We start from the raw sequence: 141,596 nt of genomic DNA on the forward strand, positions 1-141,596 counted from the left end.
GATCGCGTCCGCGTCGGCCGCTACCGTGGACACGCGGGAGGAACATTGGGGGAACGCGGGGCGAACGTGGGGCGGGCGGACAATGGGGCGCGGGGGCAAAGCGGTGGCGAGCTGAGGCGGGGGCGCGTGCGGGGAGTGGGTCCACGTAAACCTCGTGTGTGAATTCCACAAGTACCTTAATATCTGTTTTATTTCTCAACATCCTTTATTTGGGTGCCGATTAGACTACCTTCTTATCCTCCCACTCCAGCTCTTAAAAAAATGGAAATAACTTGAGAATGGTTGGAATCATTCGATTTCCCATAATTAGGTCTAACTCGCTTCAATATTTTAGATTCAAGTGTAAATTTCTGCGTGTGTGTGTGTGTGTGTGTGTGTGTGTGCGTGCGAGTGCATTGCAAGCAAGCTATGTTGCAGGTAAGAGAAAGTACAAGGAAGGGATTGGCATAAATGAGCTGATACAATCTTCTCCTTTACTTCTATTTTCTCTTTTGAGGAGAATGATCTCTGGGATAGGAAGGATCGGACACCACAATGGATAATGGGGAATGGAAGCCCCAGATCAGTGTGGAGGTGGTAAGTCCATTCAGCTCTGTATAATCTGAGAAGTTCTTGCTACATTGTAGGGACTGAGATACAGAAAGAGCAGTGAAGTGGCCTCTGTCCTCAGAGAGCGTCTCTTCTGTTCCGTGTACATGAATGAGTCAGTATGAGGATGGCGAGAACCCTGACAACTGGGGCAGGGAAGGCATCGGACAAGAGGAGCTGCTGAGATAGGAGCATGAGGATCCTGAGCAGTCTTAGCTATGGGCTCGCCACCAGGTGGTGACTTTTGGCCATGGCAATTCCTAAAACAAAAAGACAAAATTTGTGGGCATCCCTCTTGCAGGACTCCAGTGATAACAGACAGTGTCAGAAAAGGAAGCAGAAGGTGGCTATGAAATTGCAGCTTTGAACCTCATTTTCTTTTCTATTTAAAAAAATACTTCTTTTCAGCATTCACTTTTATAAGGTTTTGAGTTCCAGAATCATTTTCTCCTTTTGTCTCCCCTTCCCTTTCCCCAAGACAGAAAACGCTCTGATACAGGCTATATGTGGACAATCATATTACGCGCGTTTCCACATTAGTCATGTTGTGAAAGAAGAATCAGAAGAAAAGGGAAAAACGAGAAAGAAAAACAGAGAAAAATAGTGCTCTTAAATCTGCAGTCAGACTTCACAGTTCTTTGTCTGGAGGTCGATGTCATTTCTTCCAACGAGTCTTTTGGAATTGTCTTAGAGCCTTGTACTTCTCAGAAGAACGAAGTCTATCAAAGTTACTTATCACACAAAGTGGCTGTTACTGTGTACAATGTTCTCGTAGTTCTGCTCACTTCACTCAGCATGAGTTCATGTGAGCCTTTTCAGGTTTTTCTGAAATCAGCCTACTCATGACTCTCATAGCACAGTAGTATTCCACTCCATTCATACACCCCAGCTTGTTCAGCCATTTCCCAATCGATGAGCATCCCTTCAATTTCCAATACTTTGCTCTCACAAAAAGCTGCTATAAACATTTTTGTGCATGTGGGTCCTTTCCCTTCTTTATGATCTCTTTGGAATACAGACCTAGTAGTGGTATTGCTGGGTCAAAGGGTACATATAACACAGTTGTATAGTCCTTTGGGTATAGTTTGAACTTCAGTTGAACTGCACTTCCTTAAATGTGAGATCCTTCTCCATTGATTCCTATTCAGCATTCCATTGGAGGATAGCATGTGTATCAATATTGACATTTTTGCTATAAATGAAGCCACAGAAATCAGGAAATGGAAGGATGGCTCACAGGCTCTTTGAGAAATCAAGAAAAGGATTGATATCATTGGATCTAACAAACAAGAAGTGACTCAGGTGATTCAGCCTACTTACTTTACAGATCTCATTAGCCAAACACAAATACAGCAGCTCCCAAAACCTCCTTGGAGCTTTGGAGTCAACATCAGAGCAAAAGATGAGGTCAAGAAATTCTATGAAAAAAAACGGTAGATTTCTCCAGATGAAGTCAATATACACCTTGATATTTGGTGATTTCAGTGCAAAGGTGGGCAGAGAAAATGGCAAAAAAGACATTGCGAAGTGTAACCTAGGATTAGGAAAGGAAAGAGTTCAGTCATCTATGTAGCAGAAATACTTGTTTCAGGAAGAGTTAGAAGAATTGAAAAAAATTTAATTGCAGGAATTTGAATTGTATATATTTATTATAAGGGTTTTTTTTCCCATAGATAAGGGAGACCAGAGATGGATTTTCGTTAATATGAAAACGCATGAGTGGGGGGGCGGAGCCAAGATGGGGGACTAGAAAAACACACTTATGTAGGGTCTCCCCACACAGCCCACAAAATACCTGTAGAGAGGGACTCTCAACAAATCATGGAGCAGCAGAAGTGGAGAACAACAGAGTGGAGGAGATTTTCAGCCGACGGTGACCTGAAAGGCCCACAGAAACATCGTTTATGCTGGACGCTGAGCGGAGCGTGGAGCCCAGCCTGGCCTTGCCCGCCTGATGTGACGTGGAGCAACATGATGAGACTCTGGAAGGAGGACACCTCAGGAGTGGAATTTCCAGTTGTGGAATCTCCAGTTGCAGCAGCAGGTTCTCAGATCCCTCAACCCACAGGCGCCAAAGATCTGTGATGTGGTTTATTCAGTTGGCCAGGAAGGGAGCAGGGCCTTCCTATAGCTCCAGCAGCAGGCAGCAGCCACAGAGGGTGCACAGCAGCCCATACAGCGTAAAAACCCCTGGGGGCACTGAAGAGCTGAGTCTTACCTCAGCCCTGGGTGGAGGACCTGGCCTAGCTGGTCTTTGTCTCACACTGAATGGCGGCCCTGCCTGTTGGGGTCCCCTAGACCATTTACGGGAACCCCTGACCGCGACCCAAGGCTCTTGTCCAGCAAGAGGCCTTGATCTCGTGAGTAATGAAATGGGGCGGGAGACAAAGGTGGTGAAGACTCCCTGTATTTCATCTCATTCACATGCATATGTAGTCTTTATGTAAAACATTCCTAAGCCTTACGTTGAACCTATCAGCTATCACCTTTCACATTGAACCTATCACCTATCACCTTTCCTTATATGGGTGTCTTCTCCACTGGACATCCGGAGCCAGGACAAAGAACTGCCACGTTGCAAACAAAGACGAGACCCTTCCTCCTGAAATCCATCTAGTTCCACCCCTACTGACAAGCCCCTAGGTTATCTAGGCAGGCTCTCAGTGTGGCGTCCTGAAATGGATAGGGGTTGGCTCTAACTCGTCCCGTTCCACCTGCCCATACAGCTTATCTGAAAATCAGCCCCCAGTGCTGACTTGATGGAACTGGAGGCTAGGTGGCTGTGGAGAGGTAATTGCTAAGATTCTGGACATAAAAATCCCTTTCTGCGTCCAGAGCAGCACATGCTTGATCGTGCCACCTTGGAGCAACTGAGATCTCACAGATTCTCAAAGTATACCCTACTCTTGACAAAGGACCCAAGAGTCAAGTAACTGGTTGGGAAAATGCCCAAAAAATGGAAAAAAAGATAAGACCAGAGAAGGTTACTTTCTTGGTGAACAGACATCTCTTCCCATCCTTTCAGATGAGGAAGAACGAGGCTTACCATCAGGGAAAGACATAGAAGTCAAGGCTTCTGTATCCCAAACATCCAAAATCAACATTCAATGGGCTGAGGCCATGGAAGAGCTCAAAAAGGATTTTGAAAATCAAGTTAGAGAGGTGGAGGGAAAACTGGGAAGAGAAATGAGAGAGATGCAAGAAAAACAGGAAAAGCAGGTCAACACCTTGCTAAAAGAGACCCAAAAAGATGCTGAAGAAAATAACACCTTTAAAAATAGCCTAACTCAATTGGCAAAAGAGGTTCAACAAGCCAATGAGGAGAAGAATGCTTGAAAAAGCAGAATCAGTCAAATGGAAAAGGATGTCCAAAAGCTCACTGAAGAAAATAGTTCTTTCAAAATTAGAATGGAACAGATGGAGGCTAATGACTTTATGAGAAACCAAGAAATCACAAAACAAAACCAAAAGAATGAACAAATGGAAGATAACATGAAATACCTCATTGGAAAAACACTGACCTAGAAAATAGATCCAGGAGAGACAATTTAAAAATTATGGGACTACCTGAAAGCCGTGATCAAAACAAGAGCCTGGACATCATCTTTCATGAAATTATCAAGGAAAACTGCCTTGATATTCTCGAATGAGAGGGCAAAATAAATATTGAAAGAATCCACCCATCACCACCTGAAAGACATCCAAAAAGAGAAACTCCTAGGAACATTGTGGCCAAATTCCAGAGTTCCCAGGTCAAGGAGAAAATATTGCAAGCAGCTGGAAAGAAACAATTCAAATATTGTGGCAATACAATCAGGATAACACAAGATCTAGCAGCTTCTACATTAAGGGATCAAAGGGCGTGGAATATGATATTCCCAAAGTCAAAGGAAGTAGGACCAAAACCAAGAATCACCTACCCAGCAAAACTGAGTATAATACTTCAGGGGAAACAATGGTCATTCAATAAAATAGAGGACTTTTAAGCATTCTTGATGAAAAGACCAGAGCTGAAAAGAAAATCTCACTTTCAAACACAAGAATGAAGAGAAGCATGAAAAGGTAAACAGCAAAGAGAAGTCAAAGGGACTTACTAAAGTTGAACTGTTTACATTCCTACATGGAAAGACAATATTTGTAACTCTTGAAACTTTTCAGTATTTGGGTAGTTGGTAGGGTTACACATACACACACACATGCACACACACACAGAGCACAGAGTGAATTAAATAGGATGAGATCATATCTTAAAGAAATGAAATTAAGCAGCAAGAGAGAAATGTATTGGGAGGAGAAAGGGAGAAATGGAATGGGGCAAATTATTTCTCATAAAAGAGGCAAGCAAAAGACTTTTCAGTGGAGGGAAAAAGAGGGGAGGAGAGAGAAAAACATGAAGCTTACTCTCATCACATTCGACTAAAGGAAGGAATAAAATGCACACTCGTTTTGGTATGAAAACCTATCCTACAATACAGGAAAGTGGGGGAGAATGGGATCAGCAGGGTGGGAGGTATGATAGAAGGGAGGGCAGTGGAAGGAGGGAGCAATTTGAAGTCAACACTTAGGGAGGGACAGGATCAAAAGAGAGAATAGAAGCAATGCGGGGCAGGATAGGATGGAGGGAAATATAGTGAGTCTTACATAACACGACTATTATGGAAGTCACTTGCAAAACTACACAGATATGGCCTATATTGAATTGCTTGCCTTCCCAAAGGGAATGGTTGGGGAGGGAGGGATGAAGAGAAGTTGGAATTCAAAGTTTTAGGAACAACTGTCAAGTATTTTTCTTGCTACTAGGAAATAAGAAATACAGGTAATGGGGTATAGAAAGTTATCTGGCCCTACAGGACAAAAGAGAAGATGGGGACAAGGGAAGGGCAAGAAGAGAGGGCAGACTGGTGATTGGGGCAATTAGAATGCTTGGCGTTTTAGGGGGAAGGGGAGAAATGGGGAGAAAATTTGGAACCCAAAATTTTGTGAAAATGAATGTTAAAAGTTAAATAAATAAATTAATTTAAAACACAAAAACAAAAAACATGAGTGTAGGAAATCCCTGGATGTGGCAAATGCCAAACAATCTCAGCCTAAAATGTATCTTAATGGATAAGAAATGATTGGTTATCGATGTGGGAATCATTTCTGAATAATCTTTGCAGTCAAATCATCTTGTTAAAGCAGAGGACAAAACCCCCAAATTAGAGAGAAAGATAAGATGGCATGCAATCCAAATAGCTTCAACTTGACCCACTCAAGTAAGTGAAAAGTGGTGAAAAGTAGGAAACAGAGGAAGGAAAGGGCAGAAATTGAATCAACATAAAGCAATTGCCACCTAGAGGAGGTCAAAATATCCTAGAAAATATTTAGCCAAGCACCACCTGATCCCATTATCAAATAGAGAAATGTGGCAACCAAGGGCAACACAGGTTTAGAACATGACCTCGTTCCCAAAACCTGAATTAGGGCGATGGAAGATCATGAAGAAAGATCCCCTCTGCCTTTATAAAAACGGAGAAAAATTGTGGAAGGAAAAGCTAAATTTCCAGCAATCTAGGTGTGAGATTGAACCACCCTGAGAGTATATATCAAAAACGAAACTGCCAAGGAGACAACAAAAATACTAAAAATGCAACAGATGTGTTGGTGTTTCTGTAAGAAATGAGGTTACCATTGACCACATTTGGATGTTTCTGTCCCTCATGTACTCTGCCGGATTGAGGAATGTTTATTGATTGGGTACATTGTCTACAAGAGGCACATTCACTTCCTTTCTTTCACTCTCTTTACCCTCTGTAGTCTGGCCTCCAACCTCATTATTCCACCCAAACTGGTGACTTCTTGACTGTCCGATCCTCTCTCAGTCCTCTCTCAGTCCTCATCCTCCATCCATCGCTCTGCAGCTTTTAATAGGATCATTCAGTCAATAAATATTTATTAAATACTTATCATGCACCAGGTGTGTTAAAAGGTAGGAATAGAAAGAAAGACAAAAACAGGGTGCCTGCCCTCAAGGGCCTCACAATCTGATGAGAGAGACAACGTGCAAAAAATGAGTACAAAGAATGTACTGAAAAAGAGGAAAAAGTCAGCAGAAGACAGAATGAAGGCGAGTTGGGGGAGGCTTCTTGTAGAAGGTAAGTTTTTAACTGGTGCTTGAAGGGAGCTAGGGAAGCAGAGAAAAGGAGGGACAACATTCCCAGCATGGAAGATGGACGGTCATGTGCAAGGAAGAGTCAGGAGGCCAGTGTCACTGGATTGAAGAAGTGGGGAGTGAAGTGGGAGACGAGTGGAAAGGCAGGAGAGGGCTAGGTTAGGGAGGGTTTTGAACTCTCGTTCAGAGAGGATTCTGTATTTGATCCTGGAGGCAATAGAGAGTCACAGGTTTATTGAGGAGTTGAGTGGCATAGACCTGCACCTCAGGAAAATCAGTTTGACAACTGGAAGGAGGAGGGAGAGACTTGAGGGAGGCACATCCACCGGGAAATACTGCAGTAGTGCAGGCATGACCTTTCCTGTCTCTAGCTTTGACTTCTTCTAGTGGGTGGAATGCCTGTTAGTGAAGGTTGTTGTGTAAAGATGGCTAAGTCTAAGAACCATACCAGCCACAACCAATCACAAAAATGGCACAGAAATGGCATCAGGAAACCTAAGTCACGGTGATACATGTCTCTGAGATGGGTCAACTCCAAGTTTCTGAGAAACACATGCTTTGCCAAGAAACACAAGAAGGAGCTGAAGAAGATGTAAACCAAAAAAACCAAACAATTCCCAAGGTCCAAGCAGAAGCCATGAAGCCACCAAGGCCTTCGAGGTCAAACTTCTTAGGGCTAAGATCCCTGAGGCGAGTGCCCAGCATGCTGGCCACAAGATGGCCACTAAGCATCCAGGCCCTAGGGCTGCCACCAAACGTCCAGGCTTCAGGATCATGAAGCCTGACTCTAAGGCTCCAAAGCGCACTGACCTTAAGGTCACCAAGTCTGCCATCAAGGTCACCAAGTCTGATCCCACGGCAGCCAAGTCTGATTCTAAGGACACAGAGCCCAGTGATTCCAAGGCTGGGAAGCCTGCTGAGTCCAAACCCAAAGATGCTGGAGCTAAAATTACTAGTCCCAAGCCTTCAAAAGAGATGTTTCAAAATGAAAGAACTTGTTTAAATCCTAAAACATCATTTTCCCCCAGCCATGGTATGATTCTTCACTACTTTGTACAAATAAAATAAATGGTGAGTCATAAGAAAACAACAGTGCACAGGAGATGAGGCCTGGACTAGGGTAGGGGCAGCATCAGAGAAGAAAGTTCTGTTTTTGAAAGATGCTGCAGAGGTGAGCCTGAGGAGAGATGGTGCCAAGGTGAAATCTGCAAGAGACGTTGAAGGGTGAAATCTGCATGACATATTGGAGAGGTGAAACCGATGAGAGATGCTGTAAAGATGAAATCTGTGAGAGATATTGGAGAGGTGAAATTGATGAGAGGTGCTGCAAAGCTGAAATGGACAAGAGATGTTGGAGAGGTGAAATTGATGACAAATGTTGCAAAGCTGAAATGGACAAGAGATGTTGGAGAGGTAAAACTGATCAGAGATGCTGCAAAGATGAAATCTGAGAGATGTTGAAGGGTGAAATCTGCAAGGGATGTTGGAGAGGTGAAACTGATGAGAGGTGCTGCAAAGCTGAAATCCACAAGAGATGTTGCAGAGGTAAATTGGACAATCTTTGGCAATCCCTTGGACAGAAGTTAGGATTTGAAGATGATGCCAAGGTTAGGAGCCTGGAAGATGGTGGTGCCCTCTACAGTAATAGGGAAGGTAGGAGGGGAAAGAATAGGGGGAAGATGAAGAGTTCTGTTTTGGACATGTTGAGCTGAAAATATCTACACGACATCCAATTTGTGACATCAACAAAGCAACGAGAGATGAAAGACTGGAGGTCAGCAAGGGGTTTTAGGCAGAATAGGTAGATTTGAGAAATCATGAGCATGGAGAGGGTGATTCAATCCATGGCAGCTGATGAGATCACTGAGTGAAGTAGAATGAAGAGAGAAGAGTAACGGACCCAGGATTGAATCCAGGGTCTTCTTCTCCTTCCCACTCTTTTCTCTCCAGGTTTTCATGGGTCCAACCTCACCTGTTTTTCTTCCTTCATGTTTGACTGCCCTTTCTCAGTCTCCTGGTCGGGATCTTCATCCAGGTCATGCCTGTTAAGAGGCTGGGCTCCCTAGAGCTCTGTAAAATCTCTGCATCTCTGCCTACTGGATTGGACAGGTTACCTTTAGGTAATTGTAGGACCCAGATTAACTTACTTTCCTTTTTAAACTCTTCCCCCCCACCACTCCCCCCTTAAGTTAGAAGCGTAGAGGCAAAGGTTTATTAACCTCACTCTCCCTTCTCTCCCATCTCAAGGTGAGCTCCAGCCTATTCTAAATGTCCCTTAGGTAACCCTGATTTTATGTTCTTGCCCCATTTGTGCTTTGTGCCTCAATGAGACATTATGGGCAAGTGACTCTGGACAGAGAATCCTGAACTCTCCCTTCCTGTTCACTGCTTTATATAAGGTGCATGAGTTCATCAAGCAGGTGGGAACTGCTCCATCAAGAAAGCCATTTCCAACCTCAGTTGAACAAGCACTTTTTCAGACTCTGAGCACTATCTCTCCTTTGGTCCACGAAGCAGTTTGTTTTCGTGACAGGAGGGCAGAACTGCACAGGATAAAAATGTGCATTTCCTGCCTACGCTGCCAAGATCCCAGATCCCTTGTAAAATGGTGTCTGATGAGCTGCTAGTCTTTGCTTGGATCAGAGCAATTCTGCAAAGTGCAGTCAGATTTTAGCACAGTCTGAATCTCAGATGACAGGTGGATTTGGAAAGGGTTAACGGGTTACATTGCCCTACCTGTCGAGTGCTGGCTAATGAGCTGATGCCAGCTCCCTGGGAGGTCTCAGGGGAATTGTCCTGATTGCCCCAGGGATCTCCCCTTTTCTCCGTGCTTGTTCAGCATTTTTATCAACGACTTCAGTGAAATAGCACAAGGTGTGCTTGTCCAAATGTGCCAATGCTAGAGCTGGGAGGGAGGGGTCGAGATGTCACATGACTGATAGGATGGAGGAGGTTTCAGCTAGCTAAAATTTAGGATTCTATCCAAATGAAAATATCCAGTGGAGGTAAAAGCAGAGTCCTCAACAAGAATTAGAAAAGAAAAACCAATGAGTGGGGGAGGGTGATGCAGCCATGGCTCCTGTTAAAGGATTTGGGGATTTTAGGGGATAGCAGTGTCTGTGTGAATCACTAGTTAAACTTGATGGTTGGAATGACCAGTGCCTTCCTGAGGGGCATGGAGAGGCCTACGATCTAGGAAGGGGGGTCAGTAACAGGTCAGCCCAAGTCTGTCCTGAGGAGACCACAGCTAGAGGGCAGTGTTCAGGCCTGAGCATCACAGTGTGGGAAAGAAATGACCAAGGTGAGGTGCATTCAGAGAAGGGTGAACAGAATGATGAAGGGCTCCAAGAACATGGTGTAAGGCCCTTGAGAAGCTGTCAGAGGACCATGAGAACTGTCTTCAGGTGGCACAGGAGATGGAACTCTGCACCTGGAAGCAGGAAGATCCAAGTTCAAATTCTCCCTCAGATACTTACCAGCTGTGTGACCCTGGACAAGTCATTTCACCTCTGTGCCTACATTTCCTCATCTGCAAAATGGGTCTAGAAATGGTGCCTACCTCACAGGGTTGTTGTGTGGATCAAAGGAGATATTTGTAAAGTGCTCGGCACAGTGGCTGGCACGCAGTAGCCACTCTCTAATGCTACTATTTGAAAAGTGATGTGGAAGGGGGATTAGCGTGTTCTGCTTGACCCAGGATGAAAGAACGAGGAATAGTGGGTGGAAGATGCCCAAAGATAGATTTCAGCCTGATTTCAGGACAAATTTCCCAACAACTTGAGCTGTCTGAAAGTGGAAGAGGACGGCTGGCAGTTTGTGACGTGTTTAACCCTTGCTGGAGGCTGTCAAAGGCATGCTGGTGACCCCTTGTTGAGAAGGCTGTAGAGTATATTCTTTCTTTACACCTGAGTTGAAGTGAATAGCAATGCTCAGATAAAGTGTCTGCTGGGTGGCAGGCCTTGTGCTAGCTATGGGGGAGACCAAGGCAGACACAAAGCTCTTTTCCTTAGAAAGCTGTCCTGCTCCTGAAAGATGGAGCAGGCACACAGAGGAATGTCTGTCTGGATAGGTGTGCGTTTATGTATGGATATGCAGACACACACAAGGAAGTATAAAACATAAATTTGGGCGCACTGAGGGAGGATTAAGACCAGGAGAGGCCTTGGGTGAGCTTTAAAGGAGCAGGCAGAAATGAGAAAGCCTCCTCTGGTTCCCTTACCCAGCTTTGCTTCTCCCAGCCCAGGCCTGGGCTTAGCTCCTTCTCGATGCCCAGGACAATCCCTCCCAGGCCTCACTCAGCAGCAAGGAAGCCGCCCTTTAACCAGGGAGTTTCTACCAGAATACCACCTTCTTTTCCCCACTACTCCAAGTTGGCCTCAAGAGCAACAGGTGGACAAGGAGAAGCCACAGATCCCAGGGAAAATTTATATTTGCATAGGCATAAATTAGAATTTGTTGATTAAAAAATCAAAGTAAAGAATTAAACAGTAGCCTTTGTGATGGGGAAGAACTAAGACCCCATCTGTAGGTTCCTACGCAGGGCTGCTCAGACGCCAGCTTCCTGGTAAGCGAACAGAAGCAGAGGGAGCAAACTGGGTTGAGGGCCAGCTAGGGTCAGCCTGCCACTGTCTGCTGGTGACCCCCAAAGCCTGCAGATGAGTGAGTGCCCCTGCTTGCTTCAGGGACCAGTGGCCAGCCCTGTGGTGTGAAGGCCTGCCTTCCCTCCTACAGTAAAAGGCAGGAAGGATGGCAATGTCACTGTGAGGATCCGTGCCTGACAGCCTGCCCCCCACCCCAAGCTGGAGCTGGAGTGAATATCACCCTGGGCCCCAGGGGGAGGAAGCCAGAAATGAAGCCCGTAACTTTTCTGTCTGATAACAAAGAACAAAGAGATCTATGTATAAATATAAATATCTATCTATATACATAATACAATGGGCCCGCAGGGCCAAAGAATTTGCCCTTCCCCTCCCATCCCAGCCTTAACTCCAAAAAACTAACCCCAACTCTATCCCAATAAACTTAACACCAGGGAATTGTGGCCAGTCCCAGATACTTCAGATTTCAAAGACTGCCCCCATCATGCCCCATGGTAAAGAGAACTATGCATGCTACCATGGACGGGAGCTTTAGCCACCTGCTGGGGCATGCCCAAGACAGACTGTCTACCAGTCTGCCCTTTGGAACTGCCCAAGTTGTCATGCCCTCAATAAACCAAGTTCTTTGACCTAGACTCTTGGGCAAGGTAAGCTAAGGTGGCCTAAGCTGTGGTTCTGAGTGCTGCTGAGCATAATAAGGCCCTCATGATGTCTTGACTCACACCTTCAAGATATCATACATAGCTGTGTATACACCTCCTGAGGGCAGGCAGGGCCTGGTAGGGAGCTGGGCCACCTGACCCTCAAGAGGATGGGGAGTGAAACAAATAGCTGAGCTGGTGATCTCCTCTCCATCAGAGAGGGCAGGGTGGGGCCAAACTGCTCCATGGTGGTAGGCTCCCACCTTGTATCTCTCCCAGAAGTCACAGTGGCCATAAGGGATGAAGTGTGGGAGAGGGCGAGAAAGTGGGATGAAGTGCTTGCTGGGGGAGGGGAGGGGCTGAAGGGGGAAAGAGGGGAAAGGCCCTGGGGGGGAGAGGCTAATTGGCAGGCTTCCCATGGACCCGGAAGCTGTAAATGCAGGTGTACTCAGGGTGACCCCAGTTGCTTAAGATCCGAAGTTCGACCACCTGGTATGGGGCTGTGTCATTGCCCTGTGGGAAGAGGAAACTGGGGTCAGGAAGGCTCGTGATCCCTTGGTGGACATCCTGACCCCAGAGCCCGTCCCCCCCAGGCCTTCTTCAGTGGCTGAATGTTATCCCTCAGGTTGCTATCAGAACCATGGGGTCCTGGCTCAAACTGCAGCTCCTAGCAAAGCCACAGCATCCCCATGGCTGGTGATCTAGCCTTCAAGAGCACCAGCCTCCCTGGGACACTGTGGGGCCAGCCCTCCATACCTGAAAGTGGAAGGTCTGAATGGACTCCCCAGCATTATCATAGGTAAAGTGCCCGAGGGCCACCCCTTCCGACTGTGAATCTTCATTTAGCCCCTACAGAGAAGGAAAAGCAAAGGGAAGGGATGGATGGATGGATGGATGGATGGATGGATGGATGGATGGATGGGAGGGGGTTAGAGGAAAGGTCATGCTGTTAAGACATGAATCCAGATCTATCCAGGGAGGCAAAGGAAGGGGAGGTTGTGGAGGAGAAGGTGGAAGAGGAGGAGGAAGGGGGTGTAGGGGGGGATACATTGGGGAGAGTAAAGGGGAGAAAGCAAAAGCCACCATGATGTTTCCTTCTTTGGTCCCCTCACCTTCCAGCATCTCTCACTAACTCAGTAGACAGATCCTTTTCCCTCCAAGCCCCTGGCCTCCTTCTCTGCCTCTTCCCCTAAGCTGCTGAATGGCTTTGGGACACACAATTTAATTGTAGGTGCCTCAGTTTCTTCATCTATCAGGATTTAGGTCCTGAAGCATCCTGTTCCCCTACACGTTTCTTCTTCTCCTCTGGCTCCACTTTTTTCACCCACATCCTCCTTATGAGGACATTCCAACTCTGCCCTAAGGAGGTGACTGTAGGGAATGGTGCTCATCATCCCCACTCAGCTCCCCCATGGGACACCTGGCCATGGAGGCACCCATGTATAAAGGAGTTGTATAAAAGGACCCTGAGACAGCATTGAAATCTTGACTGCTGTCAGCTGTCCTCTTCTGGCTTCTCTCTAAGAAGAGGGGGAGCAGGGAAAGGGCTGGTTGTGGAGTCCAGAGACCAGCCTCAATATCCCAGCTGTAAAATGGGCACATCCTTCCATTCCTCACCTCACAATGCTGCTGTTAAGAAATGGCTGTCAGGCATACTGGAATGGAGAGCTGCAAGGCTCAGATACTCACCAAGATGACAAAATCCTTGGGGGCGCTAGGGATGTTGCTGATGGGAGACAGGGCTTTGGGTACATGCTCCAAGGTGACAGCAGTGAGGTGGATGCGGGCAGATAATCGAACCACAGCAAAGCCCTGGGGGCCCCGGAATGCCCAGCAGTTGCCAGGGTAAACATCTGGCTGTGGGCAGAAGACAAGTCAGGTGACAAGTCAGGTGGGCAGCCAATGGAATAGATTTCCATTGTGTAATCCTCCCACCTTGAGAGCCCAGCCCCCACAGAAGGTGGGAGATGGCAGAGAGCCAAGCTGGGGGCCCTTTGTTCTGTCATACCTGGAGGATGGCTCTTGGGGACTGGAAATAGTACCACAAGGGGATGCCAAACAGACTGAGAAGGGCCGTCTTGGTATCATAGGTCTCTGAGCAGCGGCTACTGATGATGCTGGCCCCTGAAAGAACAAGAGGGAGAGAAGTGAGGTGGGGGCAGCTGAGGGCTGGCAGGACACAGAGGTAGTCCTGAAGATGAGGGGTCACTGCCAGGGCATCAGCCCTTCAACTGCCCCGTCCCATAAGGGGCATCATGAGTTTTTAATTCCTGCTGTCCCTTAATGGGCAACCATCATGTCCCCAGCCCTCTGGCTTTCTACAGGCTACCTACCTGAGGACTCCAGGGCATAATCCACTAGCCCAATGCGGTCTTCACTGTATCTCTTCAGGGCCTCATTCACAATCTGGTGCACATCCTAAAAGACAGGCATGGATGGACTCATGGGCCTAGCTGCCTGCAGAACTGGCCCAGCCCTTTCACCAGAGGGCCACGTGTGCTACCTGCTCTGCCAGGGCTTCCCCTTCCTTCCCTGGAGGCTCCTCTCAGGGCAAACCCATGACCTCCGACAGGCAGACAGGGAATGGGGCAGGCCTCACCTCCTCTGTGACCCCAGTCACTCCTTCCTTGTGAAGGGTCAGCCTCAGGCTGGCAGCAGCTTCACTGGCAGATTTGACCTGCCCTTCTGCCACCTGAGTGAGGATTCTGTGCTCCAGGTCCCGAAGTTGGGCCTGTACCTCCTCCAGCTGAAGAAGCCCAGCCTTAGCGCCCTTGTCTCGAAGAAGGTACTGACTGATCCAGGCTGGGAACTGAGACTCCACCTAGAAACCACCAGAGACCATCCACAAAACAGTAGAGGTAAGGAAGAAAGAGGGCCGGGACAGGGGACCTGGGGAGGGGGTGTCTAGAAAGACTCTGAGAGCTCAGAGCCTATGCATGTCTTCCTGGTGCCAGGGAAGGGACGGTTGTGAACCAAGTGACTGGCATTTTCCCACTGCTTTCAGGTCTACCAAAAAAGATCTCATTGGACCCCAGTGGACACCTTAGAGGGTTGGGTCTCCCTGGGCAGATGCTCAGGCAGCCCACCTTGGAGAGAGGGGCACATGTGGTCTAAGTGGTGGACTGGAGGACTCACATCACTGCGCAGGGCTGCCATCTTCTGTGGCCAAAGGTCTACTTCCTCTGCCGCTGCAGCCTGTCTCTGGCTCAGGGCTGCCAGTTCCTGTCTCAGGCCAGCCAGCTGGGCCTCCAGTGGACCCATAGCCTTTAATATGTTTTCCTGGAGGGCTTCTTGGGCCAAACTAGACAGTGACAAAAGGAAAAGGGAAGGGCAGCCACTGGCTAGTGACACAGGATAGAGTCAAGCAGAACCACTATCAAAGGGAAAGAACAGAACCAGAGATCTGGGTGCAAGTCTTCCCTGACATTTACTCCCTGTGTGACCCTGGGCAAGTCATTTCCCTCCCAGGCCTCAGGACCCTCATCTGCTCTCTGAGGTCCTTACCAGCTGGGATTAATCCTATGGACATGCTAACCCAAGTATTCTGGCTCTACTGACACCCCCCCAGAGAATCTCAGTGGTGCTTTCTCTGGTCTAGTTTTCTAGCCTTCCTTCCCTCCTCTTCTCTTTGCCAGTTAGTTTGGGGCCTTACCTCTGCCATTCAGATTTTAGCTGGAGCACCCAGCTTTCCAGCTCCTGTAAGGAAGATGATGGCACAATGAGACTGATGAAAACACCAAACCACACTCTGGGGACTCATTGTGTCCTCTGGGTGGACCCTCTGTCTGCTAAGGAGGATCTGAGTCTCTGCAAACTGTTGGGCTCCAGAAATCTTGACCTTGAGTTTGGGCTAGACCTTTCAAAGACTGGACTCCTCTCTTATCATCCCACCAAGAGGAGGCATCTGACAGAGACCCCAACTCAGCTGAGATTAGGCATGAACCACTTTCCCTAGAGTGGTGAGGTCACTTCTCAGTCCCTGAAAAGAGTTTCAAACTCAGCTGTTGAGTTACAGTCTTCTCATTGACAATCTTATCCCTCCCTAGTCTTCATGCATGGATGTGCTCAGTACAGGAAAGGGGTTCCAGAAAGGAGCTACAGGAGGAGGCTTAGGTTGCTTTAGATCAGTAAGCTCTCTGCTTATCCTTCGGACAAGGGGATCCAGAGTCCTCAGACAGGAGCTCTCAGGGACAATGAGTCAATCGAATATGCTCCCATACAAGTATGGAATCTGGCCAGAAACCTGTAAGCAAGTGTTAGGTCTACTGACAGCAGCACCAACATTTCCAGCTACAAGTGACCTCCCCCAAGACGTCTCTGCCCCCTCTCCACCCCTTCGCCCCACTCCCCCCGTGCCCCCCCTCCCCGCCCTCCATCCCCTGTGTCTCTGCCTCCAGAAGCGTCAGAGCTTCTGGATTACCTGGGATGCCTGAGAAATCTTCTTTAGAACATTATCCAAATCTTGCCGATGTTCTGCCCTGAGGGTGGTGAGTGCTTCCTGGAGACCACAAAAAAGGAGACAGGCGTTCAACAAGACCCAGAGAACTTGGCAGGTCCTGCCAAGCCCAGAGTGCTGCCTCACCTCAAGACCTCTATGCCTTCCACTAGCTGGGCTTGCCGACCTGGTCTTCTTAGCAGAGCGTTCTCCTCACCTGGATGTGGGCAGTGGTGTCCCTACGGAAGTCCTTCTTCAGGGTGGGTTCCCATTGGCTCATCAGGCCCTCCAGGAGAGTTGAAATATCCTCGTGGCTCAGGCTTTTTCCACCTCCATTCCCACTGGCCCCCTGCAGCTCCAGCAACTCCAGCCTGATGGCCTCCTTCTGCCAACGTGCAGAGTATTCAGAAGCCAGAGTTTCCAGCCGCCTTTCTAGGGCATGAACCTTGGACAGGACATGCTGTTCAGCCTTGGGAACAAGGAGGAAAACACACAAAGATGAAAAGTCTCTTAGGAGGAGGAACAAGGAGCACTGGGCATTTGTTAAGCACCCACTGTGTGCCCGAGGTGGGGCTGAGTGCTGAGAACACAAGGACCAAGAAGGAAACCTTTCTTGTGTACGAAGAACTTCCATTTGAATGGAGGAGACAAGGACATTAAAAGCCACCAGGTCGTTTAACTGCTGTCGGCAGATTTCTTCATTTCACACTTACGCTATTTACAAAAACGTAAGCATTGTTGGTCTCCGCCTGAGAATGGAAGTTCCTGGTCAATGGGAATGGTTTCATTTTGTGTACCTGTGTCCCCTAGGCCGGGACCCGGCACTGAGGAAGTGCTTAATAAATACATGTGGGTTGACAGGCTGACTGGAAGAAAGAGCACCAGAATGAATTCTCAGCATGGGGGCAGCCATTTGGGTAGGGTCACCGAGTGTGAAAGGAGTACAGAAGACCAATGAGGCTAAGGCTGGAAAGACAGGGTGGGGCTGTTTTCCTCTGGGGGGCAAAGGGGAGGCCCTGCCATTGACTGAGGAGGGAAGTCACTTGGTCTGCTCTGTTCTTAAGGAAAGTTCCTTTGAGAGCAGAGTGCAGAACAGACTGCAGGCAGGGAGGCCACTCAGGACACTGCGGCAGTGAGCCAGGAGAGTGATGAGGGAGGGCCAGGGTCACCAGGGTCGAAATGTCGAAGAAGCTGAGAGAGCTCAGGGCAAAAAGCCAGGTCAGAGACCTCCCCAAGAGGTACAAAGGAGGCTAAGCATGCAGAAGGTCCCCTCCCCACCAACCACACAGCACAGGGGCAGAACCAAGAGAACAGAGGGAGGGTGGGCATTTTTGATGAGCCCAGCCCACCTCCTCTCTAACCATCTAGATAATGTGCCAGACCACATTCTCATGAGGAAAGCCAAGAAAACATCCCTGTGTGTCATTTCTCCAGCCCAGGGAAGCTTAAGAAATAAGAGAGCTGTGGACACTGAGGTGGGGGCTGGCCAGGAGCCCAACATAATGGCAGCCAGGACAGTGGGAAGCATTTCATTGCCCAAGGATGGTAAAAGGGCTAGAACTGAATCCCTGAGCAGGAGCAGATCCCAGGCTATCCTGGGAGCATGAAGGGGGCCAAATGACTCTTCTAGGCTACAGACGTAGGGCTGAGAGGAGCAGTTATGAGTGAGCGAGGCCCTAGCTGAGCACTGATCAAGAAAGGGGTTCTGCAAAGAGGTTCTGGACCTGAGCCCCAGAGCACAGCTGGGGGCTCAATGTTCACTTTTAGTCCTGCAGTGGGATACCTCGGGTAGGAGACCCAGACGCAAGAAGAGTCAATAAGTTCGGTCCCTCTGAACCTGCAGAACCTAAAAGTGTGCTAACAATGACTGAGTCCAATAACATTCTACAGAAACTCCAGCACCCGCAAGCCAGAAGACCTAAACCTGAGTCAGGAACTTGCACAACTCAGACAAGAATAGCAGTGAACAGATATCACCACTATGGAAGCACTGAAAGTTTGCGGACTGAACTAAGAAAGCCCAGAGGTGAGCTGAGCCCAATGCCAACATCAAGTTCATAGTCAAGAAATAGGCTGGAAGAATGAGTAAACAAAACTGAACCTGACCACAAAGGGCTACTATGGCTCAAGACAGAAAGACAGAAGAAGGCAATGACTTGAAGATATCTTTAAGCAAATCCTCCAAGAAAAAGGGTAGATTGGATAAGAGTTGAACAAGAATTCCTAGAAGAGTTAAAGAATGAGATAAAAATGAACAAAAAGTGATTTTAAGAGTGGAAGAGGAAAAATTTTTAAAAAGCGGTACAAGAAAGATATGAGAAGAGAATGAATAATTAGTAAAAGAGGCACAAAAATACTGAATTCCTTAAAAATTAGAACTGAGCAAATAGAAGCTAATAACTCTAGGAGACAACAACAAAAAATAAAATCAATTCAAGAGAAAATGTATAGGATCTCATACAAAACTCCAATGACCTAGAAATGGATTGAGGAGAGAGAATTGGAGAGTCATTTGTCTATCCAAAAGCCAGGAACAAAAAAGGAGCTCAACATAATATTTTAAGATATTACAAAGGAAAATGCCCAGATGTGTTAGAATCAGAGGGCAAAGTAGAACTTGAAACCACAAATCATTTCCTGAAAGAAACCCCTACATGAAAACTCCCAGCAACTGTTCTAAATCCAGAACTGCCAGGTCAAGGAGAAAATTCTGCAAATAGCCAGAGAGAAATAATCCAGTACTGTCAGGACACATGAGATTTAGAAGCTTCCACATTAAAGGAGTACAGGGCTTGGGATATCATATTCTGGAGTGGAAAAGATCTAGGATTAGAGCCCACAATAAGATTAAACTACCCAGCAAAACTGTGTATCGTCCTACAGGGGAATAAGGACCCTTCGTGAAATAGAGAACTTTCAAGCATTCCTGATGAAAAGACCAGAACAGAATAGAAAATTTGACATTCAAACACAGAACTCAGGAGAAGAATAATAAGGTGAACATGAGTGAGAAATCACAAGTCACTAAAAAAGGGCAAATTGTTTAGATCCCTTGTGTGGCAAGATGATACATGTAACCACTTCAGAATTTTATGATCACCACGGGTCCTAGAAGCAGTCTAAATAGATAGCGACCTGAATGACTGTATTATGTTGTGAGGATCTCAAAAGAATGGAAGGGTGGAGAAGAGAAATGCACTGGAAGGTTGTGGGGAAGGAGAGAAAGAATGGGGAAAGTTATCTCATAAATGGGGTGCACTAGAAAGAGTTTATACAATGGGAGGGACAGAAGAGGGGAACAGGCAACACGAACCTTATTCTCATCTGAACTGGTTGAAAGAGGGAAGAATACACATACACACACAATGAGATGGAGAGATTCATTTTACGCAAGGAGAAGTAGGAGGAAAAGCGTCTAAGAGAAAGGTGAGGGGGAGGGAAGAATGACGGGATAGATTAAGGGAGGCAAAGGTCAGAAACAAAAGACTACTGAAGAAGGGACAGAGTAAAAAACAAAAGGATGAGTGTAAAAGAATAGCATGGAAAAAAATATACATTTAATGAACACAACTGTGAATGGGAATGGGATGAACTCACTCATAAAATGGAAGAATACAGTTGAATGGATTAGAAACCAGAATCCAACAATATGTTATTTACAAGAAATATGCTTGAAACAGAAAGATACACAAATAGAGGAGTTGGAGAAAAAGAATGGATCTTACAGAATGGATCCTAAAGAATGGATGAGTCAAAGAACAAATCATAGAAATGGTTAACAATTTCATGGTGACAATGACATAACTAAATTTTGGGGATGCAGTCAATGCAGGACTTAGAGGGAAATGTATATTTTCAAATGCTTACATCAATCAAAGAGACAAAGAAACAGATTAAAGAATTAGACATGCAACTAAAATATTTAGAAAACCAACAGATTAATCCCTTCCCAATTAAACACCAAAATTAAAATCTTGAATCGATAGAAAGATGAACGAAATTGAAAGAACAAAACCCCAATGAACTAATAAATAAAACTATAAGCTGTGAGAAAAACAATTAAATAGATAAATCCTTGGCTAATTTAATTTTTACAAAAGAAAACCAAATTATTACATCAGAAAATGAAAACAGTGAATTTACAATCTATGAAGAGAAAATAAAAGTAATTACTAGGAGCTTTGTTGCCCAACTACATGCCAATAATAAAAATGAAAATCTAAATGAAATGAATTTTTCAAATATAAATAGTCCTGTTTAACAGAGCCCTTAAATAACCCCATCTTAGAAAAAGGAACGAAACAAGCTATAAATGATCTCTCTAAGAAAAAACCCCAGGACTAAATCAAATTTTTCCAAATGATTAAAAAGTAATCAATTCCAACACTAAATAAACGATTTGAAAAACAGGTAAAGATAGAATCTTATCAAATTCTTTCTATGACAAAAATATAATCTTGATACCCAAACCAAGGAGAGTCACGTCTCCCCAAGAAAGGGAACTATAGATCAATTTCCTTAATGAATATTGATGAAAAATATTAAATGCTAAGAAAGGAGATTACAGGAATATATCACAAAGATATATTGTGACACTGTGACCAAGCTGGATTGATACCAAGAAGTTGGGCCTGGGTCAATTATTAGGAAAACTATAAATGTAACTGATTATATCAATAACATAAACAACAAATTTATATGATTTCAACAGGTGCAGACAAAGCTTTTGACAAAATGCCTCATCCCTGTTGAAAAACACTAGAAAGCACAGGAATAAATGGAGTCTTCTTTAAAATAAGTATTATCTAACTCAAACCAAGAGCAAGCATGATATGTAATGGGGATAAGCCTTCCCAGTAAGATCACGGTAAAGGAAGAAAGTCCATTGCCAACCATTGCTATTCAGTGTTGTACCAGTTACAGCAACTGCTAGATATAGCAATAAGGCAGAAAAGAAACTGAAGGGAAAAAACTGCAATGAGGAACCAAAACTATCTCTTTTGGTAGATGATACAATGGTTTACCAAGAGAACCCTAGAGAGTCATCTAAAAAACCAGTTTAAAACAAAACCAGTTCAAACAATTACTTAAAGAAAGTTGGAAGCCCATCAAAACCATCAGCATTTCTATATATTAATCAAGAAAATCCAGCAGGAAGAGATAGAAAGAGAAATTCCATTGAAAATAACTGTATACAATTGTATACTGTATACAACCTGAGAGTTTGCCTGCCAAGACACACACAGGAACTATATGAACACAATTACAAAACATTCTTCATACGTAGAGATCTCAACAGTTGGAGATGTACTCACTCCTCGTGGGTAGGTCAAGCCAGTAGCATAAAAATGATAAAACTACCTAAATTAACTTATTCAGTGCCATACCAACTGAACCACTAAGAAAGTTCTTTGGTAGCAAAGAACTCATTGACAGAGGAGTGGCTTATGGATACAAGGAAATATGACTATGCTGTACGAAGCCACAACTCTGCTTAATTAGAAGACTTACATGAACTGGGGAAAAGTGGAATAAATGAATGAGGAGAACAAGAAAACAAGCACCACAGACAACCATGGAAATGGAAAGAACAGAGATGACACATGAGGATCTTCTTCCCTTCCCGTCCTGGCTAGGGTGGGAAATACTGGCAGGGAACCTGCATCTAATGCTGGGCTCGCCTGCTGTGTTCTGCTGAACTTTTCTTCCCCTTTTTGGTTTATTCTTTTGCTTAAGGGCTGGCTCTGTGGGAGGGCAAAATGGGAAGGATACACTGAGCAAGGTGGGTCACATGAAAGCAAAAGCTAGAGACAAGTCTTCAAAGTCAGTGGGATGTGTGCGTGTGTGTGTGTGTGTGTGTGTGTGTGTGTAAAGATGTACCTAATTCAAAATGATTTTCACTAGTAGGTCACACAAACTTTACAGGGTTTTTCCAAATTCCCTGCTTCTCTTTCTGAGAAGACACACTGGGAAAGGTAGGTTAAGTAAAAACCAATGATATCAAGAAAACTTTTGGAAACACACAACACGATGAGGAGACATGAAAATGGTTTTCAGACTTTGTGGACATGGACAGGGTTAGAGTTGCTTTGCTTGTCCTGGCAAGGTAGAAGTTGTGGCACATTTCAGAGGCAGGAACAGCTTCCTAACAAGGTGAGTCACTGAGAGGGGAAGGAGCTGACTCAAGAATTTGGGGGCCTCCACTCTCAGGACTGAGCTGAAGAGGGAGGCTGAGGGCCCTTCCTGATGTTTGCCGTTTCACGGGGCCACTGTTTGTATCCTTTAGTCACCACCCTCTTCTTCTCTTGCGCCAGTGGCCTATTTTCAGATCCAGTGTTGCCTTTGGTTTCTTTGCTTGCCAAGAGCCGCTGGTCTCTGACGGAGGCAGCCTCTAGGATTGCTGGCCTTCTCACTGGAATGTGATGTTTTGGAGCAGCAGTCAAACATCCTTAGGAAACGATGCTATGAGTCAGTGTTCCTTTTGCCGTGCCTGAGTGGTTGACACATCTGAAGAGGAAGGACTGGAGCTGTTGGAGCTGTACGGTATGTTTTTTCCCCTTTTGTCCCCCTTTCTTCTAACTTGCTGGATTTTGACCTTTGTGGGGCCCAGTCACTGATCTGGTCCTTGATGCTGAAATGATTCGTGTAACCAGCATTTCTCATTCCGTGAAGATGGTCCTTTGGTTTCGTTGTGACATCTTTTGGTGCTGATCATGTATCCTGTGCCTGGGGACTTTCTTACTGACAAATAATAGTTGTGTCTTCTTCCCTTGCACGTTGTTTTGTGGACTTAGTACAATGACAGCCAACAAACACTGATACACTCCCACTAAGTGTAACAGGCTATGCCGAGTGTTGGGGTCACAAGGACAAAATGATCTTCTCAGCTTCCTCCTGGACTTCCTTTGCCCTCTGTTGCCTTATGCTCATTTGGAATAGCAACTATGGGGTTTTTTAGTTGCCTTTAAAAATGTGATGAAATCTAATCCTTGAGGCTGATTTGCCTCCTCCAAATTCTTCTGCCTGTGAGTGATCATTCCACTGATTGTTTTCCCCCCCACATCTGAAAAAAAAACTCCTTGCAGCTGACATGAGAAGTCAGACAAATCAAATTCTGACACTGGCTGTGTCCAAAATCGTGGACCTCATTGTGCATCTGACATCCAGCACCTCATCTGTTGCTGTTTCTAGAGCCATGTCCTTTATCCCACCACTCCATGTCACCCCTCAGATTACACAGGAATAATGTCAACCACTTAGACTGTGGTTGGACTGTGTGAGGACTGAGGGAGACCAAGTACTCTTTGTCCTTCTCTGAGGTCCCCTGACCTCTGTCCACAAACAGAAGGTGGCTGCAGAAGGCAAAGGTTGTTTGGTCTTTTTATCTGCTTCCCAAGTCATCATGACTCCCCAAATCCAATCACCTGGTGGCCAAGCTTCTGGTGGGCAGACACCAGGATCTGCACACAGCCTTCAAGTCTTCCCAGCTTGATCAACTCTGATAGTCTGGGCTCTGCTACCAATTTCTGGAGACCCCCCCCCCTCCAGAATCACTTCACTGTGTGACAAGGTGTTAGGGAAGGCCTTTTGGGGGAGGCAACTATGATTTCAGTTGAAGGCAGCGGGGGAACGCGGGAGGCTGAGTCTTGAGAGGTTGGCATTGAACTGCCCCAGGTCCCAAAGCTAGCAAGTGGCAAAGCTCAAACTTGAGCCCAGGTTTTCTGACCCTGGCTCCCCAGGGATCTGCATATCCAAGGTGAGAGAGTCTCCTAATGCTGCTTGTGAGTGGCCCTGGTGCAAAGATTGATGAGTTTGGAGATGGAAATCCATGGATAAATCGAGGTTACTAAATGAAGGCTTCATTATAGCCTGGATTTATATTCTCATCTCTTGCCCCACAGCACAGACCATTAAGAAGAGACTGTCACCACTGAGATGAATGACCTATCTTCTGCATGACACACACTTGGCACCCAAACAGCAAAGACAAAGAAATGGAAACTACTGGCTTGCCCCCGAACTGGGCAAGAGCTGAATAAATTATGGTGTAAGGATTGAATACAACCGTGCTCTAAGAAACAATGAAATAGGTGGTATTGAGAGAAACCTGAGAAGACTTTGTATGAACTGGTGCAGAGCAGAGTGAGAAGAACCACAAAGAAGCAACTTTGAAAGACTTTAGAACTCTGATCGATGCAGTGACCAAGTACTTTTCTGGAAAATGACCCAACTTCTGACGGAGAGATGGCCTCAGGAGGCAGAAGGAGACATAGATCTTTTAGACATGGCCAAAAAGGGACTGGTTTGCTTAACTCTGCACATTTGTTACAAGTGGTTTGCTTTTCATTTTTCTGAATGGGTGGGAGAGGGAGAAGGGAAATAAAACAGACTTTTGTTCATTACAAAATGGAAACAAAAGCAGCTTCCTCTGGCTAATCCTGCTTCCCCCTCCTCTGATGCCTCATAGTGCTGCAGAGCTGTTTCAAAGACAGCGCTAGGAGAGGACACCACCTGGAAGATCCTGCCAGGCCAGAACTGTCTTCAAAGATGGTATGGTAATAGTCTGTATGGCTGCCACAGAAGAAACAGCATAGCCAACTCCCTCTACTGCTTCACTCCCATCTGTCCTGGTAGATCTCCATTGTACCTAGTTGTTTCCTCATGACTCGGGGACTCCTTCAGGGCAGGGACTGTGGGCTTGTTTGTTTGGGTTTGAATTCTTTCTTTGAATTCCCATCCCTTAGCACAGTGCCTGACACACAGTAGGCCACACTTAAGAAATGGTAGTGGACTGAGTGATTCTGGGGTTGATTGGAACAGACTTGGTTGTGAGCAGACTGTCTGCCTGTCCTGCACAAAGTGTTCCTGGCACTCACCCAGGCACTCACCTGGAAATATGGGGTGGATTCTCCTGCTTCCCACACCTCCTCTCTCCTGTTGCTGCCCTTTGCTGCCCACCAGGACAGCATAGCAGGGTGGAATGTCTGTAGTCCATAGGGGTAAAAATACCAAGCACCTAGCACATGGGAGGAAAGGCTAATGAAGGCAGAGGCTGAGGCACCAGAAGGGAAACATGTCCAGGATGAGGACCTACACCTGGACTGTGTCTGGCAGTGTCACATCCACATGGGCTCAGACCCTGGCCCAAGGAAGGTGCATGCATTATGGGCCCCATGATCTGGAAGGCAAGACCCTTCAGGAAAGGCATCTCTCATGATCCTTTCAGGAGTCATTACACACTTTTGGATTATGAGAAAAATGAGGGACAAGAAGCAGCTGGGGAGAGGACATGGAGAAGTCCTGCCTCCTGGTCCCAAGCCTGGTCCACATACAGCCCTGTCTCTTCTGGAGGATCAGAGTGCTTTCAGGAGATGCCAGCTGAATAGAGGTCCTGGTAACTGACAGCTTGTGGTGTCACCATTCCCAAGCTGGGCTTCATCTCATAGTAGGGGGTAAGTGATGTCATGGTTCCTGAACAGAGTACAGCTCTTTTGGGACCATCCAGGGAGGACCACCCTGTCCATTCTCCCCAGTGAGAAGGGGCAAAGGCCTCCAGAGCTGGCATTGGCTGTGTCCTGCCCAGCTAACCCATTCATTGTGGACTCAGCTCTTCTACCAGTTCCCCCACCCTCAAGTGCCTTGACAGTGACCACTGAGGGGGCAGATCAAACACCCATGTAAAGCCAGCACTGTCATAGTAGGCATGCAGCATGAGTCTGGGAGGCCTGCATACAGAAGATGCACAAGAAAGGCTTGTGGGATTGGATCAAGAGGAGGAGACACAGGCCGTCTATCCCATTTCAGGCACAAGAACTTTCCCATACAAGGCCTGGGTCCCTTTTCCCCTAAAGGCTAAAGGCTCCCCTTCAAAGCTCTGTCTTCCAGACTTGCGTTCAGCAGCCCTGCCCCCAAGCCCTTGTCTGTCTGGGCTGGCAGGGTGCCCTGGGGACTCAGCAAGGCTCACCGTAAGCCAGCGAAGCCAGAAGCAACAGCATCAAGAGAAGCAGAAACAACTTCTTCAGAGTTGAAAAGCTCCTGGATTTCATGGGGATGAAGGAGGAGACATTAGTGCCTGGTCTTCCCCACCAGATTCCTGTGCGACCCTCCCTGAGCTGCTGAGGAAACCAACAAAGGGTGTGCCCCCACCCTGGGACAGCTACGATGGGGAGCTCTGGGCTTTTATGGACAGCCCTCGAGGTCAAGTGGAAGGAGAAAATTTGACCTTGGTCAAATGTGTGAATGTTGTTATGAAAGGTGACAGGGCTGGTGGAAGGCATCTCCCTCCCAGGGCTCTCAGGAATGTGCTTATATGCTAGTGAATTGGGCAGGCTTCTTTTGGCTAAATCATTTCAGTGCTTGTCAAATTGGGACTTGGAAGGAGTAAGCCCTGACAAGGTTGGCTAGTCTCCCTGGGCCTAGCCTGTGGCCCCAAGAATCCAGAGCTAGATAGGGAACCTGCAGCCTGGAGATCACATGTGGCACTTGAGGTCCTCAAGGGTGGCCCTTTGACTGAATCTAGACTTCCAAGAACAAATCTCCTTAAGAAAAGGATTTGTTCTGTAAAACTTGGCCTCAGTCCAAAGGTTGCACCCCAGGACCTAGAAGGCTACATGTGGCCTGGAGAGCGCAGGTTCCCTACCCCTGCTCTACAGGCTCCTGGACACAGCCCTGGAGGCTGCCTGGAAACCTGGACATGACCCCCCACAGAGAAACTGTAAGGATGGCCTGGCTACCCGAAGGACTGGGAAGAGACTACAACCCCTGGGAGCTCAGGACTTTCCAACTGGCCAAGGTGAAGCCACCAGAGTCAGTGGAGATGAGAGGCAGGAACTACTGAGGGGACAGCTCCTCCAAGATACTCAGGAATAGAGCAGCACCTGTGCTCATGGGGATTGGCATGTGCTGGGGAAGGGTTAACAAGCAGTTCTGAAGGAGGTGAAGGCACACACAACTTGTCCCATCTTCTTCTTCAGTCTAGATACCCAGAGGAGCCCTGACTGGTAGCTGACACTCAGGAGCAGGTTCAAGCTGGTTCCAGCTGATTCCAGCACACCCCTGACCCTGACCTGACCTTCTGTCATAAGATTCATGGCACAAAAGTCTCAAAAGCTGAACTGAGCTCAAGGGTGGTGAAGCTTTTTCAAGCATGGGTTCTTTGGTTCTGGCAGAGCCCAGGGAGGCCTCACTGACCTGGTTAAGACAAAGACGTCCAGCAGGGAGGCAGCTGTGGTCAGGCGGTAGCAGGTAGTGCCCAGCCACCAGTAGAACAGGCCAAAGAGCCAACCTGTAAAAGTCCCAGCAGAGGGGTTCAAAGGCTTCGCCCTCCTATCCCAGAGTTAGCTTGCTCCCAGCCTGCCCACTCTGCAGCTGCTCCTTGAATCTCCCAAGGCTTTCTAGCTGTGCCTGGGGATCCTGCCATAAAAGCCTGTCTCCACACACTGTCCTAGGGTTAGCACCCAGGCCTGGTGTGCCCCAGCATAGGAATGAGGAAGCTCTTATGGGCCCACAGCAGGGACTGCCCTGGGCAGTGTGCCCACCCACTCCCAGAACCCACCTGGAAAAGTGATGGCCACCCACAAGAAAGCGCCAACTTGGGAGGCAGCATTCCTTAATGAGGATGCTGAGCCAGGCTGGTCCATAAGTGTGTGCCCTGCAGGAAAGTGAAGACATGAGGAGCCACCCAGAAGGAGACACAAGTGGGCCTCAGGCATCCCCATTACCATGCTGAGGCTTGGGCCCTCCCAACCTCCAAACCCCCACCTGGAGCCAGACTGCAGAGTTCTCTCTCCTTTTATCTGAAATCTATGTTCTCCCCATCCCCCCTGGATGGGGCACCCTTCAAAGTACACGGGGCAGCGTCCAGGGGATGGAGTTCCAGTAGGCAGGAAGTGCTGCCTACCTGCAGAGTCATCCTCCGAGGAGTATCCTGAGGAAGATCCATAGATATCATAGGTGACTTTGCCCTCATTCAGTCCATTGATCTTACTCTTCTCAGCACCTCCCAGGCCTCTCCTCCTCCTCACCAAGTCCCCACCTGCACAGAGCATGGAGGTGCCTGATAAGCAGGGAGCTTCAGGCTTCCAGCAACAGCAGCTGCCAGAGGTGGAACACCTGGCAGAACTTTTCAGAATTCAGACTTCCCACCCCTTTGGGGGTCTGAACCCAGAAGCCCCCCCCATGTGGTTTAGGGCAGGAATGGAGTTCTGCACAAGGGCAAAATCCGGCCCCCTTCCTATTTCTGTATGAGGTAAGAACACTTTTTATGTTTTTAAGTGTAATGGAACTTTACTGAAACATGTAAAGATGATTTTTAGCTCATTGGCTGCACAAAACCAGGTGGCCTTCTGCCTTAGGAGGCATGGTTATTGTCACCCAGATCTGGAAAAGTGCCATCTATGGGACTGAGGGGCTTCAGGAGAATGGAAGGATCTCCCACCTGGGAGGATCCAGGGAGATGAGCCAACCTGGAGGAGTAAGGTAACTCCCAACAGACACTAGCCTCCTTAGGAATCTTTAGAAGACAGGGAGGAGCTTCCTTCCTTCTCCCCAGCCCAAGCCCTCGGGTTTGTCAAGCTCTGGCCAGAGCTCACCACATTCACTCCAGTAGACATTGCTGTCCAGCTGATCTTGTAGGATGGAGCTTTTGTCCACCGAGGCGACCCGGGGGCCCCTGACGTAGGACTCGCTGACCACTGATTCACTGTAGTAGGTAGTGTGAGGATTGGAAGCAGGGCCCAGGTGAGGGGCTGGTGAGAGGCGTTTCACACTGCCAGATTTCCTCTTCAGAGTCCTAGGGGGCGCCAAGCATGAAGAGCAAAGGAAAGAGGGTGAAGGAGATGAAGCAGGAGAAAAACAGGGGGAGAAAGGCCTGGAGGAGGAAGAGACTTTCAAGGAGCTTCTAGGATGAAAAGAAATGATCCCCAAAGCCCTCTTCTGTTCTTATTCCTTCAACAGATGAATCCTTTATAACATTGGAACAAATCCCCAGCTCCCATGGGCCAGGCAGGGCCTCTTTCCAAATGGAACCACCATGATGAGGTACAAGAGGAGCTAAAGCCACCTGAACCTGTCTCCTCCCCCACAGGTCCATCACCCCCATGGCTTCCTATGCTCTTGCTAGGCCCTGCAGCTCACCCCAGAAACCGTGGGTACTGGGCCACATGATGGTTGTTCCCTGCCCAGCTTTAAGCCTCAGTTTCTGGCCCTCTCAATGCTCAAAGTCACCCCTCCCTAGTTCCTGTTCTCAGAGAGTGAAGGCAGCAGCAGCCCAGGTTGGGGTAGAAGGGGAAGAGACGGTGCTGGGGACAGGAAATTCTCGCATTTGTGGGGAAAGAAAGCACTAGAGTGATGTTTCCACCAAAGATGGGGGCAGGAAAGAAAGGTGCACATGGAAGCTGGCCAGGCCCTTGGCTGCCCTGAGTGGTTGTGATCTGGAAGATGACCTAGGGCCGCTGTGGAGTGGCTTACCTTAAGGGACTGTCCTTGAAGGCAGTGTGCTGACCAGCCACCAGGGAACTTCCTCCACTGCTGCTGCTGCTGCTGCCTCCATCATCATCAACATGGTAACGATGGCTCAGGCGCTGACTGCGTCGAGACATCATCAAAATCTCACTCTAGAAGTGCTAGAAATTCCTGGAAGAAGCAAAAAGTAATGAGAAGCTGTGCTTACTGACTGACTAGGTGTGATTTTCTGGGACCCCCTGAGAAGAGCCTGATGGGGGAGACGTTGAAGGGGAGGGATGGATTCCTCCAAAAGGAAAGCTGGCTGCACTGGGACAGAGAGGCGCTTTCCTAAAGAGTTTCTGAAGTGTCTCCCAGACGCTGAGGGTGGCTGCTCACCAGGGCCAAGCCTGCCAGCTTTGTGCCTGAGCTGGCCGTGACATCTTCTTGCAGGTGGCTTCCCTGGTGAAGCGCTGCCCCCACTCTCTCTCCAGCCTCCATTTGGAATGTCTCCCTTGGTGTCTTTACTGAATCTGGGGTTTTGACACTTGCCTTGGGATTGTTCTCAGGTCGCTTCGCACACACACAATTTCCTTCTCGCCATAGTTGTTAACTCTGAGGGAAAGGCCTGCTTTCCCTTCCATGTCTTTGTTTCCCCTCATCCCCAACAGCACCCAGTTCTGTGATCATTCTGGAGGGTGGATGGGGTCCAAGCTAACCATCAGATACTAACCCCACCCCTTAGGTCATGTGTTTCTTTAGTAAGAGCCCTCAATGGACAACTGGATTATTGAACTCATTTTACAAATGAGTAAACAGACAAGTGGTAAATTCTCCAGGGGTCCCCATACCTCTTTGGAGGAAGAGCCTCCAAAGCAGGCCCTGGGCCTTCCTGTCCCCCAGCTCCCTCAGCTCCAACCTCACTGCCTCCTCAGGGATTTCTGAATTGTCAAGGATTGCACAAGCAAAGTTTCAGTGACAGAGGGCTGATACAAAAGGGAGGCTGTCCCAGCCTTAGGAGACATGGATGTCATGAACATGAATTAGACCACCCCTAACTCAGATTACAGACGAGACCAGGTTGTAGGGGATCTCAGCTTGGTTTCCTAGTCTATCCATGCTATAAAACCATCTCTAATATACCCAACCTTGATTTTGGAGGGCCTGTGACCTTTGCCAGAAGCTGTATTCTGGGGGTTACTGCTTTCATTTCCAAGATGCTTGCTTGGGTCGTGGGACAGAGACCCCAATGGATGTCTCTGCCAGTTGGGAGAACAAGAAGGCCTGGTTTGGCTAGCAGGGAGAGTTCCTACTAGACTTGTCCTAAAAAGCAAGAAACCACATGTCTCCCTGGCTAAGGAAGCCCATTTGGTCGACCCGTGAGCTTCTCTGAAGATGGGGTGCCCACTTGGCAAGGACAGGAAGAGGGAAATCGGCAGCAGCCAAGGCAGACAGCTGGCCTGATGTCCCTTGCTAGCTTCCACCCCCACATGGTAATCAAGTCTGCCCCACTGGAGTCTTTGAATGCCCACCCACTCGGGCATCAGCATCAGCTCTCACCCTCCCTCCCCCATGCTTGGGTGGAGTCTTTGCCCGAGGCCTCAAACAAAGCAGTACAGCTAGTAGTCAGGCTGTTGTGGATACAAACCTAACCACATCCCAGGGGAGGCCTGAAAAGGCTGTATGGGCACCCCCCAAATTGCCAAGGAAAGCCCCCGGTCTGCCAGGTAGCCTTATCTTCAGCATTCCAGTATCATAAAGACAGAGAATCTAAGCTCTTGACTATTCTGAATTCTACAGTCAAAGGGAAAAGCCAACCCTACCCTCTGTCATCATAATCTAATCCCTGCTCTGCCCTCCCCCCCTCAAAAAACCCCCATGTTTTGAACAGCACAAGGCATGGTTGCAGGCCCAGTAAAGGCAGAACTCTCTCTCTGCTACTACTTCCTATGCTGACCTACAACCATAGAATATGAGTATTGAAAGGGCCCTTGGAGATTTCAGAGGCAGTCACAGTACTGGCCCCCAATAAGGTGGCGCTCATCAAGAAGAGTCCTTTGTTTTCATGTGAGAGGATAAAAGCCCAGTTTAGAAAGATATTGCCTCATCTGCCATCACATGGTCACCAGCAGGGCCAGGGTGGTGTTAGAACCTGGGGCACCTGCCCCCTACATCCCTCTGCTTTATCCTGACTCACCCCACTCCATCCTGTTATGTGCAAATGAGAGCTGATTTTACCCAGAATCTCACTAGTCTCCCACAGTCTCCTGGGGACTGTCAGGCCAAGATGCTACCATCCCCCTGACTTGAACCTTCACATGCCTCCCCAGCCAAGTGACTTTCATCTGAAGGCCACCTACTGTCTTGCTCTGGCAGTCACTGACCCACAGGGATGGACTCCTGTTGGCTCAGGCTGGTGAGCACACAGGATCTGCCCAGACTGTGAACAGAATTTACAGGGCCAGAGATGGACAGACTCTTCCAGGCTGCCCAGAAAGGGCCTGGGGGATTGGCAAGGTTTCATCCACAAACATTGACACTTTTCAATAGCTCCAGCGTGGAGCAGCCTGGCCTTCTCTCATCTGCCCAGCGATGACCCACAACACCCTCCACAGTCCTTTTCAGGATCTGCTAACCCAACGAAAAGGGATCACTTGCACGTGCCGGGAGTCTGAGTTTGGTTCAGCTCTGCAAAGTTCAGGGGAAGTGGAGGGAAGTGGCCAGTGGCCTGAGAGGATTTCTTTCAGGGAGGAACTAGGAAGGGGGCCATGATGCTCCGGCAGGGTCACCCAGTGAGCCAGGGGCAGCAGGCCCTTCATCCTGGGAGGATCATCCCCGGGCTGGGGTTGCCCCACGTTAGAGGGTAAGCTGGAGGGCAGCTGGCCTCTGGCACTGGGAGGATGAGCCTGGCCAAGACCAGGCAAAGAGTGGGTGATGAGTCCCAGTCTGGCCAGCCAAGGGGTGCATCTGGGGCCAGGGGACAGGGTGCATCAGGTCTGGGCACGGGACTGTTGCCAGCTCTCCCACCCTCTCCAAATACACACAAGTCACACAGACACGTGTATGCACACACTCACTGGGAAAATCAACACAACTTTGGCCCAGAGGGAGGTGGAAAGGCATGCTAGGCCTTGGCACTGGGAAGTGAGTCCGGGCCTGGGCAACTCCATTTTGGGGTTGTTTGTGGGGAGAGGAAGCAAGGGGGCAAGCAGGCCTGGCACCGAGGGACCCAACTCAGTTACCGACATCCCTGGATGCTGGGGATTTGGGGGAGAGGTTAGGGGATGAACCAGAGGCAGCTGCACCAGGGGCAACTCTGGCGGGAGAGCTGTGCCCAGGTTTGGGGGGCAGACAAGGGGAGGGGCCGCCTCTGTGCCCAGGTTTGGGGGGGCGGCCGTGTCCTGGCACAGAGGAGGGCACCGTGCCCGAGCCGTGGCCCCTCCCCCGCCCCCTCCTCTCCCGGCCCTGACCCGCCCGGGTACATGCAGAGAAGGTACCTGCAGAAACGGCTCCGACCCTCCCCCGCCCGCCAGCCGCGATCGCGTCCGCGTCGGCCGCTACCGTGGACACGCGGGAGGAACATTGGGGGAACGCGGGGCGAACGTGGGGCGGGCGGACAATGGGGCGCGGGGGCAAAGCGGTGGCGAGCTGAGGCGGGGGCGCGCGCGGGGAGTGGGTCCACGTAAACCTCGTGTGTGAATTCCACAAGTACCTTAATATCTGTTTTATTTCTCAACATCCTTTATTTGGGTGCCGATTAGACTACCTTCTTATCCTCCCACTCCAGCTCTTAAAAAAATGGAAATAACTTGAGAATGGTTGGAATCATTCGATTTCCCATAATTAGGTCTAACTCGCTTCAATATTTTAGATTCAAGTGTAAATTTCTGCGTGTGTGTGTGTGTGTGTGTGTGTGTGTGTGTGTGTGCGTGCGTGCGAGTGCATTGCAAGCAAGCTATGTTGCAGGTAAGAGAAAGTACAAGGAAGGGATTGGCATAAATGAGCTGATACAATCTTCTCCTTTACTTCTATTTTCTCTTTTGAGGAGAATGATCTCTGGGATAGGAAGGATCGGACACCACAATGGATAATGGGGAATGGAAGCCCCAGATCAGTGTGGAGGTGGTAAGTCCATTCAGCTCTGTATAATCTGAGAAGTTCTTGCTACATTGTAGGGACTGAGATACAGAAAGAGCAGTGAAGTGGCCTCTGTCCTCAGAGAGCGTCTCTTCTGTTCCGTGTACATGAATGAGTCAGTATGAGGATGGCGAGAACCCTGACAACTGGGGCAGGGAAGGCATCGGACAAGAGGAGGCTGCTGAGATAGGAGCATGAGGATCCTGAGCAGTCTTAGCTATGGGCTCGCCACCAGGTGGTGACTTTTGGCCATGGCAATTCCTAAAACAAAAAGACAAAATTTGTGGGCATCCCTCTTGTAGGACTCCAGTGATAACAGACAGTGTCAGAAAAGGAAGCAGAAGGTGGCTATGAAATTGCAGCTTTGAACCTCATTTTCTTTTCTATTTAAAAAAATACTTCTTTTCAGCATTCACTTTTATAAGGTTTTGAGTTCCAGAATCATTTTCTCCTTTCGTCTCCCCTTCCCTTTCCCCAAGACAGAAAACGCTCTGATATAGGCTATATGTGGACAATCATATTACGCGCGTTTCCACATTAGTCATGTTGTGAAAGAAGAATCAGAAGAAAAGGGAAAAACGAGAAAGAAAAACAGAGAAAAATAGTGCTCTTAAATCTGCAGTCAGACTTCACAGTTCTTTGTCTGGAGGTCGATGTCATTTCTTCCAACGAGTCTTTTGGAATTGTCTTAGAGCCTTGTACTTCTCAGAAGAACGAAGTCTATCAAAGTTACTTATCACACAAAGTGGCTGTTACTGTGTACAATGTTCTCGTAGTTCTGCTCACTTCACTCAGCATGAGTTCATGTGAGCCTTTCCAGGTTTTTCTGAAATCAGCCTACTCATGACTCTCATAGCACAGTAGTATTCCACTCCATTCATACACCCCAGCTTGTTCAGCCATTTCCCAATCGATGAGCATCCCTTCAATTTCCAATACTTTGCTCTCACAAAAAGCTGCTATAAACATTTTTGTGCATGTGGGTCCTTTCCCTTCTTTATGATCTCTTTGGAATACAGACCTAGTAGTGGTATTGCTGGGTCAAAGGGTACATATAACACAGTTGTATAGTCCTTTGGGTATAGTTTGAACTTCAGTTGAACTGCACTTCCTTAAATGTGAGATCCTTCTCCATTGATTCCTATTCAGCATTCCATTGGAGGATAGCATGTGTATCAATATTGACATTTTTGCTATAAATGAAGCCACAGAAATCAGGAAATGGAAGGATGGCTCACAGGCTCTTTGAGAAATCAAGAAAAGGATTGATATCATTGGATCTAACAAACAAGAAGTGACTCAGGTGATTCAGCCGACTTACTTTACAGATCTCATTAGCCAAACGCAAATACAGCAGCTCCCGAAACCTCCTTGGAACTTTGGAGTCAACATCAGAGCAAAAGATGAGGTCAAGAAATTCTATGAAAAAAATGGTAGATTTCTCCAGATGAAGTCAATATACACCTTGATATTTGGTGATTTCAGTGCAAAGGTGGGCAGAGAAAATGGCAAAAAAGACATTGCAAAGTGTAACCTAGGATTAGGAAAGGAAAGAGTTCAGTCATCTATGTAGCAGAAATACTTGTTTCAGGAAGAGTTAGAAGAATTGAAAAAAATTTAATTGCAGGAATTTGAATTGTATATATTTATTATAAGGGGTTTTTTTCCCATAGATAAGGGAGACCAGAGGTGGATTTTCGTTAAAATGAAAAAACATGAGTGGGGTGGCGGAGCCAAGATGGGGGACTAGAAAAACACACTTATGTAGGGTCTCCCCACACAGCCCACAAAATACCTGTAGAGAGGGACTCTCAACAAATCATGGAGCAGCAGAAGTGGAGAACAACAGACTGGAGGAGATTTTCAGCCTACGGTGACCTGAAAGGCCCACAGAAACATCGTTTTAGCTGGACGCTGAGCGGAGCGTGGAGCCCAGCCTGGCCTTGCCCGCCTGATGTGGCGTGGAGCAACGCGATGAGACTCTGGAAGGAGGACACCTCAGGAGTGGAATTTCCAGTTGTGGAGTCTCCAGTTGCAGCAGCAGGTTCTCAGATCCCTCAACCCACAGGCGCCAAAGATCTGTGATGTGGTTTATTCAGTTGGCCAGGAAGGGAGAAGGGCCTTCCTATAGCTCCAGCAGCAGGCAGCAGCCACAGAGAGTGCACAGCAGCCCATACAGCGTAAAAACCCCTGGGGGCACTGAAGAGCTGAGTCTTACCTCAGCCCTGGGTGGAGGACCTGGCCTAGCTGGTCTTTGTCTCACACTGAATGGCGGCCCTGCCTGTTGGGGTCCCCTAGACCATTTACGGGAACCCCTGACCGCGACCCAAGGCTCTTGTCCAGCAAGAGGCCTTGATCTCGTGAGTAATGAAATGGGGCGGGAGACAAAGGTGGTGAAGACTCCGTGTATTTCATCTCATTCACATGCATATGTAGTCTTTATGTAAAACATTCCTAAGCCTTACGTTGAACCTATCAGCTATCACCTTTCACATTGAACCTATCACCTATCACCTTTCCTTATATGGGTGTCTTCTCCACTGGACATCTGGAGCCAGGACAAAGAACTGCCACGTTGCAAACAAAGACGAGACCCTTCCTCCTGAAATCCATCTAGTTCCACCCCTACTGACAAGCCCCTAGGTTATCTAGGCAGGCTCTCAGTGTGGCGTCCTGAAATGGATAGGGGTTGGCTCTAACTCGTCCCGTTCCACCTGCCCATACAGCTTATCTGAAAATCAGCCCCCAGTGCTGACTTGATGGAACTGGAGGCTAGGTGGCTGTGGAGAGGTAATTGCTAAGATTCTGGACATAAAAATCCCTTTCTGCGTCCAGAGCAGCACATGCTTGATCGTGCCACCTTGGAGCAACTGAGATCTCACAGATTCTCAAAGTATACCCTACTCTTGACAAAGGACCCAAGAGTCAAGTAACTGGTTGGGAAAATGCCCAAAAAATGGAAAAAAAAATAAGACCAGAGAAGGTTACTTTCTTGGTGAACAGATATCTCTTCCCATCCTTTCAGATGAGGAAGAACGAGGCTTACCATCAGGGAAAGACATAGAAGTCAAGGCTTCTGTATCCCAAACGTCCAAAATCAATATTCAAGGGGCTGAGGCCATGGAAGAGCTCAAAAAGGATTTTGAAAATCAAGTTAGAGAGGTGGAGGGAAAACTGGGAAGAGAAATGAGAGAGATGCAAGAAAAACAGGAAAAGCAGGTCAACACCTTGCTAAAAGAGACCCAAAAAGATGCTGAAGAAAATAACACCTTTAAAAATAGCCTAACTCAATTGGCAAAAGAGGTTCAACAAGCCAATGAGGAGAAGAATGCTTGAAAAAGCAGAATCAGTCAAATGGAAAAGGATGTCCAAAAGCTCACTGAAGAAAATAGTTCTTTCAAAATTAGAATGGAACAGATGGAGGCTAATGACTTTATGAGAAACCAAGAAATCACAAAACAAAACCAAAAGAATGAACAAATGGAAGATAACATGAAATACCTCATTGGAAAAACACTGACCTAGAAAATAGATCCAGGAGAGACAATTTAAAAATTATGGGACTACCTGAAAGCCGTGATCAAAACAAGAGCCTGGACATCATCTTTCATGAAATTATCAAGGAAAACTGCCCTGATATTCTCGAATGAGAGGGCAAAATAAATATTGAAAGAATCCACCCATCACCACCTGAAAGACATCCAAAAAGAGAAACTCCTAGGAACATTGTGGCCAAATTCCAGAGTTCCCAGGTCAAGGAGAAAATATTGCAAGCAGCTGGAAAGAAACAATTCAAATATTGTGGCAATACAATCAGGATAACACAAGATCTAGCAGCTTCTACATTAAGGGATCAAAGGGCGTGGAATATGATATTCCCAAAGTCAAAGGAAGTAGGACCAAAACCAAGAATCACCTACCCAGCAAAACTGAGTATAATACTTCAGGGGAAACAATGGTCTTTAAACAAAATAGAGGACTTTCAAGCATTCTTGATGAAAAGACCAGAGCTGAAAAGAAAAGCTGACTTTCAAACACAAGAATGAAGAGAAGCATGAAAAGGTAAACAGCAAAGAGAAGTCAAAGGGACTTACTAAAGTTGAACTGTTTACATTCCTACATGGAAAGACAATATTTGTAACTCTTGAAACTTTTCAGTATTTGGGGAGTTGGTAGGATTACACACACACACACACACAGACACACATACACAGACACACGCACGCACACACACACAGAGCACAGAGTGAATTAAATAGGATGGGATCATATCTTAAAGAAATGAAATTAAGCAGCAAGAGAGAAATATATTGGGAGGAGAAAGGGAGAAATGGAATGGGGCAAATTATTTCTCATAAAAGAGGCAAGCAAAAGACTTTTCAGTGGAGGGAAAAAGAGGGGAGGAGAGAGAAAAACATGAAGCTTACTCTCATCACATTCGACTAAAGGAAGGAATAAAATGCACACTCGTTTTGGTATGAAAACCTATCCTACAATACAGGAAAGTGGGGGAGAATGGGATCAGCAGGGTGGGAGGGATGATAGAAGGGAGGGCAGTGGAAGGAGGGAGCAATTTGAAGTCAACACTTAGGGAGGGACAGGATCAAAAGAGAGAATAGAAGCAATGCGGGGCAGGATAGGATGGAGGGAAATATAGTTAGTCTTACACAACACGACTATTATGGAAGTCACTTGCAAAACTACACAGATATGGCCTATATTGAATTGCTTGCCTTCCCAAAGGGAATGGTTGGGGAGGGAGGGATGAAGAGAAGTTGGAATTCAAAGTTTTAGGAACAACTGTCAAGTAGTTTTCTTGCTACTAGGAAATAAGAAATACAGGTAATGGGGTATAGAAAGTTATCTGGCCCTACAGGACAAAAGAGAAGATGGGGACAAGGGAAGGGCAAGAAGAGAGGGCAGACTGGTGATTGGGGCAATTAGAATGCTTGGCGTTTTAGGGGGAAGGGGAGAAATGGGGAGAAAATTTGGAACCCAAAATTTTGTGAAAATGAATGTTAAAAGTTAAATAAATAAATTAATTTAAAACACAAAAACAAAAAACATGAGTGTAGGAAATCCCTGGATGTGGCAAATGCCAAACAATCTCAGCCTAAAATGTATCTTAATGGATAAGAAATGATTGGTTATCGATGTGGGAATCATTTCTGAATAATCTTTGCAGTCAAATCATCTTGTTAAAGCAGAGGACAAAACCCCCAAATTAGAGAGAAAGATAAGATGGCATGCAATCCAAATAGCTTCAACTTGACCCACTCAAGTAAGTGAAAAGTGGTGAAAAGTAGGAAACAGAGGAAGGAAAGGGCAGAAATTGAATCAACATAAAGCAATTGCCACCTAGAGGAGGTCAAAATATCCTAGAAAATATTTAGCCAAGCACCACCTGATCCCATTATCAAATAGAGAAATGTGGCAACCAAGGGCAACACAGGTTTAGAACATGACCTCGTTCCCAAAACCTGAATTAGGGCGATGGAAGATTATGAAGAAAGATCCCCTCTGCCTTTATAAAAACGGAGAAAAATTGTGGAAGGAAAAGCTAAATTTCCAGCAATCTAGGTGTGAGATTGAACCACCCTGAGAGTATATATCAAAAACGAAACTGCCAAGGAGACAAAAAAATACTAAAAATGCAACAGATGTGTTGGTGTTTCTGTAAGAAATGAGGTTACCATTGACCACATTTGGATGTTTCTGTCCCTCATGTCCTCTGCTGGATTGAGGAATGTTTATTGATTGGGTACATTGTCTACAAGAGGCACATTCACTTCCTTTCTTTCACTCTCTTTACCCTCTGTAGTCTGGCCTCCAACCTCATTATTCCACCCAAACTGGTGACTTCTTGACTGTCCGATCCTCTCTCAGTCCTCTCTCAGTCCTCATCCTCCATCCATCGCTCTGCAGCTTTTAATAGGATCATTCAGTCAATAAATATTTATTAAATACTTATCATGCGCCAGGTGTGTTAAAAGGTAGGAATAGAAAGAAAGACAAAAACAGGGTGCCTGCCCTCAAGGGCCTCACAATCTGATGAGAGAGACAATGTGCAAAAAATGAGTACAAAGAATGTACTGAAAAAGAGGAAAAAGTCAGCAGAAGACAGAATGAAGGCGAATTGGGGGAGGCTTCTTGTAGAAGGTAAGATTTTAACTGGTGCTTGAAGGGAGCTAGGGAAGCAGAGAAAAGGAGGGACAACATTCCCAGCATGGAAGATGGACGGTCATGTGCAAGGAAGAGTCAGGAGGCCAGTGTCACTGGATTGAAGAAGTGGGGAGTGAAGTGGGAGACGAGTGGAAAGGCAGGAGAGGGCTAGGTTAGGGAGGGTTTTGAACTCTCGTTCAGAGAGGATTCTGTATTTGATCCTGGAGGCAATAGAGAGTCACAGGTTTATTGAGGAGTTGAGTGGCATAGACCTGCACCTCAGGAAAATCAGTTTGACAACTGGAAGGAGGAGGGAGAGACTTGAGGGAGGCACATGCACCAGGAAATACTGCAGTAGTGCAGGCATGACCTTTCCTGTCTCTAGCTTTGACTTCTTCTAGTGGGTGGAATGCCTGTTAGTGAAGGTTGTTGTGTAAAGATGGCTAAGTCTAAGAACCACACCAGCCACAACCAATCACAAAAATGGCACAGAAATGGCATCAGGAAACCTAAGTCACGGTGATACATGTCTCTGAGATGGGTCAACTCCAAGTTTCTGAGAAACACATGCTTTGCCAAGAAACACAAGAAGGAGCTGAAGAAGATGTAAACCAAAAAAACCAAACAATTCCCAAGGTCCAAGCAGAAGCCATGAAGCCACCAAGGCCTTCGAGGTCAAACTTCTTAGGGCTAAGATCCCTGAGGCGAGTGCCCAGCATGCTGGCCACAAGATGGCCACTAAGCATCCAGGCCCTAGGGTTGCCACCAAACGTCCAGGCTTCAGGATCATGAAGCCTGACTCTAAGGCTCCAAAGCGCACTGACCTTAAGGTCACCAAGTCTGCCATCAAGGTCACCAAGTCTGATCCCACGGCAGCCAAGTCTGATTCTAAGGACACAGAGCCCAGTGATTCCAAGGCTGGGAAGCCTGCTGAGTCCAAACCCAAAGATGCTGGAGCTAAAATTGCTAGTCCCAAGCCTTCAAAAGAGATGTTTCAAAATGAAAGAACTTGTTTAAATCCTAAAACATCATTTTCCCCCAGCCATGGTATGATTCTTCACTACTTTGTACAAATAAAATAAATGGTGAGTCATAAGAAAACAACAGTGCACAGGAGATGAGGCCTGGACTAGGGTAGGGGCAGCATCAGAGAAGAAAGTTCTGTTTTTGAAAGATGCTGCAGAGGTGAGCCTGAGGAGAGATGGTGCCAAGGTGAAATCTGCAAGAGACGTTGAAGGGTGAAATCTGCATGACATATTGGAGAGGTGAAACCGATGAGAGATGCTGTAAAGATGAAATCTGTGAGAGATATTGGAGAGGTGAAATTGATGAGAGGTGCTGCAAAGCTGAAATGGACAAGAGATGTTGTAGAGGTGAAATTGATGACAAATGTTGCAAAGCTGAAATGGACAAGAGATGTTGGAGAGGTAAAACTGATCAGAGATGCTGCAAAGATGAAATCTGAGAGATGTTGAAGGGTGAAATCTGCAAGGGATGTTGGAGAGGTGAAACTGATGAGAGGTGCTGCAAAGCTGAAATCCACAAGAGATGTTGCAGAGGTAAATTGGACAATCTTTGGCAATCCCTTGGACAGAAGTTAGGATTTGAAGATGATGCCAAGGTTAGGAGCCTGGAAGATGGTGGTGCCCTCTACAGTAATAGGGAAGGTAGGAGGGGAAAGAATAGGGGGAAGATGAAGAGTTCTGTTTTGGACATGTTGAGCTGAAAATATCTACACGACATCCAATTTGTGACATCAACAAAGCAACGAGAGATGAAAGACTGGAGGTCAGCAAAGGGTTTTAGGCAGAATAGGTAGATTTGAGAAATCATGAGCATGGAGAGGGTGATTCAATCCATGGCAGCTGATGAGATCACTGAGTGAAGTAGAATGAAGAGAGAAGAGTAACGGACCCAGGATTGAATCCAGGGTCTTCTTCTCCTTCCCACTCTTTTCTCTCCAGGTTTTCATGGGTCCAACCTCACCTGTTTTTCTTCCTTCATGTTTGACTGCCCTTTCTCAGTCTCCTGGTCGGGATCTTCATCCAGGTCATGCCTGTTAAGAGGCTGGGCTCCCTAGAGCTCTGTAAAATCTCTGCATCTCTGCCTACTGGATTGGACAGGTTACCTTTAGGTAATTGTAGGACCCAGATTAACTTACTTTCCTTTTTAAACTCTTCACCCCCACCACTCCCCCCTTAAGTTAGAAGCGTAGAGGCAAAGGTTTATTAACCTCACTCTCCCTTCTCTCCCATCTCAAGGTGAGCTCCAGCCTATTCTAAATGTCCCTTAGGTAACCCTGATTTTATGTTCTTGCCCCATTTGTGCTTTGTGCCTCAATGAGACATTATGGGCAAGTGACTCTGGACAGAGAATCCTGAACTCTCCCTTCCTGTTCACTGCTTTATATAAGGTGCATGAGTTCATCAAGCAGGTGGGAACTGCTCCATCAAGAAAGCCATTTCCAACCTCAGTTGAACAAGCACTTTTTCAGACTCTGAGCACTATCTCTCCTTTGGTCCACGAAGCAGTTTGTTTTCGTGACAGGAGGGCAGAACTGCACAGGATAAAAATGTGCATTTCCTGCCTACGCTGCCAAGATCCCAGATCCCTTGTAAAATGGTGTCTGATGAGCTGCTAGTCTTTGCTTGGATCAGAGCAATTCTGCAAAGTGCAGTCAGATTTTAGCAAAGTCTGAATCTCAGATGACAGGTGGATTTGGAAAGGGTTAACGGGTTACATTGCCCTACCTGTCGAGTGCTGGCTAATGAGCTGATGCCAGCTCCCTGGGAGGTCTCAGGGGAATTGTCCTGATTGCCCCAGGGATCTCCCCTTTTCTCCGTGCTTGTTCAGCATTTTTATCAACGACTTCAGTGAAATAGCACAAGGTGTGCTTGTCCAAATGTGCCAATGCTAGAGCTGGGAGGGAGGGGTGGAGATGTCACATGACTGATAGGATGGAGGAGGTTTCAGCTAGCTAAAATTTAGGATTCTATCCAAATGAAAATATCCAGTGGAGGTAAAAGCAGAGTCCTCAACAAGAATTAGAAAAGAAAAACCAATGAGTGGGGGAGGGTGATGCAGCCATGGCTCCTGTTAAAGGATTTGGGGATTTTAGGGGATAGCAGTGTCTGTGTGAATCACTAGTTAAACTTGATGGTTGGAATGACCAGTGCCTTCCTGAGGGGCATGGAGAGGCCTACGATCTAGGAAGGGGGGTCAGTAATAGGTCAGCCCAAGTCTGTCCTGAGGAGACCACAGCCAGAGGGCAGTGTTCAGGCCTGAGCATCACAGTGTGGGAAAGAAATGACCAAGGTGAGGTGCATTCAGAGAAGGGTGAACAGAAGGATGAAGGGCTCCAAGAACATGGTGTAAGGCCCTTGAGAAGCTGTCAGAGGACCATGAGAACTGTCTTCAGGTGGCACAGGAGATGGAACTCTGCACCTGGAAGCAGGAAGATCCAAGTTCAAATTCTCCCTCAGATACTTACCAGCTGTGTGACCCTGGACAAGTCATTTCACCTCTGTGCCTACATTTCCTCATCTGCAAAATGGGTCTAGAAATGGTGCCTACCTCACAGGGTTGTTGTGTGGATCAAAGGAGATATTTGTAAAGTGCTCGGCACAGTGGCTGGCACGCAGTAGCCACTCTCTAATGCTACTATTTGAAAAGTGATGTGGAAGGGGGATTAGCGTGTTCTGCTTGACCCAGGATGAAAGAACGAGGAATAGTGGGTGGAAGATGCCCAAAGATAGATTTCAGCCTGATTTCAGGACAAATTTCCCAACAACTTGAGCTGTCTGAAAGTGGAAGAGGACGGCTGGCAGTTTGTGATGTGTTTAACCCTTGCTGGAGCTGTCAAAGGCATGCTGGTGACCCCTTGTTGAGAAGGCTGTAGAGTATATTCTTTCTTTACACCTGAGTTGAAGTGAATAGCAATGCTCAGATAAAGTGTCTGCTGGGTGGCAGGCCTTGTGCTAGCTATGGGGGAGACCAAGGCAGACACAAAGCTCTTTTCCTTAGAAAGCTGTCCTGCTCCTGAAAGATGGAGCAGGCACACAGAGGAATGTCTGTCTGGATAGGTGTGTGTTTATGTATGGATATGCAGACACACACAAGGAAGTATAAAACATCAATTTGGGCGCACTGAGGGAGGATTAAGACCAGGAGAGGCCTTGGGTGAGCTTTAAAGGAGCAGGCAGAAATGAGAAAGCCTCCTCTGGTTCCCTTACCCAGCTTTGCTTCTCCCAGCCCAGGCCTGGGCTTAGCTCCCTCTCGATGCCCAGGACAATCCCTCCCAGGCCTCACTCAGCAGCAAGGAAGCCGCCCTTTAACCAGGGAGTTTCTACCAGAATACCACCTTCTTTTCCCCACTACTCCAAGTTGGCCTCAAGAGCAACAGGTGGACAAGGAGAAGCCACAGATCCCAGAGAAAATTTATATTTGCATAGGCATAAATTAGAATTTGTTGATTAAAAAATCAAAGTAAAGAATTAAACAGTAGCCTTTGTGATGGGGAAGAACTAAGACCCCATCTGTAGGTTCCTATGCAGGGCTGCTCAGACGCCAGCTTCCTGGTAAGCGAACAGAAGCAGAGGGAGCAAACTGGGTTGAGGGCCAGCTAGGGTCAGCCTGCCACTGTCTGCTGGTGACCCCCAAAGCCTGCAGATGAGTGAGTGCCCCTGCTTGCTTCAGGGACCAGTGGCCAGCCCTGTGGTGTGAAGGCCTGCCTTCCCTCCTACAGTAAAAGGCAGGAAGGATGGCAATGTCACTGTGAGGATCCGTGCCTGACAGCCTGCCCCCCACCCCAAGCTGGAGCTGGAGTGAATATCACCCTGGGCCCCAGGGGGAGGAAGCCGGAAATGAAGCCCGTAGCTTTTCTGTCTGATAACAAAGAACAAAGAGATCTATGTATAAATATAAATATCTATCTATATACATAATACAATGGGCCCGCAGGGCCAAAGAATTTGCCCTTCCCCTCCCATCCCAGCCTTAACTCCAAAAAACTAACCCCAACTCTATCCCAATAAACTTAACACCAGGGAATTGTGGCCAGTCCCAGATACTTCAGATTTCAAAGACTGCCCCCATCATGCCCCATGGTAAAGAGAACTATGCATGCTACCATGGACGGGAGCTTTAGCCACCTGCTGGGGCATGCCCAAGACAGACTGTCTACCAGTCTGCCCTTTGGAACTGCCCAAGTTGTCATGCCCTCAATAAACCAAGTTCTTTGACCTAGACTCTTGGGCAAGGTAAGCTAAGGTGGCCTAAGCTGTGGTTCTGAGTGCTGCTGAGCATAATAAGGCCCTCATGATGTCTTGACTCACACCTTCAAGATATCATACATAGCTCTGTATACACCTCCTGAGGGCAGGCAGGGCCTGGTAGGGAGCTGGGCCACCTGACCCTCAAGAGGATGGGGAGTGAAACAAATAGCTGAGCTGGTGATCTCCTCTCCATCAGAGAGGGCAGGGTGGGGCCAAACTGCTCCATGGTGGTAGGCTCCCACCTTGTATCTCTCCCAGAAGCCACAGTGGCCATAAGGGATGAAGTGTGGGAGAGGGCGAGAAAGTGGGATGAAGTGCTTGCTGGGGGAGGGGAGGGGCTGAAGGGGGAAAGAGGGGAAAGGCCCTGGGGGGGAGAGGCTAATTGGCAGGCTTCCCATGGACCCGGAAGCGGTAAATGCAGGTGTACTCAGGGTGACCCCAGTTGCTTAAGATCCGAAGTTCGACCACCTGGTATGGGGCTGTGTCATTGCCCTGTGGGAAGAGGAGACTGGGGTCAGGAAGGCTCGTGATCCCTTGGTGGACATCCTGACCCCAGAGCCCGTCCCCCCCAGGCCTTCTTCAGTGGCTGAATGTTATCCCTCAGGTTGCTATCAGAACCATGGGGTCCTGGCTCAAACTGCAGCTCCTAGCAAAGCCACAGCATCCCCATGGCTGGTGAACTAGCCTTCAAGAGCACCAGCCTCCCTGGGACACTGTGGGGCCAGCCCTCCATACCTGAAAGTGGAAGGTCTGAATGGACTCCCCAGCATTATCATAGGTAAAGTGCCCGAGGGCCACCCCTTCCGACTGTGAATCTTCATTTAGCCCCTACAGAGAAGGAAAAGCAAAGGGAAGGGATGGATGGATGGATGGATGGATGGATGGATGGATGGATGGATGGGAGGGGGTTAGAGGAAAGGTCATGCTGTTAGGACATGAATCCAGATCAATCCAGGGAGGCAAAGGAAGGGGAGGTTGTGGAGGAGGAGGTGGAAGAGGAGGAGGAAGGGGGTGTAGGGGGGGATACATTGGGGAGAGTAAAGGGGAGAAAGCAAAAGCCACCATGATGTTTCCTTCTTTGGTCCCCTCACCTTCCAGCATCTCTCACTAACTCAGTAGACAGATCCTTTTCCCTCCAAGCCCCTGGCCTCCTTCTCTGCCTCTTCCCCTAAGCTGCTGAATGGCTTTGGGACACACAATTTAATTGTAGGTGCCTCAGTTTCTTCATCTATCAGGATTTAGGTCCTGAAGCATCCTGTTCCCCTACACGTTTCTTCTTCTCCTCTGGCTCCACTTTTTTCACCCACATCCTCCTTATGAGGACATTCCAACTCTGCCCTAAGGAGGTGACTGTAGGGAATGGTGCTCATCATCCCCACTCAGCTCCCCCATGGGACACCTGGCCATGGAGGCACCCATGTATAAAGGAGTTGTATAAAAGGACCCTGAGACAGCATTGAAATCTTGACTGCTGTCAGCTGTCCTCTTCTGGCTTCTCTCTAAGAAGAGGGGGAGCAGGGAAAGGGCTGGTTGTGGAGTCCAGAGACCAGCCTCAATATCCCAGCTGTAAAATGGGCACATCCTTCCATTCCTCACCTCACAATGCTGCTGTTAAGAAATGGCTGTCAGGCATACTGGAATGGAGAGCTGCAAGGCTCAGATACTCACCAAGATGACAAAATCCTTGGGGGCGCTAGGGATGTTGCTGATGGGAGACAGGGCTTTGGGTACATGCTCCAAGGTGACAGCAGTGAGGTGGATGCGGGCAGATAATCGAACCACAGCAAAGCCCTGGGGGCCCCGGAATGCCCAGCAGTTGCCAGGGTAAACATCTGGCTGTGGGCAGAAGACAAGTCAGGTGACAAGTCAGGTGGGCAGCCAATGGAATAGATTTCCATTGTGTAATCCTCCCACCTTGAGAGCCCAGCCCCCACAGAAGGTGGGAGATGGCAGAGAGCCAAGCTGGGGGCCCTTTGTTCTGTCATACCTGGAGGATGGCTCTTGGGGACTGGAAATAGTACCACAAGGGGATGCCAAACAGACTGAGAAGGGCCGTCTTGGTATCATAGGTCTCTGAGCAGCGGCTACTGATGATGCTGGCCCCTGAAAGAACAAGAGGGAGAGAAGTGAGGTGGGGGCAGCTGAGGGCTGGCAGGACACAGAGGTAGTCCTGAAGATGAGGGGTCACTGCCAGGGCATCAGCCCTTCAACTGCCCCGTCCCATAAGGGGCATCATGAGTTTTTAATTCCTGCTGTCCCTTAATGGGCAACCATCATGTCCCCAGCCCTCTGGCTTTCTACAGGCTACCTACCTGAGGACTCCAGGGCATAATCCACTAGCCCAATGCGGTCTTCACTGTATCTCTTCAGGGCCTCATTCACAATCTGGTGCACATCCTAAAAGACAGGCATGGATGGACTCATGGGCCTAGCTGCCTGCAGAACTGGCCCAGCCCTTTCACCAGAGGGCCACGTGTGCTACCTGCTCTGCCAGGGCTTCCCCTTCCTTCCCTGGAGGCTCCTCTCAGGGCAAACCCATGACCTCCGACAGGCAGACAGGGAATGGGGCAGGCCTCACCTCCTCTGTGACCCCAGTCACTCCTTCCTTGTGAAGGGTCAGCCTCAGGCTGGCAGCAGCTTCACTGGCAGATTTGACCTGCCCTTCTGCCACCTGAGTGAGGATTCTGTGCTCCAGGTCCCGAAGTTGGGCCTGTACCTCCTCCAGCTGAAGAAGCCCAGCCTTAGCGCCCTTGTCTCGAAGAAGGTACTGACTGATCCAGGCTGGGAACTGAGACTCCACCTAGAAACCACCAGAGACCATCCACAAAACAGTAGAGGTAAGGAAGAAAGAGGGCCGGGACAGGGGACCTGGGGAGGGGGTGTCTAGAAAGACTCTGAGAGCTCAGAGCCTATGCATGTCTTCCTGGTGCCAGGGAAGGGACGGTTGTGAACCAAGTGACTGGCATTTTTCCACTGCTTTCAGGTCTACCAAAAAAGATCTCATTGGACCCCAGTGGACACCTTAGAGGGTTGGGTCTCCCTGGGCAGATGCTCAGGCAGCCCACCTTGGAGAGAGGGGCACATGTGGTCTAAGTGGTGGACTGGAGGACTCACATCACTGCGCAGGGCTGCCATCTTCTGTGGCCAAAGGTCTACTTCCTCTGCCGCTGCAGCCTGTCTCTGGCTCAGGGCTGCCAGTTCCTGTCCCAGGCCAGCCAGCTGGGCCTCCAGTGGACCCATAGCCTTTAATATGTTTTCCTGGAGGGCTTCTTGGGCCAAACTAGACAGTGACAAAAGGAAAAGGGAAGGGCAGCCACTGGCTAGTGACACAGGATAGAGTCAAGCAGAACCACTATCAAAGGGAAAGAACAGAACCAGAGATCTGGGTGCAAGTCTTCCCTGACATTTACTCCCTGTGTGACCCTGGGCAAGTCATTTCCCTCCCAGGCCTCAGGACCCTCATCTGCTCTCTGAGGTCCTTACCAGCTGGGATTAATCCTATGGACATGCTAACCCAAGTATTCTGGCTCTACTGACACCCCCCCAGAGAATCTCAGTGGTGCTTTCTCTGGTCTAGTTTTCTAGCCTTCCTTCCCTCCTCTTCTCTTTGCCAGTTAGTTTGGGGCCTTACCTCTGCCATTCAGATTTTAGCTGGAGCACCCAGCTTTCCAGCTCCTGTAAGGAAGATGATGGCACAATGAGACTGATGAAAACACCAAACCACACTCTGGGGACTCATTGTCTCCTCTGGGTGGACCCTCTGTCTGCTAAGGAGGATCTGAGTCTCTGCAAACTGTTGGGCTCCAGAAATCTTGACCTTGAGTTTGGGCTAGACCTTTCAAAGACTGGACTCCTCTCTTATCATCCCACCAAGAGGAGGCATCTGACAGAGACCCCAACTCAGCTGAGATTAGGCATGAACCACTTTCCCTAGAGTGGTGAGGTCACTTCTCAGTCCCTGAAAAGAGTTTCAAACTCAGCTGTTGAGTTACAGTCTTCTCATTGACAATCTTATCCCTCCCTAGTCTTCATGCATGGATGTGCTCAGTACAGGAAAGGGGTTCCAGAAAGGAGCTACAGGAGGAGGCTTAGGTTGCTTTAGATCAGTAAGCTCTCTGCTTATCCTTCGGACAAGGGGATCCAGAGTCCTCAGACAGGAGCTCTCAGGGACAATGAGTCAATCGAATATGCTCCCATACAAGTATGGAATCTGGCCAGAAACCTGTAAGCAAGTGTTAGGTCTACTGACAGCAGCACCAACATTTCCAGCTACAAGTGACCTCCCCCAAGACGTCTCTGCCCCCTCTCCCCCCCTCCCCGCACCCTTTCCCCCGCCCCCCCCCCCCCGCCCTCCATCCCCTGTGTCTCTGCCTCCAGAAGCGTCAGAGCTTCTGGATTACCTGGGATGCCTGAGAAATCTTCTTTAGAACATTATCCAAATCTTGCCGATGTTCTGCCCTGAGGGTGGTGAGTGCTTCCTGGAGACCACAAAAAAGGAGACAGGCATTCAACAAGACCCAGAGAACTTGGCAGGTCCTGCCAAGCCCAGAGTGCTGCCTCACCTCAAGACCTCTATGCCTTCCACTAGCTGGGCTTGCCGACCTGGTCTTCTTAGCAGAGCGTTCTCCTCACCTGGATGTGGGCAGTGGTGTCCCTACGGAAGTCCTTCTTCAGGGTGGGTTCCCATTGGCTCATCAGGCCCTCCAGGAGAGTTGAAATATCCTCGTGGCTCAGGCTTTTTCCACCTCCATTCCCACTGGCCCCCTGCAGCTCCAGCAACTCCAGCCTGATGGCCTCCTTCTGCCAACGTGCAGAGTATTCAGAAGCCAGAGTTTCCAGCCGCCTTTCTAGGGCATGAACCTTGGACAGGACATGCTGTTCAGCCTTGGGAACAAGGAGGAAAACACACAAAGATGAAAAGTCTCTTAGGAGGAGGAACAAGGAGCACTGGGCATTTGTTAAGCACCCACTGTGTGCCCGAGGTGGGGCTGAGTGCTGAGAACACAAGGACCAAGAAGGAAACCTTTCTTGTGTACGAAGAACTTCCATTTGAATGGAGGAGACAAGGACATTAAAAGCCACCAGGTCGTTTAACTGCTGTCGGCAGATTTCTTCATTTCACACTTACGCTATTTACAAAAACGTAAGCATTGTTGGTCTCCGCCTGAGAATGGAAGTTCCTGGTCAATGGGAATGGTTTCATTTTGGGTACCTGTGTCCCCTAGGCCGGGACCCGGCACTGAGGAAGTGCTTAATAAATACATGTGGGTTGACAGGCTGACTGGAAGAAAGAGCACCAGAATGAATTCTCAGCATGGGGGCAGCCATTTGGGTAGGGTCACCGAGTGTGAAAGGAGTACAGAAGACCAATGAGGCTAAGGCTGGAAAGACAGGGTGGGGCTGTTTTCCTCTGGGGGGCAAAGGGGAGGCCCTGCCATTGACTGAGGAGGGAAGTCACTTGGTCTGCTCTGTTCTTAAGGAAAGTTCCTTTGAGAGCAGAGTGCAGAACAGACTGGAGGCAGGGAGGCCACTCAGGACACTGCGGCAGTGAGCCAGGAGAGTGATGAGGGAGGGCCAGGGTCACCAGGGTCGAAATGTCGAAGAAGCTGAGAGAGCTCAGGGCAAAAAGCCAGGTCAGAGACCTCCCCAAGAGGTACAAAGGAGGCTAAGCATGCAGAAGGTCCCCTCCCCACCAACCACACAGCACAGGGGCAGAACCAAGAGAACAGAGGGAGGGTGGGCATTTTTGATGAGCCCAGCCCACCTCCTCTCTAACCATCTAGATAATGTGCCAGACCACATTCTCATGAGGAAAGCCAAGAAAACATCCCTGTGCGTCATTTCTCCAGCCCAGGGAAGCTTAAGAAATAAGAGAGCTGTGGACACTGAGGTGGGGGCTGGCCAGGAGCCCAACATAATGGCAGCCAGGACAGTGGGAAGCATTTCATTGCCCAAGGATGGTAAAAGGGCTAGAACTGAATCCCTGAACAGGAACAGATCCCAGGCTATCCTGGGAGCATGAAGGGGGCCAAATGACTCTTCTAGGCTACAGACGTAGGGCTGAGAGGAGCAGTTATGAGTGAGCGAGGCCCTAGCTGAGCACTGATCAAGAAAGGGGTTCTGCAAAGAGGTTCTGGACCTGAGCCCCAGAGCACAGCTGGGGGCTCAATGTTCACTTTTAGTCCTGCAGTGGGATACCTCGGGTAGGAGACCCAGACGCAAGAAGAGTCAATAAGTTCGGTCCCTCTGAACCTGCAGAACCTCAAAGTGTGCTAACAATGACTGAGTCCAATAACATTCTACAGAAACTCCAGCACCCGCAAGCCAGAAGACCTAAACCTGAGTCAGGAACTTGCACAACCCAGACAAGAATAGCAGTGAACAGATATCACCACTATGGAAGCACTGAAAGTTTGCGGACTGAACTAAGAAAGCCCAGAGGTGAGCTGAGCCCAATGCCAACATCAAGTTCATAGTCAAGAAATAGGCTGGAAGAATGAGTAAACAAAACTGAACCTGACCACAAAGGGCTACTATGGCTCAAGACAGAAAGACAGAAGAAGGCAATGACTTGAAGATATCTTTAAGCAAATCCTCCAAGAAAAAGGGTAGATTGGATAAGAGTTGAACAAGAATTCCTAGAAGAGTTAAAGAATGAGATAAAAATGAACAAAAAGTGATTTTAAGAGTGGAAGAGGAAAAATTTTTAAAAAGCGGTACAAGAAAGATATGAGAAGAGAATGAATAATTAGTAAAAGAGGCACAAAAATACTGAATTCCTTAAAAATTAGAACTGAGCAAATAGAAGCTAATAACTCTAGGAGACAACAACAAAAAATAAAATCAATTCAAGAGAAAATGTATAGGATCTCATACAAAACTCCAATGACCTAGAAATGGATTGAGGAGAGAGAATTGGAGAGTCATTTGTCTATCCAAAAGCCAGGAACAAAAAAGGAGCTCAACATAATATTTTAAGATATTACAAAGGAAAATGCCCAGATGTGTTAGAATCAGAGGGCAAAGTAGAACTTGAAACCACAAATCATTTCCTGAAAGAAACCCCTACATGAAAACTCCCAGCAACTGTTCTAAATCCAGAACTGCCAGGTCAAGGAGAAAATTCTGCAAATAGCCAGAGAGAAATAATCCAGTACTGTCAGGACACATGAGATTTAGAAGCTTCCACATTAAAGGAGTACAGGGCTTGGGATATCATATTCTGGAGTGGAAAAGATCTAGGATTAGAGCCCACAATAAGATTAAACTACCCAGCAAAACTGTGTATCGTCCTACAGGGGAATAAGGACCCTTCCTGAAATAGAGAACTTTCAAGCATTCCTGATGAAAAGACCAGAACAGAATAGAAAATTTGACATTCAAACACAGAACTCAGGAGAAGAATAATAAGGTGAACATGAGTGAGAAATCACAAGTCACTAAAAAAGGGCAAATTGTTTAGATCCCTTGTGTGGCAAGATGATACATGTAACCACTTCAGAATTTTATGATCACCACGGGTCCTAGAAGCAGTCTAAATAGATAGCGACCTGAATGACTGTATTATGTTGTGAGGATCTCAAAAGAATGGAAGGGTGGAGAAGAGAAATGCACTGGAAGGTTGTGGGGAAGGAGAGAAAGAATGGGGAAAGTTATCTCATAAATGGGGTGCACTAGAAAGAGTTTATACAATGGGAGGGACAGAAGAGGGGAACAGGCAACACGAACCTTATTCTCATCTGAACTGGTTGAAAGAGGGAAGAATACACATACACACACAATGAGATGGAGAGATTCATTTTACGCAAGGAGAAGTAGGAGGAAAAGCGTCTAAGAGAAAGGTGAGGGGGAGGGAAGAATGACGGGATAGATTAAGGGAGGCAAAGGTCAGAAACAAAAGACTACTGAAGAAGGGACAGAGTAAAAAACAAAAGGATGAGTGTAAAAGAATAGCATGGAAAAAAATATACATTTAATGAACACAACTGTGAATGGGAATGGGATGAACTCACTCATAAAATGGAAGAATACAGTTGAATGGATTAGAAACCAGAATCCAACAATATGTTATTTACAAGAAATATGCTTGAAACAGAAAGATACACAAATAGAGGAGTTGGAGAAAAAGAATGGATCTTACAGAATGGATCCTAAAGAATGGATGAGTCAAAGAACAAATCATAGAAATGGTTAACAATTTCATGGTGACAATGACATAACTAAATTTTGGGGATGCAGTCAATGCAGGACTTAGAGGGAAATGTATATTTTGAAATGCTTACATCAATCAAAGAGACAAAGAAACAGATTAAAGAATTAGACATGCAACTAAAATATTTAGAAAACCAACAGATTAATCCCTTCCCAATTAAACACCAAAATTAAAATCTTGAATCGATAGAAAGATGAACGAAATTGAAAGAACAAAACCCCAATGAACTAATAAATAAAACTATAAGCTTTGAGAAAAACAATTAAATAGATAAATCCTTGGCTAATTTAATTTTTACAAAAGAAAACCAAATTATTACATCAGAAAATGAAAACAGTGAATTTACAATCTATGAAGAGAAAATAAAAGTAATTACTAGGAGCTTTGTTGCCCAACTACATGCCAATAATAAAAATGAAAATCTAAATGAAATGAATTTTTCAAATATAAATAGTCCTGTTTAACAGAGCCCTTAAATAACCCCATCTTAGAAAAAGGAACGAAACAAGCTATAAATGATCTCTCTAAGAAAAAACCCCAGGACTAAATCAAATTTTTCCAAATGATTAAAAAGTAATCAATTCCAACACTAAATAAACGATTTGAAAAACAGGTAAAGATAGAATCTTATCAAATTCTTTCTATGACAAAAATATAATCTTGATACCCAAACCAAGGAGAGTCACGTCTCCCCAAGAAAGGGAACTATAGATCAATTTCCTTAATGAATATTGATGAAAAATATTAAATGCTAAGAAAGGAGATTACAGGAATATATCACAAAGATATATTGTGACACTGTGACCAAGCTGGATTGATACCAAGAAGTTGGGCCTGGGTCAATTATTAGGAAAACTATAAATGTAACTGATTATATCAATAACATAAACAACAAATTTATATGATTTCAACAGGTGCAGACAAAGCTTTTGACAAAATGCCTCATCCCTGTTGAAAAACACTAGAAAGCTCAGGAATAAATGGAGTCTTCTTTAAAATAAGTATTATCTAACTAAAACCAAGAGCAAGCATGATATGTAATGGGGATAAGCCTTCCCAGTAAGTTCACGGTAAAGGAAGAAAGTCCATTGCCAACCATTGCTATTCAGTGTTGTACCAGTTACAGCAACTGCTAGATATAGCAATAAGGCAGAAAAGAAACTGAAGGGAAAAAACTGCAATGAGGAACCAAAACTATCTCTTTTGGTAGATGATACAATGGTTTACCAAGAGAACCCTAGAGAGTCATCTAAAAAACCAGTTTAAAACAAAACCAGTTCAAACAATTACTTAAAGAAAGTTGGAAGCCCATCAAAACCATCAGCATTTCTATATATTAATCAAGAAAATCCAGCAGGAAGAGATAGAAAGAGAAATTCCATTGAAAATAACTGTATACAATTGTATACTGTATACAACCTGAGAGTTTGCCTGCCAAGACACACACAGGAACTATATGAACACAATTACAAAACATTCTTCATACGTAGAGATCTCAACAGTTGGAGATGTACTCACTCCTCGTGGGTAGGTCAAGCCAGTAGCATAAAAATGATAAAACTACCTAAATTAACTTATTCAGTGCCATACCAACTGAACCACTAAGAAAGTTCTTTGGTAGCAAAGAACTCATTGACAGAGGAGTGGCTTATGGATACAAGGAAATATGACTATGCTGTACGAAGCCACAACTCTGCTTAATTAGAAGACTTACATGAACTGGGGAAAAGTGGAATAAATGAATGAGGAGAACAAGAAAACAAGCACCACAGACAACCATGGAAATGGAAAGAACAGACATGACCCATGAGGATCTTCTTCCCTTCCCGTCCTGGCTAGGGTGGGAAATACTGGCAGGGAACCTGCATCTAATGCTGGGCTCGCCTGCTGTGTTCTGCTGAACTTTTCTTCCCCTTTTTCGTTTATTCTTTTGCTTAAGGGCTGGCTCTGTGGGAGGGCAAAATGGGAAGGATACACTGAGCAAGGTGGGTCACATGAAAGCAAAAGCTAGAGACAAGTCTTCAAAGTCAGTGGGATGTGTGCGTTTGTGTGTGTGTGTGTGTGTGTGTGTGTGTGTGTGTGTGTGTAAAGATGTACCTAATTCAAAATGATTTTCACTAGTAGATCACACAAACTTTTCAGGGTTTTTCCAAATTCCCTGCTTCTCTTTCTGAGAAGACACACTGGGAAAGGTAGGTTAAGTAAAAACCAATGATATCAAGAAAACTTTTGGAAACACACAACACGATGAGGAGACGTGAAAATGGTTTTCAGACTTTGTGGACATGGACAGGGTTAGAGTTGCTTTGCTTGTCCTGGCAAGGTAGAAGTTGTGGCACATTTCAGAGGCAGGAACAGCTTCCTAACAAGGTGAGTCACTGAGAGGGGAAGGAGCTGCCTCAAGAATTTGGGGGCCTCCACTCTCAGGACTGAGCTGAAGAGGGAGGCTGAGGGCCCTTCCTGATGTTTGCCGTTTCACGGGGCCACTGTTTGTATCCTTTAGTCACCACCCTCTTCTTCTCTTGCGCCAGTGGCCTATTTTCAGATCCAGTGTTGCCTTTGGTTTCTTTGCTTGCCAAGAGCCGCTGGTCTCTGAGGGAGGCAGCCTCTAGGATTGCTGGCCTTCTCACTGGAATGTGATGTTTTGGGGCAGCAGTCAAACATCCTTAGGAAACGATGCTATGAGTCAGTGTTCCTTTTGCCGTGCCTGAGTGGTTGACACATCTGAAGAGGAAGGACTGGAGCTGTTGGAGCTGTACGGTATGTTTTTTCCCCTTTTGTCCCCCTTTCTTCTAACTTGCTGGATTTTGACCTTTGTGGGGCCCAGTCACTGATCTGGTCCTTGATGCTGAAATGATTCGTGTAACCAGCATTTCTCATTCCGTGAAGATGGTCCTTTGGTTTCGTTGTGACATCTTTTGGTGCTGATCATGTATCCTGTGCCTGGGGACTTTCTTACTGACAAATAATAGTTGTGTCTTCTTCCCTTGCACGTTGTTTTGTGGACTTAGTACAATGACAGCCAACAAACACTGATACACTCCCACTAAGTGTAACAGGCTATGCCGAGTGTTGGGGTCACAAGGACAAAATGATCTTCTCAGCTTCCTCCTGGACTTCCTTTGCCCTCTGTTGCCTTATGCTCATTTGGAATAGCAACTATGGGGTTTTTTAGTTGCCTTTAAAAATGTGATGAAATCTAATCCTTGAGGCTGATTTGCCTCCTCCAAATTCTTCTGCCTGTGAGTGATCATTCCACTGATTGTTTTCCCCCCCACATCTGAAAAAAAAACTCCTTGCAGCTGACATGAGAAGTCAGACAAATCAAATTCTGACACTGGCTGTGTCCAAAATCGTGGACCTCATTGTGCATCTGACATCCAGCACCTCATCTGTTGCTGTTTCTAGAGCCATGTCCTTTATCCCACCACTCCATGTCACCCCTCAGATTACACTGGAATAATGTCAACCACTTAGACTGTGGTTGGACTGTGTGAGGACTGAGGGAGACCAAGTACTCTTTGTCCTTCTCTGAGGTCCCCTGACCTCTGTCCACAAACAGAAGGTGGCTGCAGAAGGCAAAGGTTGTTTGGTCTTTTTATCTGCTTCCCAAGTCATCATGACTCCCCAAATCCAATCACCTGGTGGCCAAGCTTCTGGTGGGCAGACACCAGGATCTGCACACAGCCTTCAAGTCTTCCCAGCTTGATCAACTCTGATAGTCTGGGCTCTGCTACCAATTTCTGGAGACCCCCCCCCCTCCAGAATCACTTCACTGTGTGACAAGGTGTTAGGGAAGGCCTTTTGGGGGAGGCAACTATGATTTCAGTTGAAGGCAGCGGGGGAACGCGGGAGGCTGAGTCTTGAGAGGTTGGCATTGAACTGCCCCAGGTCCCAAAGCTAGCAAGTGGCAAAGCTCAAACTTGAGCCCAGGTTTTCTGACCCTGGCTCCCCAGGGATCTGCATATCCAAGGTGAGAGAGTCTCCTAATGCTGCTTGTGAGTGGCCCTGGTGCAAAGATTGATGAGTTTGGAGATGGAAATCCATGGATAAATCGAGGTTACTAAATGAAGGCTTCATTATAGCCTGGATTTATATTCTCATCTCTTGCCCCACAGCACAGACCATTAAGAAGAGACTGTCACCACTGAGATGAATGACCTATCTTCTGCATGACACACACTTGGCACCCAAACAGCAAAGACAAAGAAATGGAAACTACTGGCTTGCCCCCGAACTGGGCAAGAGCTGAATAAATTATGGTGTAAGGATTGAATACAACCGTGCTCTAAGAAACAATGAAATAGGTGGTATTGAGAGAAACCTGAGAAGACTTTGTATGAACTGGTGCAGAGCAGAGTGAGAAGAACCACAAAGAAGCAACTTTGAAAGACTTTAGAACTCTGATCGATGCAGTGACCAAGTACTTTTCTGGAAAATGACCCAACTTCTGACGGAGAGATGGTCTCAGGAGGCAGAAGGAGACATAGATCTTTTAGACATGGCCAAAAAGGGACTGGTTTGCTTAACTCTGCACATTTGTTACAAGTGGTTTGCTTTTCATTTTTCTGAATGGGTGGGAGAGGGAGAAGGGAAATAAAACAGACTTTTGTTCATTACAAAATGGAAACAAAAGCAGCTTCCTCTGGCTAATCCTGCTTCCCCCTCCTCTGATGCCTCATAGTGCTGCAGAGCTGTTTCAAAGACAGCGCTAGGAGAGGACACCACCTGGAAGATCCTGCCAGGCCAGAACTGTCTTCAAAGATGGTATGGTAATAGTCTGTATGGCTGCCATAGAAGAAACAGCATAGCCAACTCCCTCTACTGCTTCACTCCCATCTGTCCTGGTAGATCTCCATTGTACCTAGTTGTTTCCTCATGACTCGGGGACTCCTTCAGGGCAGGGACTGTGGGCTTGTTTGTTTGGGTTTGAATTCTTTCTTTGAATTCCCATCCCTTAGCACAGTGCCTGACACACAGTAGGCCACACTTAAGAAATGGTAGTGGACTGAGTGATTCTGGGGTTGATTGGAACAGACTTGGTTGTGAGCAGACTGCCTGCCTGTCCTGCACAAAGTGTTCCTGGCACTCACCCAGGCACTCACCTGGAAATATGGGGTGGATTCTCCTGCTTCCCACACCTCCTCTCTCCTGTTGCTGCCCTTTGCTGCCCACCAGGACAGCATAGCAGGGTGGAATGTCTGTAGTCCATAGGGGTAAAAATACCAAGCACCTAGCACATGGGAGGAAAGGCTAATGAAGGCAGAGGCTGAGGCACCAGAAGGGAAACATGTCCAGGATGAGGACCTACACCTGGACTGTGTCTGGCAGTGTCACATCCACATGGGCTCAGACCCTGGCCCAAGGAAGGTGCATGCATTATGGGCCCCATGATCTGGAAGGCAAGACCCTTCAGGAAAGGCATCTCTCATGATCCTTTCAGGAGTCATTACACACTTTTGGATTATGAGAAAAATGAGGGACAAGAAGCAGCTGGGGAGAGGACATGGAGAAGTCCTGCCTCCTGGTCCCAAGCCTGGTCCACATACAGCCCTGTCTCTTCTGGAGGATCAGAGTGCTTTCAGGAGATGCCAGCTGAATAGAGGTCCTGGTAACTGACAGCTTGTGGTGTCACCATTCCCAAGCTGGGCTTCATCTCATAGTAGGGGGTAAGTGATGTCATGGTTCCTGAACAGAGTACAGCTCTTTTGGGACCATCCAGGGAGGACCACCCTGTCCATTCTCCCCAGTGAGAAGGGGCAAAGGCCTCCAGAGCTGGCATTGGCTGTGTCCTGCCCAGCTAACCCATTCATTGTGGACTCAGCTCTTCTACCAGTTCCCCCACCCTCAAGTGCCTTGACAGTGACCACTGAGGGGGCAGATCAAACACCCATGTAAAGCCAGCACTGTCATAGTAGGCATGCAGCATGAGTCTGGGAGGCCTGCATACAGAAGATGCACAAGAAAGGCTTGTGGGATTGGATCAAGAGGAGGAGACACAGGCCGTCTATCCCATTTCAGGCACAAGAACTTTCCCATACAAGGCCTGGGTCCCTTTTCCCCTAAAGGCTAAAGGCTCCCCTTCAAAGCTCTGTCTTCCAGACTTGCGTTCAGCAGCCCTGCCCCCAAGCCCTTGTCTGTCTGGGCTGGCAGGGTGCCCTGGGGACTCAGCAAGGCTCACCGTAAGCCAGCGAAGCCAGAAGCAACAGCATCAAGAGAAGCAGAAACAACTTCTTCAGAGTTGAAAAGCTCCTGGATTTCATGGGGATGAAGGAGGAGACATTAGTGCCTGGTCTTCCCCACCAGATTCCTGTGCGACCCTCCCTGAGCTGCTGAGGAAACCAACAAAGGGTGTGCCCCCACCCTGGGACAGCTACGATGGGGAGCTCTGGGCTTTTATGGACAGCCCTCGAGGTCAAGTGGAAGGAGAAAATTTGACCTTGGTCAAATGTGTGAATGTTGTTATGAAAGGTGACAGGGCTGGTGGAAGGCATCTCCCTCCCAGGGCTCTCAGGAATGTGCTTATATGCTAGTGAATTGGGCAGGCTTCTTTTGGCTAAATCATTTCAGTGCTTGTCAAATTGGGACTTGGAAGGAGTAAGCCCTGACAAGGTTGGCTAGTCTCCCTGGGCCTAGCCTGTGGCCCCAAGAATCCAGAGCTAGATAGGGAACCTGCAGCCTGGAGATCACATGTGGCACTTGAGGTCCTCAAGGGTGGCCCTTTGACTGAATCTAGACTTCCAAGAACAAATCTCCTTAAGAAAAGGATTTGTTCTGTAAAACTTGGCCTCAGTCCAAAGGTTGCACCCCAGGACCTAGAAGGCTACATGTGGCCTGGAGAGCGCAGGTTCCCTACCCCTGCTCTAGAGGCTCCTGGACACAGCCCTGGAGGCTGCCTGGAAACCTGGACATGACCCCCCACAGAGAAACTGTAAGGATGGCCTGGCTACCCGAAGGACTGGGAAGAGACTACAACCCCTGGGAGCTCAGGACTTTCCAACTGGCCAAGGTGAAGCCACCAGAGTCAGTGGAGATGAGAGGCAGGAACTACTGAGGGGACAGCTCCTCCAAGATACTCAGGAATAGAGCAGCACCTGTGCTCATGGGGATTGGCATGTGCTGGGGAAGGGTTAACAAGCAGTTCTGAAGGAGGTGAAGGCACACACAACTTGTCCCATCTTCTTCTTCAGTCTAGATACCCAGAGGAGCCCTGACTGGTAGCTGACACTCAGGAGCAGGTTCAAGCTGGTTCCAGCTGATTCCAGCACACCCCTGAACCTGACCTGACCTTCTGTCATAAGATTCATGGCACAAAAGTCTCAAAAGCTGAACTGAGCTCAAGGGTGGTGAAGCTTTTTCAAGCATGGGTTCTTTGGTTCTGGCAGAGCCCAGGGAGGCCTCACTGACCTGGTTAAGACAAAGACGTCCAGCAGGGAGGCAGCTGTGGTCAGGCGGTAGCAGGTAGTGCCCAGCCACCAGTAGAACAGGCCAAAGAGCCAACCTGTAAAAGTCCCAGCAGAGGGGTTCAAAGGCTTCGCCCTCCTATCCCAGAGTTAGCTTGCTCCCAGCCTGCCCACTCTGCAGCTGCTCCTTGAATCTCCCAAGGCTTTCTAGCTGTGCCTGGGGATCCTGCCATAAAAGCCTGTCTCCACACACTGTCCTAGGGTTAGCACCCAGGCCTGGTGTGCCCCAGCATAGGAATGAGGAAGCTCTTATGGGCCCACAGCAGGGACTGCCCTGGGCAGTGTGCCCACCCACTCCCAGAACCCACCTGGAAAAGTGATGGCCACCCACAAGAAAGCGCCAACTTGGGAGGCAGCATTCCTTAATGAGGATGCTGAGCCAGGCTGGTCCATAAGTGTGTGCCCTGCAGGAAAGTGAAGACATGAGGAGCCACCCAGAAGGAGACACAAGTGGGCCTCAGGCATCCCCATTACCATGCTGAGGCTTGGGCCCTCCCAACCTCCAAACCCCCACCTGGAGCCAGACTGCAGAGCTCTCTCTCCTTTTATCTGAAATCTATGTTCTCCCCATCCCCCCTGGATGGGGCACCCTTCAAAGTACACGGGGCAGCGTCCAGGGGATGGAGTTCCAGTAGGCAGGAAGTGCTGCCTACCTGCAGAGTCATCCTCCGAGGAGTATCCTGAGGAAGATCCATAGATATCATAGGTGACTTTGCCCTCATTCAGTCCATTGATCTTACTCTTCTCAGCACCTCCCAGGCCTCTCCTCCTCCTCACCAAGTCCCCACCTGCACAGAGCATGGAGGTGCCTGATAAGCAGGGAGCTTCAGGCTTCCAGCAACAGCAGCTGCCAGAGGTGGAACACCTGGCAGAACTTTTCAGAATTCAGACTTCCCACCCCTTTGGGGGTCTGAACCCAGAAGCCCCCCCCATGTGGTTTAGGGCAGGAATGGAGTTCTGCACAAGGGCAAAATCTGGCCCCCTTCCTATTTCTGTATGAGGTAAGAACACTTTTTATGTTTTTAAGTGTAATGGAACTTTACTGAAACATGTAAAGATGATTTTTAGCTCATTGGCTGCACAAAACCAGGTGGCCTTCTGCCTTAGGAGGCATGGTTATTGTCACCCAGATCTGGAAAAGTGCCATCTATGGGACTGAGGGGCTTCAGGAGAATGGAAGGATCTCCCACCTGGGAGGATCCAGGGAGATGAGCCAACCTGGAGGAGTAAGGTAACTCCCAACAGACACTAGCCTCCTTAGGAATCTTTAGAAGACAGGGAGGAGCTTCCTTCCTTCTCCCCAGCCCAAGCCCTCGGGTTTGTCAAGCTCTGGCCAGAGCTCACCATGTTCACTCCAGTAGACATCGCTGTCCAGCTGATCTTGTAGGATGGAGCTTTTGTCCACCGAGGCGACCCGGGGGCCCCTGACGTAGGACTCGCTGACCACTGATTCACTGTAGTAGGTAGTGTGAGGATTGGAAGCAGGGCCCAGGTGAGGGGCTGGTGAGAGGCGTTTCACACTGCCAGATTTCCTCTTCAGAGTCCTGGGGGGCGCCAAGCATGAAGAGCAAAGGAAAGAGGGTGAAGGAGATGAAGCAGGAGAAAAACAGGGGGAGAAAGGCCTGGAGGAGGAAGAGACTTTCAAGGAGCTTCTAGGATGAAAAGAAATGATCCCCAAAGCCCTCTTCTGTTCTTATTCCTTCAACAGATGAATCCTTTATAACATTGGAACAAATCCCCAGCTCCCATGGGCCAGGCAGGGCCTCTTTCCAAATGGAACCACCATGATGAGGTACAAGAGGAGCTAAAGCCACCTGAACCTGTCTCCTCCCCCACAGGTCCATCACCCCCATGGCTTCCTATGCTCTTGCTAGGCCCTGCAGCTCACCCCAGAAACCGTGGGTACTGGGCCACAGGGTGGTTGTTCCCTGCCCAGCTTTAAGCCTCAGTTTCTGGCCCTCTCAATGCTCAAAGTCACCCCTCCCTAGTTCCTGTTCTCAGAGAGTGAAGGCAGCAGCAGCCCAGGTTGGGGTAGAAGGGGAAGAGACGGTGCTGGGGACAGGAAATTCTCGCATTTGTGGGGAAAGAAAGCACTAGAGTGATGTTTCCACCAAAGATGGGGGCAGGAAAGAAAGGTGCACATGGAAGCTGGCCAGGCCCTTGGCTGCCCTGAGTGGTTGTGATCTGGAAGATGACCTAGGGTCGCTGTGGAGTGGCTTACCTTAAGGGACTGTCCTTGAAGGCAGTGTGCTGACCAGCCACCAGGGAACTTCCTCCACTGCTGCTGCTGCTGCTGCCTCCATCATCATCAACATGGTAACGATGGCTCAGGCGCTGACTGCGTCGAGACATCATCAAAATCTCACTCTAGAAGTGCTAGAAATTCCTGGAAGAAGCAAAAAGTAATGAGAAGCTGTGCTTACTGACTGACTAGGTGTGATTTTCTGGGACCCCCTGAGAAGAGCCTGATGGGGGAGACGTTGAAGGGGAGGGATGGATTCCTCCAAAAGGAAAGCTGGCTGCACTGGGACAGAGAGGCGCTTTCCTAAAGAGTTTCTGAAGTGTCTCCCAGACGCTGAGGGTGGCTGCTCACCAGGGCCAAGCCTGCCAGCTTTGTGCCTGAGCTGGCCGTGACATCTTCTTGCAGGTGGCTTCCCTGGTGAAGCGCTGCCCCCACTCTCTCTCCAGCCTCCATTTGGAATGTCTCCCTTGGTGTCTTTACTGAATCTGGGGTTTTGACACTTGCCTTGGGATTGTTCTCAGGTCGCTTCGCACACACACAATTTCCTTCTCGCCATAGTTGTTAACTCTGAGGGAAAGGCCTGCTTTCCCTTCCATGTCTTTGTTTCCCCTCATCCCCAACAGCACCCAGTTCTGTGATCATTCTGGAGGGTGGATGGGGTCCAAGCTAACCATCAGATACTAACCCCACCCCTTAGGTCATGTGTTTCTTTAGTAAGAGCCCTCAATGGACAACTGGATTATTGAACTCATTTTACAAATGAGTAAACAGACAAGTGGTAAATTCTCCAGGGGTCCCCATACCTCTTTGGAGGAAGAGCCTCCAAGCAGGCCCTGGGCCTTCCTGTCCCCCAGCTCCCTCAGCTCCAACCTCACTGCCTCCTCAGGGATTTCTGAATTGTCAAGGATTGCACAAGCAAAGTTTCAGTGACAGAGGGCTGATACAAAAGGGAGGCTGTCCCAGCCTTAGGAGACATGGATGTCATGAACATGAATTAGACCACCCCTAACTCAGATTACAGACGAGACCAGGTTGTAGGGGATCTCAGCTTGGTTTCCTAGTCTATCCATGCTATAAAACCATCTCTAATATACCCAACCTTGATTTTGGAGGGCCTGTGACCTTTGCCAGAAGCTGTATTCTGGGGGTTACTGCTTTCATTTCCAAGATGCTTGCTTGGGTCGTGGGACAGAGACCCCAATGGATGTCTCTGCCAGTTGGGAGAACAAGAAGGCCTGGTTTGGCTAGCAGGGAGAGTTCCTACTAGACTTGTCCTAAAAAGCAAGAAACCACATGTCTCCCTGGCTAAGGAAGCCCATTTGGTCGACCCGTGAGCTTCTCTGAAGATGGGGTGCCCACTTGGCAAGGACAGGAAGAGGGAAATCGCCAGCAGCCAAGGCAGACAGCTGGCCTGATGTCCCTTGCTAGCTTCCACCCCCACATGGTAATCAAGTCTGCCCCACTGGAGTCTTTGAATGCCCACCCACTCGGGCATCAGCATCAGCTCTCACCCTCCCTCCCCCATGCTTGGGTGGAGTCTTTGCCCGAGGCCTCAAACAAAGCAGTACAGCTAGTAGTCAGGCTGTTGTGGATACAAACCTAACCACATCCCAGGGGAGGCCTGAAAAGGCTGTATGGGCACCCCCCAAATTGCCAAGGAAAGCCCCCGGTCTGCCAGGTAGCCTTATCTTCAGCATTCCAGTATCATAAAGACAGAGAATCTAAGCTCTTGACTATTCTGAATTCTACAGTCAAAGGGAAAAGCCAACCCTACCCTCTGTCATCATAATCTAATCCCTGCTCTGCCCTCCCCCCCTCAAAAAACCCCCATGTTTTGAACAGCACAAGGCATGGTTGCAGGCCCAGTAAAGGCAGAACTCTCTCTCTGCTACTACTTCCTATGCTGACCTACAACCATAGAATATTAGTATTGAAAGGGCCCTTGGAGATTTCAGAGGCAGTCACAGTACTGGCCCCCAATAAGGTGGCGCTCATCAAGAAGAGTCCTTTGTTTTCATGTGAGAGGATAAAAGCCCAGTTTAGAAAGATACTGCCTCATCTGCCATCACATGGTCACCAGCAGGGCCAGGGTGGTGTTAGAACCTGGGGCACCTGCCCCCTACATCCCTCTGCTTTATCCTGACTCACCCCACTCCATCCTGTTATGTGCAAATGAGAGCTGATTTTACCCACAATCTCACTAGTCTCCCACAGTCTCCTGGGGACTGTCAGGCCAAGATGCTACCATCCCCCTGCCTTGAACCTTCACATGCCTCCCCAGCCAAGTGACTTTCATCTGAAGGCCACCTACTGTCTTGCTCTGGCAGTCACTGACCCACAGGGATGGACTCCTGTTGGCTCAGGCTGGTGAGCACACAGGATCTGCCCAGACTGTGAACAGAATTTGCAGGGCCAGAGATGGACAGACTCTTCCAGGCTGCCCAGAAAGGGCCTGGGGGATTGGCAAGGTTTCATCCACAAACATTGACACTTTTCAATAGCTCCAGCGTGGAGCAGCCTGGCCTTCTCTCATCTGCCCAGCGATGACCCACAACACCCTCCACAGTCCTTTTCAGGAGCTGCTAACCCAAAGAAAAGGGATCACTTGCACGTGCCGGGAGTCTGAGTTTGGTTCAGCTCTGCAAAGTTCAGGGGAAGTGGAGGGAAGTGGCCAGTGGCCTGAGAGGATTTCCTTCAGGGAGGAACTAGGAAGGGGGCCATGATGCTCTGGCAGGGTCACCCAGTGAGCCAGGGGCAGCAGGGCCTTCATCCTGGGAGGATCATCCCCGGGCTGGGGATGCCCCACGTTAGAGGGTAAGCTGGAGGGCAGCTGGCCTCTGGCACTGGGAGGATGAGCCTGGCCAAGACCAGGCAAAGAGTGGGTGATGAGTCCCAGTCTGGCCAGCCAAGGGGGGCATCTGGGGCCAGGGGACAGGGTGCATCAGGTCTGGGCACGGGACTGTTGCCAGCTCTCCCACTCTCTCCAAATACACACAAGTCACACAGACACGTGTATGCACACACTCACTGGGAAAATCAACACAACTTTGGCCCAGAGGGAGGTGGAAAGGCATGCCAGGCCTTGGCACTGGGAAGTGAGTCCGGGCCTGGGCAACTCCATTTTGGGGTTGTTTGTGGGGAGAGGAAGCAAGGGGGCAAGCAGGCCTGGCACCGAGGGACCCAACTCAGTTACCGACATCCCTGGATGCTGGGGATTTGGGGGAGAGGTTAGGGGATGAACCAGAGGCAGCTGCACCAGGGGCAACTCTGGCGGGAGAGCTGTGCCCAGGTTTGGGGGGCAGACAAGGGGAGGGGCCGCCTCTGTGCCCAGGTTTGGGGGGGCGGCCGTGTCCTGGCACAGAGGAGGGCACCGTGCCCGAGCCCTGGCCCCTCCCCCGCCCCCTCCTCTCCCGGCCCTGACCCGCCCGGGTACATGCAGAGAAGGTACCTGCAGAAACGGCTCCGACCCTCCCCCGCCCGCCAGCCGCGATCGCGTCCGCGTCGGCCGCTACCGTGGACACGCGGGAGGAACATTGGGGGAACGCGGGGCGAACGTGGGGCGGGCGGACAATGGGGCGCGGGGGCAAAGCGGTGGCGAGCTGGGGCGGGGGCGCGCGCGGGGAGTGGGTCCACGTAAACCTCGTGTGTGAATTCCACAAGTACCTTAATATCTGTTTTATTTCTCAACATCCTTTATTTGGGTGCCGATTAGACTACCTTCTTATCCTCCCACTCCAGCTCTTAAAAAAATGGAAATAACTTGAGAATGGTTGGAATCATTCGATTTCCCATAATTAGGTCTAACTCGCTTCAATATTTTAGATTCAAGTGTAAATTTCTGCGTGTGTGTGTGTGTGTGTGTGTGTGTGTGTGTGTGTGTGCGTGCGTGCGAGTGCATTGCAAGCAAGCTATGTTGCAGGTAAGAGAAAGTACAAGGAAGGGATTGGCATAAATGAGCTGATACAATCTTCTCCTTTACTTCTATTTTCTCTTTTGAGGAGAATGATCTCTGGGATAGGAAGGATCGGACACCACAATGGATAATGGGGAATGGAAGCCCCAGATCAGTGTGGAGGTGGTAAGTCCATTCAGCTCTGTATAATCTGAGAAGTTCTTGCTACATTGTAGGGACTGAGATACAGAAAGAGCAGTGAAGTGGCCTCTGTCCTCAGAGAGCGTCTCTTCTGTTCCGTGTACATGAATGAGTCAGTATGAGGATGGCGAGAACCCTGACAACTGGGGCAGGGAAGGCATCGGACAAGAGGAGGCTGCTGAGATAGGAGCATGAGGATCCTGAGCAGTCTTAGCTATGGGCTCGCCACCAGGTGGTGACTTTTGGCCATGGCAATTCCTAAAACAAAAAGACAAAATTTGTGGGCATCCCTCTTGTAGGACTCCAGTGATAACAGACAGTGTCAGAAAAGGAAGCAGAAGGTGGCTATGAAATTGCAGCTTTGAACCTCATTTTCTTTTCTATTTAAAAAAATACTTCTTTTCAGCATTCACTTTTATAAGGTTTTGAGTTCCAGAATCATTTTCTCCTTTCGTCTCCCCTTCCCTTTCCCCAAGACAGAAAACGCTCTGATATAGGCTATATGTGGACAATCATATTACGCGCGTTTCCACATTAGTCATGTTGTGAAAGAAGAATCAGAAGAAAAGGGAAAAACGAGAAAGAAAAACAGAGAAAAATAGTGCTCTTAAATCTGCAGTCAGACTTCACAGTTCTTTGTCTGGAGGTCGATGTCATTTCTTCCAACGAGTCTTTTGGAATTGTCTTAGAGCCTTGTACTTCTCAGAAGAACGAAGTCTATCAAAGTTACTTATCACACAAAGTGGCTGTTACTGTGTACAATGTTCTCGTAGTTCTGCTCACTTCACTCAGCATGAGTTCATGTGAGCCTTTCCAGGTTTTTCTGAAATCAGCCTACTCATCACTCTCATAGCACAGTAGTATTCCACTCCATTCATACACCCCAGCTTGTTCAGCCATTTCCCAATCGATGAGCATCCCTTCAATTTCCAATACTTTGCTCTCACAAAAAGCTGCTATAAACATTTTTGTGCATGTGGGTCCTTTCCCTTCTTTATGATCTCTTTGGAATACAGACCTAGTAGTGGTATTGCTGGGTCAAAGGGTACATATAACACAGTTGTATAGTCCTTTGGGTATAGTTTGAACTTCAGTTGAACTGCACTTCCTTAAATGTGAGATCCTTCTCCATTGATTCCTATTCAGCATTCCATTGGAGGATAGCATGTGTATCAATATTGACATTTTTGCTATAAATGAAGCCACAGAAATCAGGAAATGGAAGGATGGCTCACAGGCTCTTTGAGAAATCAAGAAAAGGATTGATATCATTGGATCTAACAAACAAGAAGTGACTCAGGTGATTCAGCCTACTTACTTTACAGATCTCATTAGCCAAACGCAAATACAGCAGCTCCCGAAACCTCTTTGGAACTTTGGAGTCAACATCAGAGCAAAAGATGAGGTCAAGAAATTCTATGAAAAAAAACGGTAGATTTCTCCAGATGAAGTCAATATACACCTTGATATTTGGTGATTTCAGTGCAAAGGTGGGCAGAGAAAATGGCAAAAAAGACATTGCGAACTGTAACCTAGGATTAGGAAAGGAAAGAGTTCAGTCATCTATGTAGCAGAAATACTTGTTTCAGGAAGAGTTAGAAGAATTGAAAAAAATTTAATTGCAGGAATTTGAATTGTATATATTTATTATAAGGGTTTTTTTTCCCATAGATAAGGGAGACCAGAGGTGGATTTTCGTTAAAATGAAAAAACATGAGTGGGGGGGTGGAGCCAAGATGGGGGACTAGAAAAACACACTTATGTAGGGTCTCCCCACACAGCCCACAAAATACCTGTAGAGAGGGACTCTCAACAAATCATGGAGCAGCAGAAGTGGAGAACAACAGAGTGGAGGAGATTTTCAGCCGACGGTGACCTGAAAGGCCCACAGAAACATCGTTTTAGCTGGACGCTGCGTGGAGCATGGAGCCCAGCCTGGCCTTGCCCGCCTGATGTGGCGTGGAGCAACGCGATGAGACTCTGGAAGGAGGACACCTCAGGAGTGGAATTTCCAGTTGTGGAGTCTCCAGTTGCAGCAGCAGGTTCTCAGATCCCTCAACCCACAGGCGCCAAAGATCTGTGATGTGGTTTATTCAGTTGGCCAGGAAGGGAGAAGGGCCTTCCTATAGCTCCAGCAGCAGGCAGCAGCCACAGAGGGTGCACAGCAGCCCATACAGCGTAAAAACCCCTGGGGGCACTGAAGAGCTGAGTCCTACCTCAGCCCTGGGTGGAGGACCTGGCCTAGCTGGTCTTTGTCTCACACTGAATGGCGGCCCTGCCTGTTGGGGTCCCCTAGACCATTTACGGGAACCCCTGACCGCGACCCAAGGCTCTTGTCCTGCAAGAGGCCTTGATCTCGTGAGTAATGAAATGGGGCGGGAGACAAAGGTGGTGAAGACTCCGTGTATTTCATCTCATTCACATGCATATGTAGTCTTTATGTAAAACATTCCTAAGCCTTACGTTGAACCTATCAGCTATCACCTTTCACATTGAACCTATCACCTATCACCTTTCCTTATATGGGTGTCTTCTCCACTGGACATCCGGAGCCAGGACAAAGAACTGCCACGTTGCAAACAAAGACGAGACCCTTCCTCCTGAAATCCATCTAGTTCCACCCCTACTGACAAGCCCCTAGGTTATCTAGGCAGGCTCTCAGTGTGGCGTCCTGAAATGGATAGGGGTTGGCTCTAACTCGTCCCGTTCCACCTGCCCATACAGCTTATCTGAAAATCAGCCCCCAGTGCTGACTTGATGGAACTGGAGGCTAGGTGGCTGTGGAGAGGTAATTGCTAAGATTCTGGACATAAAAATCCCTTTCTGCGTCCAGAGCAGCACATGCTTGATCGTGCCACCTTGGAGCAACTGAGATCTCACAGATTCTCAAAGTATACCCTACTCTTGACAAAGGACCCAAGAGTCAAGTAACTGGTTGGGAAAATGCCCAAAAAATGGAAAAAAAAATAAGACCAGAGAAGGTTACTTTCTTGGTGAACAGATATCTCTTCCCATCCTTTCAGATGAGGAAGAACGAGGCTTACCATCAGGGAAAGACATAGAAGTCAAGGCTTCTGTATCCCAAACATCCAAAATCAATATTCAATGGGCTGAGGCCATGGAAGAGCTCAAAAAGGATTTTGAAAATCAAGTTAGAGAGGTGGAGGGAAAACTGGGAAGAGAAATGAGAGAGATGCAAGAAAAACAGGAAAAGCAGGTCAACACCTTGCTAAAAGAGACCCAAAAAGATGCTGAAGAAAATAACACCTTTAAAAATAGCCTAACTCAATTGGCAAAAGAGGTTCAACAAGCCAATGAGGAGAAGAATGCTTGAAAAAGCAGAATCAGTCAAATGGAAAAGGATGTCCAAAAGCTCACTGAAGAAAATAGTTCTTTCAAAATTAGAATGGAACAGATGGAGGCTAATGACTTTATGAGAAACCAAGAAATCACAAAACAAAACCAAAAGAATGAACAAATGGAAGATAACATGAAATACCTCATTGGAAAAACACTGACCTAGAAAATAGATCCAGGAGAGACAATTTAAAAATTATGGGACTACCTGAAAGCCGTGATCAAAACAAGAGCCTGGACATCATCTTTCATGAAATTATCAAGGAAAACTGCCCTGATATTCTCGAATGAGAGGGCAAAATAAATATTGAAAGAATCCACCCATCACCACCTGAAAGACATCCAAAAAGAGAAACTCCTAGGAACATTGTGGCCAAATTCCAGAGTTCCCAGGTCAAGGAGAAAATATTGCAAGCAGCTGGAAAGAAACAATTCAAATATTGTGGCAATACAATCAGGATAACACAAGATCTAGCAGCCTCTACATTAAGGGATCAAAGGGCGTGGAATATGATATTCCCAAAGTCAAAGGAAGTAGGAAAATAACCAAGAATCACCTACCCAGCAAAACTGAGTATAATACTTCAGGGGAAACAATGGTCTTTCAACAAAATAGAGGACTTTCAAGCATTCTTGATGAAAAGACCAGAGCTGAAAAGAAAATCTGACTTTCAAACACAAGAATGAAGAGAAGCATGAAAAGGTAAACAGCAAAGAGAAGTCAAAGGGACTTACTAAAGTTGAACTGTTTACATTCCTACATGGAAAGACAATATTTGTAACTCTTGAAACTTTTCAGTATTTGGGTAGTTGGTAGGATTACACACACACACACACACGCACGCACACACACACAGAGCACAGAGTGAATTAAATAGGATGGGATCATATCTTAAAGAAATGAAATTAAGCAGCAAGAGAGAAATATATTGGGAGGAGACAGGGAGAAATGGAATGGGGCAAATTATTTCTCATAAAAGAGGCAAGCAAAAGACTTTTCAGTGGAGGGAAAAAGAGGGGAGGAGAGAGAAAAACATGAAGCTTACTCTCATCACATTCGACTAAAGGAAGGAATAAAATGCACACTTGTTTTGGTATGAAAACCTATCCTACAATACAGGAAAGTGGGGGAGAATGGGATCAGCAGGGTGGGAGGGATGATAGAAGGGAGGGCAGTGGAAGGAGGGAGCAATTTGAAGTCAACACTTAGGGAGGGACAGGATCAAAAGAGAGAATAGAAGCAATGCGGGGCAGGATAGGATGGAGGGAAATATAGTTAGTCTTACACAACACGACTATTATGGAAGTCACTTGCAAAACTACACAGATATGGCCTATATTGAATTGCTTGCCTTCCCAAAGGGAATGGTTGGGGAGGGAGGGATGAAGAGAAGTTGGAATTCAAAGTTTTAGGAACAACTGTCAAGTATTTTTCTTGCTACTAGGAAATAAGAAATACAGGTAATGGGGTATAGAAAGTTATCTGGCCCTACAGGACAAAAGAGAAGATGGGGACAAGGGAAGGGCAAGAAGAGAGGGCAGACTGGTGATTGGGGCAATTAGAATGCTTGGCGTTTTAGGGGGAAGGGGAGAAATGGGGAGAAAATTTGGAACCCAAAATTTTGTGAAAATGAATGTTAAAAGTTAAATAAATAAATTAATTTAAAAAACAAAAACAAAAAACATGAGTGTAGGAAATCCCTGGATGTGGCAAATGCCAAACAATCTCAGCCTAAAATGTATCTTAATGGATAAGAAATGATTGGTTATCAATGTGGGAATCATTTCTGAATAATCTTTGCAGTCAAATCATCTTGTTAAAGCAGAGGACAAAACCCCCAAATTAGAGAGAAAGATAAGATGGCATGCAATCCAAATAGCTTCAACTTGACCCACTCAAGTAAGTGAAAAGTGGTGAAAAGTAGGAAACAGAGGAAGGAAAGGGCAGAAATTGAATCAACATAAAGCAATTGCCACCTAGAGGAGGTCAAAATATCCTAGAAAATATTTAGCCAAGCACCACCTGATCCCATTATCAAATAGAGAAATGTGGCAACCAAGGGCAACACAGGTTTAGAACATGACCTCGTTCCCAAAACCTGAATTAGGGCGATGGAAGATCATGAAGAAAGATCCCCTCTGCCTTTATAAAAACGGAGAAAAATTGTGGAAGGAAAAGCTAAATTTCCAGCAATCTAGGTGTGAGATTGAACCACCCCGAGAGTATATATCAAAAACGAAACTGCCAAGGAGACAAAAAAATACTAAAAATGCAACAGATGTGTTGGTGTTTGTGTAAGAAATGAGGTTACCATTGACCACATTTGGATGTTTCTGTCCCTCATGTCCTCTGCTGGATTGAGGAATGTTTATTGATTGGGTACATTGTCTACAAGAGGCACATTCACTTCCTTTCTTTCACTCTCTTTACCCTCTGTAGTCTGGCCTCCAACCTCATTATTCCACCCAAACTGGTGACTTCTTGACTGTCCGATCCTCTCTCAGTCCTCTCTCAGTCCTCATCCTCCATCCATCGCTCTGCAGCTTTTAATAGGATCATTCAGTCAATAAATATTTATTAAATACTTATCATGCACCAGGTGTGTTAAAAGGTAGGAATAGAAAGAAAGACAAAAACAGGGTGCCTGCCCTCAAGGGCCTCACAATCTGATGAGAGAGACAATGTGCAAAAAATGAGTACAAAGAATGTACTGAAAAAGAGGAAAAAGTCAGCAGAAGACAGAATGAAGGCGAGTTGGGGGAGGCTTCTTGTAGAAGGTAAGATTTTAACTGGTGCTTGAAGGGAGCTAGGGAAGCAGAGAAAAGGAGGGACAACATTCCCAGCATGGAAGATGGACGGTCATGTGCAAGGAAGAGTCAGGAGGCCAGTGTCACTGGATTGAAGAAGTGGGGAGTGAAGTGGGAGACGAGTGGAAAGGCAGGAGAGGGCTAGGTTAGGGAGGGTTTTGAACTCTCGTTCAGAGAGGATTCTGTATTTGATCCTGGAGGCAATAGAGAGTCACAGGTTTATTGAGGAGTTGAGTGGCATAGACCTGCACCTCAGGAAAATCAGTTTGACAACTGGAAGGAGGAGGGAGAGACTTGAGGGAGGCACATGCACCAGGAAATACTGCAGTAGTGCAGGCATGACCTTTCCTGTCTCTAGCTTTGACTTCTTCTAGTGGGTGGAATGCCTGTTAGTGAAGGTTGTTGTGTAAAGATGGCTAAGTCTAAGAACCACACCAGCCACAACCAATCACAAAAATGGCACAGAAATGGCATCAGGAAACCTAAGTCACGGTGATACATGTCTCTGAGATGGGTCAACTCCAAGTTTCTGAGAAACACATGCTTTGCCAAGAAACACAAGAAGGAGCTGAAGAAGATGTAAACCAAAAAAACCAAACAATTCCCAAGGTCCAAGCAGAAGCCATGAAGCCACCAAGGCCTTCGAGGTCAAACTTCTTAGGGCTAAGATCCCTGAGGCGAGTGCCCAGCATGCTGGCCACAAGATGGCCACTAAGCATCCAGGCCCTAGGGTTGCCACCAAACGTCCAGGCTTCAGGATCATGAAGCCTGACTCTAAGGCTCCAAAGCGCACTGACCTTAAGGTCACCAAGTCTGCCATCAAGGTCACCAAGTCTGATCCCACGGCAGCCAAGTCTGATTCTAAGGACACAGAGCCCAGTGATTCCAAGGCTGGGAAGCCTGCTGAGTCCAAACCCAAAGATGCTGGAGCTAAAATTACTAGTCCCAAGCCTTCAAAAGAGATGTTTCAAAATGAAAGAACTTGTTTAAATCCTAAAACATCATTTTCCCCCAGCCATGGTATGATTCTTCACTACTTTGTACAAATAAAATAAATGGTGAGTCATAAGAAAACAACAGTGCACAGGAGATGAGGCCTGGACTAGGGTAGGGGCAGCATCAGAGAAGAAAGTTCTGTTTTTGAAAGATGCTGCAGAGGTGAGCCTGAGGAGAGATGGTGCCAAGGTGAAATCTGCAAGAGACGTTGAAGGGTGAAATCTGCATGACATATTGGAGAGGTGAAACCGATGAGAGATGCTGTAAAGATGAAATCTGTGAGAGATATTGGAGAGGTGAAATTGATGAGAGGTGCTGCAAAGCTGAAATGGACAAGAGATGTTGGAGAGGTGAAATTGATGACAAATGTTGCAAAGCTGAAATGGACAAGAGATGTTGGAGAGGTAAAACTGATCAGAGATGCTGCAAAGATGAAATCTGAGAGATGTTGAAGGGTGAAATCTGCAAGGGATGTTGGAGAGGTGAAACTGATGAGAGGTGCTGCAAAGCTGAAATCCACAAGAGATGTTGCAGAGGTAAATTGGACAATCTTTGGCAATCCCTTGGACAGAAGTTAGGATTTGAAGATGATGCCAAGGTTAGGAGCCTGGAAGATGGTGGTGCCCTCTACAGTAATAGGGAAGGTAGGAGGGGAAAGAATAGGGGGAAGATGAAGAGTTCTGTTTTGGACATGTTGAGCTGAAAATATCTACACGACATCCAATTTGTGACATCAACAAAGCAACGAGAGATAAAAGACTGGAGGTCAGCAAAGGGTTTTAGGCAGAATAGGTAGATTTGAGAAATCATGAGCATGGAGAGGGTGATTCAATCCATGGCAGCTGATGAGATCACTGAGTGAAGTAGAATGAAGAGAGAAGAGTAACGGACCCAGGATTGAATCCAGGGTCTTCTTCTCCTTCCCACTCTTTTCTCTCCAGGTTTTCATGGGTCCAACCTCACCTGTTTTTCTTCCTTCATGTTTGACTGCCCTTTCTCAGTCTCCTGGTCGGGATCTTCATCCAGGTCATGCCTGTTAAGAGGCTGGGCTCCCTAGAGCTCTGTAAAATCTCTGCATCTCTGCCTACTGGATTGGACAGGTTACCTTTAGGTAATTGTAGGACCCAGATTAACTTACTTTCCTTTTTAAACTCTTCCCCCCCACCACTCCCCCCTTAAGTTAGAAGCGTAGAGGCAAAGGTTTATTAACCTCACTCTCCCTTCTCTCCCATCTCAAGGTGAGCTCCAGCCTATTCTAAATGTCCCTTAGGTAACCCTGATTTTATGTTCTTGCCCCATTTGTGCTTTGTGCCTCAATGAGACATTATGGGCAAGTGACTCTGGACAGAGAATCCTGAACTCTCCCTTCCTGTTCACTGCTTTATATAAGGTGCATGAGTTCATCAAGCAGGTGGGAACTGCTCCATCAAGAAAGCCATTTCCAACCTCAGTTGAACAAGCACTTTTTCAGACTCTGAGCACTATCTCTCCTTTGGTCCACGAAGCAGTTTGTTTTCGTGACAGGAGGGCAGAACTGCACAGGATAAAAATGTGCATTTCCTGCCTACGCTGCCAAGATCCCAGATCCCTTGTAAAATGGTGTCTGATGAGCTGCTAGTCTTTGCTTGGATCAGAGCAATTCTGCAAAGTGCAGTCAGATTTTAGCACAGTCTGAATCTCAGATGACAGGTGGATTTGGAAAGGGTTAACGGGTTACATTGCCCTACCTGTCGAGTGCTGGCTAATGAGCTGATGCCAGCTCCCTGGGAGGTCTCAGGGGAATTGTCCTGATTGCCCCAGGGATCTCCCCTTTTCTCCGTGCTTGTTCAGCATTTTTATCAACGACTTCAGTGAAATAGCACAAGGTGTGCTTGTCCAAATGTGCCAATGCTAGAGCTGGGAGGGAGGGGTGGAGATGTCACATGACTGATAGGATGGAGGAGGTTTCAGCTAGCTAAAATTTAGGATCTATCCAAATGAAAATATCCAGTGGAGGTAAAAGCAGAGTCCTCAACAAGAATTAGAAAAGAAAAACCAATGAGTGGGGGAGGGTGATGCAGCCATGGCTCCTGTTAAAGGATTTGGGGATTTTAGGGGATAGCAGTGTCTGTGTGAATCACTAGTTAAACTTGATGGTTGGAATGACCAGTGCCTTCCTGAGGGGCATGGAGAGGCCTACGATCTAGGAAGGGGGGTCAGTAATAGGTCAGCCCAAGTCTGTCCTGAGGAGACCACAGCCAGAGGGCAGTGTTCAGGCCTGAGCATCACAGTGTGGGAAAGAAATGACCAAGGTGAGGTGCATTCAGAGAAGGGTGAACAGAAGGATGAAGGGCTCCAAGAACATGGTGTAAGGCCCTTGAGAAGCTGTCAGAGGACCATGAGAACTGTCTTCAGGTGGCACAGGAGATGGAACTCTGCACCTGGAAGCAGGAAGATCCAAGTTCAAATTCTCCCTCAGATACTTACCAGCTGTGTGACCCTGGACAAGTCATTTCACCTCTGTGCCTACATTTCCTCATCTGCAAAATGGGTCTAGAAATGGTGCCTACCTCACAGGGTTGTTGTGTGGATCAAAGGAGATATTTGTAAAGTGCTCGGCACAGTGGCTGGCACGCAGTAGCCACTCTCTAATGCTACTATTTGAAAAGTGATGTGGAAGGGGGATTAGCGTGTTCTGCTTGACCCAGGATGAAAGAACGAGGAATAGTGGGTGGAAGATGCCCAAAGATAGATTTCAGCCTGATTTCAGGACAAATTTCCCAACAACTTGAGCTGTCTGAAAGTGGAAGAGGACGGCTGGCAGTTTGTGACGTGTTTAACCCTTGCTGGAGGCTGTCAAAGGCATGCTGGTGACCCCTTGTTGAGAAGGCTGTAGAGTATATTCTTTCTTTACACCTGAGTTGAAGTGAATAGCAATGCTCAGATAAAGTGTCTGCTGGGTGGCAGGCCTTGTGCTAGCTATGGGGGAGACCAAGGCAGACACAAAGCTCTTTTCCTTAGGAAGCTGTCCTGCTCCTGAAAGATGGAGCAGGCACACAGAGGAATGTCTGTCTGGATAGGTGTGTGTTTATGTATGGATATGCAGACACACACAAGGAAGTATAAAACATCAATTTGGGCGCACTGAGGGAGGATTAAGACCAGGAGAGGCCTTGGGTGAGCTTTAAAGGAGCAGGCAGAAATGAGAAAGCCTCCTCTGGTTCCCTTACCCAGCTTTGCTTCTCCCAGCCCAGGCCTGGGCTTAGCTCCCTCTCGATGCCCAGGACAATCCCTCCCAGGCCTCACTCAGCAGCAAGGAAGCCACCCTTTAACCAGGGAGTTTCTACCAGAATACCACCTTCTTTTCCCCACTACTCCAAGTTGGCCTCAAGAGCAACAGGTGGACAAGGAGAAGCCACAGATCCCAGGGAAAATTTATATTTGCATAGGCATAAATTAGAATTTGTTGATTAAAAAATCAAAGTAAAGAATTAAACAGTAGCCTTTGTGATGGGGAAGAACTAAGACCCCATCTGTAGGTTCCTATGCAGGGCTGCTCAGACGCCAGCTTCCTGGTAAGCGAACAGAAGCAGAGGGAGCAAACTGGGTTGAGGGCCAGCTAGGGTCAGCCTGCCACTGTCTGCTGGTGACCCCCAAAGCCTGCAGATGAGTGAGTGCCCCTGCTTGCTTCAGGGACCAGTGGCCAGCCCTGTGGTGTGAAGGCCTGCCTTCCCTCCTACAGTAAAAGGCAGGAAGGATGGCAATGTCACTGTGAGGATCCGTGCCTGACAGCCTGCCCCCCACCCCAAGCTGGAGCTGGAGTGAATATCACCCTGGGCCCCAGGGGGAGGAAGCCAGAAATGAAGCCCGTAGCTTTTCTGTCTGATAACAAAGAACAAAGAGATCTATGTATAAATATAAATATATATCTATATACATAATACAATGGGCCCGCAGGGCCAAAGAATTTGCCCTTCCCCTCCCATCCCAGCCTTAACTCCAAAAAACTAACCCCAACTCTATCCCAATAAACTTAACACCAGGGAATTGTGGCCAGTCCCAGATACTTCAGATTTCAAAGACTGCCCCCATCATGCCCCATGGTAAAGAGAACTATGCATGCTACCATGGACGGGAGCTTTAGCCACCTGCTGGGGCATGCCCAAGACAGACTGTCTACCAGTCTGCCCTTTGGAACTGCCCAAGTTGTCATGCCCTCAATAAACCAAGTTCTTTGACCTAGACTCTTGGGCAAGGTAAGCTAAGGTGGCCTAAGCTGTGGTTCTGAGTGCTGCTGAGCATAATAAGGCCCTCATGATGTCTTGACTCACACCTTCAAGATATCATACATAGCTGTGTATACACCTCCTGAGGGCAGGCAGGGCCTGGTAGGGAGCTGGGCCACCTGACCCTCAAGAGGATGGGGAGTGAAACAAATAGCTGAGCTGGTGATCTCCTCTCCATCAGAGAGGGCAGGGTGGGGCCAAACTGCTCCATGGTGGTAGGCTCCCACCTTGTATCTCTCCCAGAAGCCACAGTGGCCATAAGGGATGAAGTGTGGGAGAGGGCGAGAAAGTGGGATGAAGTGCTTGCTGGGGGAGGGGAGGGGCTGAAGGGGGAAAGAGAGGAAAGGCCCTGGGGGGGAGAGGCTAATTGGCAGGCTTCCCATGGACCCGGAAGTGGTAAATGCAGGTGTACTCAGGGTGACCCCAGTTGCTTAAGATCCGAAGTTCGACCACCTGGTATGGGGCTGTGTCATTGCCCTGTGGGAAGAGGAGACTGGGGTCAGGAAGGCTCGTGATCCCTTGGTGGACATCCTGACCCCAGAGCCCGTCCCCCCCAGGCCTTCTTCAGTGGCTGAATGTTATCCCTCAGGTTGCTATCAGAACCATGGGGTCCTGGCTCAAACTGCAGCTCCTAGCAAAGCCACAGCATCCCCATGGCTGGTGAACTAGCCTTCAAGAGCACCAGCCTCCCTGGGACACTGTGGGGCCAGCCCTCCATACCTGAAAGTGGAAGGTCTGAATGGACTCCCCAGCATTATCATAGGTAAAGTGCCCGAGGGCCACCCCTTCCGACTGTGAATCTTCATTTAGCCCCTACAGAGAAGGAAAAGCAAAGGGAAGGGATGGATGGATGGATGGATGGATGGATGGATGGATGGATGGATGGGAGGGGGTTAGAGGAAAGGTCATGCTGTTAGGATATGAATCCAGATCTATCCAGGGAGGCAAAGGAAGGGGAGGTTGTGGAGGAGGAGGTGGAAGAGGAGGAGGAAGGGGGTGTAGGGGGGGATACATTGGGGAGAGTAAAGGGGAGAAAGCAAAAGCCACCATGATGTTTCCTTCTTTGGTCCCCTCACCTTCCAGCATCTCTCACTAACTCAGTAGACAGATCCTTTTCCCTCCAAGCCCCTGGCCTCCTTCTCTGCCTCTTCCCCTAAGCTGCTGAATGGCTTTGGGACACACAATTTAATTGTAGGTGCCTCAGTTTCTTCATCTATCAGGATTTAGGTCCTGAAGCATCCTGTTCCCCTACACGTTTCTTCTTCTCCTCTGGCTCCACTTTTTTCACCCACATCCTCCTTATGAGGACATTCCAACTCTGCCCTAAGGAGGTGACTGTAGGGAATGGTGCTCATCATCCCCACTCAGCTCCCCCATGGGACACCTGGCCATGGAGGCACCCATGTATAAAGGAGTTGTATAAAAGGACCCTGAGACAGCATTGAAATCTTGACTGCTGTCAGCTGTCCTCTTCTGGCTTCTCTCTAAGAAGAGGGGGAGCAGGGAAAGGGCTGGTTGTGGAGTCCAGAGACCAGCCTCAATATCCCAGCTGTAAAATGGGCACATCCTTCCATTCCTCACCTCACAATGCTGCTGTTAAGAAATGGCTGTCAGGCATACTGGAATGGAGAGCTGCAAGGCTCAGATACTCACCAAGATGACAAAATCCTTGGGGGCGCTAGGGATGTTGCTGATGGGAGACAGGGCTTTGGGTACATGCTCCAAGGTGACAGCACTGAGGTGGATGCGGGCAGATAATCGAACCACAGCAAAGCCCTGGGGGCCCCGGAATGCCCAGCAGTTGCCAGGGTAAACATCTGGCTGTGGGCAGAAGACAAGTCAGGTGACAAGTCAGGTGGGCAGCCAATGGAATAGATTTCCATTGTGTAATCCTCCCACCTTGAGAGCCCAGCCCCCACAGAAGGTGGGAGATGGCAGAGAGCCAAGCTGGGGGCCCTTTGTTCTGTCATACCTGGAGGATGGCTCTTGGGGACTGGAAATAGTACCACAAGGGGATGCCAAACAGACTGAGAAGGGCCGTCTTGGTATCATAGGTCTCTGAGCAGCGGCTACTGATGATGCTGGCCCCTGAAAGAACAAGAGGGAGAGAAGTGAGGTGGGGGCAGCTGAGGGCTGGCAGGACACAGAGGTAGTCCTGAAGATGAGGGGTCACTGCCAGGACATCAGCCCTTCAACTGCCCCGTCCCATAAGGAGCATCATGAGTTTTTAATTCCTGCTGTCCCTTAATGGGCAACCATCATGTCCCCAGCCCTCTGGCTTTCTACAGGCTACCTACCTGAGGACTCCAGGGCATAATCCACTAGCCCAATGCGGTCTTCACTGTATCTCTTCAGGGCCTCATTCACAATCTGGTGCACATCCTAAAAGACAGGCATGGATGGACTCATGGGCCTAGCTGCCTGCAGAACTGGCCCAGCCCTTTCACCAGAGGGCCACGTGTGCTACCTGCTCTGCCAGGGCTTCCCCTTCCTTCCCTGGAGGCTCCTCTCAGGGCAAACCCATGACCTCCGACAGGCAGACAGGGAATGGGGCAGGCCTCACCTCCTCTGTGACCCCAGTCACTCCTTCCTTGTGAAGGGTCAGCCTCAGGCTGGCAGCAGCTTCACTGGCAGATTTGACCTGCCCTTCTGCCACCTGAGTGAGGATTCTGTGCTCCAGGTCCCGAAGTTGGGCCTGTACCTCCTCCAGCTGAAGAAGCCCAGCCTTAGCGCCCTTGTCTCGAAGAAGGTACTGACTGATCCAGGCTGGGAACTGAGACTCCACCTAGAAACCACCAGAGACCATCCACAAAACAGTAGAGGTAAGGAAGAAAGAGGGCCGGGACAGGGGACCTGGGGAGGGGGTGTCTAGAAAGACTCTGAGAGCTCAGAGCCTATGCATGTCTTCCTGGTGCCAGGGAAGGGACGGTTGTGAACCAAGTGACTGGCATTTTTCCACTGCTTTCAGGTCTACCAAAAAAGATCTCATTGGACCCCAGTGGACACCTTAGAGGGTTGGGTCTCCCTGGGCAGATGCTCAGGCAGCCCACCTTGGAGAGAGGGGCACATGTGGTCTAAGTGGTGGACTGGAGGACTCACATCACTGCGCAGGGCTGCCATCTTCTGTGGCCAAAGGTCTACTTCCTCTGCCGCTGCAGCCTGTCTCTGGCTCAGGGCTGCCAGTTCCTGTCTCAGGCCAGCCAGCTGGGCCTCCAGTGGACCCATAGCCTTTAATATGTTTTCCTGGAGGGCTTCTTGGGCCAAACTAGACAGTGACAAAAGGAAAAGGGAAGGGCAGCCACTGGCTAGTGACACAGGATAGAGTCAAGCAGAACCACTATCAAAGGGAAAGAACAGAACCAGAGATCTGGGTGCAAGTCTTCCCTGACATTTACTCCCTGTGTGACCCTGGGCAAGTCATTTCCCTCCCAGGCCTCAGGACCCTCATCTGCTCTCTGAGGTCCTTACCAGCTGGGATTAATCCTATGGACATGCTAACCCAAGTATTCTGGCTCTACTGACACCCCCCCCGAGAATCTCAGTGGTGCTTTCTCTGGTCTAGTTTTCTAGCCTTCCTTCCCTCCTCTTCTCTTTGCCAGTTAGTTTGGGGCCTTACCTCTGCCATTCAGATTTTAGCTGGAGCACCCAGCTTTCCAGCTCCTGTAAGGAAGATGATGGCACAATGAGACTGATGAAAACACCAAACCACACTCTGGGGACTCATTGTCTCCTCTGGGTGGACCCTCTGTCTGCTAAGGAGGATCTGAGTCTCTGCAAACTGTTGGGCTCCAGAAATCTTGACCTTGAGTTTGGGCTAGACCTTTCAAAGACTGGACTCCTCTCTTATCATCCCACCAAGAGGAGGCATCTGACAGAGACCCCAACTCAGCTGAGATTAGGCATGAACCACTTTCCCTAGAGAGGTGAGGTCACTTCTCAGTCCCTGAAAAGAGTTTCAAACTCAGCTGTTGAGTTACAGTCTTCTCATTGACAATCTTATCCCTCCCTAGTCTTCATGCATGGATGTGCTCAGTACAGGAAAGGGGTTCCAGAAAGGAGCTACAGGAGGAGGCTTAGGTTGCTTTAGATCAGTAAGCTCTCTGCTTATCCTTCGGACAAGGGGATCCAGAGTCCTCAGACAGGAGCTCTCAGGGACAATGAGTCAATCGAATATGCTCCCATACAAGTATGGAATCTGGCCAGAAACCTGTAAGCAAGTGTTAGGTCTACTGACAGCAGCACCAACATTTCCAGCTACAAGTGACCTCCCCCAAGACGTCTCTGCCCCCTCTCCACCCCTCCGCCCCACTCCCCCCGCGACCCCCCCCCCCGCCCTCCATCCCCTGTGTCTCTGCCTCCAGAAGCGTCAGAGCTTCTGGATTACCTGGGATGCCTGAGAAATCTTCTTTAGAACATTATCCAAATCTTGCCGATGTTCTGCCCTGAGGGTGGTGAGTGCTTCCTGGAGACCACAAAAAAGGAGACAGGCGTTCAACAAGACCCAGAGAACTTGGCAGGTCCTGCCAAGCCCAGAGTGCTGCCTCACCTCAAGACCTCTATGCCTTCCACTAGCTGGGCTTGCCGACCTGGTCTTCTTAGCAGAGCGTTCTCCTCACCTGGATGTGGGCAGTGGTGTCCCTACGGAAGTCCTTCTTCAGGGTGGGTTCCCATTGGCTCATCAGGCCCTCCAGGAGAGTTGAAATATCCTCGTGGCTCAGGCTTTTTCCACCTCCATTCCCACTGGCCCCCTGCAGCTCCAGCAACTCCAGCCTGATGGCCTCCTTCTGCCAACGTGCAGAGTATTCAGAAGCCAGAGTTTCCAGCCGCCTTTCTAGGGCATGAACCTTGGACAGGACATGCTGTTCAGCCTTGGGAACAAGGAGGAAAACACACAAAGATGAAAAGTCTCTTAGGAGGAGGAACAAGGAGCACTGGGCATTTGTTAAGCACCACTGTGTGCCCGAGGTGGGGCTGAGTGCTGAGAACACAAGGACCAAGAAGGAAACCTTTCTTGTGTACGAAGAACTTCCATTTGAATGGAGGAGACAAGGACATTAAAAGCCACCAGGTCGTTTAACTGCTGTCGGCAGATTTCTTCATTTCACACTTACGCTATTTACAAAAACGTAAGCATTGTTGGTCTCCGCCTGAGAATGGAAGTTCCTGGTCAATGGGAATGGTTTCATTTTGTGTACCTGTGTCCCCTAGGCCGGGACCCGGCACTGAGGAAGTGCTTAATAAATACATGTGGGTTGACAGGCTGACTGGAAGAAAGAGCACCAGAATGAATTCTCAGCATGGGGGCAGCCATTTGGGTAGGGTCACCGAGTGTGAAAGGAGTACAGAAGACCAATGAGGCTAAGGCTGGAAAGACAGGGTGGGGCTGTTTTCCTCTGGGGGGCAAAGGGGAGGCCCTGCCATTGACTGAGGAGGGAAGTCACTTGGTCTGCTCTGTTCTTAAGGAAAGTTCCTTTGAGAGCAGAGTGCAGAACAGACTGGAGGCAGGGAGGCCACTCAGGACACTGCTGCAGTGAGCCAGGAGAGTGATGAGGGAGGGCCAGGGTCACCAGGGTCGAAATGTCGAAGAAGCTGAGAGAGCTCAGGGCAAAAAGCCAGGTCAGAGACCTCCCCAAGAGGTACAAAGGAGGCTAAGCATGCAGAAGGTCCCCTCCCCACCAACCACACAGCACAGGGGCAGAACCAAGAGAACAGAGGGAGGGTGGGCATTTTTGATGAGCCCAGCCCACCTCCTCTCTAACCATCTAGATAATGTGCCAGACCACATTCTCATGAGGAAAGCCAAGAAAACATCCCTGTGCGTCATTTCTCCAGCCCAGGGAAGCTTAAGAAATAAGAGAGCTGTGGACACTGAGGTGGGGGCTGGCCAGGAGCCCAACATAATGGCAGCCAGGACAGTGGGAAGCATTTCATTGCCCAAGGATGGTAAAAGGGCTAGAACTGAATCCCTGAGCAGGAGCAGATCCCAGGCTATCCTGGGAGCATGAAGGGGGCCAAATGACTCTTCTAGGCTACAGACGTAGGGCTGAGAGGAGCAGTTATGAGTGAGCGAGGCCCTAGCTGAGCACTGATCAAGAAAGGGGTTCTGCAAAGAGGTTCTGGACCTGAGCCCCAGAGCACAGCTGGGGACTCAATGTTCACTTTTAGTCCTTCAGTGGGATACCTCGGGTAGGAGACCCAGACGCAAGAAGAGTCAATAAGTTCGGTCCCTCTGAACCTGCAGAACCTCAAAGTGTGCTAACAATGACTGAGTCCAATAACATTCTACAGAAACTCCAGCACCCGCAAGCCAGAAGACCTAAACCTGAGTCAGGAACTTGCACAACTCAGACAAGAATAGCAGTGAACAGATATCACCACTATGGAAGCACTGAAAGTTTGCGGACTGAACTAAGAAAGCCCAGAGGTGAGCTGAGCCCAATGCCAACATCAAGTTCATAGTCAAGAAATAGGCTGGAAGAATGAGTAAACAAAACTGAACCTGACCACAAAGGGCTACTATGGCTCAAGACAGAAAGACAGAAGAAGCCAATGACTTGAAGATATCTTTAAGCAAATCCTCCAAGAAAAAGGGTAGATTGGATAAGAGTTGAACAAGAATTCCTAGAAGAGTTAAAGAATGAGATAAAAATGAACAAAAAGTGATTTTAAGAGTGGAAGAGGAAAAATTTTTAAAAAGCGGTACAAGAAAGATATGAGAAAAGAATGAATAATTAGTAAAAGAGGCACAAAAATACTGAATTCCTTAAAAATTAGAACTGAGCAAATAGAAGCTAATAACTCTAGGAGACAACAACAAAAAATAAAATCAATTCAAGAGAAAATGTATAGGATCTCATACAAAACTCCAATGACCTAGAAATGGATTGAGGAGAGAGAATTGGAGAGTCATTTGTCTATCCAAAAGCCAGGAACAAAAAAGGAGCTCAACATAATATTTTAAGATATTACAAAGGAAAATGCCCAGATGTGTTAGAATCAGAGGGCAAAGTAGAACTTGAAACCACAAATCATTTCCTGAAAGAAACCCCTACATGAAAACTCCCAGCAACTGTTCTAAATCCAGAACTGCCAGGTCAAGGAGAAAATTCTGCAAATAGCCAGAGAGAAATAATCCAGTACTGTCAGGACACATGAGATTTAGAAGCTTCCACATTAAAGGAGTACAGGGCTTGGGATATCATATTCTGGAGTGGAAAAGATCTAGGATTAGAGCCCACAATAAGATTAAACTACCCAGCAAAACTGTGTATCGTCCTACAGGGGAATAAGGACCCTTCCTGAAATAGAGAACTTTCAAGCATTCCTGATGAAAAGACCAGAACAGAATAGAAAATTTGACATTCAAACACAGAACTCAGGAGAAGAATAATAAGGTGAACATGAGTGAGAAATCACAAGTCACTAAAAAAGGGCAAATTGTTTAGATCCCTTGTGTGGCAAGATGATACATGTAACCACTTCAGAATTTTATGATCACCACGGGTCCTAGAAGCAGTCTAAATAGATAGCGACCTGAATGACTGTATTATGTTGTGAGGATCTCAAAAGAATGGAAGGGTGGAGAAGAGAAATGCACTGGAAGGTTGTGGGGAAGGAGAGAAAGAATGGGGAAAGTTATCTCATAAATGGGGTGCACTAGAAAGAGTTTATACAATGGGAGGGACAGAAGAGGGGAACAGGCAACACGAACCTTATTCTCATCTGAACTGGTTGAAAGAGGGAAGAATACACATACACACACAATGAGATGGAGAGATTCATTTTACGCAAGGAGAAGTAGGAGGAAAAGCGTCTAAGAGAAAGGTGAGGGGGAGGGAAGAATGACGGGATAGATTAAGGGAGGCAAAGGTCAGAAACAAAAGACTACTGAAGAAGGGACAGAGTAAAAAACAAAAGGATGAGTGTAAAAGAATAGCATGGAAAAAAATATACATTTAATGAACACAACTGTGAATGGGAATGGGATGAACTCACTCATAAAATGGAAGAATACAGTTGAATGGATTAGAAACCAGAATCCAACAATATGTTATTTACAAGAAATATGCTTGAAACAGAAAGATACACAAATAGAGGAGTTGGAGAAAAAGAATGGATCTTACAGAATGGATCCTAAAGAATGGATGAGTCAAAGAACAAATCATAGAAATGGTTAACAATTTCATGGTGACAATGACATAACTAAATTTTGGGGATGCAGTCAATGCAGGACTTAGAGGGAAATGTATATTTTCAAATGCTTACATCAATCAAAGAGACAAAGAAACAGATTAAAGAATTAGACATGCAACTAAAATATTTAGAAAACCAACAGATTAATCCCTTCCCAATTAAACACCAAAATTAAAATCTTGAATCGATAGAAAGATGAACGAAATTGAAAGAACAAAACCCCAATGAACTAATAAATAAAACTATAAGCTTTGAGAAAAACAATTAAATAGATAAATCCTTGGCTAATTTAATTTTTACAAAAGAAAACCAAATTATTACATCAGAAAATGAAAACAGTGAATTTACAATCTATGAAGAGAAAATAAAAGTAATTACTAGGAGCTTTGTTGCCCAACTACATGCCAATAATAAAAATGAAAATCTAAATGAAATGAATTTTTCAAATATAAATAGTCCTGTTTAACAGAGCCCTTAAATAACCCCATCTTAGAAAAAGGAACGAAACAAGCTATAAATGATCTCTCTAAGAAAAAACCCCAGGACTAAATCAAATTTTTCCAAATGATTAAAAAGTAATCAATTCCAACACTAAATAAACGATTTGAAAAACAGGTAAAGATAGAATCTTATCAAATTCTTTCTATGACAAAAATATAATCTTGATACCCAAACCAAGGAGAGTCACGTCTCCCCAAGAAAGGGAACTATAGATCAATTTCCTTAATGAATATTGATGAAAAATATTAAATGCTAAGAAAGGAGATTACAGGAATATATCACAAAGATATATTGTGACACTGTGACCAAGCTGGATTGATACCAAGAAGTTGGGCCTGGGTCAATTATTAGGAAAACTATAAATGTAACTGATTATATCAATAACATAAACAACAAATTTATATGATTTCAACAGGTGCAGACAAAGCTTTTGACAAAATGCCTCATCCCTGTTGAAAAACACTAGAAAGCTCAGGAATAAATGGAGTCTTCTTTAAAATAAGTATTATCTAACTAAAACCAAGAGCAAGCATGATATGTAATGGGGATAAGCCTTCCCAGTAAGATCACGGTAAAGGAAGAAAGTCCATTGCCAACCATTGCTATTCAGTGTTGTACCAGTTACAGCAACTGCTAGATATAGCAATAAGGCAGAAAAGAAACTGAAGGGAAAAAACTGCAATGAGGAACCAAAACTATCTCTTTTGGTAGATGATACAATGGTTTACCAAGAGAACCCTAGAGAGTCATCTAAAAAACCAGTTTAAAACAAAACCAGTTCAAACAATTACTTAAAGAAAGTTGGAAGCCCATCAAAACCATCAGCATTTCTATATATTAATCAAGAAAATCCAGCAGGAAGAGATAGAAAGAGAAATTCCATTGAAAATAACTGTATACAATTGTATACTGTATACAACCTGAGAGTTTGCCTGCCAAGACACACACAGGAACTATATGAACACAATTACAAAACATTCTTCATACGTAGAGATCTCAACATTTGGAGATGTACTCACTCCTCGTGGGTAGGTCAAGCCAGTAGCATAAAAATGATAAAACTACCTAAATTAACTTATTCAGTGCCATACCAACTGAACCACTAAGAAAGTTCTTTGGTAGCAAAGAACTCATTGACAGAGGAGTGGCTTATGGATACAAGGAAATATGACTATGCTGTACGAAGCCACAACTCTGCTTAATTAGAAGACTTACATGAACTGGGGAAAAGTGGAATAAATGAATGAGGAGAACAAGAAAACAAGCACCACAGACAACCATGGAAATGGAAAGAACAGACATGACCCATGAGGATCTTCTTCCCTTCCCGTCCTGGCTAGGGTGGGAAATACTGGCAGGGAACCTGCATCTAATGCTGGGCTCGCCTGCTGTGTTCTGCTGAACTTTTCTTCCCCTTTTTGGTTTATTCTTTTGCTTAAGGGCTGGCTCTGTGGGAGGGCAAAATGGGAAGGATACACTGAGCAAGGTGGGTCACATGAAAGCAAAAGCTAGAGACAAGTCTTCAAAGTCAGTGGGATGTGTGCGTTTGTGTGTGTGTGTGTGTGTGTGTGTGTGTAAAGATGTACCTAATTCAAAATGATTTTCACTAGTAGATCACACAAACTTTACAGGGTTTTTCCAAATTCCCTGCTTCTCTTTCTGAGAAGACACACTGGGAAAGGTAGGTTAAGTAAAAACCAATGATATCAAGAAAACTTTTGGAAACACACAACACGATGAGGAGACATGAAAATGGTTTTCAGACTTTGTGGACATGGACAGGGTTAGAGTTGCTTTGCTTGTCCTGGCAAGGTAGAAGTTGTGGCACATTTCAGAGGCAGGAACAGCTTCCTAACAAGGTGAGTCACTGAGAGGGGAAGGAGCTGCCTCAAGAATTTGGGGGCCTCCACTCTCAGGACTGAGCTGAAGAGGGAGGCTGAGGGCCCTTCCTGATGTTTGCCGTTTCACGGGGCCACTGTTTGTATCCTTTAGTCACCACCCTCTTCTTCTCTTGCGCCAGTGGCCTATTTTCAGATCCAGTGTTGCCTTTGGTTTCTTTGCTTGCCAAGAGCCGCTGGTCTCTGAGGGAGGCAGCCTCTAGGATTGCTGGCCTTCTCACTGGAATGTGATGTTTTGGGGCAGCAGTCAAACATCCTTAGGAAACGATGCTATGAGTCAGTGTTCCTTTTGCCGTGCCTGAGTGGTTGACACATCTGAAGAGGAAGGACTGGAGCTGTTGGAGCTGTACGGTATGTTTTTTCCCCTTTTGTCCCCCTTTCTTCTAACTTGCTGGATTTTGACCTTTGTGGGGCCCAGTCACTGATCTGGTCCTTGATGCTGAAATGATTCGTGTAACCAGCATTTCTCATTCCGTGAAGATGGTCCTTTGGTTTCGTTGTGACATCTTTTGGTGCTGATCATGTATCCTGTGCCTGGGGACTTTCTTACTGACAAATAATAGTTGTGTCTTCTTCCCTTGCACGTTGTTTTGTGGGCTTAGTACAATGACAGCCAACAAACACTGATACACTCCCACTAAGTGTAACAGGCTATGCCGAGTGTTGGGGTCACAAGGACAAAATGATCTTCTCAGCTTCCTCCTGGACTTCCTTTGCCCTCTGTTGCCTTATGCTCATTTGGAATAGCAACTATGGGGTTTTTTAGTTGCCTTTAAAAATGTGATGAAATCTAATCCTTGAGGCTGATTTGCCTCCTCCAAATTCTTCTGCCTGTGAGTGATCATTCCACTGATTGTTTTCCCCCCCACATCTGAAAAAAAAACTCCTTGCAGCTGACATGAGAAGTCAGACAAATCAAATTCTGACACTGGCTGTGTCCAAAATCGTGGACCTCATTGTGCATCTGACATCCAGCACCTCATCTGTTGCTGTTTCTAGAGCCATGTCCTTTATCCCACCACTCCATGTCACCCCTCAGATTACACTGGAATAATGTCAACCACTTAGACTGTGGTTGGACTGTGTGAGGACTGAGGGAGACCAAGTACTCTTTGTCCTTCTCTGAGGTCCCCTGACCTCTGTCCACAAACAGAAGGTGGCTGCAGAAGGCAAAGGTTGTTTGGTCTTTTTATCTGCTTCCCAAGTCATCATGACTCCCCAAATCCAATCACCTGGTGGCCAAGCTTCTGGTGGGCAGACACCAGGATCTGCACACAGCCTTCAAGTCTTCCCAGCTTGATCAACTCTGATAGTCTGGGCTCTGCTACCAATTTCTGGAGACCCCCCCCTCCAGAATCACTTCACTGTGTGACAAGGTGTTAGGGAAGGCCTTTTGGGGGAGGCAACTATGATTTCAGTTGAAGGCAGCGGGGGAACGCGGGAGGCTGAGTCTTGAGAGGTTGGCATTGAACTGCCCCAGGTCCCAAAGCTAGCAAGTGGCAAAGCTCAAACTTGAGCCCAGGTTTTCTGACCCTGGCTCCCCAGGGATCTGCATATCCAAGGTGAGAGAGTCTCCTAATGCTGCTTGTGAGTGGCCCTGGGGCAAAGATTGATGAGTTTGGAGATGGAAATCCATGGATAAATCGAGGTTACTAAATGAAGGCTTCATTATAGCCTGGATTTATATTCTCATCTCTTGCCCCACAGCACAGACCATTAAGAAGAGACTGTCACCACTGAGATGAATGACCTATCTTCTGCATGACACACACTTGGCACCCAAACAGCAAAGACAAAGAAATGGAAACTACTGGCTTGCCCCCGAACTGGGCAAGAGCTGAATAAATTATGGTGTAAGGATTGAATACAACCGTGCTCTAAGAAACAATGAAATAGGTGGTATTGAGAGAAACCTGAGAAGACTTTGTATGAACTGGTGCAGAGCAGAGTGAGAAGAACCACAAAGAAGCAACTTTGAAAGACTTTAGAACTCTGATCGATGCAGTGACCAAGTACTTTTCTGGAAAATGACCCAACTTCTGACAGAGAGATGGTCTCAGGAGGCAGAAGGAGACATAGATCTTTTAGACATGGCCAAAAAGGGACTGGTTTGCTTAACTCTGCACATTTGTTACAAGTGGTTTGCTTTTCATTTTTCTGAATGGGTGGGAGAGGGAGAAGGGAAATAAAACAGACTTTTGTTCATTACAAAATGGAAACAAAAGCAGCTTCCTCTGGCTAATCCTGCTTCCCCCTCCTCTGATGCCTCATAGTGCTGCAGAGCTGTTTCAAAGACAGCGCTAGGAGAGGACACCACCTGGAAGATCCTGCCAGGCCAGAACTGTCTTCAAAGATGGTATGGTAATAGTCTGTATGGCTGCCATAGAAGAAACAGCATAGCCAACTCCCTCTACTGCTTCACTCCCATCTGTCCTGGTAGATCTCCATTGTACCTAGTTGTTTCCTCATGACTCGGGGACTCCTTCAGGGCAGGGACTGTGGGCTTGTTTGGGTTTGAATTCTTTCTTTGAATTCCCATCCCTTAGCACAGTGCCTGACACACAGTAGGCCACACTTAAGAAATGGTAGTGGACTGAGTGATTCTGGGGTTGATTGGAACAGACTTGGTTGTGAGCAGACTGTCTGCCTGTCCTGCACAAAGTGTTCCTGGCACTCACCCAGGCACTCACCTGGAAATATGGGGTGGATTCTCCTGCTTCCCACACCTCCTCTCTCCTGTTGCTGCCCTTTGCTGCCCACCAGGACAGCATAGCAGGGTGGAATGTCTGTAGTCCATAGGGGTAAAAATACCAAGCACCTAGCACATGGGAGGAAAGGCTAATGAAGGCAGAGGCTGAGGCACCAGAAGGGAAACATGTCCAGGATGAGGACCTACACCTGGACTGTGTCTGGCAGTGTCACATCCACATGGGCTCAGACCCTGGCCCAAGGAAGGTGCATGCATTATGGGCCCCATGATCTGGAAGGCAAGACCCTTCAGGAAAGGCATCTCTCATGATCCTTTCAGGAGTCATTACACACTTTTGGATTATGAGAAAAATGAGGGACAAGAAGCAGCTGGGGAGAGGACATGGAGAAGTCCTGCCTCCTGGTCCCAAGCCTGGTCCACATACAGCCCTGTCTCTTCTGGAGGATCAGAGTGCTTTCAGGAGATGCCAGCTGAATAGAGGTCCTGGTAACTGACAGCTTGTGGTGTCACCATTCCCAAGCTGGGCTTCATCTCATAGTAGGGGGTAAGTGATGTCATGGTTCCTGAACAGAGTACAGCTCTTTTGGGACCATCCAGGGAGGACCACCCTGTCCATTCTCCCCAGTGAGAAGGGGCAAAGGCCTCCAGAGCTGGCATTGGCTGTGTCCTGCCCAGCTAACCCATTCATTGTGGACTCAGCTCTTCTACCAGTTCCCCCACCCTCAAGTGCCTTGACAGTGACCACTGAGGGGGCAGATCAAACACCCATGTAAAGCCAGCACTGTCATAGTAGGCATGCAGCATGAGTCTGGGAGGCCTGCATACAGAAGATGCACAAGAAAGGCTTGTGGGATTGGATCAAGAGGAGGAGACACAGGCCGTCTATCCCATTTCAGGCACAAGAACTTTCCCATACAAGGCCTGGGTCCCTTTTCCCCTAAAGGCTAAAGGCTCCCCTTCAAAGCTCTGTCTTCCAGACTTGCGTTCAGCAGCCCTGCCCCCAAGCCCTTGTCTGTCTGGGCTGGCAGGGTGCCCTGGGGACTCAGCAAGGCTCACCGTAAGCCAGCGAAGCCAGAAGCAACAGCATCAAGAGAAGCAGAAACAACTTCTTCAGAGTTGAAAAGCTCCTGGATTTCATGGGGATGAAGGAGGAGACATTAGTGCCTGGTCTTCCCCACCAGATTCCTGTGCGACCCTCCCTGAGCTGCTGAGGAAACCAACAAAGGGTGTGCCCCCACCCTGGGACAGCTACGATGGGGAGCTCTGGGCTTTTATGGACAGCCCTCGAGGTCAAGTGGAAGGAGAAAATTTGACCTTGGTCAAATGTGTGAATGTTGTTATGAAAGGTGACAGGGCTGGTGGAAGGCATCTCCCTCCCAGGGCTCTCAGGAATGTGCTTATATGCTAGTGAATTGGGCAGGCTTCTTTTGGCTAAATCATTTCAGTGCTTGTCAAATTGGGACTTGGAAGGAGTAAGCCCTGACAAGGTTGGCTAGTCTCCCTGGGCCTAGCCTGTGGCCCCAAGAATCCAGAGCTAGATAGGGAACCTGCAGCCTGGAGATCACATGTGGCACTTGAGGTCCTCAAGGGTGGCCCTTTGACTGAATCTAGACTTCCAAGAACAAATCTCCTTAAGAAAAGGATTTGTTCTGTAAAACTTGGCCTCAGTCCAAAGGTTGCACCCCAGGACCTAGAAGGCTACATGTGGCCTGGAGAGCGCAGGTTCCCTACCCCTGCTCTAGAGGCTCCTGGACACAGCCCTGGAGGCTGCCTGGAAACCTGGACATGACCCCCCACAGAGAAACTGTAAGGATGGCCTGGCTACCCGAAGGACTGGGAAGAGACTACAACCCCTGGGAGCTCAGGACTTTCCAACTGGCCAAGGTGAAGCCACCAGAGTCAGTGGAGATGAGAGGCAGGAACTACTGAGGGGACAGCTCCTCCAAGATACTCAGGAATAGAGCAGCACCTGTGCTCATGGGGATTGGCATGTGCTGGGGAAGGGTTAACAAGCAGTTCTGAAGGGGGTGAAGGCACACACAACTTGTCCCATCTTCTTCTTCAGTCTAGATACCCAGAGGAGCCCTGACTGGTAGCTGACACTCAGGAGCAGGTTCAAGCTGGTTCCAGCTGATTCCAGCACACCCCTGACCCTGACCTGACCTTCTGTCATAAGATTCATGGCACAAAAGTCTCAAAAGCTGAACTGAGCTCAAGCGTGGTGAAGCTTTTTCAAGCATGGGTTCTTTGGTTCTGGCAGAGCCCAGGGAGGCCTCACTGACCTGGTTAAGACAAAGACGTCCAGCAGGGAGGCAGCTGTGGTCAGGCGGTAGCAGGTAGTGCCCAGCCACCAGTAGAACAGGCCAAAGAGCCAACCTGTAAAAGTCCCAGCAGAGGGGTTCAAAGGCTTCGCCCTCCTATCCCAGAGTTAGCTTGCTCCCAGCCTGCCCACTCTGCAGCTGCTCCTTGAATCTCCCAAGGCTTTCTAGCTGTGCCTGGGGATCCTGCCATAAAAGCCTGTCTCCACACACTGTCCTAGGGTTAGCACCCAGGCCTGGTGTGCCCCAGCGTAGGAATGAGGAAGCTCTTATGGGCCCACAGCAGGGACTGCCCTGGGCAGTGTGCCCACCCACTCCCAGAACCCACCTGGAAAAGTGATGGCCACCCACAAGAAAGCGCCAACTTGGGAGGCAGCATTCCTTAATGAGGATGCTGAGCCAGGCTGGTCCATAAGTGTGTGCCCTGCAGGAAAGTGAAGACATGAGGAGCCACCCAGAAGGAGACACAAGTGGGCCTCAGGCATCCCCATTACCATGCTGAGGCTTGGGCCCTCCCAACCTCCAAACCCCCACCTGGAGCCAGACTGCAGAGTTCTCTATCCTTTTATCTGAAATCTATGTTCTCCCCATCCCCCCTGGATGGGGCACCCTTCAAAGTACACGGGGCAGCGTCCAGGGGATGGAGTTCCAGTAGGCAGGAAGTGCTGCCTACCTGCAGAGTCATCCTCCGAGGAGTATCCTGAGGAAGATCCATAGATATCATAGGTGACTTTGCCCTCATTCAGTCCATTGATCTTACTCTTCTCAGCACCTCCCAGGCCTCTCCTCCTCCTCACCAAGTCCCCACCTGCACAGAGCATGGAGGTGCCTGATAAGCAGGGAGCTTCAGGCTTCCAGCAACAGCAGCTGCCAGAGGTGGAACACCTGGCAGAACTTTTCAGAATTCAGACTTCCCACCCCTTTGGGGGTCTGAACCCAGAAGACCCCCCCATGTGGTTTAGGGCAGGAATGGAGTTCTGCACAAGGGCAAAATCCGGCCCCCTTCCTATTTCTGTATGAGGTAAGAACACTTTTTATGTTTTTAAGTGTAATGGAACTTTACTGAAACATGTAAAGATGATTTTTAGCTCATTGGCTGCACAAAACCAGGTGGCCTTCTGCCTTAGGAGGCATGGTTATTGTCAGCCAGATCTGGAAAAGTGCCATCTATGGGACTGAGGGGCTTCAGGAGAATGGAAGGATCTCCCACCTGGGAGGATCCAGGGAGATGAGCCAACCTGGAGGAGTAAGGTAACTCCCAACAGACACTAGCCTCCTTAGGAATCTTTAGAAGACAGGGAGGAGCTTCCTTCCTTCTCCCCAGCCCAAGCCCTCGGGTTTGTCAAGCTCTGGCCAGAGCTCACCACGTTCACTCCAGTAGACATCGCTGTCCAGCTGATCTTGTAGGATGGAGCTTTTGTCCACCGAGGCGACCCGGGGGCCCCTGACGTAGGACTCGCTGACCACTGATTCACTGTAGTAGGTAGTGTGAGGATTGGAAGCAGGGCCCAGGTGAGGGGCTGGTGAGAGGCGTTTCACACTGCCAGATTTCCTCTTCAGAGTCCTGGGGGGCGCCAAGCATGAAGAGCAAAGGAAAGAGGGTGAAGGAGATGAAGCAGGAGAAAAACAGGGGGAGAAAGGCCTGGAGGAGGAAGAGACTTTCAAGGAGCTTCTAGGATGAAAAGAAATGATCCCCAAAGCCCTCTTCTGTTCTTATTCCTTCAACAGATGAATCCTTTATAACATTGGAACAAATCCCCAGCTCCCATGGACCAGGCAGGGCCTCTTTCCAAATGGAACCACCATGATGAGGTACAAGAGGAGCTAAAGCCACCTGAACCTGTCTCCTCCCCCACAGGTCCATCACCCCCATGGCTTCCTATGCTCTTGCTAGGCCCTGCAGCTCACCCCAGAAACCGTGGGTACTGGGCCACATGATGGTTGTTCCCTGCCCAGCTTTAAGCCTCAGTTTCTGGCCCTCTCAATGCTCAAAGTCACCCCTCCCTAGTTCCTGTTCTCAGAGAGTGAAGGCAGCAGCAGCCCAGGTTGGGGTAGAAGGGGAAGAGACGGTGCTGGGGACAGGAAATTCTCGCATTTGTGGGGAAAGAAAGCACTAGAGTGATGTTTCCACCAAAGATGGGGGCAGGAAAGAAAGGTGCACATGGAAGCTGGCCAGGCCCTTGGCTGCCCTGAGTGGTTGTGATCTGGAAGATGACCTAGGGTCGCTGTGGAGTGGCTTACCTTAAGGGGCTGTCCTTGAAGGCAGTGTGCTGACCAGCCACCAGGGAACTTCCTCCACTGCTGCTGCTGCTGCTGCCTCCATCATCATCAACATGGTAACGATGGCTCAGGCGCTGACTGCGTCGAGACATCATCAAAATCTCACTCTAGAAGTGCTAGAAATTCCTGGAAGAAGCAAAAAGTAATGAGAAGCTGTGCTTACTGACTGACTAGGTGTGATTTTCTGGGACCCCCTGAGAAGAGCCTGATGGGGGAGACGTTGAAGGGGAGGGATGGATTCCTCCAAAAGGAAAGCTGGCTGCACTGGGACAGAGAGGCGCTTTCCTAAAGAGTTTCTGAAGTGTCTCCCAGACGCTGAGGGTGGCTGCTCACCAGGGCCAAGCCTGCCAGCTTTGTGCCTGAGCTGGCCGTGACATCTTCTTGCAGGTGGCTTCCCTGGTGAAGCGCTGCCCCCACTCTCTCTCCAGCCTCCATTTGGAATGTCTCCCTTGGTGTCTTTACTGAATCTGGGGTTTTGACACTTGCCTTGGGATTGTTCTCAGGTCGCTTCGCACACACACAATTTCCTTCTCGCCATAGTTGTTAACTCTGAGGGAAAGGCCTGCTTTCCCTTCCATGTCTTTGTTTCCCCTCATCCCCAACAGCACCCAGTTCTGTGATCATTCTGGAGGGTGGATGGGGTCCAAGCTAACCATCAGATACTAACCCCACCCCTTAGGTCATGTGTTTCTTTAGTAAGAGCCCTCAATGGACAACTGGATTATTGAACTCATTTTACAAATGAGTAAACAGACAAGTGGTAAATTCTCCAGGGGTCCCCATACCACCAGGAAGAGCCTCCAAGCAGGCCCTGGGCCTTCCTGTCCCCCAGCTCCCTCAGCTCCAACCTCACTGCCTCCTCAGGGATTTCTGAATTGTCAAGGATTGCACAAGCAAAGTTTCAGTGACAGAGGGCTGATACAAAAGGGAGGCTGTCCCAGCCTTAGGAGACATGGATGTCATGAACATGAATTAGACCACCCCTAACTCAGATTACAGATGAGACCAGGTTGTAGGGGATCTCAGCTTGGTTTCCTAGTCTATCCATGCTATAAAACCATCTCTAATATACCCAACCTTGATTTTGGAGGGCCTGTGACCTTTGCCAGAAGCTGTATTCTGGGGGTTACTGCTTTCATTTCCAAGATGCTTGCTTGGGTCGTGGGACAGAGACCCCAATGGATGTCTCTGCCAGTTGGGAGAACAAGAAGGCCTGGTTTGGCTAGCAGGGAGAGTTCCTACTAGACTTGTCCTAAAAAGCAAGAAACCACATGTCTCCCTGGCTAAGGAAGCCCATTTGGTCGACCCGTGAGCTTCTCTGAAGATGGGGTGCCCACTTGGCAAGGACAGGAAGAGGGAAATCGGCAGCAGCCAAGGCAGACAGCTGGCCTGATGTCCCTTGCTAGCTTCCACCCCCACATGGTAATCAAGTCTGCCCCACTGGAGTCTTTGAATGCCCACCCACTCGGGCATCAGCATCAGCTCTCACCCTCCCTCCCCCATGCTTGGGTGGAGTCTTTGCCCGAGGCCTCAAACAAAGCAGTACAGCTAGTAGTCAGGCTGTTGTGGATACAAACCTAACCACATCCCAGGGGAGGCCTGAAAAGGCTGTATGGGCACCCCCCAAATTGCCAAGGAAAGCCCCCGGTCTGCCAGGTAGCCTTATCTTCAGCATTCCAGTATCATAAAGACAGAGAATCTAAGCTCTTGACTATTCTGAATTCTACAGTCAAAGGGAAAAGCCAACCCTACCCTCTGTCATCATAATCTAATCCCTGCTCTGCCCTCCCCCCCTCAAAAAACCCCCATGTTTTGAACAGCACAAGGCATGGTTGCAGGCCCAGTAAAGGCAGAACTCTCTCTCTGCTACTACTTCCTATGCTGACCTACAACCATAGAATATGAGTATTGAAAGGGCCCTTGGAGATTTCAGAGGCAGTCACAGTACTGGCCCCCAATAAGGTGGCGCTCATCAAGAAGAGTCCTTTGTTTTCATGTGAGAGGATAAAAGCCCAGTTTAGAAAGATACTGCCTCATCTGCCATCACATGGTCACCAGCAGGGCCAGGGTGGTGTTAGAACCTGGGGCACCTGCCCCCTACATCCCTCTGCTTTATCCTGACTCACCCCACTCCATCCTGTTATGTGCAAATGAGAGCTGATTTTACCCAGAATCTCACTAGTCTCCCACAGTCTCCTGGGGACTGTCAGGCCAAGATGCTACCATCCCCCTGACTTGAACCTTCACATGCCTCCCCAGCCAAGTGACTTTCATCTGAAGGCCACCTACTGTCTTGCTCTGGCAGTCACTGACCCACAGGGATGGACTCCTGTTGGCTCAGGCTGGTGAGCACACAGGATCTGCCCAGACTGTGAACAGAATTTGCAGGGCCAGAGATGGACAGACTCTTCCAGGCTGCCCAGAAAGGGCCTGGGGGATTGGTAAGGTTTCAACCACAAACATTGACACTTTTCAATAGCTCCAGCGTGGAGCAGCCTGGCCTTCTCTCATCTGCCCAGCGATGACCCACAACACCCTCCACAGTCCTTTTCAGGATCTGCTAACCCAACGAAAAGGGATCACTTGCACGTGCCGGGAGTCTGAGTTTGGTTCAGCTCTGCAAAGTTCAGGGGAAGTGGAGGGAAGTGGCCAGTGGCCTGAGAGGATTTCCTTCAGGGAGGAACTAGGAAGGGGGCCATGATGCTCTGGCAGGGTCACCCAGTGAGCCAGGGGCAGCAGGGCCTTCATCCTGGGAGGATCATCCCCGGGCTGGGGATGCCCCACGTTAGAGGGTAAGCTGGAGGGCAGCTGGCCTCTGGCACTGGGAGGATGAGCCTGGCCAAGACCAGGCAAAGAGTGGGTGATGAGTCCCAGTCTGGCCAGCCAAGGGGGGCATCTGGGGCCAGGGGACAGGGTGCATCAGGTCTGGGCACGGGACTGTTGCCAGCTCTCCCACCCTCTCCAAATACACACAAGTCACACAGACACGTGTATGCACACACTCACTGGGAAAATCAACACAACTTTGGCCCAGAGGGAGGTGGAAAGGCATGCCAGGCCTTGGCACTGGGAAGTGAGTCCGGGCCTGGGCAACTCCATTTTGGGGTTGTTTGTGGGGAGAGGAAGCAAGGGGGCAAGCAGGCCTGGCACCGAGGGACCCAACTCAGTTACCGACATCCCTGGATGCTGGGGATTTGGGGGAGAGGTTAGGGGATGAACCAGAGGCAGCTGCACCAGGGGCAACTCTGGCGGGAGAGCTGTGCCCAGGTTTGGGGGGCAGACAAGGGGAGGGGCCGCCTCTGTGCCCAGGTTTGGGGGTGCGGCCGTGTCCTGGCACAGAGGAGGGCACCGTGCCCGAGCCCTGGCCCCTCCCCCGCCCCCTCCTCTCCCGGCCCTGACCCGCCCGGGTACATGCAGAGAAGGTACCTGCAGAAACGGCTCCGACCCTCTCCCGCCCGCCAGCCGCGATCGCGTCCGCGTCGGACGCTACCGTGGACACGCGGGAGGAACATTGGGGGAACGCGGGGCGAACGTGGGGCGGGCGGACAATGGGGCGCGGGGGCAAAGCGGTGGCGAGCTGGGGCGGGGGCGCGCGCGGGGAGTGGGTCCACGTAAACCTCGTGTGTGAATTCCACAAATACCTTAATATCTGTTTTATTTCTCAACATCCTTTATTTGGGTGCCGATTACACTACCTTCTTATCCTCCCACTCCAGCTCTTAAAAAAATGGAAATAACTTGAGAATGGTTGGAATCATTCGATTTCCCATAATTAGGTCTAACTCGCTTCAATATTTTAGATTCAAGTGTAAATTTCTGCGTGTGTGTGTGTGTTTGTGTGTGTGTGTGTGTGTGTGTGTGCGTGCGTGCGAGTGCATTACAAGCAAGCTATGTTGCAGGTAAGAGAAAGTACAAGGAAGGGATTGGCATAAATGAGCTGATACAATCTTCTCCTTTACTTCTATTTTCTCTTTTGAGGAGAATGATCTCTGGGATAGGAAGGATCGGACACCACAATGGATAATGGGGAATGGAAGCCCCAGATCAGTGTGGAGGTGGTAAGTCCATTCAGCTCTGTATAATCTGAGAAGTTCTTGCTACATTGTAGGGACTGAGATACAGAAAGAGCAGTGAAGTGGCCTCTGTCCTCAGAGAGCGTCTCTTCTGTTCCGTGTACATGAATGAGTCAGTATGAGGATGGCGAGAACCCTGACAACTGGGGCAGGGAAGGCATCGGACAAGAGGAGGCTGCTGAGATAGGAGCATGAGGATCCTGAGCAGTCTTAGCTATGGGCTCGCCACCAGGTGGTGACTTTTGGCCATGGCAATTCCTAAAACAAAAAGACAAAATTTGTGGGCATCCCTCTTGTAGGACTCCAGTGATAACAGACAGTGTCAGAAAAGGAAGCAGAAGGTGGCTATGAAATTGCAGCTTTGAACCTCATTTTCTTTTCTATTTAAAAAAATACTTCTTTTCAGCATTCACTTTTATAAGGTTTTGAGTTCCAGAATCATTTTCTCCTTTCGTCTCCCCTTCCCTTTCCCCAAGACAGAAAACGCTCTGATATAGGCTATATGTGGACAATCATATTACGCGCGTTTCCACATTAGTCATGTTGTGAAAGAAGAATCAGAAGAAAAGGGAAAAACGAGAAAGAAAAACAGAGAAAAATAGTGCTCTTAAATCTGCAGTCAGACTTCACAGTTCTTTGTCTGGAGGTCGATGTCATTTCTTCCAACGAGTCTTTTGGAATTGTCTTAGAGCCTTGTACTTCTCAGAAGAACGAAGTCTATCAAAGTTACTTATCACACAAAGTGGCTGTTACTGTGTACAATGTTCTCGTAGTTCTGCTCACTTCACTCAGCATGAGTTCATGTGAGCCTTTCCAGGTTTTTCTGAAATCAGCCTACTCATGACTCTCATAGCACAGTAGTATTCCACTCCATTCATACACCCCAGCTTGTTCAGCCATTTCCCAATCGATGAGCATCCCTTCAATTTCCAATACTTTGCTCTCACAAAAAGCTGCTATAAACATTTTTGTGCATGTGGGTCCTTTCCCTTCTTTATGATCTCTTTGGAATACAGACCTAGTAGTGGTATTGCTGGGTCAAAGGGTACATATAACACAGTTGTATAGTCCTTTGGGTATAGTTTGAACTTCAGTTGAACTGCACTTCCTTAAATGTGAGATCCTTCTCCATTGATTCCTATTCAGCATTCCATTGGAGGATAGCATGTGTATCAATATTGACATTTTTGCTATAAATGAAGCCACAGAAATCAGGAAATGGAAGGATGGCTCACAGGCTCTTTGAGAAATCAAGAAAAGGATTGATATCATTGGATCTAACAAACAAGAAGTGACTCAGGTGATTCAGCCTACTTACTTTACAGATCTCACTAGCCAAACACAAATACAGCAGCTCCCGAAACCTCCTTGGAGCTTTGTAGTCAACATCAGAGCAAAAGATGAGGTCAAGAAATTCTATGAAAATAAACGGTAGATTTCTCCAGATGAAGTCAATATACACCTTGATATTTGGTGATTTCAGTGCAAAGGTGGGCAGAGAAAATGGCAAAAAAGACATTGCAAAGTGTAACCTAGGATTAGGAAAGGAAAGAGTTCAGTCATCTATGTAGCAGAAATACTTCTTTCAGGAAGAGTTAGAAGAATTGAAAAAAATTTAATTGCAGGAATTTGAATCGTATATATTTATTATAAGGGTTTTTTTTTCCCATAAATAAGGGAGACCAGAGGTGGATTTTCGTTAAAATGAAAAAACATGAGTGGGGGGGTGGAGCCAAGATGGGGGACTAGAAAAACACACTTATGTAGGGTCTCCCCACACAGCCCACAAAATACCTGTAGAGAGGGACTCTCAACAAATCATGGAGCAGCAGAAGTGGAGAACAACAGAGTGGAGGAGATTTTCAGCCGACGGTGACCTGAAAGGCCCACAGAAACATCGTTTTAGCTGGACGCTGCGCGGAGCATGGAGCCCAGCCTGGCCTTGCCCGCCTGATGTGGCGTGGAGCAACGCGATGAGACTCTGGAAGGAGGACACCTCAGGAGTGGAATTTCCAGTTGTGGAATCTCCAGTTGCAGCAGCAGGTTCTCAGATCCCTCAACCCACAGGCGCCAAAGATCTGTGATGTGGTTTATTCAGTTGGCCAGGAAGGGAGAAGGGCCTTCCTATAGCTCCAGCAGCAGGCAGCAGCCACAGAGGGTGCACAGCAGCCCATACAGCGTAAAAACCCCTGGGGGCACTGAAGAGCTGAGTCTTACCTCAGCCCTGGGTGGAGGACCTGGCCTAGCTGGTCTTTGTCTCACACTGAATGGCGGCCCTGCCTGTTGGGGTCCCCTAGACCATTTACGGGAACCCCTGACCGCGACCCAAGGCTCTTGTCCAGCAAGAGGCCTTGATCTCGTGAGTAATGAAATGGGGCGGGAGACAAAGGTGGTGAAGACTCCGTGTATTTCATCTCATTCACATGCATATGTAGTCTTTATGTAAAACATTCCTAAGCCTTACGTTGAACCTATCAGCTATCACCTTTCACATTGAACCTATCACCTATCACCTTTCCTTATATGGGTGTCTTCTCCACTGGACATCCGGAGCCAGGACAAAGAACTGCCACGTTGCAAACAAAGACGAGACCCTTCCTCCTGAAATCCATCTAGTTCCACCCCTACTGACAAGCCCCTAGGTTATCTAGGCAGGCTCTCAGTGTGGCGTCCTGAAATGGATAGGGGTTGGCTCTAACTCGTCCCGTTCCACCTGCCCATACAGCTTATCTGAAAATCAGCCCCCAGTGCTGACTTGATGGAACTGGAGGCTAGGTGGCTGTGGAGAGGTAATTGCTAAGATTCTGGACATAAAAATCCCTTTCTGCGTCCAGAGCAGCACATGCTTGATCGTGCCACCTTGGAGCAACTGAGATCTCACAGATTCTCAAAGTATACCCTACTCTTGACAAAGGACCCAAGAGTCAAGTAACTGGTTGGGAAAATGCCCAAAAAATGGAAAAAAAATAAGACCAGAGAAGGTTACTTTCTTGGTGAACAGACATCTCTTCCCATCCTTTCAGATGAGGAAGAACGAGGCTTACCATCAGGGAAAGACATAGAAGTCAAGGCTTCTGTATCCCAAACATCCAAAATCAACATTCAATGGGCTGAGGCCATGGAAGAGCTCAAAAAGGATTTTGGAAATCAAGTTAGAGAGGTGGAGGGAAAACTGGGAAGAGAAATGAGAGAGATGCAAGAAAAACAGGAAAAGCAGGTCAACACCTTGCTAAAAGAGACCCAAAAAGATGCTGAAGAAAATAACACCTTTAAAAATAGCCTAACTCAATTGGCAAAAGAGGTTCAACAAGCCAATGAGGAGAAGAATGCTTGAAAAAGCAGAATCAGTCAAATGGAAAAGGATGTCCAAAAGCTCACTGAAGAAAATAGTTCTTTCAAAATTAGAATGGAACAGATGGAGGCTAATGACTTTATGAGAAACCAAGAAATCACAAAACAAAACCAAAAGAATGAACAAATGGAAGATAACATGAAATACCTCATTGGAAAAACACTGACCTAGAAAATAGATCCAGGAGAGACAACTTAAAAATTATGGGACTACCTGAAAGCCGTGATCAAAACAAGAGCCTGGACATCATCTTTCATGAAATTGTCAAGGAAAACTGCCCTGATATTCTCGAATGAGAGGGCAAAATAAATATTGAAAGAATCCACCCATCACCACCTGAAAGACATCCAAAAAGAGAAACTCCTAGGAACATTGTGGCCAAATTCCAGAGTTCCCAGGTCAAGGAGAAAATATTGCAAGCAGCTGGAAAGAAACAATTCAAATATTGTGGCAATACAATCAGGATAACACAAGATCTAGCAGCTTCTACATTAAGGGATCAAAGGGCGTGGAATATGATATTCCAAAAGTCAAAGGAAGTAGGACCAAAACCAAGAATCACCTACCCAGCAAAACTGAGTATAATACTTCAGGGGAAACAATGGTCGTTCAATAAAATAGAGGACTTTTAAGCATTCTTGATGAAAAGACCAGAGCTGAAAAGAAAATCTCACTTTCAAACACAAGAATGAAGAGAAGCATGAAAAGGTAAACAGCAAAGAGAAGTCAAAGGGACTTACTAAAGTTGAACTGTTTACATTCCTACATGGAAAGACAATATTTGTAACTCTTGAAACTTTTCAGTATTTGGGTAGTTGGTAGGGTTACACATACACACACACATGCACACACACACAGAGCACAGAGTGAATTAAATAGGATGAGATCATATCTTAAAGAAATGAAATTAAGCAGCAAGAGAGAAATGTATTGGGAGGAGAAAGGGAGAAATGGAATGGGACAAATTATTTCTCATAAAAGAGGCAAGCAAAAGACTTTTCAGTGGAGGGAAAAAGAGGGGAGGAGAGAGAAAAACATGAAGCTTACTCTCATCACATTCGACTAAAGGAAGGAATAAAATGCACACTCGTTTTGGTATGAAAACCTATCCTACAATACAGGAAAGTGGGGGAGAATGGGATCAGCAGGGTGGGAGGGATGACAGAATGGAGGGCAGTGGAAGGAGGGAGCTATTTGAAGTCAACACTTAGGGAGGGACAGGATCAAAAGAGAGAATAGAAGTAATGCGGGGCAGGATAGGATGGAGGGAAATATAGTTAGTCTTACACAACACGACTATTATGGAAGTCACTTGCAAAACTACACAGATATGGCCTATAGTGAATTGCTTGCCTTCCCAAAGGGAATGGTTGGGGAGGGAGGGATGAAGAGAAGTTGGAATTCAAAGTTTTAGGAACAACTGTCAAGTATTTTTCTTGCTACTAGGAAATAAGAAATACAGGTAATGGGGTATAGAAAGTTATCTGGCCCTACAGGACAAAAGAGAAGATGGGGACAAGGGAAGGGCAAGAAGAGAGGGCAGACTGGTGATTGGGGCAATTAGAATGCTTGGCGTTTTAGGGGGAAGGGGAGAAATGGGGAGAAAATTTGGAACCCATAATTTTGTGAAAATGAATGTTAAAAGTTAAATAAATAAATTAATTTAAAAAACAAAAACAAAAAACATGAGTGTAGGAAATCCCTGGGTGTGTCAAATGCCAAACAATCTCAGCCTAAAATGTATCTTAATGGATAAGAAATGATTGGTTATCGATGTGGGAATCATTTCTGAATAATCTTTGCAGTCAAATCATCTTGTTAAAGCAGAGGACAAAACCCCCAAATTAGAGAGAAAGATAAGATGGCATGCAATCCAAATAGCTTCAACTTGACCCACTCAAGTAAGTGAAAAGTGGTGAAAAGTAGGAAACAGAGGAAGGAAAGGGCAGAAATTGAATCAACATAAAGCAATTGCCACCTAGAGGAGGTCAAAATATCCTAGAAAATATTTAGCCAAGCACCACCTGATCCCATTATCAAATAGAGAAATGTGGCAACCAAGGGCAACACAGGTTTAGAACATGACCTCGTTCCCAAAACCTGAATTAGGGCGATGGAAGATCATGAAGAAAGATCCCCTCTGCCTTTATAAAAACGGAGAAAAATTGTGGAAGGAAAAGCTAAATTTCCAGCAATCTAGGTGTGAGATTGAACCACCCCGAGAGTATATATCAAAAACGAAACTGCCAAGGAGACAACAAAAATACTAAAAATGCAGCAGATGTGTTGGTGTTTCTGTAAGAAATGAGGTTACCATTGACCACATTTGGATGTTTCTGTCCCTCATGTCCTCTGCTGGATTGAGGAATGTTTATTGATTGGGTACATTGTCTACAAGAGGCACATTCACTTCCTTTCTTTCACTCTCTTTACCCTCTGTAGTCTGGCCTCCAACCTCATTATTCCACCCAAACTGGTGACTTCTTGACTGTCCGATCCTCTCTCAGTCCTCTCTCAGTCCTTATCCTCCATCCATCGCTCTGCAGCTTTTAATAGGATCATTCAGTCAATAAATATTTATTAAATACTTATCATGCACCAGGTGTGTTAAAAGGTAGGAATAGAAAGAAAGACAAAAACAGGGTGCCTGCCCTCAAGGGCCTCACAATCTGATGAGAGAGACAATGTGCAAAAAATGAGTACAAAGAATGTACTGAAAAAGAGGAAAAAGTCAGCAGAAGACAGAATGAAGGCGAGTTGGGGGAGGCTTCTTGTAGAAGGTAAGATTTTAACTGGTGCTTGAAGGGAGCTAGGGAAGCAGAAAAAAGGAGGGACAACATTCCCAGCATGGAAGATGGACGGTCATGTGCAAGGAAGAGTCAGGAGGCCAGTGTCACTGGATTGAAGAAGTGGGGAGTGAAGTGCGAGACGAGTGGAAAGGCAGGAGAGGGCTAGGTTAGGGAGGGTTTTGAACTCTCGTTCAGAGAGGATTCTGTATTTGATCCTGGAGGCAATAGAGAGTCACAGGTTTATTGAGGAGTTGAGTGGCATAGACCTGCACCTCAGGAAAATCAGTTTGACAACTGGAAGGAGGAGGGAGAGACTTGAGGGAGGCACATCCACCAGGAAATACTGCAGTAGTGCAGGCATGACCTATCCTGTCTCTAGCTTTGACTTCTTCTAGTGGGTGGAATGCCTGTTAGTGAAGGTTGTTGTGTAAAGATGGCTAAGTCTAAGAACCATACTAGCCACAACCAATCACAAAAATGGCACAGAAAGGGCATCAGGAAACCTAAGTCACGGTGATACATGTCTCTGAGATGGGTCAACTCCAAGTTTCTGAGAAACACATGCTTTGCCAAGAAACACAAGAAGGAGCTGAAGAAGATGTAAACCAAAGAAACCAAACAATTCCCAAGGTCCAAGCAGAAGCCATGAAGCCACCAAGGCCTTCGAGGTCAAACTTCTTAGGGCTAAGATCCCTGAGGCGAGTGCCCAGCATGCTGGCCACAAGGTGGCCACTAAGCATCCAGGCCCTAGGGTTGCCACCAAACGTCCAGGCTTCAGGATCATGAAGCCTGACTCTAAGGCTCCAAAGCGCACTGACCTTAAGGTCACCAAGTCTGCCATCAAGGTCACCAAGTCTGATCCCACGGCAGCCAAGTCTGATTCTAAGGACACAGAGCCCAGTGATTCCAAGGCTGGGAAGCCTGCTGAGTCCAAACCCAAAGATGCTGGAGCTAAGATTGCTAGTCCCAAGCCTTCAAAAGAGATGTTTCAAAATGAAAGAACTTGTTTAAATCCTAAAACATCATTTTCCCCCAGCCATGGTATGATTCTTCACTACTTTGTACAAATAAAATAAATGGTGAGTCATAAGAAAACAACAGTGCACAGGAGATGAGGCCTGGACTAGGGTAGGGGCAGCATCAGAGAAGAAAGTTCTGTTTTTGAAAGATGCTGCAGAGGTGAGCCTGAGGAGAGATGGTGCCAAGGTGAAATCTGCAAGAGACGTTGAAGGGTGAAATCTGCATGACATATTGGAGAGGTGAAACCGATGAGAGATGCTGTAAAGATGAAATCTGTGAGAGATATTGGAGAGGTGAAATTGATGAGAGGTGCTGCAAAGCTGAAATGGATAACAGATGTTGGAGAGGTGAAATTGATGACAAATGTTGCAAAGCTGAAATGGACAAGAGATGTTGGAGAGGTAAAACTGATCAGAGATGCTGCAAAGATGAAATCTGAGAGATGTTGAAGGGTGAAATCTGCAAGGGATGTTGGAGAGGTGAAACTGATGAGAGGTGCTGCAAAGCTGAAATCCACAAGAGATGTTGCAGAGGTAAATTGGACAATCTTTGGCAATCCCTTGGACAGAAGTTAGGATTTGAAGATGATGCCAAGGTTAGGAGCCTGGAAGATGGTGGTGCCCTCTACAGTAATAGGGAAGGTAGGAGGGGAAAGAATAGGGGGAAGATGAAGAGTTCTGTTTTGGACATGTTGAGCTGAAAATATCTACACGACATCCAATTTGTGACATCAACAAAGCAACGAGAGATGAAAGACTGGAGGTCAGCAAAGGGTTTTAGGCAGAATAGGTAGATTTGAGAAATCATGAGCATGGAGAGGGTGATTCAATCCATGGCAGCTGATGAGATCACTGAGTGAAGTAGAATGAAGAGAGAAGAGTAACGGACCCAGGATTGAATCCAGGGTCTTCTTCTCCTTCCCACTCTTTTCTCTCCAGGTTTTCATGGGTCCAACCTCACCTGTTTTTCTTCCTTCATGTTTGACTGCCCTTTCTCAGTCTCCTGGTCGGGATCTTCATCCAGGTCATGCCTGTTAAGAGGCTGGGCTCCCTAGAGCTCTGTAAAATCTCTGCATCTCTGCCTACTGGATTGGACAGGTTACCTTTAGGTAATTGTAGGACCCAGATTAACTTACTTTCCTTTTTAAACTCTTCCCCCCCACCACTCCCCCCTTAAGTTAGAAGCATAGAGGCAAAGGTTTATTAACCTCACTCTCCCTTCTCTCCCATCTCAAGGTGAGCTCCAGCCTATTCTAAATGTCCCTTAGGTAACCCTGATTTTATGTTCTTGCCCCATTTGTGCTTTGTGCCTCAATGAGACATTATGGGCAAGTGACTCTGGACAGAGAATCCTGAACTCTCCCTTCCTGTTCACTGCTTTATATAAGGTGCATGAGTTCATCAAGCAGGTGGGAACTGCTCCATCAAGAAAGCCATTTCCAACCTCAGTTGAACAAGCACTTTTTCAGACTCTGAGCACTATCTCTCCTTTGGTCCACGAAGCAGTTTGTTTTCGTGACAGGAGGGCAGAACTGCACAGGATAAAAATGTGCATTTCCTGCCTACGCTGCCAAGATCCCAGATCCCTTGTAAAATGGTGTCTGATGAGCTGCTAGTCTTTGCTTGGATCAGAGCAATTCTGCAAAGTGCAGTCAGATTTTAGCACAGTCTGAATCTCAGATGACAGGTGGATTTGGAAAGGGTTAACGGGTTACATTGCCCTACCTGTCGAGTGCTGGCTAATGAGCTGATGCCAGCTCCCTGGGAGGTCTCAGGGGAATTGTCCTGATTGCCCCAGGGATCTCCCCTTTTCTCCGTGCTTGTTCAGCATTTTTATCAACGACTTCAGTGAAATAGCACAAGGTGTGCTTGTCCAAATGTGCCAATGCTAGAGCTGGGAGGGAGGGGTGGAGATGTCACATGACTGATAGGATGGAGGAGGTTTCAGCTAGCTAAAATTTAGGATTCTATCCAAATGAAAATATCCAGTGGAGGTAAAAGCAGAGTCCTCAACAAGAATTAGAAAAGAAAAACCAATGAGTGGGGGAGGGTGATGCAGCCATGGCTCCTGTTAAAGGATTTGGGGATTTTAGGGGATAGCAGTGTCTGTGTGAATCACTAGTTAAACTTGATGGTTGGAATGACCAGTGCCTTCCTGAGGGGCATGGAGAGGCCTACGATCTAGGAAGGGGGGTCAGTAATAGGTCAGCCCAAGTCTGTCCTGAGGAGACCACAGCCAGAGGGCAGTGTTCAGGCCTGAGCATCACAGTGTGGGAAAGAAATGACCAAGGTGAGGTGCATTCAGAGAAGGGTGAACAGAAGGATGAAGGGCTCCAAGAACATGGTGTAAGGCCCTTGAGAAGCTGTCAGAGGACCATGAGAACTGTCTTCAGGTGGCACAGGAGATGGAACTCTGCACCTGGAAGCAGGAAGATCCAAGTTCAAATTCTCCCTCAGATACTTACCAGCTGTGTGACCCTGGACAAGTCATTTCACCTCTGTGCCTACATTTCCTCATCTGCAAAATGGGTCTAGAAATGGTGCCTACCTCACAGGGTTGTTGTGTGGATCAAAGGAGATATTTGTAAAGTGCTCGGCACAGTGGCTGGCACGCAGTAGCCACTCTCTAATGCTACTATTTGAAAAGTGATGTGGAAGGGGGATTAGCGTGTTCTGCTTGACCCAGGATGAAAGAACGAGGAATAGTGGGTGGAAGATGCCCAAAGATAGATTTCAGCCTGATTTCAGGACAAATTTCCCAACAACTTGAGCTGTCTGAAAGTGGAAGAGGACGGCTGGCAGTTTGTGATGTGTTTAACCCTTGCTGGAGCTGTCAAAGGCATGCTGGTGACCCCTTGTTGAGAAGGCTGTAGAGTATATTCTTTCTTTACACCTGAGTTGAAGTGAATAGCAATGCTCAGATAAAGTGTCTGCTGGGTGGCAGGCCTTGTGCTAGCTATGGGGGAGACCAAGGCAGAAACAAAGCTCTTTTCCTTAGAAAGCTGTCCTGCTCCTGAAAGATGGAGCAGGCACACAGAGGAATGTCTGTCTGGATAGGTGTGTGTTTATGTATGGATATGCAGACACACACAAGGAAGTATAAAACATCAATTTGGGCGCACTGAGGGAGGATTAAGACCAGGAGAGGCCTTGGGTGAGCTTTAAAGGAGCAGGCAGAAATGAGAAAGCCTCCTCTGGTTCCCTTACCCAGCTTTGCTTCTCCCAGCCCAGGCCTGGGCTTAGCTCCCTCTCGATGCCCAGGACAATCCCTCCCAGGCCTCACTCAGCAGCAAGGAAGCCACCCTTTAACCAGGGAGTTTCTACCAGAATACCACCTTCTTTTCCCCACTACTCCAAGTTGGCCTCAAGAGCAACAGGTGGACAAGGAGAAGCCACAGATCCCAGAGAAAATTTATATTTGCATAGGCATAAATTAGAATTTGTTGATTAAAAAATCAAAGTAAAGAATTAAACAGTAGCCTTTGTGATGGGGAAGAACTAAGACCCCATCTGTAGGTTCCTATGCAGGGCTGCTCAGACGCCAGCTTCCTGGTAAGCGAACAGAAGCAGAGGGAGCAAACTGGGTTGAGGGCCAGCTAGGGTCAGCCTGCCACTGTCTGCTGGTGACCCCCAAAGCCTGCAGATGAGTGAGTGCCCCTGCTTGCTTCAGGGACCAGTGGCCAGCCCTGTGGTGTGAAGGCCTGCCTTCCCTCCTACAGTAAAAGGCAGGAAGGATGGCAATGTCACTGTGAGGATCCGTGCCTGACAGCCTGCCCCCCACCCCAAGCTGGAGCTGGAGTGAATATCACCCTGGGCCCCAGGGGGAGGAAGCCGGAAATGAAGCCCGTAGCTTTTCTGTCTGATAACAAAGAACAAAGAGATCTATGTATAAATATAAATATCTATCTATATACATAATACAATCGGCCCGCAGGGCCAAAGAATTTGCCCTTCCCCTCCCATCCCAGCCTTAACTCCAAAAAACTAACCCCAACTCTATCCCAATAAACTTAACACCAGGGAATTGTGGCCAGTCCCAGATACTTCAGATTTCAAAGACTGCCCCCATCATGCCCCATGGTAAAGAGAACTATGCATGCTACCATGGACGGGAGCTTTAGCCACCTGCTGGGGCATGCCCAAGACAGACTGTCTACCAGTCTGCCCTTTGGAACTGCCCAAGTTGTCATGCCCTCAATAAACCAAGTTCTTTGACCTAGACTCTTGGGCAAGGTAAGCTAAGGTGGCCTAAGCTGTGGTTCTGAGTGCTGCTGAGCATAATAAGGCCCTCATGATGTCTTGACTCACACCTTCAACATATCATACATAGCTGTGTATACACCTCCTGAGGGCAGGCAGGGCCTGGTAGGGAGCTGGGCCACCTGACCCTCAAGAGGATGGGGAGTGAAACAAATAGCTGAGCTGGTGATCTCCTCTCCATCAGAGAGGGCAGGGTGGGGCCAAACTGCTCCATGGTGGTAGGCTCCCACCTTGTATCTCTCCCAGAAGCCACAGTGGCCATAAGGGATGAAGTGTGGGAGAGGGCGAGAAAGTGGGATGAAGTGCTTGCTGGGGGAGGGGAGGGGCTGAAGGGGGAAAGAGGGGAAAGGCCCTGGGGGGGAGAGGCTAATTGGCAGGCTTCCCATGGACCCGGAAGCGGTAAATGCAGGTGTACTCAGGGTGACCCCAGTTGCTTAAGATCCGAAGTTCGACCACCTGGTATGGGGCTGTGTCATTGCCCTGTGGGAAGAGGAGACTGGGGTCAGGAAGGCTCGTGATCCCTTGGTGGACATCCTGACCCCAGAGCCCGTCCCCCCCAGGCCTTCTTCAGTGGCTGAATGTTATCCCTCAGGTTGCTATCAGAACCATGGGGTCCTGGCTCAAACTGCAGCTCGTAGCAAAGCCACAGCATCCCCATGGCTGGTGATCTAGCCTTCAAGAGCACCAGCCTCCCTGGGACACTGTGGGGCCAGCCCTCCATACCTGAAAGTGGAAGGTCTGAATGGACTCCCCAGCATTATCATAGGTAAAGTGCCCGAGGACCACCCCTTCCGACTGTGAATCTTCATTTAGCCCCTACAGAGAAGGAAAAGCAAAGGGAAGGGATGGATGGATGGATGGATGGATGGATGGATGGATGGATGGATGGATGGATGGGAGGGGGTTAGAGGAAAGGTCATGCTGTTAGGACATGAATCCAGATCTATCCAGGGAGGCAAAGGAAGGGAAGGTTGTGGAGGAGGAGGTGGAAGAGGAGGAGGAAGGGGGTGTAGGGGGGGATACATTGGGGAGAGTAAAGGGGAGAAAGCAAAAGCCACCATGATGTTTCCTTCTTTGGTCCCCTCACCTTCCAGCATCTCTCACTAACTCAGTAGACAGATCCTTTTCCCTCCAAGCCCCTGGCCTCCTTCTCTGCCTCTTCCCCTAAGCTGCTGAATGGCTTTGGGACACACAATTTAATTGTAGGTGCCTCAGTTTCTTCATCTATCAGGATTTAGGTCCTGAAGCATCCTGTTCCCCTACACGTTTCTTCTTCTCCTCTGGCTCCACTTTTTTCACCCACATCCTCCTTATGAGGACATTCCAACTCTGCCCTAAGGAGGTGACTGTAGGGAATGGTGCTCATCATCCCCACTCAGCTCCCCCATGGGACACCTGGCCATGGAGGCACCCATGTATAAAGGAGTTGTATAAAAGGACCCTGAGACAGCATTGAAATCTTGACTGCTGTCAGCTGTCCTCTTCTGGCTTCTCTCTAAGAAGAGGGGGAGCAGGGAAAGGGCTGGTTGTGGAGTCCAGAGACCAGCCTCAATATCCCAGCTGTAAAATGGGCACATCCTTCCATTCCTCACCTCACAATGCTGCTGTTAAGAAATGGCTGTCAGGCATACGGGAATGGAGAGCTGCAAGGCTCAGATACTCACCAAGATGACAAAATCCTTGGGGGCGCTAGGGATGTTGCTGATGGGAGACAGGGCTTTGGGTACATGCTCCAAGGTGACAGCAGTGAGGTGGATGCGGGCAGATAATCGAACCACAGCAAAGCCCTGGGGGCCCCGGAATGCCCAGCAGTTGCCAGGGTAAACATCTGGCTGTGGGCAGAAGACAAGTCAGGTGACAAGTCAGGTGGGCAGCCAATGGAATAGATTTCCATTGTGTAATCCTCCCACCTTGAGAGCCCAGCCCCCACAGAAGGTGGGAGATGGCAGAGAGCCAAGCTGGGGGCCCTTTGTTCTGTCATACCTGGAGGATGGCTCTTGGGGACTGGAAATAGTACCACAAGGGGATGCCAAACAGACTGAGAAGGGCCGTCTTGGTATCATAGGTCTCTGAGCAGCGGCTACTGATGATGCTGGCCCCTGAAAGAACAAGAGGGAGAGAAGTGAGGTGGGGGCAGCTGAGGGCTGGCAGGACACAGAGGTAGTCCTGAAGATGAGGGGTCACTGCCAGGGCATCAGCCCTTCAACTGCCCCGTCCCATAAGGGGCATCATGAGTTTTTAATTCCTGCTGTCCCTTAATGGGCAACCATCATGTCCCCAGCCCTCTGGCTTTCTACAGGCTACCTACCTGAGGACTCCAGGGCATAATCCACTAGCCCAATGCGGTCTTCACTGTATCTCTTCAGGGCCTCATTCACAATCTGGTGCACATCCTAAAAGACAGGCATGGATGGACTCATGGGCCTAGCTGCCTGCAGAACTGGCCCAGCCCTTTCACCAGAGGGCCACGTGTGCTACCTGCTCTGCCAGGGCTTCCCCTTCCTTCCCTGGAGGCTCCTCTCAGGGCAAACCCATGACCTCCGACAGGCAGACAGGGAATGGGGCAGGCCTCACCTCCTCTGTGACCCCAGTCACTCCTTCCTTGTGAAGGGTCAGCCTCAGGCTGGCAGCAGCTTCACTGGCAGATTTGACCTGCCCTTCTGCCACCTGAGTGAGGATTCTGTGCTCCAGGTCCCGAAGTTGGGCCTGTACCTCCTCCAGCTGAAGAAGCCCAGCCTTAGCGCCCTTGTCTCGAAGAAGGTACTGACTAATCCAGGCTGGGAACTGAGACTCCACCTAGAAACCACCAGAGACCATCCACAAAACAGTAGAGGTAAGGAAGAAAGAGGGCCGGGACAGGGGACCTGGGGAGGGGGTGTCTAGAAAGACTCTGAGAGCTCAGAGCCTATGCATGTCTTCCTGGTGCCAGGGAAGGGACGGTTGTGAACCAAGTGACTGGCATTTTTCCACTGCTTTCAGGTCTACCAAAAAAGATCTCATTGGACCCCAGTGGACACCTTAGAGGGTTGGGTCTCCCTGGGCAGATGCTCAGGCAGCCCACCTTGGAGAGAGGGGCACATGTGGTCTAAGTGGTGGACTGGAGGACTCACATCACTGCGCAGGGCTGCCATCTTCTGTGGCCAAAGGTCTACTTCCTCTGCCGCTGCAGCCTGTCTCTGGCTCAGGGCTGCCAGTTCCTGTCCCAGGCCAGCCAGCTGGGCCTCCAGTGGACCCATAGCCTTTAATATGTTTTCCTGGAGGGCTTCTTGGGCCAAACTAGACAGTGACAAAAGGAAAAGGGAAGGGCAGCCACTGGCTAGTGACACAGGATAGAGTCAAGCAGAACCACTATCAAAGGGAAAGAACAGAACCAGAGATCTGGGTGCAAGTCTTCCCTGACATTTACTCCCTGTGTGACCCTGGGCAAGTCATTTCCCTCCCAGGCCTCAGGACCCTCATCTGCTCTCTGAGGTCCTTACCAGCTGGGATTAATCCTATGGACATGCTAACCCAAGTATTCTGGCTCTACTGACACCCCCCCAGAGAATCTCAGTGGTGCTTTCTCTGGTCTAGTTTTCTAGCCTTCCTTCCCTCCTCTTCTCTTTGCCAGTTAGTTTGGGGCCTTACCTCTGCCATTCAGATTTTAGCTGGAGCACCCAGCTTTCCAGCTCCTGTAAGGAAGATGATGGCACAATGAGACTGATGAAAACACCAAACCACACTCTGGGGACTCATTGTCTCCTCTGGGTGGACCCTCTGTCTGCTAAGGAGGATCTGAGTCTCTGCAAACTGTTGGGCTCCAGAAATCTTGACCTTGAGTTTGGGCTAGACCTTTCAAAGACTGGACTCCTCTCTTATCATCCCACCAAGAGGAGGCATCTGACAGAGACCCCAACTCAGCTGAGATTAGGCATGAACCACTTTCCCTAGAGTGGTGAGGTCACTTCTCAGTCCCTGAAAAGAGTTTCAAACTCAGCTGTTGAGTTACAGTCTTCTCATTGACAATCTTATCCCTCCCTAGTCTTCATGCATGGATGTGCTCAGTACAGGAAAGGGGTTCCAGAAAGGAGCTACAGGAGGAGGCTTAGGTTGCTTTAGATCAGTAAGCTCTCTGCTTATCCTTCGGACAAGGGGATCCAGAGTCCTCAGACAGGAGCTCTCAGGGACAATGAGTCAGTCAATCGAATATGCTCCCATACAAGTATGGAATCTGGCCAGAAACCTGTAAGCAAGTGTTAGGTCTACTGACAGCAGCACCAACATTTCCAGCTACAAGTGACCTCCCCCAAGACGTCTCTGCCCCCTCTCCACCCCTCCCCGCACCCTTTCCCCCGCCCCCCCCCCCCCCCGCCCTCCATCCCCTGTGTCTCTGCCTCCAGAAGCGTCAGAGCTTCTGGATTACCTGGGATGCCTGAGAAATCTTCTTTAGAACATTATCCAAATCTTGCCGATGTTCTGCCCTGAGGGTGGTGAGTGCTTCCTGGAGACCACAAAAAAGGAGACAGGCGTTCAACAAGACCCAGAGAACTTGGCAGGTCCTGCCAAGCCCAGAGTGCTGCCTCACCTCAAGACCTCTATGCCTTCCACTAGCTGGGCTTGCCGACCTGGTCTTCTTAGCAGAGCGTTCTCCTCACCTGGATGTGGGCAGTGGTGTCCCTACGGAAGTCCTTCTTCAGGGTGGGTTCCCATTGGCTCATCAGGCCCTCCAGGAGAGTTGAAATATCCTCGTGGCTCAGGCTTTTTCCACCTCCATTCCCACTGGCCCCCTGCAGCTCCAGCAACTCCAGCCTGATGGCCTCCTTCTGCCAACGTGCAGAGTATTCAGAAGCCAGAGTTTCCAGCCGCCTTTCTAGGGCATGAACCTTGGACAGGACATGCTGTTCAGCCTTGGGAACAAGGAGGAAAACACACAAAGATGAAAAGTCTCTTAGGAGGAGGAACAAGGAGCACTGGGCATTTGTTAAGCACCACTGTGTGCCCGAGGTGGGGCTGAGTGCTGAGAACACAAGGACCAAGAAGGAAACCTTTCTTGTGTACGAAGAACTTCCATTTGAATGGAGGAGACAAGGACATTAAAAGCCACCAGGTCGTTTAACTGCTGTCGGCAGATTTCTTCATTTCACACTTACGCTATTTACAAAAACGTAAGCATTGTTGGTCTCCGCCTGAGAATGGAAGTTCCTGATCAATGGGAATGGTTTCATTTTGTGTACCTGTGTCCCCTAGGCCGGGACCCGGCACTGAGGAAGTGCTTAATAAATACGTGTGGGTTGACAGGCTGACTGGAAGAAAGAGCACCAGAATGAATTCTCAGCATGGGGGCAGCCATTTGGGTAGGGTCACCGAGTGTGAAAGGAGTACAGAAGACCAATGAGGCTAAGGCTGGAAAGACAGGGTGGGGCTGTTTTCCTCTGGGGGGCAAAGGGGAGGCCCTGCCATTGACTGAGGAGGGAAGTCACTTGGTCTGCTCTGTTCTTAAGGAAAGTTCCTTTGAGAGCAGAGTGCAGAACAGACTGGAGGCAGGGAGGCCACTCAGGACACTGCGGCAGTGAGCCAGGAGAGTGATGAGGGAGGGCCAGGGTCACCAGGGTCGAAATGGCAAAGAAGCTGAGAGAGCTCAGGGCAAAAAGCCAGGTCAGAGACCTCCCCAAGAGGTACAAAGGAGGCTAAGCATGCAGAAGGTCCCCTCCCCACCAACCACACAGCACAGGGGCAGAACCAAGAGAACAGAGGGAGGGTGGGCATTTTTGATGAGCCCAGCCCACCTCCTCTCTAACCATCTAGATAATGTGCCAGACCACATTCTCATGAGGAAAGCCAAGAAAACATCCCTGTGCGTCATTTCTCCAGCCCAGGGAAGCTTAAGAAATAAGAGAGCTGTGGACACTGAGGTGGGGGCTGGCCAGGAGCCCAACATAATGGCAGCCAGGACAGTGGGAAGCATTTCATTGCCCAAGGATGGTAAAAGGGCTAGAACTGAATCCCTGAGCAGGAGCAGATCCCAGGCTATCCTGGGAGCATGAAGGGGGCCAAATGACTCTTCTAGGCTACAGACGTAGGGCTGAGAGGAGCAGTTATGAGTGAGCGAGGCCCTAGCTGAGCACTGATCAAGAAAGGGGTTCTGCAAAGAGGTTCTGGACCTGAGCCCCAGAGCACAGCTGGGGGCTCAATGTTCACTTTTAGTCCTGCAGTGGGATACCTCGGGTAGGAGACCCAGACGCAAGAAGAGTCAATAAGTTCGGTCCCTCTGAACCTGCAGAACCTCAAAGTGTGCTAACAATGACTGAGTCCAATAACATTCTACAGAAACTCCAGCACCCGCAAGCCAGAAGACCTAAACCTGAGTCAGGAACTTGCACAACTCAGACAAGAATAGCAGTGAACAGATATCACCACTATGGAAGCACTGAAAGTTTGCGGACTGAACTAAGAAAGCCCAGAGGTGAGCTGAGCCCAATGCCAACATCAAGTTCATAGTCAAGAAATAGGCTGGAAGAATGAGTAAACAAAACTGAACCTGACCACAAAGGGCTACTATGGCTCAAGACAGAAAGACAGAAGAAGCCAATGACTTGAAGATATCTTTAAGCAAATCCTCCAAGAAAAAGGGTAGATTGGATAAGAGTTGAACAAGAATTCCTAGAAGAGTTAAAGAATGAGATAAAAATGAACAAAAAGTGATTTTAAGAGTGGAAGAGGAAAAATTTTTAAAAAGCGGTACAAGAAAGATATGAGAAAAGAATGAATAATTAGTAAAAGAGGTACAAAAATACTGAATTCCTTAAAAATTAGAACTGAGCAAATAGAAGCTAATAACTCTAGGAGACAACAACAAAAAATAAAATCAATTCAAGAGAAAATGTATAGGATCTCATACAAAACTCCAATGACCTAGAAATGGATTGAGGAGAGAGAATTGGAGAGTCATTTGTCTATCCAAAAGCCAGGAACAAAAAAGGAGCTCAACATAATATTTTAAGATATTACAAAGGAAAATGCCCAGATGTGTTAGAATCAGAGGGCAAAGTAGAACTTGAAACCACAAATCATTTCCTGAAAGAAACCCCTACATGAAAACTCCCAGCAACTGTTCTAAATCCAGAACTGCCAGGTCAAGGAGAAAATTCTGCAAATAGCCAGAGAGAAATAATCCAGTACTGTCAGGACACATGAGATTTAGAAGCTTCCACATTAAAGGAGTACAGGGCTTGGGATATCATATTCTGGAGTGGAAAAGATCTAGGATTAGAGCCCACAATAAGATTAAACTACCCAGCAAAACTGTGTATCGTCCTACAGGGGAATAAGGACCCTTCCTGAAATAGAGAACTTTCAAGCATTCCTGATGAAAAGACCAGAACAGAATAGAAAATTTGACATTCAAACACAGAACTCAGGAGAAGAATAATAAGGTGAACATGAGTGAGAAATCACAAGTCACTAAAAAAGGGCAAATTGTTTAGATCCCTTGTGTGGCAAGATGATACATGTAACCACTTCAGAATTTTATGATCACCACGGGTCCTAGAAGCAGTCTAAATAGATAGCGACCTGAATGACTGTATTATGTTGTGAGGATCTCAAAAGAATGGAAGGGTGGAGAAGAGAAATGCACTGGAAGGTTGTGGGGAAGGAGAGAAAGAATGGGGAAAGTTATCTCATAAATGGGGTGCACTAGAAAGAGTTTATACAATGGGAGGGACAGAAGAGGGGAACAGGCAACACGAACCTTATTCTCATCTGAACTGGTTGAAAGAGGGAAGAATACACATACACACACAATGAGATGGAGAGATTCATTTTACGCAAGGAGAAGTAGGAGGAAAAGCGTCTAAGAGAAAGGTGAGGGGGAGGGAAGAATGACGGGATAGATTAAGGGAGGCAAAGGTCAGAAACAAAAGACTACTGAAGAAGGGACAGAGTAAAAAACAAAAGGATGAGTGTAAAAGAATAGCATGGAAAAAAATATACATTTAATGAACACAACTGTGAATGGGAATGGGATGAACTCACTCATAAAATGGAAGAATACAGTTGAATGGATTAGAAACCAGAATCCAACAATATGTTATTTACAAGAAATATGCTTGAAACAGAAAGATACACAAATAGAGGAGTTGGAGAAAAAGAATGGATCTTACAGAATGGATCCTAAAGAATGGATGAGTCAAAGAACAAATCATAGAAATGGTTAACAATTTCATGGTGACAATGACATAACTAAATTTTGGGGATGCAGTCAATGCAGGACTTAGAGGGAAATGTATATTTTCAAATGCTTACATCAATCAAAGAGACAAAGAAACAGATTAAAGAATTAGACATGCAACTAAAATATTTAGAAAACCAACAGATTAATCCCTTCCCAATTAAACACCAAAATTAAAATCTTGAATCGATAGAAAGATGAACGAAATTGAAAGAACAAAACCCCAATGAACTAATAAATAAAACTATAAGCTTTGAGAAAAACAATTAAATAGATAAATCCTTGGCTAATTTAATTTTTACAAAAGAAAACCAAATTATTACATCAGAAAATGAAAACAGTGAATTTACAATCTATGAAGAGAAAATAAAAGTAATTACTAGGAGCTTTGTTGCCCAACTACATGCCAATAATAAAAATGAAAATCTAAATGAAATGAATTTTTCAAATATAAATAGTCCTGTTTAACAGAGCCCTTAAATAACCCCATCTTAGAAAAAGGAACGAAACAAGCTATAAATGATCTCTCTAAGAAAAAACCCCAGGACTAAATCAAATTTTTCCAAATGATTAAAAAGTAATCAATTCCAACACTAAATAAACGATTTGAAAAACAGGTAAAGATAGAATCTTATCAAATTCTTTCTATGACAAAAATATAATCTTGATACCCAAACCAAGGAGAGTCACGTCTCCCCAAGAAAGGGAACTATAGATCAATTTCCTTAATGAATATTGATGAAAAATATTAAATGCTAAGAAAGGAGATTACAGGAATATATCACAAAGATATATTGTGACACTGTGACCAAGCTGGATTGATACCAAGAAGTTGGGCCTGGGTCAATTATTAGGAAAACTATAAATGTAACTGATTATATCAATAACATAAACAACAAATTTATATGATTTCAACAGGTGCAGACAAAGCTTTTGACAAAATGCCTCATCCCTGTTGAAAAACACTAGAAAGCACAGGAATAAATGGAGTCTTCTTTAAAATAAGTATTATCTAACTAAAACCAAGAGCAAGCATGATATGTAATGGGGATAAGCCTTCCCAGTAAGATCACGGTAAAGGAAGAAAGTCCATTGCCAACCATTGCTATTCAGTGTTGTACCAGTTACAGCAACTGCTAGATATAGCAATAAGGCAGAAAAGAAACTGAAGGGAAAAAACTGCAATGAGGAACCAAAACTATCTCTTTTGGTAGATGATACAATGGTTTACCAAGAGAACCCTAGAGAGTCATCTAAAAAACCAGTTTAAAACAAAACCAGTTCAAACAATTACTTAAAGAAAGTTGGAAGCCCATCAAAACCATCAGCATTTCTATATATTAATCAAGAAAATCCAGCAGGAAGAGATAGAAAGAGAAATTCCATTGAAAATAACTGTATACAATTGTATACTGTATACAACCTGAGAGTTTGCCTGCCAAGACACACACAGGAACTATATGAACACAATTACAAAACATTCTTCATACGTAGAGATCTCAACAGTTGGAGATGTACTCACTCCTCGTGGGTAGGTCAAGCCAGTAGCATAAAAATGATAAAACTACCTAAATTAACTTATTCAGTGCCATACCAATTGAACCACTAAGAAAGTTCTTTGGTAGCAAAGAACTCATTGACAGAGGAGTGGCTTATGGATACAAGGAAATATGACTATGCTGTACGAAGCCACAACTCTGCTTAATTAGAAGACTTACATGAACTGGGGAAAAGTGGAATAAATGAATGAGGAGAACAAGAAAACAAGCACCACAGACAACCATGGAAATGGAAAGAACAGAGATGACCCATGAGGATCTTCTTCCCTTCCCGTCCTGGCTAGGGTGGGAAATACTGGCAGGGAACCTGCATCTAATGCTGGGCTCGCCTGCTGTGTTCTGCTGAACTTTTCTTCCCCTTTTTGGTTTATTCTTTTGCTTAAGGGCTGGCTCTGTGGGAGGGCAAAATGGGAAGGATACACTGAGCAAGGTGGGTCACATGAAAGCAAAAGCTAGAGACAAGTCTTCAAAGTCAGTGGGATGTGTGCGTTTGTGTGTGTGTGTGTGTGTGTGTGTGTGTGTGTGTAAAGATGTACCTAATTCAAAATGATTTTCACTAGTAGATCACACAAACTTTACAGGGTTTTTCCAAATTCCCTGCTTCTCTTTCTGAGAAGACACACTGGGAAAGGTAGGTTAAGTAAAAACCAATGATATCAAGAAAACTTTTGGAAACACACAACACGATGAGGAGACATGAAAATGGTTTTCAGACTTTGTGGACATGGACGGGGTTAGAGTTGCTTTGCTTGTCCTGGCAAGGTAGAAGTTGTGGCACATTTCAGAGGCAGGAACAGCTTCCTAACAAGGTGAGTCACTGAAAGGGGAAGGAGCTGACTCAAGAATTTGGGGGCCTCCACTCTCAGGACTGAGCTGAAGAGGGAGGCTGAGGGCCCTTCCTGATGTTTGCCATTTCACGGGGCCACTGTTTGTATCCTTTAGTCACCACCCTCTTCTTCTCTTGCGCCAGTGGCCTATTTTCAGATCCAGCGTTGCCTTTGGTTTCTTTGCTTGCCAAGAGCTGCTGGTCTCTGAGGGAGGCAGCCTCTAGGATTGCTGGCCTTCTCACTGGAATGTGATGTTTTGGGGCAGCAGTCAAACATCCTTAGGAAACGATGCTATGAGTCAGTGTTCCTTTTGCCGTGCCTGAGTGGTTGACACATCTGAAGAGGAAGGACTGGAGCTGTTGGAGCTGTACGGTATGTTTTTTCCCCTTTTGTCCCCCTTTCTTCTAACTTGCTGGATTTTGACCTTTGTGGGGCCCAGTCACTGATCTGGTCCTTGATGCTGAAATGATTCGTGTAACCAGCATTTCTCATTCCGTGAAGATGGTCCTTTGGTTTCGTTGTGACATCTTTTGGTGCTGATCATGTATCCTGTGCCTGGGGACTTTCTTACTGACAAATAATAGTTGTGTCTTCTTCCCTTGCACGTTGTTTTGTGGACTTAGTACAATGACAGCCAACAAACACTGATACACTCCCACTAAGTGTAACAGGCTATGCCGAGTGTTGGGGTCACAAGGACAAAATGATCTTCTCAGCTTCCTCCTGGACTTCCTTTGCCCTCTGTTGCCTTATGCTCATTTGGAATAGCAACTATGGGGTTTTTTAGTTGCCTTTAAAAATGTGATGAAATCTAATCCTTGAGGCTGATTTGCCTCCTCCAAATTCTTCTGCCTGTGAGTGATCATTCCACTGATTGTTTTCCCCCCCACATCTGAAAAAAAAACTCCTTGCAGCTGACATGAGAAGTCAGACAAATCAAATTCTGACACTGGCTGTGTCCAAAATCGTGGACCTCATTGTGCATCTGACATCCAGCACCTCATCTGTTGCTGTTTCTAGAGCCATGTCCTTTATCCCACCACTCCATGTCACCCCTCAGATTACACTGGAATAATGTCAACCACTTAGACTGTGGTTGGACTGTGTGAGGACTGAGGGAGACCAAGTACTCTTTGTCCTTCTCTGAGGTCCCCTGACCTCTGTCCACAAACAGAAGGTGGCTGCAGAAGGCAAAGGTTGTTTGGTCTTTTTATCTGCTTCCCAAGTCATCATGACTCCCCAAATCCAATCACCTGGTGGCCAAGCTTCTGGTGGGCAGACACCAGGATCTGCACACAGCCTTCAAGTCTTCCCAGCTTGATCAACTCTGATAGTCTGGGCTCTGCTACCAATTTCTGGAGACCCCCCCCCTCCAGAATCACTTCACTGTGTGACAAGGTGTTAGGGAAGGCCTTTTGGGGGAGGCAACTATGATTTCAGTTGAAGGCAGTGGGGGAACGCGGGAGGCTGAGTCTTGAGAGGTTGGCATTGAACTGCCCCAGGTCCCAAAGCTAGCAAGTGGCAAAGCTCAAACTTGAGCCCAGGTTTTCTGACCCTGGCTCCCCAGGGATCTGCATATCCAAGGTGAGAGAGTCTCCTAATGCTGCTTGTGAGTGGCCCTGGTGCAAAGATTGATGAGTTTGGAGATGGAAATCCATGGATAAATCGAGGTTACTAAATGAAGGCTTCATTATAGCCTGGATTTATATTCTCATCTCTTGCCCCACAGCACAGACCATTAAGAAGAGACTGTCACCACTGAGATGAATGACCTATCTTCTGCATGACACACACTTGGCACCCAAACAGCAAAGACAAAGAAATGGAAACTACTGGCTTGCCCCCGAACTGGGCAAGAGCTGAATAAATTATGGTGTAAGGATTGAATACAACCGTGCTCTAAGAAACAATGAAATAGGTGGTATTGAGAGAAACCTGAGAAGACTTTGTATGAACTGGTGCAGAGCAGAGTGAGAAGAACCACAAAGAAGCAACTTTGAAAGACTTTAGAACTCTGATCGATGCAGTGACCAAGTACTTTTCTGGAAAATGACCCAACTTCTGACGGAGAGATGGCCTCAGGAGGCAGAAGGAGACATAGATCTTTTAGACATGGCCAAAAAGGGACTGGTTTGCTTAACTCTGCACATTTGTTACAAGTGGTTTGCTTTTCATTTTTCTGAATGGGTGGGAGAGGGAGAAGGGAAATAAAACAGACTTTTGTTCATTACAAAATGGAAACAAAAGCAGCTTCCTCTGGCTAATCCTGCTTCCCCCTCCTCTGATGCCTCATAGTGCTGCAGAGCTGTTTCAAAGACAGCGCTAGGAGAGGACACCACCTGGAAGATCCTGCCAGGCCAGAACTGTCTTCAAAGATGGTATGGTAATAGTCTGTATGGCTGCCACAGAAGAAACAGCATAGCCAACTCCCTCTACTGCTTCACTCCCATCTGTCCTGGTAGATCTCCATTGTACCTAGTTGTTTCCTCATGACTCGGGGACTCCTTCAGGGCAGGGACTGTGGGCTTGTTTGTTTGGGTTTGAATTCTTTCTTTGAATTCCCATCCCTTAGCACAGTGCCTGACACACAGTAGGCCACACTTAAGAAATGGTAGTGGACTGAGTGATTCTGGGGTTGATTGGAACAGACTTGGTTGTGAGCAGACTGTCTGCCTGTCCTGCACAAAGTGTTCCTGGCACTCACCCAGGCACTCACCTGGAAATATGGGGTGGATTCTCCTGCTTCCCACACCTCCTCTCTCCTGTTGCTGCCCTTTGCTGCCCACCAGGACAGCATAGCAGGGTGGAATGTCTGTAGTCCATAGGGGTAAAAATACCAAGCACCTAGCACATGGGAGGAAAGGCTAATGAAGGCAGAGGCTGAGGCACCAGAAGGGAAACATGTCCAGGATGAGGACCTACACCTGGACTGTGTCTGGCAGTGTCACATCCACATGGGCTCAGACCCTGGCCCAAGGAAGGTGCATGCATTATGGGCCCCATGATCTGGAAGGCAAGACCCTTCAGGAAAGGCATCTCTCATGATCCTTTCAGGAGTCATTACACACTTTTGGATTATGAGAAAAATGAGGGACAAGAAGCAGCTGGGGAGAGGACATGGAGAAGTCCTGCCTCCTGGTCCCAAGCCTGGTCCACATACAGCCCTGTCTCTTCTGGAGGATCAGAGTGCTTTCAGGAGATGCCAGCTGAATAGAGGTCCTGGTAACTGACAGCTTGTGGTGTCACCATTCCCAAGCTGGGCTTCATCTCATAGTAGGGGGTAAGTGATGTCATGGTTCCTGAACAGAGTACAGCTCTCTTGGGACCATCCAGGGAGGACCACCCTGTCCATTCTCCCCAGTGAGAAGGGGCAAAGGCCTCCAGAGCTGGCATTGGCTGTGTCCTGCCCAGCTAACCCATTCATTGTGGACTCAGCTCTTCTACCAGTTCCCCCACCCTCAAGTGCCTTGACAGTGACCACTGAGGGGGCAGATCAAACACCCATGTAAAGCCAGCACTGTCATAGTAGGCATGCAGCATGAGTCTGGGAGGCCTGCATACAGAAGATGCACAAGAAAGGCTTGTGGGATTGGATCAAGAGGAGGAGACACAGGCCGTCTATCCCATTTCAGGCACAAGAACTTTCCCATACAAGGCCTGGGTCCCTTTTCCCCTAAAGGCTAAAGGCTCCCCTTCAAAGCTCTGTCTTCCAGACTTGCGTTCAGCAGCCCTGCCCCCAAGCCCTTGTCTGTCTGGGCTGGCAGGGTGCCCTGGGGACTCAGCAAGGCTCACCGTAAGCCAGCGAAGCCAGAAGCAACAGCATCAAGAGAAGCAGAAACAACTTCTTCAGAGTTGAAAAGCTCCTGGATTTCATGGGGATGAAGGAGGAGACATTAGTGCCTGGTCTTCCCCACCAGATTCCTGTGCGACCCTCCCTGAGCTGCTGAGGAAACCAACAAAGGGTGTGCCCCCACCCTGGGACAGCTACGATGGGGAGCTCTGGGCTTTTATGGACAGCCCTCGAGGTCAAGTGGAAGGAGAAAATTTGACCTTGGTCAAATGTGTGAATGTTGTTATGAAAGGTGACAGGGCTGGTGGAAGGCATCTCCCTCCCAGGGCTCTCAGGAATGTGCTTATATGCTAGTGAATTGGGCAGGCTTCTTTTGGCTAAATCATTTCAGTGCTTGTCAAATTGGGACTTGGAAGGAGTAAGCCCTGACAAGGTTGGCTAGTCTCCCTGGGCCTAGCCTGTGGCCCCAAGAATCCAGAGCTAGATAGGGAACCTGCAGCCTGGAGATCACATGTGGCACTTGAGGTCCTCAAGGGTGGCCCTTTGACTGAATCTAGACTTCCAAGAACAAATCTCCTTAAGAAAAGGATTTGTTCTGTAAAACTTGGCCTCAGTCCAAAGGTTGCACCCCAGGACCTAGAAGGCTACATGTGGCCTGGAGAGCGCAGGTTCCCTACCCCTGCTCTAGAGGCTCCTGGACACAGCCCTGGAGGCTGCCTGGAAACCTGGACATGACCCCCCACAGAGAAACTGTAAGGATGGCCTGGCTACCCGAAGGACTGGGAAGAGACTACAACCCCTGGGAGCTCAGGACTTTCCAACTGGCCAAGGTGAAGCCACCAGAGTCAGTGGAGATGAGAGGCAGGAACTACTGAGGGGACAGCTCCTCCAAGATACTCAGGAATAGAGCAGCACCTGTGCTCATGGGGATTGGCATGTGCTGGGGAAGGGTTAACAAGCAGTTCTGAAGGAGGTGAAGGCACACACAACTTGTCCCATCTTCTTCTTCAGTCTAGATACCCAGAGGAGCCCTGACTGGTAGCTGACACTCAGGAGCAGGTTCAAGCTGGTTCCAGCTGATTCCAGCACACCCCTGACCCTGACCTGACCTTCTGTCATAAGATTCATGGCACAAAAGTCTCAAAAGCTGAACTGAGCTCAAGCGTGGTGAAGCTTTTTCAAGCATGGGTTCTTTGGTTCTGGCAGAGCCCAGGGAGGCCTCACTGACCTGGTTAAGACAAAGACGTCCAGCAGGGAGGCAGCTGTGGTCAGGCGGTAGCAGGTAGTGCCCAGCCACCAGTAGAACAGGCCAAAGAGCCAACCTGTAAAAGTCCCAGCAGAGGGGTTCAAAGGCTTCGCCCTCCTATCCCAGAGTTAGCTTGCTCCCAGCCTGCCCACTCTGCAGCTGCTCCTTGAATCTCCCAAGGCTTTCTAGCTGTGCCTGGGGATCCTGCCATAAAAGCCTGTCTCCACACACTGTCCTAGGGTTAGCACCCAGGCCTGGTGTGCCCCAGCGTAGGAATGAGGAAGCTCTTATGGGCCCACAGCAGGGACTGCCCTGGGCAGTGTGCCCACCCACTCCCAGAACCCACCTGGAAAAGTGATGGCCACCCACAAGAAAGCGCCAACTTGGGAGGCAGCATTCCTTAATGAGGATGCTGAGCCAGGCTGGTCCATAAGTGTGTGCCCTGCAGGAAAGTGAAGACATGAGGAGCCACCCAGAAGGAGACACAAGTGGGCCTCAGGCATCCCCATTACCATGCTGAGGCTTGGGCCCTCCCAACCTCCAAACCCCCACCTGGAGCCAGACTGCAGAGTTCTCTATCCTTTTATCTGAAATCTATGTTCTCCCCATCCCCCCTGGATGGGGCACCCTTCAAAGTACACGGGGCAGCGTCCAGGGGATGGAGTTCCAGTAGGCAGGAAGTGCTGCCTACCTGCAGAGTCATCCTCCGAGGAGTATCCTGAGGAAGATCCATAGATATCATAGGTGACTTTGCCCTCATTCAGTCCATTGATTTTACTCTTCTCAGCACCTCCCAGGCCTCTCCTCCTCCTCACCAAGTCCCCACCTGCACAGAGCATGGAGGTGCCTGATAAGCAGGGAGCTTCAGGCTTCCAGCAACAGCAGCTGCCAGAGGTGGAACACCTGGCAGAACTTTTCAGAATTCAGACTTCCCACCCCTTTGGGGGTCTGAACCCAGAAGCCCCCCCCATGTGGTTTAGGGCAGGAATGGAGTTCTGCACAAGGGCAAAATCCGGCCCCCTTCCTATTTCTGTATGAGGTAAGAACACTTTTTATGTTTTTAAGTGTAATGGAACTTTACTGAAACATGTAAAGATGATTTTTAGCTCATTGGCTGCACAAAACCAGGTGGCCTTCTGCCTTAGGAGGCATGGTTATTGTCACCCAGATCTGGAAAAGTGCCATCTATGGGACTGAGGGGCTTCAGGAGAATGGAAGGATCTCCCACCTGGGAGGATCCAGGGAGATGAGCCAACCTGGAGGAGTAAGGTAACTCCCAACAGACACTAGCCTCCTTAGGAATCTTTAAAAGACAGGGAGGAGCTTCCTTCCTTCTCCCCAGCCCAAGCCCTCGGGTTTGTCAAGCTCTGGCCAGAGCTCACCACGTTCACTCCAGTAGACATCGCTGTCCAGCTGATCTTGTAGGATGGAGCTTTTGTCCACCGAGGCGACCCGGGGGCCCCTGACGTAGGACTCGCTGACCACTGATTCACTGTAGTAGGTAGTGTGAGGATTGGAAGCAGGGCCCAGGTGAGGGGCTGGTGAGAGGCGTTTCACACTGCCAGATTTCCTCTTCAGAGTCCTGGGGGGCGCCAAGCATGAAGAGCAAAGGAAAGAGGGTGAAGGAGATGAAGCAGGAGAAAAACAGGGGGAGAAAGGCCTGGAGGAGGAAGAGACTTTCAAGGAGCTTCTAGGATGAAAAGAAATGATCCCCAAAGCCCTCTTCTGTTCTTATTCCTTCAACAGATGAATCCTTTATAACATTGGAACAAAACCCCAGCTCCCATGGGCCAGGCAGGGCCTCTTTCCAAATGGAACCACCATGATGAGGTACAAGAGGAGCTAAAGCCACCTGAACCTGTCTCCTCCCCCACAGGTCCATCACCCCCATGGCTTCCTATGCTCTTGCTAGGCCCTGCAGCTCACCCCAGAAACCGTGGGTACTGGGCCACATGATGGTTGTTCCCTGCCCAGCTTTAAGCCTCAGTTTCTGGCCCTCTCAATGCTCAAAGTCACCCCTCCCTAGTTCCTGTTCTCAGAGAGTGAAGGCAGCAGCAGCCCAGGTTGGGGTAGAAGGGGAAGAGACGGTGCTGGGGACAGGAAATTCTCGCATTTGTGGGGAAAGAAAGCACTAGAGTGATGTTTCCACCAAAGATGGGGGCAGGAAAGAAAGGTGCACATGGAAGCTGGCCAGGCCCTTGGCTGCCCTGAGTGGTTGTGATCTGGAAGATGACCTAGGGTCGCTGTGGAGTGGCTTACCTTAAGGGACTGTCCTTGAAGGCAGTGTGCTGACCAGCCACCAGGGAACTTCCTCCACTGCTGCTGCTGCTGCTGCCTCCATCATCATCAACATGGTAACGATGGCTCAGGCGCTGACTGCGTCGAGACATCATCAAAATCTCACTCTAGAAGTGCTAGAAATTCCTGGAAGAAGCAAAAAGTAATGAGAAGCTGTGCTTACTGACTGACTAGGTGTGATTTTCTGGGACCCCCTGAGAAGAGCCTGATGGGGGAGACGTTGAAGGGGAGGGATGGATTCCTCCAAAAGGAAAGCTGGCTGCACTGGGACAGAGAGGCGCTTTCCTAAAGAGTTTCTGAAGTGTCTCCCAGACGCTGAGGGTGGCTGCTCAGCAGGGCCAAGCCTGCCAGCTTTGTGCCTGAGCTGGCCGTGACATCTTCTTGCAGGTGGCTTCCCTGGTGAAGCGCTGCCCTCACTCTCTCTCCAACCTCCATTTGGAATGTCTCCCTTGGTGTCTTTACTGAATCTGGGGTTTTGACACTTGCCTTGGGATTGTTCTCAGGTCGCTTCACACACACACACAATTTCCTTCTCGCCATAGTTGTTAACTCTGAGGGAAAGGCCTGCTTTCCCTTCCATGTCTTTGTTTCCCCTCATCCCCAACAGCACCCAGTTCTGTGATCATTCTGGAGGGTGGATGGGGTCCAAGCTAACCATCAGATACTAACCCCACCCCTTAGGTCATGTGTTTCTTTAGTAAGAGCCCTCAATGGACAACTGGATTATTGAACTCATTTTACAAATGAGTAAACAGACAAGTGGTAAATTCTCCAGGGGTCCCCATACCTCTTTGGAGGAAGAGCCTCCAAAGCAGGCCCTGGGCCTTCCTGTCCCCCAGCTCCCTCAGCTCCAACCTCACTGCCTCCTCAGGGATTTCTGAATTGTCAAGGATTGCACAAGCAAAGTTTCAGTGACAGAGGGCTGATACAAAAGGGAGGCTGTCCCAGCCTTAGGAGACATGGATGTCATGAACATGAATTAGACCACCCCTAACTCAGATTACAGACGAGACCAGGTTGTAGGGGATCTCAGCTTGGTTTCCTAGTCTATCCATGCTATAAAACCATCTCTAATATACCCAACCTTGATTTTGGAGGGCCTGTGACCTTTGCCAGAAGCTGTATTCTGGGGGTTACTGCTTTCATTTCCAAGATGCTTGCTTGGGTCGTGGGACAGAGACCCCAATGGATGTCTCTGCCAGTTGGGAGAACAAGAAGGCCTGGTTTGGCTAGCAGGGAGAGTTCCTACTAGACTTGTCCTAAAAAGCAAGAAACCACATGTCTCCCTGGCTAAGGAAGCCCATTTGGTCGACCCGTGAGCTTCTCTGAAGATGGGGTGCCCACTTGGCAAGGACAGGAAGAGGGAAATCGGCAGCAGCCAAGGCAGACAGCTGGCCTGATGTCCCTTGCTAGCTTCCACCCCCACATGGTAATCAAGTCTGCCCCACTGGAGTCTTTGAATGCCCACCCACTCGGGCATCAGCATCAGCTCTCACCCTCCCTCCCCCATGCTTGGGTGGAGTCTTTGCCCGAGGCCTCAAACAAAGCAGTACAGCTAGTAGTCAGGCTGTTGTGGATACAAACCTAACCACATCCCAGGGGAGGCCTGAAAAGGCTGTATGGGCACCCCCTAAATTGCCAAGGAAAGCCCCCGGTCTGCCAGGTAGCCTTATCTTCAGCATTCCAGTATCATAAAGACAGAGAATCTAAGCTCTTGACTATTCTGAATTCTACAGTCAAAGGGAAAAGCCAACCCTACCCTCTGTCATCATAATCTAATCCCTGCTCTGCCCTCCCCCCCTCAAAAAACCCCCATGTTTTGAACAGCACAAGGCATGGTTGCAGGCCCAGTAAAGGCAGAACTCTCTCTCTGCTACTACTTCCTATGCTGACCTACAACCATAGAATATGAGTATTGAAAGGGCCCTTGGAGATTTCAGAGGCAGTCACAGTACTGGCCCCCAATAAGGTGGCGCTCATCAAGAAGAGTCCTTTGTTTTCATGTGAGAGGATAAAAGCCCAGTTTAGAAAGATACTGCCTCATCTGCCATCACATGGTCACCAGCAGGGCCAGGGTGGTGTTAGAACCTGGGGCACCTGCCCCCTACATCCCTCTGCTTTATCCTGACTCACCCCACTCCATCCTGTTATGTGCAAATGAGAGCTGATTTTACCCAGAATCTCACTAGTCTCCCACAGTCTCCTGGGGACTGTCAGGCCAAGATGCTACCATCCCCCTGCCTTGAACCTTCACATGCCTCCCCAGCCAAGTGACTTTCATCTGAAGGCCACCTACTGTCTTGCTCTGGCAGTCACTGACCCACAGGGATGGACTCCTGTTGGCTCAGGCTGGTGAGCACACAGGATCTGCCCAGACTGTGAACAGAATTTGCAGGGCCAGAGATGGACAGACTCTTCCAGGCTGCCCAGAAAGGGCCTGGGGGATTGGTAAGGTTTCAACCACAAACATTGACACTTATCAATAGCTCCAGTGTGGAGCAGCCTGGCCTTCTCTCATCTGCCCAGCAATGACCCACAACACCCTCCACAGTCCTTTTCAGGAGCTGCTAACCCAACGAAAAGGGATCACTTGCACGTGCCGGGAGTCTGAGTTTGGTTCAGCTCTGCAAAGTTCAGGGGAAGTGGAGGGAAGTGGCCAGTGGCCTGAGAGGATTTCCTTCAGGGAGGAACTAGGAAGGGGGCCATGATGCTCCGGCAGGGTCACCCAGTGAGCCAGGGGCAGCAGGGCCTTCATCCTGGGAGGATCATCCCCGGGCTGGGGTTGCCCCACGTTAGAGGGTAAGCTGGAGGGCAGCTGGCCTCTGGCACTGGGAGGATGAGCCTGGCCAAGACCAGGCAAAGAGTGGGTGATGAGTCCCAGTCTGGCCAGCCAAGGGGGGCATCTGGGGCCAGGGGACAGGGTGCATCAGGTCTGGGCACGGGACTGTTGCCAGCTCTCCCACCCTCTCCAAATACACACAAGTCACACAGACACGTGTATGCACACACTCACTGGGAAAATCAACACAACTTTGGCCCAGAGGGAGGTGGAAAGGCATGCCAGGCCTTGGCACTGGGAAGTGAGTCCGGGCCTGGGCAACTCCATTTTGGGGTTGTTTGTGGGGAGAGGAAGCAAGGGGGCAAGCAGGCCTGGCACCGAGGGACCCAACTCGGTTACCGACATCCCTGGATGCTGGGGATTTGGGGGAGAGGTTAGGGGATGAACCAGAGGCAGCTGCACCAGGGGCAACTCTGGCGGGAGAGCTGTGCCCAGGTTTGGGGTCGCAGACAAGGGGAGGGGCCGCCTCTGTGCCCAGGTTTGGGGGTGCGGCCGTGTCCTGGCACAGAGGAGGGCACCGTGCCCGAGCCCTGGCCCCTCCCCCGCCCCCTCCTCTCCCGGCCCTGACCCGCCCGGGTACATGCAGAGAAGGTACCTGCAGAAACGGCTCCGACCCTCCCCCGCCCGCCAGCCGCGATCGCGTCCGCGTCGGCCGCTACCGTGGACACGCGGGAGGAACATTGGGGGAACGCGGGGCGAACGTGGGGCGGGCGGACAATGGGGCGCGGGGGCAAAGCGGTGGCGAGCTGGGGCGGGGGAGCGCGCGGGGAGTGGGTCCACGTAAACCTCGTGTGTGAATTCCACAAATACCTTAATACCTGTTTTATTTCTCAACATCCTTTATTTGGGTGCCGATTAGACTACCTTCTTATCCTCCCACTCCAGCTCTTAAAAAAATGGAAATAACTTGAGAATGGTTGGAATCATTCGATTTCCCATAATTAGGTCTAACTCGCTTCAATATTTTAGATTCAAGTGTAAATTTCTGCGTGTGTGTGTGTGTGTGTGTGTGTGTGTGTGTGTGCGTGCGTGCGAGTGCATTGCAAGCAAGCTATGTTGCAGGTAAGAGAAAGTACAAGGAAGGGATTGGCATAAATGAGCTGATACAATCTTCTCCTTTACTTCTATTTTCTCTTTTGAGGAGAATGATCTCTGGGATAGGAAGGATCGGACACCACAATGGATAATGGGGAATGGAAGCCCCAGATCAGTGTGGAGGTGGTAAGTCCATTCAGCTCTGTATAATCTGAGAAGTTCTTGCTACATTGTAGGGACTGAGATACAGAAAGAGCAGTGAAGTGGCCTCTGTCCTCAGAGAGCGTCTCTTCTGTTCCGTGTACATGAATGAGTCAGTATGAGGATGGCGAGAACCCTGACAACTGGGGCAGGGAAGGCATCGGACAAGAGGAGGCTGCTGAGATAGGAGCATGAGGATCCTGAGCAGTCTTAGCTATGGGCTCGCCACCAGGTGGTGACTTTTGGCCATGGCAATTCCTAAAACAAAAAGACAAAATTTGTGGGCATCCCTCTTGCAGGACTCCAGTGATAACAGACAGTGTCAGAAAAGGAAGCAGAAGGTGGCTATGAAATTGCAGCTTTGAACCTCATTTTCTTTTCTATTTAAAAAAATACTTCTTTTCAGCATTCACTTTTATAAGGTTTTGAGTTCCACAATTATTTTCTCCTTTCGTCTCCCCTTCCCTTTCCCCAAGACAGAAAACGCTCTGATATAGGCTATATGTGGACAATCATATTACGCGCGTTTCCACATTAGTCATGTTGTGAAAGAAGAATCAGAAGAAAAGGGAAAAACGAGAAAGAAAAACAGAGAAAAATAGTGCTCTTAAATCTGCAGTCAGACTTCACAGTTCTTTGTCTGGAGGTCGATGTCATTTCTTCCAACGAGTCTTTTGGAATTGTCTTAGAGCCTTGTACTTCTCAGAAGAACGAAGTCTATCAAAGTTACTTATCACACAAAGTGGCTGTTACTGTGTACAATGTTCTCGTAGTTCTGCTCACTTCATTCAGCATGAGTTCATGTGAGCCTTTCCAGGTTTTTCTGAAATCAGCCTACTCATCACTCTCATAGCACAGTAGTATTCCACTCCATTCATACACCCCAGCTTGTTCAGCCATTTCCCAATCGATGAGCATCCCTTCAATTTCCAATACTTTGCTCTCACAAAAAGCTGCTATAAACATTTTTGTGCATGTGGGTCCTTTCCCTTCTTTATGATCTCTTTGGAATACAGACCTAGTAGTGGTATTGCTGGGTCAAAGGGTACATATAACACAGTTGTATAGTCCTTTGGGTATAGTTTGAACTTCAGTTGAACTGCACTTCCTTAAATGTGAGATCCTTCTCCATTGATTCCTATTCAGCATTCCATTGGAGGATAGCATGTGTATCAATATTGACATTTTTGCTATAAATGAAGCCACAGAAATCAGGAAATGGAAGGATGGCTCACAGGCTCTTTGAGAAATCAAGAAAAGGATTGATATCATTGGATCTAACAAACAAGAAGTGACTCAGGTGATTCAGCCTACTTACTTTACAGATCTCATTAGCCAAACACAAATACAGCAGCTCCCGAAACCTCCTTGGAGCTTTGGAGTCAACATCAGAGCAAAAGATGAGGTCAAGAAATTCTATGAAAAAAAACGGTAGATTTCTCCAGATGAAGTCAATATACATCTTGATATTTGGTGATTTCAGTGCAAAGGTGGGCAGAGAAAATGGCAAAAAAGACATTGCGAAGTGTAACCTAGGATTAGGAAAGGAAAGAGTTCAGTCATCTATGTAGCAGAAATACTTGTTTCAGGAAGAGTTAGAAGAATTGAAAAAAATTTAATTGCAGGAATTTGAATTGTATATATTTATTATAAGGGTTTTTTTTCCCATAGATAAGGGAGACCAGAGATGGATTTTCGTTAATATGAAAACGCATGAGTGGGGGGGCGGAGCCAAGATGGGGGACTAGAAAAACACACTTATGTAGGGTCTCCCCACACAGCCCACAAAATACCTGTAGAGAGGGACTCTCAACAAATCATGGAGCAGCAGAAGTGGAGAACAACAGAGTGGAGGAGATTTTCAGCCGACGGTGACCTGAAAGGCCCACAGAAACATCGTTTATGCTGGACGCTGAGCGGAGCGTGGAGCCCAGCCTGGCCTTGCCCGCCTGATATGACGTGGAGCAACATGATGAGACTCTGGAAGGAGGACACCTCAGGAGTGGAATTTCCAGTTGTGGAATCTCCAGTTGCAGCAGCAGGTTCTCAGATCCCTCAACCCACAGGCGCCAAAGATCTGTGATGTGGTTTATTCAGTTGGCCAGGAAGGGAGCAGGGCCTTCCTATAGCTCCAGCAGCAGGCAGCAGCCACAGAGGGTGCACAGCAGCCCATACAGCGTAAAAACCCCTGGGGGCACTGAAGAGCTGAGTCTTACCTCAGCCCTGGGTGGAGGACCTGGCCTAGCTGGTCTTTGTCTCACACTGAATGGCGGCCCTGCCTGTTGGGGTCCCCTAGACCATTTACGGGAACCCCTGACCGCGACCCAAGGCTCTTGTCCAGCAAGAGGCCTTGATCTCGTGAGTAATGAAATGGGGCGGGAGACAAAGGTGGTGAAGACTCCGTGTATTTCATCTCATTCACATGCATATGTAGTCTTTATGTAAAACATTCCTAAGCCTTACGTTGAACCTATCAGCTATCACCTTTCACATTGAACCTATCACCTATCACCTTTCCTTATATGGGTGTCTTCTCCACTGGACATCCGGAGCCAGGACAAAGAACTGCCACGTTGCAAACAAAGACGAGACCCTTCCTCCTGAAATCCATCTAGTTCCACCCCTACTGACAAGCCCCTAGGTTATCTAGGCAGGCTCTCAGTGTGGCGTCCTGAAATGGATAGGGGTTGGCTCTAACTCGTCCCGTTCCACCTGCCCATACAGCTTATCTGAAAATCAGCCCCCAGTGCTGACTTGATGGAACTGGAGGCTAGGTGGCTGTGGAGAGGTAATTGCTAAGATTCTGGACATAAAAATCCCTTTCTGCGTCCAGAGCAGCACATGCTTGATCGTGCCACCTTGGAGCAACTGAGATCTCACAGATTCTCAAAGTATACCCTACTCTTGACAAAGGACCCAAGAGTCAAGTAACTGGTTGGGAAAATGCCCAAAAAATGGAAAAAAAGATAAGACCAGAGAAGGTTACTTTCTTGGTGAACAGACATCTCTTCCCATCCTTTCAGATGAGGAAGAACGAGGCTTACCATCAGGGAAAGACATAGAAGTCAAGGCTTCTGTATCCCAAACATCCAAAATCAACATTCAATGGGCTGAGGCCATGGAAGAGCTCAAAAAGGATTTTGAAAATCAAGTTAGAGAGGTGGAGGGAAAACTGGGAAGAGAAATGAGAGAGATGCAAGAAAAACAGGAAAAGCAGGTCAACACCTTGCTAAAAGAGACCCAAAAAGATGCTGAAGAAAATAACACCTTTAAAAATAGCCTAACTCAATTGGCAAAAGAGGTTCAACAAGCCAATGAGGAGAAGAATGCTTGAAAAAGCAGAATCAGTCAAATGGAAAAGGATGTCCAAAAGCTCACTGAAGAAAATAGTTCTTTCAAAATTAGAATGGAACAGATGGAGGCTAATGACTTTATGAGAAACCAAGAAATCACAAAACAAAACCAAAAGAATGAACAAATGGAAGATAACATGAAATACCTCATTGGAAAAACACTGACCTAGAAAATAGATCCAGGAGAGACAATTTAAAAATTATGGGACTACCTGAAAGCCGTGATCAAAACAAGAGCCTGGACATCATCTTTCATGAAATTATCAAGGAAAACTGCCCTGATATTCTCGAATGAGAGGGCAAAATAAATATTGAAAGAATCCACCCATCACCACCTGAAAGACATCCAAAAAGAGAAACTCCTAGGAACATTGTGGCCAAATTCCAGAGTTCCCAGGTCAAGGAGAAAATATTGCAAGCAGCTGGAAAGAAACAATTCAAATATTGTGGCAATACAATCAGGATAACACAAGATCTAGCAGCTTCTACATTAAGGGATCAAAGGGCGTGGAATATGATATTCCCAAAGTCAAAGGAAGTAGGACCAAAACCAAGAATCACCTACCCAGCAAAACTGAGTATAATACTTCAGGGGAAACAATGGCCTTGCAACAAAATAGAGGACTTTCAAGCATTCTTGATGAAAAGACCAGAGCTGAAAAGAAAATCTGACTTTCAAACACAAGAATGAAGAGAAGCATGAAAAGGTAAACAGCAAAGAGAAGTCAAAGGGACTTACTAAAGTTGAACTGTTTACATTCCTACATGGAAAGACAATATTTGTAACTCTTGAAACTTTTCAGTATTTGGGTAGTTGGTAGGATTGCACACACAGACACGCACACGCACACACACACAGAGCACAGAGTGAATTAAATAGGATGGGATCATATCTTAAAGAAATGAAATTAAGCAGCAAGAGAAAAATGTATTGGGAGGAGAAAGGGAGAAATGGAATGGGGCAAATTATTTCTCATAAAAGAGGCAAGCAAAAGACTTTTCAGTGGAGGGAAAAAGAGGGGAGGAGAGAGAAAAACATGAAGCTTACTCTCATCACATTCGACTAAAGGAAGGAATAAAATGCACACTCGTTTTGGTATGAAAACCTATCCTACAATACAGGAAAGTGGGGGAGAATGGGATCAGCAGGGTGGGAGGGATGATAGAAGGGAGGGCAGTGGAAGGAGGGAGCAATTTGAAGTCAACACTTAGGGAGGGACAGGATCAAAAGAGAGAATAGAAGCAATGCGGGGCAGGATAGGATGGAGGGAAATATAGTTAGTCTTACACAACACGACTATTATGGAAGTCACTTGCAAAACTACACAGATATGGTCTATATTGAATTGCTTGCCTTCCCAAAGGGAATGGTTGGGGAGGGAGGGATGAAGAGAAGTTGGAATTCAAAGTTTTAGGAACAACTGTCAAGTATTTTTCTTGCTACTAGGAAATAAGAAATACAGGTAATGGGGTATAGAAAGTTATCTGGCCCTACAGGACAAAAGAGAAGATGGGGACAAGGGAAGGGCAAGAAGAGAGGGCAGACTGGTGATTGGGGCAATTAGAATGCTTGGCGTTTTAGGGGGAAGGGGAGAAATGGGGAGAAAATTTGGAACCCAAAATTTTGTGAAAATGAATGTTAAAAGTTAAATAAATAAATTAATTTAAAACACAAAAACAAAAAACATGAGTGTAGGAAATCCCTGGATGTGGCAAATGCCAAACAATCTCAGCCTAAAATGTATCTTAATGGATAAGAAATGATTGGTTATCGATGTGGGAATCATTTCTGAATAATCTTTGCAGTCAAATCATCTTGTTAAAGCAGAGGACAAAACCCCCAAATTAGAGAGAAAGATAAGATGGCATGCAATCCAAATAGCTTCAACTTGACCCACTCAAGTAAGTGAAAAGTGGTGAAAAGTAGGAAACAGAGGAAGGAAAGGGCAGAAATTGAATCAACATAAAGCAATTGCCACCTAGAGGAGGTCAAAATATCCTAGAAAATATTTAGCCAAGCACCACCTGATCCCATTATCAAATAGAGAAATGTGGCAACCAAGGGCAACACAGGTTTAGAACATGACCTCGTTCCCAAAACCTGAATTAGGGCGATGGAAGATCATGAAGAAAGATCCCCTCTGCCTTTATAAAAACGGAGAAAAATTGTGGAAGGAAAAGCTAAATTTCCAGCAATCTAGGTGTGAGATTGAACCACCCCGAGAGTATATATCAAAAACGAAACTGCCAAGGAGACAACAAAAATACTAAAAATGCAGCAGATGTGTTGGTGTTTCTGTAAGAAATGAGGTTACCATTGACCACATTTGGATGTTTCTGTCCCTCATGTCCTCTGCTGGATTGAGGAATGTTTATTGATTGGGTACATTGTCTACAAGAGGCACATTCACTTCCTTTCTTTCACTCTCTTTACCCTCTGTAGTCTGGCCTCCAACCTCATTATTCCACCCAAACTGGTGACTTCTTGACTGTCCGATCCTCTCTCAGTCCTCTCTCAGTCCTCATCCTCCATCCATCGCTCTGCAGCTTTTAATAGGATCATTCAGTCAATAAATATTTATTAAATACTTATCATGCACCAGGTGTGTTAAAAGGTAGGAATAGAAAGAAAGACAAAAACAGGGTGCCTGCCCTCAAGGGCCTCACAATCTGATGAGAGAGACAACGTGCAAAAAATGAGTACAAAGAATGTACTGAAAAAGAGGAAAAAGTCAGCAGAATACAGAATGAAGGCGAGTTGGGGGAGGTTTCTTGTAGAAGGTAAGATTTTAACTGGTGCTTGAAGGGAGCTAGGGAAGCAGAGAAAAGGAGGGACAACATTCCCAGCATGGAAGATGGACGGTCATGTGCAAGGAAGAGTCAGGAGGCCAGTGTCACTGGATTGAAGAAGTGGGGAGTGAAGTGGGAGATGAGTGGAAAGGCAGGAGAGGGCTAGGTTAGGGAGGGTTTTGAACTCTCGTTCAGAGAGGATTCTGTATTTGATCCTGGAGGCAATAGAGAGTCACAGATTTATTGAGGAGTTGAGTGGCATAGACCTGCACCTCAGGAAAATCAGTTTGACAACTGGAAGGAGGAGGGAGAGACTTGAGGGAGGCACATCCACCAGGAAATACTGCAGTAGTGCAGGCATGACCTATCCTGTCTCTAGCTTTGACTTCTTCTAGTGGGTGGAATGCCTGTTAGTGAAGGTTGTTGTGTAAAGATGGCTAACTCTAAGAACCATACCAGCCACAACCAATCACAAAAATGGCACAGAAATGGCATCAGGAAACCTAAGTCACGGTGATACATGTCTCTGAGATGGGTCAACTCCAAGTTTCTGAGAAACACATGCTTTGCCAAGAAACACAAGAAGGAGCTGAAGAAGATGTAAATCAAAAAAACCAAACAATTCCCAAGGTCCAAGCAGAAGCCATGAAGCCACCAAGGCCTTCGAGGTCAAACTTCTTAGGGCTAAGATCCCTGAGGCGAGTGCCCAGCATGCTGGCCACAAGGTGGCCACTAAGCATCCAGGCCCTAGGGTTGCCACCAAACGTCCAGGCTTCAGGATCATGAAGCCTGACTCTAAGGCTCCAAAGCGCACTGACCTTAAGGTCACCAAGTCTGCCATCAAGGTCACCAAGTCTGATCCCACGGCAGCCAAGTCTGATTCTAAGGACACAGAGCCCAGTGATTCCAAGGCTGGGAAGCCTGCTGAGTCCAAACCCAAAGATGCTGGAGCTAAAATTGCTAGTCCCAAGCCTTCAAAAGAGATGTTTCAAAATGAAAGAACTTGTTTAAATCCTAAAACATCATTTTCCCCCAGCCATGGTATGATTCTTCACTACTTTGTACAAATAAAATAAATGGTGAGTCATAAGAAAACAACAGTGCACAGGAGATGAGGCCTGGACTAGGGTAGGGGCAGCATCAGAGAAGAAAGTTCTGTTTTTGAAAGATGCTGCAGAGGTGAGCCTGAGGAGAG

The 141,596-nt window shown here is 47.8% G+C and overlaps 4 protein-coding genes and 1 pseudogene across 4 annotated transcripts; 1 reads left to right on the forward strand and 4 right to left on the reverse strand.

Annotated features, from left to right (window-relative positions):
- Positions 1-12,377: 12,377 nt before the first annotated feature.
- Positions 12,378-30,011, reverse strand: LOC140532071 (SUN domain-containing protein 2-like). Its single transcript, XM_072650619.1, has 17 exons — positions 29,881-30,011; positions 29,004-29,203; positions 28,313-28,447; positions 27,968-28,063; positions 27,604-27,697; positions 26,042-26,138; positions 25,302-25,397; positions 16,631-16,882; positions 16,399-16,476; positions 15,631-15,674; positions 15,114-15,279; positions 14,578-14,799; positions 14,312-14,396; positions 13,987-14,102; positions 13,668-13,835; positions 12,735-12,827; positions 12,378-12,491 (listed from the first exon to the last, which is right to left on the reverse strand). The coding sequence occupies exons 1-17, from the start codon at positions 30,009-30,011 to the stop codon at positions 12,378-12,380; spliced, it is 2,187 nt and encodes a 728-aa protein (XP_072506720.1).
- Positions 30,012-40,591: 10,580 nt separating this feature from the next.
- Positions 40,592-41,234, forward strand: LOC140532072 (large ribosomal subunit protein eL29-like; annotated as a pseudogene).
- Positions 41,235-45,803: 4,569 nt separating this feature from the next.
- On the reverse strand, positions 45,804-63,452 carry LOC140532073 (SUN domain-containing protein 2-like). Its single transcript, XM_072650621.1, has 17 exons — positions 63,322-63,452; positions 62,445-62,644; positions 61,754-61,888; positions 61,409-61,504; positions 61,045-61,138; positions 59,483-59,579; positions 58,743-58,838; positions 50,058-50,309; positions 49,826-49,903; positions 49,057-49,100; positions 48,540-48,705; positions 48,004-48,225; positions 47,738-47,822; positions 47,413-47,528; positions 47,094-47,261; positions 46,161-46,253; positions 45,804-45,917 (listed from the first exon to the last, which is right to left on the reverse strand). Exons 1-17 carry the CDS (start codon positions 63,450-63,452, stop codon positions 45,804-45,806), a joined length of 2,187 nt encoding a protein of 728 aa, XP_072506722.1.
- A 15,772-nt stretch (positions 63,453-79,224) lies between these two features.
- LOC140532074 (SUN domain-containing protein 2-like) lies at positions 79,225-96,853 on the reverse strand. The gene is made up of 17 exons (XM_072650622.1): positions 96,723-96,853; positions 95,846-96,045; positions 95,155-95,289; positions 94,810-94,905; positions 94,446-94,539; positions 92,884-92,980; positions 92,144-92,239; positions 83,478-83,729; positions 83,246-83,323; positions 82,478-82,521; positions 81,961-82,126; positions 81,425-81,646; positions 81,159-81,243; positions 80,834-80,949; positions 80,515-80,682; positions 79,582-79,674; positions 79,225-79,338 (listed from the first exon to the last, which is right to left on the reverse strand). The coding sequence occupies exons 1-17, from the start codon at positions 96,851-96,853 to the stop codon at positions 79,225-79,227; spliced, it is 2,187 nt and encodes a 728-aa protein (XP_072506723.1).
- Positions 96,854-112,620: 15,767 nt separating this feature from the next.
- Positions 112,621-130,275, reverse strand: LOC140532075 (SUN domain-containing protein 2-like). Its single transcript, XM_072650623.1, has 17 exons — positions 130,145-130,275; positions 129,268-129,467; positions 128,577-128,711; positions 128,232-128,327; positions 127,868-127,961; positions 126,306-126,402; positions 125,566-125,661; positions 116,889-117,140; positions 116,657-116,734; positions 115,882-115,925; positions 115,365-115,530; positions 114,829-115,050; positions 114,563-114,647; positions 114,238-114,353; positions 113,919-114,086; positions 112,978-113,070; positions 112,621-112,734 (listed from the first exon to the last, which is right to left on the reverse strand). The coding sequence occupies exons 1-17, from the start codon at positions 130,273-130,275 to the stop codon at positions 112,621-112,623; spliced, it is 2,187 nt and encodes a 728-aa protein (XP_072506724.1).
- Between the last annotated feature and the right edge of the window lie 11,321 nt (positions 130,276-141,596).

This window comes from Notamacropus eugenii, chromosome 3, assembly GCF_028372415.1.
Source record: "Notamacropus eugenii isolate mMacEug1 chromosome 3, mMacEug1.pri_v2, whole genome shotgun sequence".
NCBI lineage: Eukaryota > Metazoa > Chordata > Mammalia > Diprotodontia > Macropodidae > Notamacropus > Notamacropus eugenii.

Excerpts from the sequence above, each read along its gene's own strand:
- LOC140532071 (XM_072650619.1), bottom strand. The coding sequence starts at position 30,011 with ATGTCTCGACGCAGTCAGCGCCTGAGCCATCGTTACCATGTTGATGAT. Across the intron at positions 26,139-27,603 it reads GACGTCTTTGTCTTAACCAG|GCCTCCCAGACTCATGCTGC; the intron begins GTCAGTGAGGCC and ends TTCTGTATGCAG. Across the intron at positions 14,800-15,113 it reads TGGCAGCCCTGCGCAGTGAT|GTGGAGTCTCAGTTCCCAGC; the intron begins GTGAGTCCTCCA and ends GGTGGTTTCTAG.
- LOC140532073 (XM_072650621.1), bottom strand. The coding sequence starts at position 63,452 with ATGTCTCGACGCAGTCAGCGCCTGAGCCATCGTTACCATGTTGATGAT. Across the intron at positions 58,839-59,482 it reads CACTGTCAAGGCACTTGAGG|ACATTCCACCCTGCTATGCT; the intron begins GTGGGGGAACTG and ends TATGGACTACAG. Across the intron at positions 47,823-48,003 it reads TGACTGGGGTCACAGAGGAG|GATGTGCACCAGATTGTGAA; the intron begins GTGAGGCCTGCC and ends CCTGTCTTTTAG.
- LOC140532074 (XM_072650622.1), bottom strand. The coding sequence starts at position 96,853 with ATGTCTCGACGCAGTCAGCGCCTGAGCCATCGTTACCATGTTGATGAT. Across the intron at positions 81,647-81,960 it reads TGGCAGCCCTGCGCAGTGAT|GTGGAGTCTCAGTTCCCAGC; the intron begins GTGAGTCCTCCA and ends GGTGGTTTCTAG. Across the intron at positions 81,244-81,424 it reads TGACTGGGGTCACAGAGGAG|GATGTGCACCAGATTGTGAA; the intron begins GTGAGGCCTGCC and ends CCTGTCTTTTAG.
- LOC140532075 (XM_072650623.1), bottom strand. The coding sequence starts at position 130,275 with ATGTCTCGACGCAGTCAGCGCCTGAGCCATCGTTACCATGTTGATGAT. Across the intron at positions 128,328-128,576 it reads CTCGGAGGATGACTCTGCAG|GGCACACACTTATGGACCAG; the intron begins GTAGGCAGCACT and ends ACTTTCCTGCAG. Across the intron at positions 116,735-116,888 it reads ACACCACTGCCCACATCCAG|GAAGCACTCACCACCCTCAG; the intron begins GTGAGGAGAACG and ends TGTGGTCTCCAG.